At 52.0% G+C, this 135977-nt stretch overlaps 9 protein-coding genes across 20 annotated transcripts in view; 4 read left to right on the forward strand and 5 right to left on the reverse strand.

Annotated features, from left to right (window-relative positions):
* Positions 1-11093: 11093 nt before the first annotated feature.
* On the reverse strand, positions 11094-19988 carry CRYGS (crystallin gamma S). Of its 2 annotated transcripts, XM_013186215.3 has the most exons (3): positions 17845-19988; positions 13871-14113; positions 11094-12299 (listed from the first exon to the last, which is right to left on the reverse strand). In XM_013186215.3, the coding sequence occupies exons 1-3, from the start codon at positions 17863-17865 to the stop codon at positions 12027-12029; spliced, it is 537 nt and encodes a 178-aa protein (XP_013041669.2). In that variant the 5' UTR covers positions 17866-19988; the 3' UTR covers positions 11094-12026. The 2 variants fall into 2 exon arrangements, with proteins under 2 accessions (XP_013041669.2, XP_047933311.2); XM_048077354.2 differs by having other exon boundaries at positions 13871-19988.
* A 140-nt stretch (positions 19989-20128) lies between these two features.
* Positions 20129-28931, reverse strand: TBCCD1 (TBCC domain containing 1). 5 transcript variants are annotated; one of them, XR_010833434.1, is made up of 7 exons: positions 28374-28931; positions 28109-28258; positions 26236-26602; positions 25117-25303; positions 24515-24968; positions 21219-21382; positions 20129-20655 (listed from the first exon to the last, which is right to left on the reverse strand). XR_010833434.1 is itself a non-coding variant. In XM_048077353.2 (7 exons), the coding sequence occupies exons 1-6, from the start codon at positions 28929-28931 to the stop codon at positions 21253-21255; spliced, it is 1890 nt and encodes a 629-aa protein (XP_047933310.2). In that variant the 3' UTR covers positions 20129-20655; positions 21219-21252. The 5 variants fall into 5 exon arrangements, 3 of the variants coding, with proteins under 3 accessions (XP_047933310.2, XP_066858064.1, XP_066858063.1); XM_048077353.2 differs by having other exon boundaries at positions 24471-24968; XR_010833435.1 differs by lacking the exon at positions 20129-20655 and adding an exon at positions 23936-24084 and having other exon boundaries at positions 21239-21382.
* On the forward strand, positions 28877-41177 carry DNAJB11 (DnaJ heat shock protein family (Hsp40) member B11). The gene is made up of 10 exons (XM_067001964.1): positions 28877-29009; positions 29121-29277; positions 31518-31615; positions 32450-32582; positions 33477-33619; positions 34176-34258; positions 34880-34937; positions 35510-35621; positions 36013-36172; positions 40258-41177. Exons 1-10 carry the CDS (start codon positions 28930-28932, stop codon positions 40320-40322), a joined length of 1089 nt encoding a protein of 362 aa, XP_066858065.1. The 5' UTR covers positions 28877-28929; the 3' UTR covers positions 40323-41177.
* A 5838-nt stretch (positions 41178-47015) lies between these two features.
* On the reverse strand, positions 47016-48567 carry PROCR (protein C receptor). Its single transcript, XM_048077345.2, has 4 exons — positions 48412-48567; positions 48067-48303; positions 47629-47895; positions 47016-47511 (listed from the first exon to the last, which is right to left on the reverse strand). The coding sequence occupies exons 1-4, from the start codon at positions 48470-48472 to the stop codon at positions 47399-47401; spliced, it is 678 nt and encodes a 225-aa protein (XP_047933302.2). The 5' UTR covers positions 48473-48567; the 3' UTR covers positions 47016-47398.
* A 732-nt stretch (positions 48568-49299) lies between these two features.
* Positions 49300-55464, forward strand: PFKL (phosphofructokinase, liver type). Its single transcript, XM_067001961.1, has 22 exons — positions 49300-49457; positions 50267-50340; positions 50455-50532; positions 50655-50844; positions 50942-51107; positions 51208-51252; positions 51338-51446; positions 51576-51671; positions 51752-51844; positions 52216-52341; positions 52497-52561; positions 52663-52726; positions 52838-52984; positions 53076-53146; positions 53234-53321; positions 53499-53651; positions 53737-53901; positions 54054-54115; positions 54206-54317; positions 54396-54495; positions 54589-54694; positions 54792-55464. Exons 1-22 carry the CDS (start codon positions 49373-49375, stop codon positions 54937-54939), a joined length of 2343 nt encoding a protein of 780 aa, XP_066858062.1. The 5' UTR covers positions 49300-49372; the 3' UTR covers positions 54940-55464.
* Positions 55465-57368: 1904 nt separating this feature from the next.
* CFAP410 (cilia and flagella associated protein 410) lies at positions 57369-63889 on the reverse strand. Its single transcript, XM_067001966.1, has 7 exons — positions 63763-63889; positions 62577-62595; positions 62071-62117; positions 61060-61289; positions 60245-60416; positions 59550-59643; positions 57369-58437 (listed from the first exon to the last, which is right to left on the reverse strand). Exons 1-7 carry the CDS (start codon positions 63837-63839, stop codon positions 58312-58314), a joined length of 765 nt encoding a protein of 254 aa, XP_066858067.1. The 5' UTR covers positions 63840-63889; the 3' UTR covers positions 57369-58311.
* Positions 63890-68171: 4282 nt separating this feature from the next.
* TRA2B (transformer 2 beta homolog) lies at positions 68172-89351 on the forward strand. 4 transcript variants are annotated; one of them, XM_067002050.1, is made up of 10 exons: positions 68172-68330; positions 75177-75310; positions 77286-77351; positions 79275-79437; positions 80257-80445; positions 81869-81984; positions 83235-83318; positions 87208-87270; positions 88044-88117; positions 88951-89351. In XM_067002050.1, exons 1-10 carry the CDS (start codon positions 68295-68297, stop codon positions 88959-88961), a joined length of 936 nt encoding a protein of 311 aa, XP_066858151.1. In that variant the 5' UTR covers positions 68172-68294; the 3' UTR covers positions 88962-89351. The 4 variants fall into 4 exon arrangements, with proteins under 4 accessions (XP_066858151.1, XP_066858152.1, XP_066858154.1 ...); XM_067002052.1 differs by lacking the exon at positions 77286-77351 and adding an exon at positions 74643-74921 and having other exon boundaries at positions 68181-68330; XM_067002051.1 differs by lacking the exon at positions 77286-77351.
* Positions 89352-96603: 7252 nt separating this feature from the next.
* On the forward strand, positions 96604-118429 carry IGF2BP2 (insulin like growth factor 2 mRNA binding protein 2). 3 transcript variants are annotated; one of them, XM_067002780.1, is made up of 17 exons: positions 96604-96793; positions 97254-97314; positions 104822-104870; positions 105347-105398; positions 105825-105888; positions 107321-107593; positions 111374-111508; positions 111738-111860; positions 112102-112237; positions 112418-112546; positions 113666-113689; positions 114859-114927; positions 115106-115222; positions 115557-115631; positions 115799-115930; positions 116011-116124; positions 116722-118429. In XM_067002780.1, the coding sequence occupies exons 1-17, from the start codon at positions 96604-96606 to the stop codon at positions 116815-116817; spliced, it is 1839 nt and encodes a 612-aa protein (XP_066858881.1). In that variant the 3' UTR covers positions 116818-118429. The 3 variants fall into 3 exon arrangements, with proteins under 3 accessions (XP_066858881.1, XP_066858882.1, XP_047933165.1); XM_067002781.1 differs by having other exon boundaries at positions 113669-113689; XM_048077208.2 differs by lacking the exons at positions 96604-96793; positions 97254-97314; positions 104822-104870 and adding an exon at positions 104911-105248.
* Positions 118430-121014: 2585 nt separating this feature from the next.
* SENP2 (SUMO specific peptidase 2) overlaps positions 121015-135977 on the reverse strand; it is a 20185-nt gene continuing 5222 nt past the window's right edge. The window contains exons 4-17 of one of the 2 annotated variants that reach the window (XM_067002783.1): positions 135701-135776; positions 135085-135163; positions 133772-133916; positions 132849-132952; positions 130901-130995; positions 129842-129899; positions 128108-128171; positions 127240-127389; positions 125699-125830; positions 125081-125284; positions 124855-124934; positions 123232-123316; positions 122399-122494; positions 121015-121729 (exon numbers count right to left, since the gene is read on the reverse strand). In XM_067002783.1, coding sequence (XP_066858884.1) covers positions 121667-121729; positions 122399-122494; positions 123232-123316; positions 124855-124934; positions 125081-125284; positions 125699-125830; positions 127240-127389; positions 128108-128171; positions 129842-129899; positions 130901-130995; positions 132849-132952; positions 133772-133916; positions 135085-135163; positions 135701-135776 — 1431 coding nt within the window. In that variant the 3' untranslated portion in view covers positions 121015-121666. Of the gene's footprint in view, positions 121730-122398; positions 122495-123177; positions 123317-124854; positions 124935-125080; positions 125285-125698; positions 125831-127239; positions 127390-128107; positions 128172-129841; positions 129900-130900; positions 130996-132848; positions 132953-133771; positions 133917-135084; positions 135164-135700; positions 135777-135977 lie in introns of those variants that run through there. The other variant, XM_067002782.1, reaches the window with a different exon arrangement.

Here is a 135977-nt window from a genome sequence, read left to right on the forward strand (position 1 = left end):
CCCACACTGTGAAGGGGTTTGAATGCAAGACATAGACCCTGTGTAATTTAAGGGGTTTTCCCATCCATCCTCAGGGCTTGATCAATTATAGCAGGCAAAAGCCCAAGGGACTGCTTCAAAAGCAATCACCAAAACCCCAGTTATAATTCTTGGAGAACTGTGGAAGTGTTTTCCTTAGACTTAACATGCACTGATATCTTTCAGGGGGGTTGTCCCCCCCTGCCCACTGGGGAAAATATCCCCAAAGTCAAGCAGATAAGTTATCAGCACCCTTACAAGCTATGCCTTCTTTCCAGGACTTGGTGTCCTCTATGTCTGAAACAACTATTGCCTGTTTTTTTATGATTCGCCTACTCTGCAATTACTGCAGAAACTCTTGAAAACTAGAACATCACCCATACCCTTCTTACTTCTCCAGACAGCAGCAGAGAACCTACATGGCTTGCAGTTCCCACAGGTGCCACCTTTTGTCTAATACAGTGACTATTGGTCATAACGCTGACCAAGTCTCACCACACCTTTGGATGTCCAACCTGGAGTTTGCTTCACACCTAAGCTTTAAACCTGGTGCTTTTGCAGTGTCCCTTATCTAGACCATATTCCTTGCCAAGGAACTTCAAAGTGATAAGAAGAGCAAGTGTCGGGAGGTTAGGCTGAAGGAAGAAGGATGTTTGTACCTTACCAGGCTCCTCGGCAGCTGGGGTGGCTGCACGTGGTGCTGAGCATTAGGCAGCAGCACTGCGTTATGGGGTAGGACAAGCTTGGGACCATTGGTGAGCCAGCACCTCGCCCACCGAGATGCAGTCCCACAGCTCCTGAACATGGCAGCCTGTGAGTTGGTTTATTTTTTTAATTTTTTTAGCATCTCCTGCCAAGAAGTGAGGATACTTTCTAGCCCTGCTCAGCTATGGGCTGCTGGAGGAGACCCAGGTGGCTGCCACCGTATTTTGTGTCTACACGGTGCTGCCTGGGCAGAGCTCCCGGGGGTGATCAGGGCTTGCAGGCAGCTGCCTGCGACTGCAAAGACAGCAGCAGCCTCCAGCGGCCAGCTGGCAAACAGCACAAGCACGGTTATGCGTCCTGTGTCCCACGGTGAACACCCGTGGGGCCTCACGTCCAACATCCCAGGGCAAGCACCAGCGCGGCCTCACATCCAGCATCACATGGTGAACACCAGCGAGGCCTCACGTCTGACACCCCATGGTGAAACCATGGCTTCATGCCCCATGTCCCATGGCACGCCCAAGCGTGGCTTTGCGCCCAGTGTCCTCGCGTGGCATCAGCCCCTCCACCAGATGGGGTGTCAAGGTTGGCCCATAACCAGAAGGGCATAAATGATGCCTTTTTAACCAAAAAGGCATCTTTTTGACCACAGGTATGTGAAGGGGGCTCGTGCCTTTTCAGTTCCCTTCTCTCTGGCACCATCCTCGCAGCAATTACATGATGGCACCATCCTTGTCCGAGCGTGGCTATAAATATGGCTGTAGGATCTTGGGGTCTCCTCACTGGGCATCCCTTGCTCTCCTCCAGGAGAATGGCCTTCAAGTCCTCAGTGTCACCATGACCCCGAAGCCCTTCCTCAGCCTTGAGTGATCTTCATGACCACGCTGTGCCCTGGGTCCCCATGCTCTCACCCTTCCCCAGCTTCTCACCCCATGTGTTTCCAGGCTGACCTCCAGGGAAAACATCTTGCAGAGGAGGAGCCCACCCAGGTGCCTGGAGAAGCTGCAAAATGGGAGTGGATGAGCTTGTTTTCTTGTTGTCTCCTTTTTCTTAGTCCTTTGAAATAATCACAAACATAGCAATTATTGCAGAGATAAAATAGCAAGGATTATGAAATCCTTACAGGCAAAGCTCTCCATCAATTAACTAAATCAATCCTTGCTTTAAAATATAATCCACAACAAGGAGCCACAGCAAGAGACAATTAGAAAAAAAAAACAGCAACAACAACAAATATCTTTGTGGAAGAGAAGAGTGGGGAGGAGAGAGGAGATTTTTATCAGAGAACAGAATAGTTTTGGGTTGTTGCATGCAGTGTAGAAGTACCAAAAATATCTCCACAAGCAGCACACCAAGACGTGCTGCCGAGGTTTTGAAATGAGGCTGAGGGACCTGAGGGGTGTCAAGACCTTGCAGGTACACCAAAAAAAGGCTTAGATCAAGGTTTTTAAAAGCAGTGAATAAAATTAGATCCCCAAATCCACATTTAGAGACATATAACCGGGAAAGCTCTGTGGGACCACAAAACCCAGTCCCCCACAGCGTGGGCAGTGCTGGTGTCACCACTCACCAACTTCAGGGTGCATCCATCCCCGGGCAAGGTGCTGAGCCTGGTGGGCTGGTGGGGCTCCTCCATAACCTCCTCCTTGCTCTGCAATCAAAAACCAGTTACTGGTGGTCAGCTGAAGTTTCTCCCAGCTCTGCCTCATTTCTTCCAGTATCAATGACTTCTTCTAGCCGAATTAGTTGCCAGCTGCTCCAGTGCCTCTGTTTTGGGAGCAAAGCAAGCAGCCTGCCTCTTGGCAGCACAGGGTCTCCTGCAGCAACTACAGATGAGGTTGAGTGCTTGCTTGATTCATCGATTACTATTTAAATCAAAGTTATGCCTAGTGACTCCAGGCAGGGACCAAACCACAACACAGCTATGGTGAGTCCCTGCCCTGAGTCCCTCCTGTCCACACAGCCCCAGAGGCTTGAGCAACACGGAGCCCAAGGCTTGCACCCCAGAGGTGCTCCCCCGTGAAACCCATGGCACCTCATGGTGCCCCACACACAGAGGTGGTGCAGTCCCATGGCAGGATCCCCAATAGACGGGGGAGATGCCAAACTGGAGTCAGTGACGGGACATGCACCCTTCTGGGGCACCCCAAAAACAGCTCACACATGAAGGACACGGGGGTGGTGAGCACTGATGAGAATCATATGAGGCCTTAGAGATGTGTCCACCAAAAGCTGTAGGTCCCCATGACACTCAGTTTTGACCCTGCAAGATGGAAGCAAAGCAATGCTGATGTGCCATAGAGTTTTAGCACCGGGCTGGGGCCTTGAACAAGGATCAGTATCCTATGTTTCACCAGGCAGGTTTGGGTTTATGGCCCAAATTTCACTTTGTTAAAAAATAAAAAATAAAAAATAAAAAATCCTTCTGTGCTGGAAGAGCAGGGAGAGCCCTGGGCTTGCCAGGCAGGCAGGGCTGCATCTCCAACCTCACGCCTGCTTTGTCTTCCTTCTCAAACCCAGAGCTGTTCTGCTGCGGTGGAGAGAAACCATAAGAGACGATCAGAAAGGTTAATAAAAAGTTGAAAACATTCTTAAATGACAGCTCAGGCTCGAAATGTGAGTCTTCTGTTTGTTTTTCTTTGTAGCTCGACTTGAATATCCCTGCTAATTTTTTGAATATTGCTGTAGTGTACAGAAGAATTGCTGATGACACATTTTCCTAACGCGCGCATTACACAAAAGGAGATTATATTTTAGCCTCTTTTAGAGACTATAAAATCAGATTCATCCTAATGAAACAGCAAATAAAAAGGGTTTTCCCTTTTCTTTCTCAATCTCTTGGCATTTTTTCCTCCTGTGGTTTTATTCTTCTCCTCCCCGCTCCTCTTTCTTACGTTATCTGTGTTTCCTGCTCATTTCAACTTGATGACATGTTGCTGGGACAACTAAGTCTCGTAACCTTCTTAACTTTGCCATTGTTACTGCCTGGAGTGTATTTAGGAGGAGTGTTTTAATTTCTTTTCGAATGCACAGCGCCTGCCCCATAGAAAGATATTAGAAATGGAGGGGGGTGGGGGGGAAGAAGGCTTTTCTTCTATAAATGTATGCTATTCAAATCATCTCTTTTTTTATTTCCTTTAAACCCATCATTTGTATGCTGTAGGTCGCTACTTTAAAACCCGGCTCGCTGTCGCTGAAAGGATCACCCGTATAATGATGTCATCCATATTCAGCTGAAACCTCGGCTCTGCCGGAGCCCAGCGCTTCCCCCGCATCCCCAGCCCCAGCCCTGTTCCCAGCCCCAGCCCTATACCCGGCCACAGGCTCCTGAGCTCACCTCAGATTTCCCATGGGACAGGTCGGACTCCCTGACAGGGCGGTGAAGGCACCGGTGTGACGTGCGCCAGGCTGAGAGCGCGTGGTTTGCATGGGAGCATCTTCCCTACCACCACCAACCAGGCATCATGGTGGTTTTGGGGGAAGGGACCAGCTCCTTCCTGGGGGTTATCCCATGGAGGAGAACTGGTTGCTTGCACCGAAACCAAGGGATCCACGGCACCAGGATTCACCTGACCTGTCTGTCCCTGTACCCTTACAGCATGAGGAGAACCAGGTCCTGCAAAAGGGGTTTCACGGCACAGCACGGCATCACCCCAAGTGCAGGTGCCCAACCATCCACTGCAACCCGATGGCATCAAAATCCTAATCATAAGTGCGCTGTTTGCACCATCCCTTCGGTGTCGCCCTGACACACTTATTGTACCTGGATCAATGCTCTTTTAACAACTAATTGATCTTTTATTAACATATAATAACTTACTTATTAAATCTAAATTAAAGACTTAATTGAGACGCTTAATCTAGAGTGGCTCAGTATATCACCCTCATAAGCATAATGTATAATTTAATTAATTGACGGAGCTGATAATAGCATGTCATCCGTCACCGTTTCTCCTGACCTGGGAGCTGCAGAGTCGGGAGCGGCTCTGCGGGGCTTGGCTGTGTGTCTTGATCTGCCTGTGGGCCAATTCCCCCTCCAAAAAGCACACAAACAAATCGTCCCCCGCCTCAGATCGCAAATCGATGTTAAAACGTTATCTGTTCGGGAGGAGAAAGAGGGGGAACGTGCGCCATGGTGCAGGCAAGGGCACCGCTGCCCTGCCTCTCCCCTCCCTCCGAGCAGAGGTTTTGGCTCCTCTCCCTCCCGGCGCCCTGCTGCTGCCCCAAAGGGCGAGAGGTTTCCAAAATCACCTTCACCTCCTCTCCCCACGCATCTGCCACGAAAATGGGGCTGAGGAGGTGAGGAAGCGTCCCGGCAGGCTGTGCTCCTGTGCCTCCCCCCCAACGCGATTCCTTCTGCTGCGGCTCGGATTTGGGTCCACGCACCATTTTTCGCAGCAATTTCCATCGCTTCCCCCCCCCCCAGCCCACCGCCGACTCCCCGCAACAGAGAATTTCATTTTAAAAATGGCAAGATTTAATTTAAAAATACAAAATGGCAAAGGGAGGGTTTCTTAAATAAAAAAATAAAGGTAAAGAGATGATGGTTGGAACAAAATGTTCCGGAAGAAAGCTGTTCCCTTGGGGTTTCTTTTCTTTAAGCTTTGCATATTACAATTTGAAATTTTTGTAAAGAGATCCCCATTTTATATTCACACTGGTAGCCTGAATTTAAATATCTCTCTCACCTGAGATTAATACAGGCTTCACCCTGAATTACTTCCCGGCTCTGAAGTACAGCTCTGGAGAGCTCAACTCTCCACAAATTCACTTCTCTTTTAGAGGCATAAAAGCTTAAGAAATATATGAAATATTAAAATAGCACGTGTGCCGGGGCAGAGAGGGGGAGAGAGAAGGCTGGGTCATGGGGGGGGGCTCCTTTGATATGAAAACCCACTTTTCCTCAAATGAAAGCGCGGATCTGCCAGCGCAGGACAAGAGCTCCGTTAAACTCCGAAGGCAAAGATTTCAGCCCAAAGACAATGCTCTTTGTTTTATTTTTTTATTTTATTTTATTTTATTTTATTTTATTTTATTTTATTTTATTTTATTTTATTTTATTTTATTTTATTTTATTTTTTAAGCCCTGCAAGGGGAGCAGAATGCAAGCCATGTCGTGTGCTTAAGAAATTGACATTTCTGTCGGCAACAGAAAATATCAAGTTTCTCTGGAGCAAAACAACATATTCCCCACAAATGAGGTTATAAACAAAGTTGAAAATGCCGGCTCCGTATTGTGCTAACTCAATATAACCAAATCCACCTGATAGAGGAAAAGTGCCTTGTTTTACGTGCTGAGGACCCATTAGCTAATTGCCATAGAAATCCAGCATTCTATATAATGATTTAACCCTTGCAGAGCCATCGTGCTGGTGGATGAGGGCACCGCAGGGTCACAGAACGGGCAGGGCTGGAGGGCACCTCTGGGTCCCTCTGGTCCAGCCTTGTGCCCGAGCAGGGCCACCCCGACCATGTCATGGGCCATCGGTGGGAGATGTGGAGAGGGAAACTGCTGGAGACCGACGGAGAGGCAGGGACAGCCCAGAAGGTGCTGCCAGTGGCACCTGGTGCCACCAGCCCCACAGCTGCTTCCCAACCCGGGCAGGTTTTCCTCTTTTGTTAGAAGGAGAGCCCTCTCAGGCTGTGCAGAAGCTTTTACACTGCTCTTTTTAGGCTCTACTTCATGCTGTAGCTCCACTTGCAGGCACTTGAGAGAGCACGGAGCTTCAGACAGCCAGCAGGAGGGTGCTGCCTGCGTGCTGCGGTGCTGAGGTGCTTTGGGCTGCACTCACCCCCACCACAGTGACCTCCCTTCAGACACATGGCTCCCTTAGAAACCTTTCTCAGGGGATCACCAGCATTAAAAATGCCACCTCCTGGTGTTCCCTGGAGTCTCCAGGGCTTGCAGGGTGCCCGCGGTAGCCCCAGAAGACACAAGGGTCACAAACCAAACCCAAAGAGATGTGGATGACCCACCCATGTTGATGACCCACACGTCTCCATGAGCATCAGGACCAACCAAATTCACAAATCAGCTCAGCTCCAGTGCAGACTTGCCAGCGGACCCCACTCCCGGACATCCCCGGGCAAGCATCACTGCCTGCTCCGGAGCCTGGCGCTCCCCCAGGGCAGCTGGGGCCGGGTGAGGATGTGCCAGGATCGGTGCAAGGCTCGGTCACACCGCTTTCCCTTCGCAGCTGCATTGCTCCACGCGCGTGTGTGTGCACGGCTTCGCTCCAAAGGTTTTGGCAGTCACGGCAGGAGGACTGGTGTGCCGCAGCTCTCTTCTGCCAGCTGCAATAAATTTCTTTGCTCGCGCTTCTCCTCTGAATCAAATAGAGTTTGTTTCATTTTAAGAAGTCCTTTTTTTTTTTTTTTTTTTTTCTCATTTCAGGAAAATGAATGTTAGAGCCAGATAAGAAACTATAGTCTGCTTTCAAGAAGGTTACAAGAAAACTGCATCTTGCATTACTAATCCTTTATCTTTCATGTTAACAAAAAGATTACTGACATATTTTTGAATGAAAGAAAATAAAATAGCAAATGCATCTAAAGAACTGTGTAACTTTCATGCAACACACAAATCGGATGTTAAACGTGGAGGAAAAAAGGAGGGGAATGAAGGGAAGATTCATAATACATTTCCCTTTGTAAAGTGAGCAAACCAACTTTCTGTAATAAGAGAAACTACTGGAGGACCAGAGGAGGCTCCTTTATTAACAGAGAACAATGTTACTGTTTAACCAGAGGCCAGATTCGGAGGGGACAGGAGGAAATCTCCCCTGCCCAGGTCCCTGCTCTGGGGGTCTCGGCGGGAGGGGGGATGAGGAGATGCCACCCCCAGGGGCAAGGTGGCCTCCGGGGAGCCACGTTCACCAGCCCCAGTGTCGGAGGAGCCTTTGGCAGGGCAAAATCCAGATATGGGGTGGCGGCATTTGATTGGGGTTGGGGGGGACAGGGGTGCTGGCCCCCCAGGACGAGCTGTGCTGGGGCTTCTCAGCCCCAATCCCGGCCCCGCTTCTCCAGGAGGAAACAGCCCCCTGCCTTGGCACACAGTGCTTCATTAGGAAACCTGTAATTGAATTCCCTGACCATTCAGCTCTAAAACCCCTTTGATCAGGAATTAGTTAATTACATTGGGCCCGGTATATTCCTTGTTACAAATTTTGCCCGTGTCCCCCAGATATGCAGTTGCGGGCTCCGCTCGCATTGTGTCCTTTGAAATGCACTGAGGAGCCTTTGAAGCTCTCCCCCCTTAATGACGCATTGTTCCTTAATAAGTCTCCCGTAACACTTCCCTGTTAGGAAATAGCTGCTTGCTGCTCGCTTGGGCTTGAACGAGGAATAATAATCCCAATGTAATTGATGATGTTGCCGAATAAATGGGGATACACGCTACCTGGAGCAGGGCCGGGGGGAGCGCGGCTCCCCACCGCCGACCTTGGCTCCGACCGCCCTGCCAAAAATCCGTTTGACTTTCAGACGGGCTCAAATCCGGCCGATAAGAGCCGGAGAGATGGCAGGGAGCATCGCGGAGAGCCGGGAAGACGAGCAGGAAAGGAGGCAGATGGGGAGATAGCGGTGAGATGGGGAGATTGCACCTCGCTCGTGTTGGCAGGGAGGGGGTTAAGGAGATGATTTCTGTCTCTCACCCCCCTCAAAAAAAAAAAAAAACAGTCTGTGTCTCCATATCTCTGTACCCAGACAGGAGCACAGCCCTGTGTGTCAATGCAGAGTTCCTGTTCTGGCCAGGAGGGTATCTGCAGGATCACAGATTTCCTGCCATGGAAACCCTTCCTTGCCAAGACACCCCTGGGTAAACCCAAGGAGTCAGGGATGACACTGTCACAGCAGCACTTTTCACTTTAAAACTGACCCAAATTCAAGAAAGTTTAACCAAAGGGGTTAAATACCTCCTCTTCCAAATATCTCCTCCTCCCTCCAAACACAAAGTGATTCAGTTTGAGCTCATGATAGCATCGTTTCACTTTAACTCCTGCCAAAATATCCTTGAATCACTCTGTTTTGCTTTGACCTCCTCCCCAGCCCACCAAACATTGCTCCCCTTGCACATCGCTCCTGTCCGCACATCACTTCCCCGAGCATTGCTCCATTTACACATCGCCTCCACTTGTACCTTGCTCCCATTTGCAGCTGGTTCTGCTTGCACATCGTCCTGCTTGCACGTTATTTTGCTTGCACATCACCCCACTTGCACATGACTCTGCTTGTACATGACTCTGCTTGCACATCACTCTGTACATCGTCTTGCTTTGCACGCCTCTCTGCTTGCACATTACTTCACCTGCCTGCATGTCACTGGCTCGAAAACTGTTCCTCTTGCACATCACTTGCAGAGTCTTGTCTCTTCCATTTGCTTCTATTGCCCTCTGCTGGGGACTGCCAAAGGGACGGCTGATCCCTTGGGCACTGCCTTCACCTCCACGTCTCCCTCTGCAGTTTCAGGGGAGCCCCAAGCTGGGGTGCCAGAGCACTGGGGACACAGCCTCATGCGAGACTCGGGGCAGCTTGGCTCTGCTGCTGCATCTACTTGTGCATGGCTTGGAAGCTGTCCATGCCCAGAGCTGGGCCCTTTGTCGGTGGAGGAAAGGTTTCTCATTGAGTTTGTAGATGTCCGGAGGCTGAAGAGCATCACCAACTCCTCCAGGGGATTATAGCACGTAGGAGGCTACCAGGTCACGGTGAGAGCACCAGCCAAACCGGGATGTGCTCCCAGGTTCACACCGTTAATGCCTGGCAGCAATTTTGGGGGGCAAAGCAGAGGGTGAACATCCCACCAGGGCCACACCGTGATCTCCCTGAGATTGCAGAAACCCAAAGGTGCGTTGCTCGGTCATGATAATAACCCTGCCTCACCAGGCAGCCTGGCAAGGGAACAAATGGGCAGCGCTGGGAGGAATATTCTGCCTTTCCAACCGTATCATTTCTGTCCTCTGGCAGAAACGGGGGGAAAAACAGCAGCAGGACAGACAGGCAGAGGAGGGGACAGGTGCCCACCCCACAGCTCCTGCTTCAAGTCCTCGCACACCCGCTGGATTACGGATGATGGAGGAGAGGTACACCTTACAGCAATTAATTCCCAAAGTGTAATTAACATCTGGGCCAGCTCTGCACGATCCCCAGCTGCTAATGAAGCATGGCACCGCTTTAATTCCTGCAATGCTGCACCATCTTCTTATTAAATCCAGGAGTAGGCTCCAGCACATTTCCCTTCAAGGGAAAAAGGGGAAAGAAACAGAGCAGGATTTGTCTCAATGCAATATGATAGATTAGAGTTTTCCGGATAAAGAAAGTGGGGGGGGAGGGGGGAGAGAAATTTCACATTTCGTACATGCGCGCCCACATATTCTCTTTCGCAATGACCTCCTTATGCCCCATCCATCAGCCTGGGGTTGGCTTATTCTAACTAGCAGAGTCTTTTCTCGTGTAGAACAGGCCCATCAGACACAATCTGCATGCCAATTACTGGAGCAGACCCCCTGATACCGAAAAATGGAAATTAGCTGTCAAGCAATGGCATCAGCGGGCTGGGTTGGATTGCCTGCGCTCCCCGCTGCTCATATGCATACAGGCTCGGCTGTGCGGTGACAAGGGAGCCCCCGATGGAAAAAGTAATCTAGAATAATAATAAAATAAAATAAAAACCACACAACTAGCATATTTTATTGTTGTTTGCCTTGGTTGCCAGCACTAGGGGCACAATGCAAAATTCACTGGAGGGCAAAAGCCAGCCAGAGGATGGGGAGGGGGAAGAGCTGGGATAATTGCATTCTGGCAATGGGTACCTCGAGCGATGGACGGGAAGGACGTGGGGAAGAAACATGACCATAAGGGCAAAGCAGAGCCTGGTTTGTCTGACGCCCCACACTGGAGGTGCTCCAGGAGCCCCAGAGCCCAAAGGCACCCGCAGCAGTGTGGGACAAATCCCAGCGCAGGGCACAGGGGTGGGGGAGCACCATGACCAGGCAGAGTCCCCAAAATCAGAGTGGGAGATGGTTGGAAAGGCAGCGGCTGGCACGCACCTGCCTGCAGGAGTCCTCCCTGCAGAACTGGGGACAGCAACAGGCTCCCTGCAAAACCCGGTGGGAAGGGCGTGCTCGAGCCAGAGCCCTGTGCAGGCAGCCCTTGGAGAGCTTTGCCAGGAGCTGGGGGGAAAGGGGAGCTGGAGCTGGGTGCTGGCACCCTTGGTTGGTCCTGGAAGTGTGTTGGGAACCTGAGCTGTCTGCATCCCGCATCCATCCAACCCCTCTAGGCCAGAGAAACGGAGAAGAGAGCCCACAGCTCGCCTGCCTTCACCGAAGCACCGAGATGAGGCAGAATTAAACCCTGGAGGAAAGGAGAGAGGTGAGGGAAGGCAAGGGGGGGGCAGGGGGAGGATGGGGACACGCGCCGTCCTTCGCAGGGGGCTGCGTTCCCGGGGGGTCACAGTGCTTGCGGCTTGACAAGCACCGCTTAACCTGCCTCCCCCTCCGTAATAACCTCATACATCAGCCAGGGGGAGACGGCTGGGGGGGCTCTGCTTCTGCCACCATCATTATCCCAGGGTCCCTCTGCTCCACCTGCAAACGGACCGGGCGTCCCCGGGAGGAGAGGGCCCCGCGTGGCCAGCATCACTTATCCTGCGTGGGCACGCATCCAGCCTGACATCTAGCGGCACTGGGCAAAACAGGGCCTTCCGAACTGGGCTGACTGGGAGCACTGGCAAGCCTGACAGCCCCCTTTGCTCCCTGCACGTCTCAGGAGCCTGGGGAACGACTTCTTCCCTTCCCCTCCTGCTCTTTGGGGCCACCCAGCAGCAATCTCGCATCTCAGGGCAGTTTTGGGAGGTGCTCACCATCTCGGTCTGCATCCAGCCTCTTTTTCCTCTTCTAACTGCCCTGCTTTTTGTGGCTCTCCCCTCATCTCACACCTCCAGGGAGCATCCTGACACTCGGGGCTGCCAGGGTCCCCACGGAGGCTGTGGCTGCCACCCTCCTGCTCTGTCCCCTTTGCCTCCCACCCTGGTCCCAGTGCCCTGTGCACCATGAGAGGGACACGCTCCTCAAGACACAGGACAGCCACTGCCACCCGACCCAGGAGCAGAGGGACGGAGGGGACGGGGCCAGCGCAGAGGAGGATGACAGCAGAGATGGAGGCTGTGCCTGGAGGAGGCTCAGCTCCACATCACCTCCACCAGGGCAGGGAAAGCTGGGAAGCAGGCTCACATGCAGGGAAGAAGCAGGACAGGCTGAACTGAGCGACTCAACTGCTTTATTGGGGTGGGGGGGACGGCTCCTCTCCGCTCACTCGGCGATGCTGCGGAAGGACTGGATGGCGGGGCTCACGGCTCCCCACTCCACGGGCTGGCGGTACTCCCCCTTGGGCAGCAGGTACTGCCTGCCCCGGTAGTTGGGGTGCTCGTAGAAAACCCAGACGCCCTCCAGCACCCGGCAGGCATGGACCTCACGGATGCGGCACTCGTCCATGATGGAAGGGCAGTCTTCAGTGGCTTCGAACATCTGCCCGCCGAAATCTCCCTTCTCAAACACCTGGATGTGGCCCCGGCCTCCGCTCGGCTGCAAGGAAAGGGGAGAAAATTGCAGGGTGTTTGCTGAGGCACCGACGTATTCTCCGAGGGATGGGAGCGGAGCCGAGGCACAGCTGGGCTCAGATCAGGCACCAAGCACCCCCAGCACACCAGGATGGTGCAGAACGGCTCCCGTCGGCCCCCCAAAAGCACAGCACGGGGTAATGCCCGAGCACGCATCCCATGCAAAGAGGGCACTGAGCCCAAGCTGAGCAATTTCAGCTCAAAGCCCCACCACAGCCCCGCTTCAGGATGGGTGTAGGGAGGACAAACAAGTGCCGGGCTCTGTCCCAGACAAGCCACCTGCGCAAACCCTTTAAGCTGCTCGGCGAGATCCGAGTGGAGTGATGCACCCCCTCCGCTCCCCGCTCCTCCGGGCAATGAGGAGTTTAATGAGCTGGTGACCCCAGCTGGGTTGTATTACAGCAGAACACAGCGCGGGTATTTTCCACTGTGATTTCAAGCGCTGCGTTGCCTGAAGGCACTGCGGCGGTTTTAATCTGCAGCTGCCTGGACACCGTCTTCCCCCGCCTCCCCTCCCGTCCGCCCTGGTTGCCGGCCCCAGCCGAGCTCTGCGGGGTCTCGTGGATCCGTGCCACTGCTCCGGGTCCTCTGACCCTACACCTTCGAGCAGCCGGTCCCTGTGCACAGGAGGGGAGGCCAGGCACCGGTGGACGTGCAGCATTTCATGCTGGCGTAGGGAGCTGCGCTGCTGTTACACCTCCCGCGTGCTCCTGCTCCATCCCTAGCATCAGACTGGAGCTTTGAGCTGGCTGGAAACCCTCCCTGCCCTGTGCCAAGGGACTTACACCCAGCTCAAACCCACAACAGGCTCAAAGTGGCGTTAGACCTCCAGACAAAAGCAAGGCCCCCTTGCTCCACACAACACCAAACCGTGGCAGCGCTGCTCCCGTCGGTGATGCCCAGACCCCCACCACCATCTGCTCCACCGCTGGCAAAGACACTGCAGCACCAGCGCTGGTGTCGCAGCCTCACACACCCACGCTCCCATCCCGGCTGGTTTTAAGGCTGCTCCTCTGGGGGCTGCTCCCCCCGCGTGCCCTGCAGGGACTCAGCACCACTCGGATTCAGTCCCCTGGGTCAGGAGGGAGCCGTGGCTTGCCAGAGGCAACAAAGTGCCCCTCATCCCCGGGTGGTCCTGCAAAATCCACACCCCACTGCTCCCTGCCCTGTGCCTGCTGTCAGAGCCAGATCAGACGGCAGCAAGGCAGGGGGAGGCAAGAGGCAGACCTCGGAGGGACCCTGCCGGACAGCAAAGTCCCTGGAGGAAGACGCAGATAAAACTGCACTGCTGTTCCTATGGAAACCCCCCTGCAAAGCGGTCAGAGAGAGCTGCTTTCCGCCACTGCGTTTGAGAGCAGAGGAGGTCTGCCTTCCCTGCTCCCCAAACTCAGTGCTTTCCCCAGAGCAGGGCTGTGGGAGCGAGCCCCCTCCCGCTGTCCTCTCCCCAGGCTCGCCAGGAGGACAGGGGCCACCTCCAAACACGCCGGAGTGGCAGGCACGTAACCGCAGATGCCCCTCGGGCAGCAACACACTTACAATCTGGACAGCTCTGCAGGAACCGAGGCGGTCGTTCAAGCCCATCCAGTGGTGGTAGTCGGGATACTCGCCCTGCGTCAGCACGTACATGTTCCCCGAGAAGTCGGGCCGCTCGTAGGCCACCCAGGTGCCTCCTTCCACCCGGATGGAGTTGCAGCGGCTCAGGTAGGTGTGGAAGTCGGGGCAGTCGCTGTCGCACTCGTAGCGACGGCCCAGGAAATTCTTGTCTTCGTAGAAGGTGATCTGAAACACAAGGAACCGAGGGAAATGGGGTGGTTCCTCAAGCAGCCTGCGTGCGGGCGCACCGGTGCAGGCAGCCACAAGCAGCGTCGGCATTGCCGCTGGAAGGACGTCGCTCCAAAGCACACAGTCACACTCGGAGGTGGTCTGTAACCCCTCCTGCCTCTAACGTGAAGAGGAATAGAAAAAAAAAAAAACAAACAATTTAGTCTCCAAACTTCACTTTTCCAGGGAAAAGGCAACCTTCCCAAGTCCTTTTCCAGAATCCGTATCCTGCAGAATCACAGACTGGTTTGGGTTGGAACACACATTAAATAAAGATCATCTTCCACTAGACCTGGTTCTAGCCACATCATGGTTTGAAATATTTGCAAACAGAGCCTTCAGGATGTCCCTAAGTCATCCAGCCCACACACAGAGCAGGATCAGCTGCATCCAAACAACCCCAGCAGCAGATCCACCAGTCTGGCCCCAACATCTCCAACCACCGCCCTTCTCCAACTCCTTGCCCTTCCCAGCTCCTAGCTCTGTCCCAGTCCAACCCCTAGTAAAGTCCCTGCTCTCTTTGCAGCAAGCACCATTAACATATTCCCCTCCCACCTTCTCTAGATCAATAGTAACTAAATTACGGCCAAGGGAGCCATAAGTAGTCAATGGACCATATTAGGCAGCTGGCTTATTGAGCGTTTGTAGTTAGACCTCTACGACAAGGGAGTGGTGAGGTCTCTTCCCTCCTGGGTCGTGTTTTCAAGCCCTGCGATCATTCTCCTTGTCCCCACCCAACCTGGTCCAGTTTGCTTTTGAGAAAGTCAGTGCCAACAACTGGACATCACTTGAGCTTTACCCATGCAAAAAAAAAAAAAAAAAAGTGTTTCAAGTACGTGGGTAGCTCAGTTTGTATCAAGGATTGTGTAGTTGGCTTGTTCTGCTTTGGTGCTTTGCTGTTGTCACAGGTTTGACACGGCCAAAAAATTTCCAATTAATCACCTCACTTCGTTCCCAAGATCTGCACTACAGCCGAGCAGCTGATGGCAAGCACTTTGCTTAGGGGTGCTTTTTCCCCTTGCTTCATCACAACCTGTTCCAACCTGATCTTGAGAGCTGGTGAGCAGATCCCATCCCTCTTGCCCGAGGTGTCACCGACCCAGCCAGGCCTGGAGAAGTGACGTTCACGGACTTCAGATGTCCTTCGATCACCAAGTCCTGGAGCAGCCCTTTGTGCAGCCCTCATTTTCAGTCCTTCCAGATGACAATTACTCGAGAGCTGCTCTCTGGAATACGGGTTCCCAAACCACCACGTCTATTTTTGACTATATCCCTTGCTTGCTTATGGTACAGTGAAGTCAGACCATGTCAAAAGCATTCCTACTATGAAGTGCTGTCAAATTTCTCCTAGAGAAAATTACATTGGTTTGACGTGAATCAGTCTCTTACTCCAGTGTCTTCTAGAGCCTTGCACTGAACCAACTGATGTGCAGGTCAGTTGATCCAACACAGTGCAAACTCAGACAGCATTCAACCTTTTCCAGCCTCCTTAGTACGGCATCAGCCCCATACGTGCTGCCCGGGTTATTTGGTAGCGTCGGAGATGGCCTCAACCAATTCCCCCAGCTGCTCCAGAAATAATTTTTCTGCCCCCTGTGATTTAAACACCTAACACACAGGGCTCCGAAATCCATTTTCCCCTGCATGCCAGCCTGACTTCTCACCCTCTGTCCCCAGAGGAGGCCTAGCTAAGACTGAGGCAGAGCAGACACTCCAGCAGTCTCCGTATCCCCTGTTCAGTGTTCCTAGAGGTGGTTGGTTGGTCAGTGTGCCCCTTCAGTCCAAACCTAGTCTGAAGAGAGGATTTATGTCCTTGGTATCGTGCCCTGTCACAGCGACAACGCTTTGCCTGCTGAATTGGTCAAGCTGGCCCTCTATTTCTAACAGAGGAGGAGACCTCGTTTGATGTTCCTTCCCCACCTCGAGGAACACAAGGGAATTTCCATTTGGCGATGCTACCCGCTGCTCCTTGGGAGATCTTCTCCCTGAACTTACAAAGCCACAAAGCCAAAAACAAATCTGAGAACGCATCAAGGAGCAGTGACCAACTAGAAGTGTGGTTCGTTGGTTTATTCTTTGAGCACTTACGGGAAGATGTAAGAGGAGAGGGCTCCTGCCCACCCGTTCCCCACCATCGCCCTTTGCACACCCCCTCAGCTCATTCCAGACCCTCAGACCCGGCACCTCTCAGCTTTCCTCCAGGGCTGTGGGCACAAGCAGAGCAGACCGACGGTTTTCACAAGCAGGATAACGACAGGTGAATTACAGATTTCAATTCCAGATTCGTCGGTTGGACACAAATCACCTCCGTCGACAAAGCCATCGAGCTGCCCTGCTTGCAGCACCGTCCCGTTAACCACTCGCTGCCCAAACATTGCTCTGGGGCTTACCTGGCAGATAACAGATTTGCCACGGCAGATCTTCCTTACACAACTGTAAAACTCTCACTCCCTCGGCCACCTCATAGCAGTTGTCACTTTTCTTCCCAACAGCAGTTTTGTTAGAGGGAAACTTGTGAACAATACCCGTAAGCAATACCTGGCAGCACCCAGAGCGTTCTACAAAGGTAGCGTGGAGACAGTGATCCCTTTCTAGGGCAGACCACTTGCTTACGTTGTGGGAAATAGCACTTTAATTCTCTCCTTTGCCTTTTTCTTCTCTCCCTGGAACATGCTACACGAGAGCACGGCACAGAGAACAGACAAGATTTGGGCTCATTTGCTGACTTAACTCATCCCAGACATTTTGCTACACCACAGCACATAATCAGCCAGGGCAAAGCACCCTAACGGAGGACAGGGCTTCCAGCAGGGACAGTACACATTTAAGTATCTTCATGTGGATGGCAGGCAGTTAGATTCTGCAGTACCTTCATGCACGGGTACATAAAGCCTGCACACCTGCGGCCCCCAGGCTGGGAGGCAGTGGCACACCACGCTCGGTTTCTGAAGACTGCTCGGAAATAGCTCAATCACTCCAAACCAGACAAAAGGAGCAGGGAAGCAGAGAGCAAGTCCAGACCTTCCGCAGCACAGACCAGTGCCTACAAAACCACTCTGCCCCCGAGCTCTCTGCCCGCTGGGCCCTACAACCTCCGCAGGCTAAGAGGGACGTAACCTGACAGACAAAGGAATACAAGGGGTCGAGGTTCAGCTGTCCATAGGCTCTTAGCAGTTGTTCAACACTTCCCAGGAGAAGCGGTCCACAAGCCCCAAGTTCTCACCCTTACCCCTGCCCCAGTCCCAAGCCTATGGCAAGATCTGCGTGAACAGCCAGCAGGGCTTTGCCACCTCCGCATCGAAGATCCCAGCATTCGAGCTGGATCCCCACCTAACGCACACCACCCCAGCTGAAGGCGAGCTTTGTGACCTACCTCTTTCTCCAGTTTAAGTCATCCCTCCTGATTCCACCAGATCACAAATGGTTCTCCTCCCTCTGGGAATGCTATCGCCTTTGGTGCTACGGCCATGGTCCAGGCATCGGTCTGTCCCTTTGCTCCACCACGGAAGGGGGATGCAGCAGCTGCTGCTGGGACTCGGCTCATCCCAGGGAAGCTTTCCATGAGACCTCGTGCTGCAAACGCACCTCATCACGCTCACCACTGGCACCACAGCCTCTGCCGTCGATTTACAGGGCATCAAACCTCCGTGCACTTGAAAATGTCGTGTGTAGGTTGCAAATAAACTTACCTTGGTTCCAGCTCTGGACATTTTCTGTTCCAGCCAAACTTCCCGGTGCTGGAGGCACGTCAGGACCTCTTACAAACAGCCAGGATGTGAGGCGCCCTTTTTATAGTGGGCTTGTTTTAAACCAGCCAGCCGCTTTGTCATGAGAATAGGATCCAAAAATTGAGTCAGTGATTCTGAGGCTATAGCTGGTTTCCAGAAAAATAAACGGGATTATGGAATAAAGGAAGGCTTCGCCGTCCTCCCTTTGTTACCATTTGCTGAGTCAGAACACCAAAACTCTGCCAAACGCACTCAAAGCGCACAGCCCCCTGCCAAGCCCTGGAGGATGGGGTAGGGGGAGGGCATTTTGGCTGCGCTCCCTTTTAAGAGTGTTAAACAAGAAGGCATCCTAGTCATCCTAGTCAGCTCTAAAAAGACCCATCCCCGTCTGCAAGGAAGAAACGCAAATATTTATTAGAGAACGTTCCCATGCAATGAAGGGTGCAGCTACAAAAGGGTGAGCACGTGCTCAGAGAAGACCACAACTTGCAAAGAACAGCCTCTGCTTGGAGGCACTACTTCAAAAGCCCACCGTGGAAACTTCTGTGCAGCAAAGGCATCGTGTATTTTTACAGCACACCCTCAGCTGAGCTATATTGCTCCAAACGGTGCCTGACATCAAGGAGAGGAAGTATTTCTGGCCATACACCCCAAAAGTGACAGTAAATAGCAAAGAATGCACCTGGATCTCTGAAGGAGTTTGCCAGTGACACAAATTAAACTCAGAATTCTTACCCCACTGCTTGCAGTTTATGCAAGGGATCATTTCTTTTAACTGGCCCACCAAGCAGGGAGGGCGAGGAACGCTGGCTTCTGTACGCCCGCACACCCCCGAGCCTCCACATTATAAAAACCACCTCTGCAGCTATTCACTGCACCAACCCCACGGCTTAGCGGAACAAAGGCACAAATCTGGCACCGCTGCGCCTGAAGCACACAGACCCTACTTCAAATCTGTCAGGGCAAGCAGTCTCACGACAGCGGCTCTGCGTGCCGTCCCGCACACACTGCCGCAGCCCTGCTGAACGCCGGAGGAATTCGCAGTCAGGTATGACAGTAAGATGCAGACAGATGCTCAGCAACACCTCATCCTCCTCCCATTTCAATCATCTCATCCTCCTCCCTTCAATCATCTAGTGCTGCTGCTCACATCTCTTACTGCTAGGAAGCCGTGAAGTCACTCACAGATATTTCTTTTTTTAAATGCAAATGCTATCTTATGACAACCGAAGTCCAACCAAGACCAAGATCCTATTAGAAAGCAACCCAGTAGGTTCGACAGGACATCTCCACTGCAGTCACTCTGCACATCTCTCCTTTAAAAGTTGGCTAAACATCATAAACTCACCTTGCATTGTCCAACACCTTTGAATTACATCTTACAGCTTTATACAGTACTAAAACAGAGGTGGAACTAGAAGCAACATTGGTCCCAGAGAACGAAAGCTGCAGGTGAATATAATCCTGCTTTCATTCGGACAGCCCCAGAGCCCAGGTGTCAGACAAAACGCAAAGCAGGCACTGGTACTCAGGTAACACTGAGCAGCTGAGATGATGGAGGGCAGATGCAGAAAGTCTGTAAGAACCACCACCATCGGGCACTAACAGCTCAGCTTTACACCACGATGTGGGAATGCCTAACTTATTCAGGCACAACTTCCAAAAGCACCAAATCTTCACCTGGTGACCACTGTCACACCTCCACCCAGCCCCAAGTCAGTACCTGACCCCAAACCCTTTGTTCTCTCTTCAAAGTACGATTCAGATGAGCTGCCACCCCAGGAGTCACGAGAGACCTTCAGGGAAATTCCAGCAATCCAACAGCCACCTACAGCAGGGCACTGAATGCTCCCACCTCCCTCCCACTCCCAGCACGGATAGCTCTTCACAAGTCACACACAGCTGCTGTGCATTCAGTTATGTGTGCAGTGCCTTTGCCTATTTTGCTTCGCTTATTTAGGTGCTCAGCTATGAGCACGTCTCCCCAGACAGGGTCTGCTAGCACAAAATGAGCATGGGACTCATTCGTGTTGATATTCTTTGCAAGAAATAAAGGCAGGAAACTGTATTTCTATCAAAACGCTGCACTAAGACAACCTTCAAAGCCTTCAGCTCCTTTGCTGCTAAGAATTTGGTACTTTTCTCTCAGCTGACCGGTTCAGCATTCATCAAAGGTGTGAAGATGCTGTGTCCCTCTAACACCAACTGTATAGCTAAAACTCATTCCCCAGAACATGTGCCAGGCTTATCTGAGAACTCTGTTTTATTGACACTTGTCAAAACAAAGCAAACGTACAAGAAAGGTAATTCCACAAAAATCACATCGCTTAAGTGCCATCTTTGTATTTTAAAAAATCTATAGAATTTCATTCATAAAAAAATCAAAACATTTGCTTTTCACATTTATAAAAACAGTGCAGCTGGCTTGTATTGTAACGATGCGTGGGACGGCCACGGCCCTACATCCAGCGCCACATCAGGAGAGGCTCCTTTGGTGGACGCCTGCACACCGCGGATGCTACCTGACACCAGCTGCCCGGCGACAAGGGGCAGGCACGCTTGCCCATCATCCTCCAGCAGCATGCACTTTCTCAGTTACCCACAGAATAGTTACAGCACATTCCTGGGAAAGTGGCAGCAACTGAAATCCTAAACCAGAGAGATGTCCAAATCCACACCGAGACTGGGCATCAGATCCACGTGTTCAGTCAGGACAGCCACAGAGTCATGATGAGAAGTGCCTTCAGGGTACCACCGTCTCTTCCAACAACTCTGTAACAAAGTAGAGGAGCAAACTTTAGGCCCAACACTAGCAAAGAGAAAGCAACATAAAGACTATGGAGGAAAAAGGGGAAAAAAAAATGTTATGGTTTGAAATATGCAACAGCAGAAGAGCAGGACAGGGGCCTGCCTCCGGCTTCTAAACCACTTCTGCTTGGGAAGAGACTGCAAAATAATTAAAGTCTCGCCCAATTCTCTTAAAAAGTGAGACAGGTGAGTACAGACATTAATACACAGCTTCTTTAAAAAGGCAGCTGTTCAAATACGTTTTTACTTCAGATTATGTACTATAAGCCTATCTGCCTTCACAGACACACACGGATGACCCCAGCAAAACAAACACCACCTGTGGAGAACAAGGGAGGTGCTGAGTACACACAGAACAGGCTCAAACTAAGAAGAGGTTTTGACTGCAAAATGAGAACTAAAACCAAACACATAGCTCTTGGGAGAATCTCCACCAAGCAGCTTCCAGCTCCTTCCTCCTCTGCACACACAAATATGGGACAAGTTTTCTAGATACAGAAGAATCGAGAGAGAAGCCCTGTACTCACCCTTCCTTTCCTTTTGTTGCCCAGGAACACGATGCTATCCTGCTGCCTGCTTGGAGCCCACAGCAGGAGGGACGAGGCTATCCAGCTGCTGACGGTTCCCTGTCTGAATCAGCCATTCATAGAACTTGCTTTCCACCAGCATCTGGAACTGCTTCCTCTGATCCCTGCAACCAAAAGAAGACGATCAGCAAGGAAGCATGCAAAAGTCGTGCTTTTTTACAGTATTATTCTTCTAAACTTCACCTTCTCTACCAAAACAAGCCTCTAAGCATATCAGCTAAGAGCTGGGCTTGGTTCAAGAACTGCCTGTACCAAGAAGAGAAGGTTTATACCACGTGAATGTAACTAAAATTAACCCCAAAGGTAGAACTCAGCAGAGTTACACAAGTGACACAAAATTCCCACTCCTTTAGCAGCCACCCTGCTCCATAAGGCTTCCTCTGCTTTAACCTTAGAGCACAGATTAAAAACCGTCTGAAAAGGTAGAAAAAGATCAGTAATGAGTGTTCAAGCAATGGAGACAGAAAATTTTGTTCTGACAGCATCTGGAAGAGAGAGAATGGAGATGGGGAAAAAACGTACGTATAAACACCACTCCTCAAGTAATTCCCTTTACTAGTAAATAACTTTTTTTTTTTTTTTGGCAAGACCAACAATAACAGGGTATATCACCTCTATCACTCTCTCTCTGACAGTGATCAAATGTCCAAGAGCAGCGCAGTCTCATGGCAGTATTTCTCCAGAACTTCCCAGCCATCTGGGATCACTTCAGCTCCTGAATTTCTTATGCCAAAGGTGGCGTTAGTGTTGAATAGCTCCTGACAGACTTCTTTTTCTATGAGCTTACACAATACATTTCTGAACCTAAGTAAAACATGAACATCTTCAATATCCTTTGGAGATTTTGTGTGGTTTTGCTTTGACGCATTCCTAATTTGTTTTGATGCTCCTATCCTGTACTGGGAAAAGCAGCAAACCATCCCTATTCATTTCTGTGCCACTCAGCTTCAGAGGGGCCCAGTTTACCCACACCCTTTTTTCAATTTAAAGGCTCTTCTTCTTTGTACTGTCACTTCCATTGGAGACATCCACTGACAAATTCCCCAGAAAGCAGGCTTCTAGGCTGGAAACTAACCTAAATTCCTCCCCAGTGAACGTGAACACAAAGGCAGTCACTCCTCTCTTCTCTCATGGTTTTATCTTCTCCAAGTGCTTATTATACACCTCGATCTGCTGCCGACCCTGAAAGACTTTCTGTCTGATGTGCTCAGAAAACAAGCAAGCAGGATTTTACGCTTTTGCAAGTTGTTCCTCAGGCTCTCTTACTGGTCCCGTCTTATGCGGTTTTTACCTTTAGCCTGGCAGGATTTACATTCTTTTCTTTTTTTTTTTTAGCCCACTTTCCTCATTCAGACAACTTCAAGTTTTTGAAAGATGGCTTTTACTGATAACAGTTTGTTTCACCTCCCTGTTCAAGCACCAGTAGCTTTTTTTCTTTCTGCACACCTAATAATCTGCTTGTTCCAAATTGTCTGTCTAGTCGTCTCCCTGCCTGCAGGGGACAGACACACTTTACACTGTCAACTGCCCAGCCTCTTTTCAGCAACCTTCTAAACCTGGCCCCCTTCTTCCCCTTTTATGTAATAAAGGGATCCAGTACCAAGCTCCCACCTCCCTGTGACTGCCGTAGAGGACATTAAAACTAAGTGCATCATCCATATTATCTAACATTTCTTCAGCTATAAGATTTTGATGGGCAAAACACCTTTGTAAAACCCTGGGGGAAGAGCAACAGCGCTGGGAGGGCAATGGCTGCAGAGACAAGAAGCACCTCAGATGAGGTTGATAAACACAAGGATGACTCCAGCACAACAGTCGAGGTTCAGATTTTCCTCTCTGCTGCTCTTCAAGATTCAAGAGCTTAGAGTTGTGAAGGTTTTTACACCTTTGTCACCCCTACTAGGTCACTACTGCTCAGCCATCCTCCATCTGTAGCAAAATCCCACCCAAGAATCCCTTCTCCCCCTCATTCTGGAGCTCTTCCAAACTGCAGGCTCCTGAGCTCTCTGAATGCCACAAAGGGACAGGGAAAGCTGAGGGAGCTGCTCTAGAACAACGAATGACCAGACTCGAATTCCTCAGCTTGGTATGAAAGGAACTGTTGACTGTTTGACCCAACAGGAGGTTTTCATATTCTCTGTGTCCCACAGACCAAACCCCTCTGAGATCCCTGCTTCTCAGCACCCAGTTACAAGCCCATCGCAACTCATCAGCTGAGCACAGAACAGGAAGAAAATATATACAGTGCAAGTACAGCTTAGGGATCAAAAGTTGTTTTCACCTCTTCAGGTCTTTAAAATCAACTATCTGCATTCCTACCCCCATTCTCTGTCCTGAAGCCAAATCCTTTAGGTTGCTGCATCAAAACGGTTCACAAAAGATAAAAGCAGCAAAACTGAAGGTGACAGCTTTTTACACCTGCCCAATCTGTCTGGCTGCTCAAGAAAGCGCGTTGACAAAGGAAGCAAGGTGAACTCTTTCAGAACTCCCCAACGGGTACTGAGAAAGCAAACGGATGTGTATCAGTACACGAGACGCGCTAGGCTAGGCCTAGTTAGAACAGTAAAAGCTGGGCAGAGAATTTTCAAGAGAACTTTAAAAGCTACTGTCCGTGAGGTGATCTACGGTAACGGTCCACATGCATATTCTTAGCTCACCTCAACAACAGGTGGGACAGTAATTTAAAGCTTCAATCTCAATGTAAAGGTTGGGGCTAAGAATGATCACCAATCAGCTGCAGGCCAATAATTTGTGGAGCTGTTGTTCAGGGTGCGTGCCCAGATCTCACCCACGTCAGCATGCGGCACTGGAAGCAGAACAGAGACAGCAAGGAGACAGTACCCAGCATGAGGTAAGCTGTAAACTCGTGCCACCAGGACAGATCCCTCGCCTCGGCCCTCAGCAGCATCTAGGCATGCTTCCCCTTGAGCTTTGCAAGCGAGGAAAATGCCATCAGGAGAAAGCACCTCCTGCAGAGTTAACTGTAAACATTATTCCCCTCGCTATAATATCAAAGATCAGGATCTCAGGAATGCTAAGTACTCGTACTTTAGGACGGGCATGCAAGACATAGCTCACACAAACCGACCCATTACTAAAGCATTTTTGCAGAACCACATCACACGAAACTTGTTTGTATGACCGCGCTGAGCTTCAGTGCAGCTCACGCACCCGTCGGGACGCAGCACTCACTTGCTCAGGCATGCCTCCTTCACCATTTTCTGCCAGATCTGTACCTTCTGCTCCCGCTGACTCAGTGCCTTCTGATAGGCGTGGGGAAGCCCCCCCGGTATCTCCGTGGTGTCTCCTTCCATCTCAAAGGGAATCACAAAGGTGTAGAAGTCCAAGGGCGGCAGGAGGCGGAAGACGCTCGTGTCGCTGCTCTCCTTGCCCAGCAGCATGGGGCTGTCCCAGTAGTTGGGCAGAGTGGCCAAGCCCACCCGAGCCATGTGGTCTTCCAGCATGGGATAGTGCGTGTGGAACGGGGCGAGGCTGACCGCTTGGTTACCCGCAAGGATAAGGGGCTGGGTAGGCGTCAGAACATGGAAAGTACAGCCGGTGGTGGAAGAAAGGGACAAGCTATAGCAAACCGCGATGACCTTGACGTTGTCGCAGCTGTGGACGTGAACAGACACCTGCACAGGGCCAAGCACAAAAGTGCTGTTCCGGCACTTCTCAATGGTCACAGAGCTGCAAAAGAGCAACAGAACAAAGACACAGTGAGCAGGAAAGACTACACCCAGAACTTTCTCGCTACTTAATCCATCTAACAAGAGCTTTGCACTTGAACAAACACTGAAAAAATATTTGGCTGGGCCTGCAGTGAACAAAAACTCACCGAAGAGGAGAGAGGAGATAAATGAACGACTCGTTGCAGCGATGAATTCTTACATGTGCCCCCACCAAGGTGTCTGAGCTCTTGGCCAGCGTCTGTTTGTACACCTGGCTCATTATCACCATGGGGAATACCTCTGGCACCACACGACTGTTGCAGGCAATCTTTGCTCTCCTGGTTGTTCCCTCTACTGCAAAATAAAGTTAACCGATACATTTAAAACGAGGAAAAACAAAGAGGCTATACATGCCTCCTACAGAGACACAGACATGATGGTTCACCATCCATGTCATCTGGCAGTGCCTCACGAAAGTAATCAGCCCAAAACGTGACAGTAGCACAGTGACACCATGTCACCACGCAACAGTCGTACCACCCACAGATGCATACTGGGCAGGACACAGCAGTCAGAAGCTCCAGAGCACACTGAAAGATCAAAAAAACCTTCAAAAGCATTCAGGGCAGCCAAAGCCTCCCGCAAGCCAGGACATGGGCATCTCCATTTCCAGTTCCCGGACACAAATCTGCGCTTGGCAGGAAGGTCTTTAGGGCAAGTGTTCAGCGTTGTGTTGAAAGTATGGACAGTACACTTTAAGACATACTAAACCAAGAAAATGCTCCCTCTACAGCACAATCCTTGAGCAACCTCACTGTTCTACCTAACGCACTGCCACTCCTCCTATTGTGCGGTCAAATGAAAAAAAAAAATATCTTTTTTTTTTTCCTCCCTAAGGGGGGGAAGGTGCCTTGGCTCCCCACAACGCCCTTGCGGGTGAAGGGCTGGGATTCAAGGCATGAAAAATCCCAGTCAGTTCTCAGCTTTGCCACAGACACATCACATTATCTATTTTCTGTTTGGCTGTACTTGAATAACGAAGGTAGCAATGCTGACCTTGCTCGGGGGGGCTTTGAAAACAAAAGTGATCTGAGGACTGGAAAAAAAACACACACAGGTGTCACACAGCACCCTCTGCTCCTGCAGACTCACCCCTAGCTCTCAGTTTCCCCATCTTCACTATCAGCTGGAAGGAACAGCAGCAAGCCCCTGCCAGATCCTTGCTAAGCAAGAGGAATCGAGGCTGGAAAGTTATTTCTAAAAGTAAAGGCAAGGCCCGCAGATACCTTGCTGTGCCCAGGCAAGCTTCTTCCCAGACCTGAGGCAGGCAGTCATTCCAAAAGGGTTTGTCGTCAGGCAGGAGCGCAGCCAGCTCTCTAGCTTGCGGAAGGAGAAAGCGTTGTCGCTCTTTGAGTAGCCGTTCTTCCCTTGACATGGCTGCCAGAGGGCAAGCTTGTGCAGAGGATAGACGGTCCCAGAGCCATCCACAGTCCCTTCGATGAGAAAGCTCAGGGCACAGACAGCTTCACAAGACACCAAGCTGTTGCTGGTGGCGTGGGAAGAGGCGCTGAGCTGCTCCGGCTCCAGCAGCAGTTCCAGCATGTCCGAGAGGTGGGCGAGCAAGAAGGCATGGTGGTCCTGGTCGTTCCAGTTCTTAGGGGGGCAGAAAAACAAGCGAGAGTGAGGCGAGTTCTCAGAGAGATGACAAGCTCCACCAGTACTGTACAAACCTCCTTGCCTAAGCTCGTTCTAAAGGAGAGGAAGTTAGTCAGACATAGTGCCTGGTCCCGCTGCTCTGCCCTTCCCAAATGCAGAAAGGAAACCGCGCTCATCAGCAAGCTCCCCCAAGAAAGAAAAGCGTTCTTATTCTAACTCCAAATACCAGCTATTTCATTCTAGAAAGCAGAAACGGATTCTCCTGCAATCCCTCCCACACAAACTCAGCCTGCTGCTGCTAGCACTGAAGGTAGGAAACAAATCAATAGCTGACAGCCAAGGTCTTGCAACTGCTCTGCTGGAAAATCGCTGCATCTGCTCCAGACCTTCAGCTATGATTAACTGCTTCTGATGAGGAGCCACAGAAAAAAAAAAAGCAGGGGGTCATTTCTTCACAGGCAAGCAGACCAATAAAGCAACCAACCTCTGAACGAAGCGCTAGTTCAGATTCTAAAGGGCTCCATACCATGAAGAGTGAAAGATTGGAGCCATGGCAGACGTTAATAAAGACTACCTTTGCTGGCCTGCGAGCTGCAGAATTAACACCCAGCTGCGGTTACACGTTGTCCTCACCACATGCGAGGGCTGCAGGTGTAAGGGCACAACACGCAGCCACAAGCATCTCGTCTGCGGCTGGAGAGCCCAGCGTTGTGACAGAGACCCTCTCGTGCAGAGAGCAGCCCTCATCCCTGTTCAGTGTTTTACGTAAAAGCGACGCCTGAGCAGCGGTCTGAAGAAAACATCAACTTTTCAATTCCAGTGGGTGCTCCAGTCCTACCTGTCTCACAGCCATCTATCAGGTCCTCTCCTTTCTTTCTTTCTTTGTTAAGTCTTCTCGTTAAATCTAATAGGGCTACCCATTTCCAGTCACTTCAGCTTGCCCCTGCCCATGCTTCCCATGCTCGTACAGCTCAGAGCAGCACAGCCACAACAAACCTGCTGAGGTTTGCAGCCGGCCTTTATCACGATGCGGTCAGCTTGTAACTCACAGAGCTGCCCACAAGCTGCACCTGATACACCCACCCCAAATCTCCTTTCAGACCACTTTACAGGAGGTGCTGTCATTCCCAGGGGGCTGACTGACTGCATTTCTGCCTCTCTGAAGCACGACCTCGGGTAATTTTGTTAGGGAGGGCCCTGGGACCCCCTCATTCTGTAACAGGAGATAGGACAGCAGCCGCCTCCAAGGAAGGAAGGGCTGCCTGGACAAGCAAGGAGGCTGCCGCTTCTTAAAGGGAGAGCCGGGAGGGCTCAGAGCGAGCTCCCGCAACCAGCCATAGCGCGGGGGGGAGCCCGCGCGGATTCCCACCTCCCCCTCGTACCGCAGCGCTCCCAGCTCAGGACTGCCACCACACGCAGCGCCTCGCTCCCCCAGCCCGAACCGGCCGCTTCTCCCCCCGAAACCCGAGGCAGGCCCCCCCACAGCCCCCTCGGCGCCACCACCTTGCTCTGCCCGGCGCCCTTCCCCGCCGGGCCGGGGGCTGCGGCCGCGGGGCTGGGCCACTGCTCGCCGCGGAGCGCCGTGCGCAGGGACACGCGGCTGAGCTGCTGCAGGTAGAGGAAGAGCAGGAACTGCAGCGTGTCCACGGAGAGCTGGGGGGGGAACGGAGACACCGGGGCGTTAGGGAGGGCGCCACGGGCGTTAGGAGGGCGCCGCCGGGCCCCGACCCCCGCCCAGCCCCGGCCCCGGCCGCGGCCCCGTCCCTGCCTTGCTCCGCTCCCGCTCCAGATCCTCGGCGCTGCCGCACGCCGCCTCCGCCTCCGCTCTCCGCAGGCTGCGCGGCGGCCAGGCCGGGCGGAGGCGGAGGAAGCGCTGGAAGTAGAGCCAGGCCAGGCCGCTGCCCAGCCGCAGCTTGCCGCAGGCGATGTGCCGCCAGCGCGGCCACCGCAGCCGCGGGAAGCAGCCCTCGGCCGCCCGCCGCCGCGCGTACGCCGCCATCTTGCGCAGGTAGGGGCGGCCCAGCCGGGCGGGCGGCGGCACCGGCAGCGCGCCCAGCAGCGGCGGCTCCGTACGGACCCACAGCGCCACGGCGGCCGCCATGACGGCCGGCCCCGCCGTACACCGCCCCCCCCTTCCGCTCCCTTCAGAGCACGCTTCCCATTGGCCGCCGGCGAGGCGCCGGTGAAGTGTGCGCCGCGGATTGGCCGGCGGCCGGCGGCGGAAGCGGGCGGGGCGCGCTGCTATTGGCTGGAGGCGTGAGGCGGGCGGCCGGGGCGGCGGCGGCGCCTCCTCCTCGTCGCCCCGCTGCCGGCCCGCCGCCGCCATGGCCCCCGGGCGGCTCGGCCGCCTCAGCCTCCTGCTGCTGCCGCTGCTGCTGTGCCTCTGCGGGGAGGCCGCCGCCGGGTGAGTGCCCGCCGCCCCCCCCCGTACCCCTTCGCCCGCCCCCATCCCCCCCTCAGGCGCTGATGGGGCCCCGCCGCCCCCCTCTGCCCTCCCCGCGTCTCCCCGCTGCAGGAGGGATTTCTACAAGATCCTGGGGGTGTCCCGCGGCGCCTCGGTGAAGGACATCAAGAAGGCGTACCGCAAGCTGGCGCTGCAGCTGCACCCCGACAGGAACCCCGACGACCCCCGGGCGCAGGAGAAGTTCCAGGACCTGGGAGCCGCCTACGAGGTGAGGGCCGGGGCCGAGCTGCGCCGGGAGGCTTCGGGCTGCGGGGGGAAATCGGCCTCACGCCCCCAGGAGCTCTTCTGGGAGACGTAAACCCCCCTCTGTAAGGCTCTGGGGAGACCCGGCCTCCCCCTGCCCCCGTGCTGGATCTCAGGTGCTTTACCTAATGAAAAGAGGTGGGCAGAGAGGCTGCCAGGCTGACCAGAAAAAGTCGTTTTACCATTGTTAGTCCCATAAACATAAGGAGTTCTGTTCCATGACAACAGAGCAGCATATAAATAATAACCAATAGCATAACATACCACATAAATTGTGTATAAACTGTTAGCCATACGTTTTAAGTCAAAACCTGCATTCTCCTCTGCCATGTGCACGAGCATTGACACAACTCACGCAGGGCAGCTGCTTCTGTTCCTTTCCTTCTGCTTCCCTCTGCCACTGCTGGTCACCTCCTGTTCCTGCCACCCCCTGGAGCAGAGGGATCCTGAGGAAGATGAGAGCATTGACCAGCAGGGAGCCAGGTGGGGGCTTGGCATTCGCTTGGAGGAGTCAGGCTGTAGGATGAGCTGGAACCAAGAGCTGTGGTCAGAAGAAAAGGGGCTGTCCCCCCATGCAGCCTGCTGCCGCCCCGATACTGCTCTGTTCTTCCGACATGCAAATACAAAATGATTGAGAAAGTGAGGTGAGAAATAGCACATCAGAGTCCAAGTTGTTCAGCATAACATTGGGAGTTCTGGTGCCAGCACAGGCAAAACAAATGCAGCGTGCTCTCACCTAACACCAGGGTGTTTTTTAACATAAAACGTCAGCCTCTATACTGCTGCTCAAGGTTTGTCTCGCTGAGTATCTAGAGCAAAGTCTTCAGAAAAAAAATGTGGGGGAAGTAGGTTAATTAAACTGCTCGGTGTCCTTCCTTCAAACAGCCCGAGTGATTTTTAACATGCCAGCTGAGTGGTGCAGACACAGATGCTTCAATTAAAGGAGACTCCTACATGTAACAGCAGCTGTTAGTCTCAGGATGGTTTGGGGATGAAGTTTTTGCTGTCTTTTCTTTTTCTAAGCTTACCCACTGTAGCTGCTTTGCTTTTGAGGCAACCTAGCATAACAAACAAGAGGTCTCCTGGTGATGTTTGGAGCGGTGTGTTCCACTGAAGTCTGCAGAAAGAAGCAAAATGAACGTAAAGGCAAATGTTTTGTTCCTTATTTCTTTCTTATTGCTTGTGATACTGTTAGTAGTCCACCAGAAGAATTCTGTTCCTTCACCAACAGATCACAGAAGGGAAAATTTATCCCACTTCTATGAAACAGGTGCTTTAACGCAAATCTTAGGTGGCAGACAGAGACCTGAGCTCTTATCTCTAGCCCTGGAAAGATGAAGCTGATAGTTAGTTACTGTTTTGTGGGTTTTTCTTTTTCCTCTCCTTCCCCTTTGTTGCTGACGTTTATCACTGGCTACAATTTCAGACTGTTTATCATCATTGAACTAGCTTCTCCACCTGTTTCCACTCCTTTCAAGTCTTCTGAAAGTTAACCAGGCAATTGTGACCTTCCAGAATGTCATCAGCTGGTCAGGAAGGGGAAGGGAGGCTAAATCTGACTGGAAATTTGCAGATCTCTGGGTGAGGAGCAAGAGCAAAGATCAACACCTAGGAATTAAAACTTTAAAGCTTTACAACCTTGAGTGCTGTGTGTTGGGATGTGTTGTGCCTTAGTACTGAGGTTGCTCCTTTTGAATTTGGCTGCTCTTAGAAGTGAGGGTCAGTGTTCGAGCTGGTGCAGAGTTAGGATACCTGGCAGATTTAACTGAGTAGGCAAATGTGCATTCGTTGCTAATTGTTAGGAAACACTTGTCAGAGGAATACGTGTTCCACAGGTTTAAAGAACAAGCAGAGAAAAGAGGGGGGACATTGAGTGTTGTTTTGTTTTCATTGAAAAGCAGTTCCTGCTTTGTAATAGCTGGTTTTGAATTATTATTCCCTTCTGAGTCTTTCAACTCATTAAGATTTAAAGTCGGTATTGTTCATATCTTCTGCGTTTTTCTGCTGTTTTAATAAACTAATTTTAACTTAACCAACAAACATTTAACTTCGCAGTGCAGCGAGCAAGTTGTAGCCCATGCTTCTGTACCCTGAAGCGTTGCTCGACCCCTGGTAAGAGCCTGGCACGGCTCTTCGCCACCCCTTGTTTAAATAGCCCGGTTCAGCTGTGGGCAAAAGCCTTGTCCCTTTGTGTCCCGCTGCCAGGTGCTCTCGGACGAGGAGAAGAGGAAGCAGTACGACGCCTATGGTGAGGAGGGATTGAAGGACGGGCACCAGAGTTCCCATGGAGACATCTTCTCGCAGTAAGACTTTGCCACTTCGGGTTACTCTGTAGTCGGAGCTCTAATTCTGTGATGCTTGTGCATACGTTTGACACAGGCAAATTCAGTGTTAAGGGCTTTTACCTGGTCAGGGGGCACTGATCTGAGGTGACAGCGGAGGGTTTGAAGAAATACATTTACAGGGGATATCCTACCTGCTGCTGTCATTTGTCTGTCTTGTGGTAGCCCTTTCTCCAAGACCAGTAAGTGGGAACCAGCGGTGTCTGTCCACACGGATGGCTGTTGCTCACGTGGGTGACTTGTGAGGTGCTGCAGCTGCATTAAACACGCAGCATCTTTCCTGCATTTTCTGCTACGTGATCATTTAACCTTTTATCACAGACTGTGTGCGCACTTGGGGGTTCTTTCCTTCCTTTTGCAAGGTAATGCTGTAGTGACTTCCAGAGAGCAACCTGATCTCGTGGTTATTTCAAGGCCCTTTTGGTTCTGCTAGGAAAAAAATTGCTAAAATAATTCCTTAAGTCGTTCTTCCCATGTAATCCTTCTGGGTGAGAGCTCCGACTGTCTGCAGGTCCGTTTGGGGAAGAACATTCAGACTTGTCAGGGTGTTTTATTTTTTTTTCCTCATACTGCTTGTCCTTAAACTTGTGAAAACCAACCTGCTAGCGCTGACTCGCAGTGCTCAGAGCTTGTGCCTCGGGGTGAGGGTAGCTGAGCAGCAGAGCCGTGCGAAGAGGACTCCCGTTAGGCAGCTGTCAGGTTCTGAGGCGTTGCTGCTGCCTTGGATGGCTCTCTTCAGCAAAGCCACCTCTGATCAGAATTCCTTCCTGAACTAACTGATGTCCTTCACTCTAGCTTTTTTGGGGACTTCGGGTTCATGTTTGGAGGTAACCCTCGCCAACAGGACAGGAACATCCCACGGGGCAGCGACATCATCGTGGACCTGGAGGTTACGCTGGAGGAGGTGTATTCAGGGAACTTTGTAGAGGTAAGTCTGCGGGCCTGTTGGGCTCCCCAGCGTGTTCTCAGCTCTCAGGTGGCTGGCCAGGCCACTCTCTCTTCTCCAGAAGAACAGAACTAAAATAGATGCTTGTTTTCTCAGTGTCTGTCAGTGGATGATGTTATGATGCTGTTTGGTAGCAGATAAACGAACACATTGTTCCATCAGTTATCTTTGCCATCTGGCAACTTGCCTATATGATGCTTCTTGTGACGGTAACTTACTGCCTGTCAGGGCCTAGCTGTGGCCAGTCTGCAGTAGCCCAGCTGGAAAATGTGTTAGTGGTTTCTCTCCAGAATGTATTGTTATTTGAGGCTAAAACACTTAATTTAGTTCTCTGGTTTTCAGCAGTCCTTAGAAAACCATGCTATGGATTTTTCGTCACTTTTTTATGTGGCCAAGCACGTCATGAATCTCTGGATTGCATACTTAACAAACATATAGTGGCATTTTAATTATTATTTTTTAAGCAAGTTGTATTTCTGGTGCTCGCAATCTCTGCTGTACTGTGGTAGAGTTCAAAATGCTCAAATTTGTGTTGTGAGCATCTGGGTAAATGAGAAACTCAGCATAATTTTGCCCAGTGCATGGAACAAGGAAGCTATCCCAACCAAAGGCATCAGGTTTCAGCCTGGTGTTACCTTTCCTAGTTAGGAAGGTGGCAATAGGACCTCGGAGTTGGTTTTCTGGTGCTTGGGAATTTAGTGTGTGATCAGTGGGAGGCATAAGGTGACAACCACTTAGAGAAATGTTTTGTCAAGATCACATGCGGCTTCTGTGGAGGCAGCAGAGTGCACAAAAAACAAGTTACGTTCAAACTGTTTGGGGAATCAAGGCCCACGGGTGCTGGTTTGTCTGCTTACGTCCGCCTCTTTCGTGCAGGTTGTCAGGAACAAGCCAGTGGCAAGGCAGGCACCTGGCAAACGGAAATGCAACTGCCGGCAGGAGATGAGGACCACGCAGTTGGGCCCTGGACGTTTCCAGATGACTCAGGAAGTTGTTTGTGATGAATGTCCCAACGTCAAGTGAGTTTTGTGCTCTTCAGTGCTATGTGCATGTTTATTCAAAACCTGCCGCTAGATGGAGAAAAGCGCCTGTACAACCACGAAGACCTGGGCAATCTGGGAGCGCTTAACCCAGGTTTTTCGTGGCTAAGGAGAGAGAGTCTTTATTTTTAGAGTAGAAAGGGCCAGCTCTATTAGATGAAGAGCTTACCAATTTGCTCTCTCAGTTCTTTATTCCTTGAACAATCAGTTGTTGCAGCAGAAATTTCATATTGATACCTGAAACCTGCAGAAGCAAAGTTGGAGAAGCCCACAGTTTCCAGCTGGGGACAGCTGGATGTGGAATACCATGTTGTAGTCGCGTATCCAGATGCTGGCTGTGCGCTTAGGAGCTTCACTTTGCCCTCTCTTCTAGATGAGTATTAGTGTGCGAGAAAGGCAGCACTCGGCCTCCAGTTTTAGATGTGAGCAAGGAACGTGTTAACGTGTGGGGGTGTTCTCATTCTCCCAGAAACATAAGTAGCTGCTACCACCTGATGCTGGAAACTCAGCGCTTGCTTGTTCTTCCCCTATGCAGGCTCGTGAACGAAGAGCGAACACTAGAAGTGGAGATAGAGCCAGGCGTGAGGGATGGCATGGAGTATCCCTTCATTGGGGAAGGTCTGTACACGGGCGCGGCTGTGGCTTGCTCCTTTTCCTTGATGCAAGGCTGGTCATCGTGACAGTGAAAGTGTCCGGGCCCTGCTTTGGGTAACTGATCAGCACGTGTTATTTGAAGTGCTGCGTCCAGTGCGTGCTGCTGAAATCCAGGAGCATGTAGAGTGTTATCCACGCTTAGCAACAACTGAGATCCACTCCCTTTGGTGGTACTGGGTAGACGCATAAAAAAGCCCTAAATCTGATGTTTCGGATGGTAACTTGAACAGGAGCATCTGCTTCTGACTTGAGTATGTGAGGGAATCCCCTCTGTCCAAGGAATTCAAGTCCTTTAACAAGAAAAGGATGGGTATCCTTAATGTGTGGGCAAGTCTTTATAACAGCAGACAGGTATGAATTCATTGAGGGATAGCTCTGAAAATCCTGGGTTGTTTAGCAAAAAATACTTCTTATCAGGGTTGTAGTCATAAGAATCAACTAGTTGCTTTTTTCCCTTGAACACGTGAGCTGCAAATCTCCATTGTGTATAGGTATTTGCTGTTTGTTGTAAAGAAACAATGCGCTGCTTGTTTCTTCGGTTGTACTAACTAGCTCCTTTAAATAGAGCTCTTTTTTCTTTCACAGGTGAACCCCATGTGGATGGGGAGCCAGGAGATCTGCGTTTCCGAATAAAAGTTCTTAAGTAAGTGGCTGGCCCTGTTACACCACTCTTTCAGGTTACTGTAAAGGAAGTTTGCAAGCAATTTTCTGGCCGGTGTTGCCTGCTTGGCTAGTGTGTTGCTTAGCCTTCAGCAGAGCTGATACAGCCAGGGGTCCGGTAGTCAGGGCTGTGCAGGATGTTGAGCCCCAAGGATGCTAGAGGGTTCACCGCTGCTAGGATGCTGCGGTAGTATTCTGCTTTTGTTGTGCTTGGCCCGAGTTCTGGCGTGAGTTAGCTCCTGCCTCAATCACATGAAGTATCTCCTTTTTCCATAAACATGCGATCTCCCTATTGTAAGAGCATGTACTATTAAGAAAGATTGCCGAGTGAGTCACGACTTCTTGACACGCCTCGCCACTCATTGCCCTAGAAATAGAAAGGCTATTAGTAGTATGCATCTCACACAGGAAAATGAAGCTAAATTTCATTCATTCTTCACTTCCTCTCTGACTTCTGTGAAATCTCTAAACCCTTTCACAAAGAGAGGGGAGGAAGCTAGAGGACCCACTTTTCCTGTGGGAAGGAAGGGATGTTCCAGTCTCTTATTTCCACAGGCACCCAGTCTTTGAAAGAAGAGCAGATGACTTGTATACAAATGTGACAATCTCGCTGGTCGAGGCACTTACAGGTTTTGAAATGGATATCACCCACTTGGATGGGCACAAGGTGAGGAAACAGTTTGCTTTCCTGCTCCGTGTAAATAAAATTTAACTCCCAGGCCTGCTGTGCTGAGGGCTAGTTCGCACGGGGGCTGCGCAGCTGCTGGCTGTGCCCAACGTCCCCTCAGCTGGAGGCTTCCACACCAATTCCTCCAGAGCCAAAGCGCCTTGTACAAGGTGCGTGGTGAGGACCTGGGTTCCAGGCCGCCAGAGCAGTTCTGTCTTTGGTGTTAGTACTGTCACGTGTCCTGGCAGTAATGCTGCCCGGACCCCTTGCATGTCACTAACTTTGGCAAGGAATCAATAGCAGATGAAGTTTTTCAGTGGGCTGCAAAGGGCATTTGGGGGGTTGGGGTACATACACAGAACAATAGTTACAAAACTTCTTTTGTCTCTAGGTCCATGTTGCTCGGGATAAAATTACAAAACCTGGGGCCAAACTGTGGAAGAAAGGAGAAGGTCTTCCAAATTTTGATAACAATAACATCAAAGGCTCGCTAATAATCACATTTGATGTGGAATTCCCCAAAGAGCAGTTGACAAACGAACAGCGAGAAGGTGGGTGTCTGACGGCTGTTGTGGCTTTGGGCTGCGCAGTTCTCTTGCGAAAGCTGGTTAGAAGTTGGCATAACTGAACCAGGGGCCTGTAGTGGTCAGGAGGGGCTTTCCTTTCCATGGATCTCTTGTACAACACAACACGTTTGGCCCAGTGCCCTGTGAATAGCTTTCATTTTCTTCTGAAGCGTGTGAGCTTGGCTGCTGCAGTTGTAGGGAACAGGACTGGGTTGTGATGTGCCACTACTGGAATGTTGCACTTGGCAAACCTGCCGGCGCTTTGTTTTGTAGCTGGCCATCTGTCTGAAGCGAAGGACTTACCGGGCTTAGCCCGTCTGCTTTGCCTTTCCTGGAGTAGGATCACAAGCTGCTTTCCAGCCACTGCTTCTGCCTGGGGGCAGTGCTCGTGAAAATCCCTCTACAGCCAAGGGTAAACAGTGCCGTGCAGCGCTCAGCGGGGTTTGTGCCTCCGTACATCTCCCTGTACCCTCAGTGCTTCGGGCGTGCTCGGGGAAGGTGTGTGCAGTGCAGACCTGCGTGGTTGGAGAGATCAGCTACTCGGCTTCCAGTTCTGGAATGGAAGCTTGTGGGTGAGGTGTGTCGAAATCCTAAAACTGATGGGAGGGCAGATGCTGTACTCCTAGCCGGAAATTCATCCCTGCTTCAATGGCTTCTGCAGTAGGATCTGCTGCTCTGCTCAAGGCATCGCAGTAGACATCAAGGCAAGACGTCTTTGCCCCATCCTCTGCTGGGGGACAAAGAAGTTCCTGGCCCATAGCAATGCAGCTCTCCTGCAGAAAACCCTGCTCCCCAGCACTTCTTCCTGCTGGTCAGGGCTATCGTACCTCCTCCTGAATGTGCCATTTTAGTGGACTCTGGCAGCTGTCCTAGTGGTGAGAAGCAAACGTGCAGCTTTCCTGGACTCCTAGAGTTTGTAGAGGGCAGCCAGGCCCCGAGTGGTCTCTTTTCAGCCCTTCCTGCTGTGTCAACACCGCTGTGTGAGCTACCGGAGGGAGTCCAGCTGGTGGCTGCAGCTCCAGGGCTGGCCCGTCTTCTGCGGCTCTTCCTCCTGCAGTCAGGTCTGCAGCTGCTTGGGCTGTGAAGTCTGTGTCTGCATCAGCGCGAGGTGTCCCCCTTCCAGGCTCTGCTGTCCTTCCCAAGCCTGCACAAGGCAGCAGCACCTCTTGTGTGGACGTGAGGTTCTTCTGGCTGCTGCTGGTGGCAGTTTGAGGAGCGGCTGAGGGCAAGAAGCAGTGACCGAGCCCTGCGTGTTTGTCAGAACTGCTAGCTAGCGTGCCCAGGAGCTGGGAGGTGATGGTGCTGGCACGGGTGTGTTCAGGCACAGGGCCTTTGGGTGTTTCATACCCTCCTAAAGCAATTCCACCCTTCCGAGGGGAAGGTGACTGGGTAAGCGGTCAGATGCATTCCTGTGCGCTAGAGTATCTCCAAACATGCAGAGATTTCAGGGTTTTTATGAGGGAATAGGTCTGCTCGTGTTGTGTGGCAGCAGTTCAGTGTACACACTCAAGGGAAGACTGTAGGCCTCAGAATTCAAAACATCCCTTTTCTTGTTGTTGGCACTGTTCCTAATTTCTTATCTCCTAACCATATGGATGGCTCCTGGGGCAGTCAGAAGACAGTGAGACTGAGAGCAGTGCTCTGGTCCATCTAAGCTCTAGGGTCAGAGAAACAATATGCTCTCCTTCCTGCCTGCATAGCGTCAGGGAGTTTACTGCCTGCTGATCCAAAGTGACTTTCTCTCGTTTCTTACACATCTCTACCGACGCTCGTTTGCTGTCTTTGGGGACCCTTAAATCTCCCTCCAGAGTGCTCAGAGAGCACCAGCAGGCAGCAAAGCGCCCGTGCTGTGTTGTAGCCTGTCACCTGCCAGCGGTGTCAGGAAAACTTTAAGCTGGCTGTAGTGAATGAGTGAGGGTGCAGTGGCACCGAACGTCAGGCTTCCTGGCTGCCAGGACCAAATCCCCAACACTGGGGTTGGGGCATCAGATAAGTGTTAAAACTTCCTGTGCGCTAATGAGGGTATCTTTGGGGCCAGTGTGCATCTGCCTAAGAGCTAGTCAGCAGGAAACGAGGTACAGGAGTGGTGCAAATCCCACTTTTTTCTGGGTTGCTGGAGCTCACCTTTCTTCAGCTACGTCCTTCCTTTTGAAAGGCTGCACGGCCAGAAGGTACATCCGCTTACACATGGGCCAGGAAGTAGCTTCGAGCCTCTTATTTCCAGTTCTTTCCAGGACGGTTTTTCAGCATTTTAACGGAACTTCTGTGACCTTGTGTGCATCAAATAACCAGTCCTGAAGGACAGTAGTGTCTGTAGCCAGAATGGGTTAAGGGTAGGTGAGCAGGGCAAGGTTTGCAGGGAGACATACTGTCTTTTAGCCAGTCCTCCTAACAAAGGATTTCCATGCCTGTAAGCTTGGTTTTTTTTCTTGCTGTTTTGTTTTGTTTTTTTTTGTTGTTGTTGTTGTTTGTTGTTTTGTTTTTTTTATGAGTAAGTTGGTTGATCTTAATAACTGGTCTGCCTCTCCCTGCTTACATACCCTGCTTGAAGGTGGCAACCACTGCAGAATTTTCCAGGCAGCCGAACGTGCTCTGCTCTGCAGACAGGCCCAGCACCCAGCCCCCTCCACCGGGACTCTGGCTGCAGCTCAGCAGGCTGATCTGAGGCAGGACAGCAATCCTCTCTTCTGTCACATCGTGGTGCAAGCCAGCGTGCTTGTTTTGAGGCTGATGCTGTTTTGGGGATACCTAACATCAGAATTAAAGCAATTTAGCTTTTTTTTTTTTATTTATTTGAAAGTTTGCTCTCTCAATCTTGGATCCAGCACAATCCTTTCTGGTGCTGGTCAGAGCAGAGGTGCTGCTGCGCCCCGAGGGGCCCCACGGCCAGGGCTGGGAGTGTGCTGGCACTGTGGGTGACCAGGCTGACTCTGAAGAGGGAGTCCCCTCTGATTTATCCCTGGAAAAAGTGTGACATTTATGTTCTTGCCAGTCTGCTTCCTCTGGGCAGTGCAAATATGACCCTTAAGCAGCAGTAAAGCCCTGCCAGTCTTTTCCTGAATGTGCTGACCCCAGTAGATTAGCTGCTGTGGTTTCAGTGCTGACTCACCCTCCCGTTCTCTTATCTTGCTCTGGATGCTGACAGGACATCAGGGCATCAATTCTTTAGGGTGTTTTATGAATGGGTTTTCAAGGGTGGGGAGGATGGCATTTGTAAAGGCTGAATCCAGCCTAGCGATGCTCATCTAGTTACAAACACTGGCTTTCAAAACAGAAATGCGAGCTTTCTGTAGAGCGCTCAACTCCACAGATGCGAGTAAGAGAACAAACTTGCAAACTTGCAGTCTAGGGACTACTTCCAGTGAACAGTACTGTCCCCAGGCACCACGCACCGGTGTGAAAACCCCTGCTCTGTAATTATTTGCCTGGCTTTCTGTAGCTGGCAGTTCGAGGAGGAGCCAGACGTAGCCTTCCCAAACGTGCTGCCAGAGGATTTCTGTTGGGCTGTAGAGGGAGCCTGGGGAGATGAGCTAGACGACTGGAATTAAACTCTGGAGATGCTCTCAAAGCCGTTTCTTGGTGCAGTTATACTTAAGATGGCAAACTTGTTCTCGACTTCAATAGCAAAATGATCTGGGAGTTGGAGCTTTATCTCTAGCTCTATCCCTCACAGAGCTGTGAGGATCTCAAGGTGGTGCTCTCGCCTTTGAAGTGATAGCAGAGATTTTCTCCCTGGAATCATTGCCTTTTTGTGGTCCAGAGAGCGTATGAAAGCATTGTTCTGGCACTATTAACTTCGGTCCTATTTCTCCTTGTAGAAATGCTGAAGGAGCACGAGTAAAGCTGTTGCACCTCTGGGTTTGGGGGGATTTTGGTGTTTTTTGTTTGTTTAAATCATGCTCAGAGTGTCAGTGTTTGACTGCGTTACTCAGATCTGTGGGCTCAGCCTCGAGAGGCTCGTGCCAGGGGGCCTCCAAGTCGATGTGTAAATGTAGCAGGGACTGGTAAATGCAGCAGCTGCAGCATCCTCCTGCCTGTGCTGTGCAGTAACGCCTTCGTTTCTTTTGCAGGTCTCAAACAGCTGTTGAAACAAGGATCTGTGCAGAAGGTGTACAACGGATTGCAGGGATATTGATGTGGGGGGGAAAAAAAGGACTTAAATCAAAAGTCAGATTTGTTTGCGGTTTTTTCTCCTGCCCATCGTAGAATGGGAAAGAGGGAGGGTGGGGTGATTGTTGAGGTATATATGTCTTTTTTTTTAAACGGTGGAAGCATTCAGATGAGCTGTGGGGCATACTACCCTGTTCAGGACACAATTGGTGCTGCCTATCCTGTTCCATGTCCTGGAACAACAAAGACTCCTTGAGCAGGAAAAAAAAGGGGGCAAAGGAGTTTTAAATTCCACACAGATTGGAATTTCTGTTTTTTAAATATATTTTGATGTGACTTTTCTTCACCATCTCAGCATATTTTCGTAGCTTCTCCTGTTTTTGATGTCCTTTGTGTCAGTCTCTTCTGAGTTTCTTTTGTATTTTTTCTAATCCCAGTCCTTCCCCTCTGAGTCTAGAGTGCGGTATTGCTTCAGAGTATGTGTTTCTGGGGCAGGAGTACAGCTGCTGTTGGGAGTGGACTGGCAGGAGGGCCTTTACAGAACGTGTTGGACCCACACGCAGCTGGGAAGGCTGGGGAAAAAACTTTCTGAAAGATCCTGTGGGCTCTCATCACTACCAAGTAGTCCTCTTGTCCCAGAAGTTAATGTTCACTTTGAATCTAAAAGTCACAACGGTTTAGCAAAGATTCCTCGGACCTTCAGCGTGAAATTTCAGGGAAAATAATGGGAACGGCTCCTCGTGGTCTTGGTTCCTCCCTGCCCCAAACATAACCAGTGGCTTGTCTGGAAATGTTCACTCACCTCCTGCACCCTGTCCTCCATGAGGACAGGGAAGCTAACGGCGCAGAAATAAAGATGTTTGAGTTGGAATGGCAAAAACTACCTGCTTCTGTGTCTCAGCAGCCCTTGCCCTGGTACAGCTGCAAGTCGTTGGACTGAGGAAGGGTCCCTTTAGAGATCTAAGCCATGAGCTGCCGTAAAGGGGGACAGTGCTGCTGCTAGCACCGACAGCAGCTCCGCAGCTGCTTTATTTGGATCAAGGGATGGGTGACTCAGCAGGGCCGTACCTGTGCTGCTCTGGTGAAGCAGCTTCACCCTCAAGTCCCTGCTCCTTTAAGCATCCCTGTCAGAAACGCTCATCTCTGCGTGTTATTTGTAATTTTGGGAGTGGTAGCGAAGAAAGTTCCCAGAGGTGCCTGCGTCAGTCAGCCTCGTGCTGCTGCGCCGTGACGGGGATGTAGGAGCGAGATGAGTCAGCTGCTGCAGGATGGTGCTCTGCTCCTTTACCCCGTGCTCCACGGGGCTGTACAGCGGGGTCCCTCCAGCTGCTTGCTCGATGCTGCATCCCCTGAGCTGGGAAGCGGATGGGATCTGCCTTTTGCACGTGGAAATGCTTGCCGGGGAAAAGCAGCAGGAGACGCAAGGTTGCTTTTTGGGTTTTCCTTTTGTTTTCAAGTCGGAGTAGCGCAGATCTGAGCTTGGGGAGGGGGAGAGCTGTGGCCCGGCCATTGTGTGCCGCAGTGGTCCAGCCGCGTCCCACCCAGCCCTTGAAATCCAGCAGCAGCAGGAGCTGACGCAGCGGAAGCAGCAGCACCGGGAAGGTTTCCTGTTGGATCCTTTGTGCGTTTGCTTTGGCAGAGCAAACCTGGGGCTTCGGGAACAGCCGGGAGAGGGGCGAGGTGAACACAGGTTGCCAGACCCTCGCTCTCAGTGCTCATCTTCCTCAAAATCCTCGCTCAAGCGCAAGGCGTTCATCCTGGCTGAGGCTGCTAGAAGAGCATCAGCCCCTTTGGCCAGGTGTTTCCAGGTCTCTGTAGGCAGCTCCGTGCCCCGCTTCCCCACTCTGATTATGTTTTGAAACCTCTGATTGCACACAAATGCACCTGATGGCCCTGCGCATGGGGCTGCCTCGTGCTGTCAGCCCTGCGGGGGCCCGTTTGCTGACTGCTCCATGGCCTTTTTCTTTCTACCCTACCAACGTGCCCCACGCTGCCAGCACAGCAGCAAAACCAAAAACCTTAGAGCAAGGTCTCAGCTTCTGCACAAGATTTTGGCTGCGATGTGAGCCTTCCTACCCCTGCCCCCAGCAGCAGACAACGCACTTATTCTGAGCACAAGTACTTGTGCTTACTGCTGCTTTTCCTTTCCAAGCTAATTCTTTTCCTTCCTGTAGGGTTTTATTTTTTTCCCTTTCCATTGTGGATCTGTGCTGCCCTGAGAGGCCCGTGCCGTGCAGAACAGCAACAGGAGCTGCCAAGCCACAATTTTACCAGGGTGAGAGCGAGACGCAAGGCAGCAGAGACCCGCTCCATTGTTGTCGTGGTGCAGGTAATTCACTGAGATGTGAAAGAGAAAAAGCCCGAAGCCCTGCCAGGCAGCCCTGCTTCCTTCCAGCCTCCTTGCCCTGCTGCGTGGTGTGTGCGCGCAGCTGGGGCTCGCTGCCACCCCTGCCTTCAGGCTGGCCACCCAGGGCTTCCACGCTCCCCTCCCGCGCAGCGGCACGCGTTGGTGCCTGCTGCATCTTGTACGGGTGCTCCGCTTGTTGCACGTTGATCCGCTCGCTTCAGGAGAGCTGGGCACCTTCTGCGATGGCGGGAGGTGTGTTCCCAGGTGGTGGGGCTGGTGGGATGCGGGTCGGTGGCCGTGACGTCCTGTGCCCTCTGCTTCAGCAAAGCTCTGCCAGCGCGGGTGAGTCCTGGTGCGTGGGGACTCCGCTACCTCGCAGGGCCTGATGCCGCGCACAAGCCAAGGATTGTTGACCCTTCAGACACGGGCACGTTGTCCTTCTCCTTCAGCAAGATGCTTGACCTCGAAATGTGTTTCTAGAAGTTCTCGCCCCCTTTGAGAAGGGCTTGTTAAATAAGCAAATGGTTACTGCCTGGCTAACGTGGGATCCTGCTCTACAAAGTGATCGCTTCTGATCATCTCCTGAAGATGTTTCTTCCACTGTCAGCACGTTGTTGCCCTCCTTTGGCTGGATCCCTGCTGCCTCTGGATGGGGTGAGGACCCCCGAGCCGTGTCAGACCCGGCTGTCCCGGCCATCACCTGGGAGGGGATGCTCCAGCAGAGGCCAGGAGCAGGTAACTGCGGCTCTTCTCGCCAAGCAAACGAGCACATGCCTCTGGCTTGCTGTTTTCCATGAGACAACTGGGCAAAGGGTCCCTTCGGTTCTTTGTAGGACAAATATCCCTCACAGAGCACTTGCACGGGGAGGGAGAGGAGGCTTCCCAGTAACTGTTTGCTCCATGACGTCTAAGCCTCGTCAAGGTCTGTCCCTCCACACTCTGGGCTTGCTGCCTGCAAAGCCACGTCGCCTGTCCCAGAGCAGATGTTGCGGTTTTGAGACCACACGCAGGAGCAGCAGCGTTGGGTCCAAAGGGTCCCAAAGAGCCGTCTGGCCCGAGGGGGTTGTTCCCCGTGCCCTCAGCCCCACGGAGCTGCTGCTCCCCTATTTCTCATCCCAACGAGCCAAACTGCTTGCCTGGAGCATTCCCTCCTCCCCGAGTCCGGGCAGGGGCTGAAAGTGTTCCCAAACAGCAGTTTCTCCTCCATGGAAACTTCTGGAAGCGCAGTGTAGGCTGGCTTGTTTTTTCCTAAGAGCTTGTTATTTTAAAGCACTTATCTGTACCTAAACTCGTCTATATCTGAGACAGGCAGCAGAGGCAGGAGGGGAGCGACCGCTGCCAGGAGAGAGTTGCTGTCCTGAAGGCGCAGACTTGCAGCGGTCCCCACGTGCAGCTGTTCAAACAAGGCTGGAGACCTCAGGAAGGTGAAGCGACGGTTCCTCGCCAGCATCTCTTACACCGTTTTTAGGTGGTTTTTAGGTGATCAGCCGTCAGGCTGAGCTGCTCGCTGCAGTCAGGCAGGGGCTGGCTTGCTCAGACCGGAGCTTTCCCTGGCATGGGGACAGCAGCAGGGATGTCAGCGCTGCTGGTGCTGCTCCTGCCCCAAAAACCTCCGCTTGCCCGCCTGCCACATCACCGCCTGGTGTTGACTGTGGCCAGGGTCCAGCTTTCCCCTCCTGTTTCCGCAGGCCGGGTCAGGCACGCTGACCTGGGAGGCGAGAGGAAAGGGAAGAGGGCAGCGGTGGGTCCTGGGCACCCCTGTGCCCTGCGGGGGGACGTGTCAGCTCTGCCCCTTCTGCCACTGAAGTTTTCCATGGCTGCTGCCCACCCTCCCTTGGGAGCAGGAGGCACCGCTGGGCAGTGGCAGTGCGGTGGAAGAGGGCCTGGGTGCTTCCCAGTACCCCAAATGAGGCAAAAATATGTTACAAAAGAAAAAAAAAAACACCAAACCACCCTCTCCCTAGGGGCACTGGCTAATAGCAAACGCGCTCGCCCTGGTGCAAGAGCAGGGTTAACAGGGATGTCTGGAAACTGGAAACTCCGCGCACGAAACCAGCTGGGGCTGTCGCAGCGTGACCTCTGAGGACAGCTCAGAGGACGGAGCCTGTTGGGGCCGGAGCGGCGCTGATGACACCAGCGCAGGCACTGCGTGCGTAGGGTGTGTTTATGAGGCTAAGCCCTTCTTCCTGCCCTGGTGACGAGCAGAAAGTGCTGCAGCTTCAGCTGGGGCGAGGGGGACCTAAATCTGGGGATGGGGGAGAGAGGGACACGGTGTGCAGGGGGAACGGGAGTGGTGGTGTGGTGTCACCTGCCCTGAAGGCAGCCGCGCAGCATCTCCACCGGCCTGGTGAGCGCTGGTCCCCTTTGTTCCGCCAGGCAGCCCCATCCCAGGGCTGGGGACGGGCAGGACGCGGCCACCAGCTGGGGCACGGGGCTGGTGCCTCTCGGCTGGGGGCTCGCTGGGGACACTGACCCCACAGCAGGGCTGGTGTCCAAAATGCTCAGCCTTTGGGGTGGAACCGCATCCCCCTGCTAGCCCCTGGGTGGAGGGGAGATGTGCGCCCATGGGGTAAGCGTGGAGGCGAAGGGGAAACCTGCTCCTACCCTGTGGGAATCGCTTTATTCCCTGCAACACCATGCGGAGCTCGAGGCTGGGCGCCTTATCTCAACCCGAGCAGCGATAGCAGCCTGAGTGATGGAAACTACGTGGCACACGGAAAGAGAAACCTCGTGGGGGGGGGAGGCTGCCCATGTTTGCCTTTAGTGTTTGCTTTCAGGGCGATGCTACACAGGGGGCTGGGGAAAGCCTCCAGAGGGCTGTGGGGAAAATAAAACAAGGAGCAAACCGCACTCGCCCCTTGGATGCGCGCGGCTAAGCGCTGGCACCCATCCCGGGGGGGGGAGCACGGCCAGATTTTAGAAAGGACGGGCCCTGGATGCAGCTACCAGCTCCCAGAGCGATGGTAAATATTTAAGCAGTGTCCGGGAGCTGGCTGCGGCCAGCCCTTCCCCGCGTGTGACCCAGCATGCCACACGTCCCCAGCGTGCTGGTGCAGGGGCAAGCAGCAGTGACCCCATGATGAGGCAGTTTGGGGGTGGAAAGAGGAATTTTGGGGCTGGGAGGGGTGCGGATGCTGCTGCGATAACCTTTCCCTCTGCTCTGTGTCACGCATTGGGCACGGGTGCTGGTCGCTGCCGGGGAGGTGGCTCTGGGACGGAGGGGTGGTGGCTTTGGGTGCCCGGGGACGGCCAGGAGCCCTCCTGGGGACACAGCAGGGTGGCAGCAGCAGCAGCCACGGCTCGCTTTCCCTGTGCTGGCAGCGTAGCCGCTTTCTGGAGTGCCCGGCCGTGCCCAGCACGCAGGGGGCCAGCAGATAAGAAAAGGCTTCCCTAGAGCTGCTTCAAGTGGAGACTTCCCCAGCTGTCCCAAAGCTGACGCGTTTCAGAAGCAAAACAAGCCCTGTCCTTCAACCCCCGGCCCCAGATCCAGGCCCTTCCCGGGTGCCCCCTGGCCAAGGACCTGGCAGGAGCCGCGCAACCCCTTGGGAGAAACGTGCAGCTCGAGGCGCCGCGGTGCCCAACCCGCTGTGCCGCGGTGTGGGTACGGCGATGCCCTGTGTGCCAAAGCGCAGCCCGCAGGGATACGGACACGGCCATCGCGCCCTGCTGGAGGCCGTTCTCCTCCGAGCGCTGACGCTTGCCTGCTGTGGTGTCAGCGCTTTGGATGCTCAGGCCTCTCGCGCTCCGGCTGAGGAGTCCCCCAAAGGGTGGGGAGCAGCGGGGCGGCCGAGCACGCCGCTCGGGGTGGAGGGCGGCCAGGGCCACCTGGCAGCTCCAGCGGATCAGATGAGGTTTTTGGAGACCTCCTTCTTCAGCTCTCGCTGTGGACACCACCGTGTCATCTCCCCATCCTGTTCCCGTTTCTTTTTCCATCTCCCCCTTCCCCTGCCCGACCCCTTGCTCCCACGAGGAGTTTTGGGTTTGCAGCTGTGCTTTCACGCGAGGACGTGCTTCACCAGCAATCCTTCTTTTCTTTATCCCCCCCAAAGCCCCTTTTGTCCCCGCTCCCCATTTCTTCCCTCGACCGCTGGGCAGCCAGCGTCTGTAGGTGACAGCGGTGAACGCTTCAGTCTGCCCAGGAAAACTGCCCGCTCGCCTCCAGTCCCCCTTGGCGTGCCAGAGGGAGATAAGGGAAATAAAAACAAATTGAGCCTGCTGGCCCCGGGGAAAAATCCCTGCTGCAGTGAAAACAAAGCGGCGCGGGGGTCACGACGAGTTCAGGTGGCGTGAGCCCCGCAAGCCTCCCCCGAGGCCGAGCAAGCTCGGGGCGCGCCGTCCAGCCCCAAAGCAAGGGAAGGCAGCACGAGGCGGTGGGCAGGAGGGGTTTTATTGCACCAAAACCGAAGCAGGGCTGTCGTGCGTGGAGGTGGATGGCCACCGGCGGGTCCTCGCCCAGGTGTGCCACCTTTCCTCCCCCGTTCCCCCCCCCCACCAGAATGGGGACAGTGATGGTTTGAGTGCCAGCCTTTTAACGCTTTCTTGGCTTTCTTCTCTGATTTTTCACCACTCCCCTTCCCTGTTTTTTCCATCCCGGCCAAGCGTGGTGTTGCATTAAGCCTCGGCACACAGCATGGGGACTGTCCGTGGGGCAGGGAAGGGACATCCCAGCCGGGGGACCCGCCAGCAAGGGGCTTGCAGCACGCAGGATCCGTTCTCTGCCTCCGTGGGGTGACGTGGGACAGCCGTGCCCTCTGCTAGCAGCTGCCACCCGTGCACAAGAAGATGCCTCCGGCCATGCCCACCACCGCCAAGATCCCCAGGGTCAGACCCAGCACCAGCGGGGCGCGCGACCGGCTGCTCTGCTTTCCTGCAAGAGGTGAGAGGAGGTGACAACGGCAGGCCACCCCGACCCCCTGCTCTCAAGGGACAAGCACTGGGAGCAGGGGGACAATCCCCGGCCACCCCCGTCATCCCCGGCACGGACCTGTCTCGGTGCTCTGAGCCCGCAGGATGTCCACGCAGGTGGTGTTGAGGAAATGCTGCAGGTCGTGGGTGGTCTGCGGGTACTTCGTCAGCTCCTGCTGGGCGAAGGAGGCCACCGCGTCCCTGCCGGGCCAGCGGCGCTCCCAGGTGGCGGTGGGGACGTGGAAGGTGAGGAAGGCCGTCCCGTTGAGGGAGACCTCGTAGAAGCTGCGGGCTGTGCCGTTGGGGAAGAGGTAGCAGCCCAGGCGGCAGCACAGGCTCTGCGTGTCTGCGGGAGGCAGGGGGGGCCGTGAGGATGGGAAGGGAGGCCATGAGGACGGGCAGGGGATCATAACCGCCCTCGCCGCCCCCAGCACCGAGCTGCCCTCCATGCACCAAGTTTGCACAGCCCCGTTTGCGGCCCCCCAGCACCCCCTCGCCCCGCCGCCGTGCCGCTCACAGTTGATGGGCCTCTCCTTGCTGAAGAACCACACCAGCTCGCTGAAGGAGGTCAGGTAGTTGCCCACCGCGTCCCGCCGCCGCTCCCAGGCGGCTGGGGGCTCCAGCGGCAGCACCTGGGTGACGTTGCGGCCCTCCAGGAGGTGGCTGAGCCGCCCGCCCAGCGTGGCGTTGCCCCAGAAGACGGAGATGCCCTTGGACACCCGCGTCCACTGCAGCATGGTGAAGGCGAGCGGGGCTGCCGGGAGACGTCGGTGTCACCGCGGCCAGCGGTGGCTGGGTGACGCCAAGCCCGACGCTCGCCCGCCAGCCCGGCGGTGGCCCGCGTGGCCCCGTGCGGCCTTACCCGCGCCCTGCGCCCCGCAGCCCAGGGCCCCGCAGAGCAGCAGCAGCCGCAGCCGCAGCATGGCGGGACTGGACGGGACGGGATGAGCGGGGATGGCGGCGGCGGGGGAATTTAGCGGGGCCAGGGAGGTGTGGCTGGAGGAGGAGGACGATGGTGGGAGTCCGGCCAAGGCGCTCCCATTTCCTTAGCCCGGGACAGCCGCACCCCTTCCCTGCCGGGCGCGACGGGGGGCCCCGGGGGGGGGTCGGGGGCGTTGGAGGGACTGGGAGGGACTGGGGGGAACCGGGCTGGTGGCATGGGTGCTTCTTGTAACAGCTGCAGAGCGGCCCGGTACGGGCATGGGAACCGCACGGCGGGCCGGTGCTGGCACGGTACGGCTTGGTACAGCATGGTGCGGCTCGGCACGGCTCGGTACAGCACGGCACGGCTCTACGGCTCGGCACGGCTCAGCATGGCTCGGTACGACATGGTACGGCTCGGTACGGCTCGGTAAGGCTCAGTACGGCTCGGTACGGCTCGGTACGGCTCGGTACAGCTCAGCACGGCTTGGCACGGCTCGGCACAGCTTGGTACGACGCGGTACGGCTCGGTACGGCTCAGTACGGCTCGGTACGGCTCAGTACGGCTCGGTACGGCTCGGCACGGCTCGGTACGGCTCGGTACGGCTCGGTACGGCTCGGTACAGCTCGGCACGGCTCGGTACAGCTCGGCACGGCTTGGCACGGCTCGGCACAGCTCGGTACGACGCGGTACGGCTCGGTACGGCTCGGTACGGCTCAACCCGGCTCGGCCCGGCCCGTCGGGCCCCCGATGGCCTTAACCCCCGGCTCGGCTCAGCCCGGCCCGGCCCGGCTCGGCACGGCGCCAGGAGGGGGCGCGGCCACCCGCGGGCGTGTCCGGGCCGGGGGCGGGGCCACGCGGGGGCGGGGCGGCGGCGCCGCCGGTGCCGGGGAGCGCAGCGATGGCGGCGGCGGAGCTGGAGCGGCTGCGGATGGCGGGGGCCGGCATGGCCATCGCCGTGCTCACCAGCGGCGGCGACGCGCAAGGTGGGGCCCGCGGGGGGCCGGGGGGCCGCTGCCGAGCCCCCCGTGGGCCGCGGGGATGCGGCGGGTCCAGAGTCCTCGGTGCCGCGGGGGCCTCTGGGACGCGCCACGGGGACACGGGACGCGGGGACACGGGATGTGGGGACACGGGATGTGGGGACACGGGACAAGGGGACGTGGGACACGGGGACATGGGGGACACGGGGGACACAAGATATGGGGACATGGGACATGGGGGACACGGGATGTGGGGACATGGGACATGGGGACGTGGGATGTGGGGACATGGGACACGGGGACGTGGGACACGGGGTCATGGGACATGGGGGACACGGGATGTGGGGACACGGGATGTGGGGACATGGGGGACACGGGGACGTGGGACATGGTGACATGGGGGACACGGGGGACACAAGATATGGGGACATGGGACAAGGGATATGGGGACACGGGGGACACGGGATATGGGGACATGGAACACGGGGGGTCGAGGGATATGGGGACTTGGGACATGGGGGACACGAGATAGGGGGACATGGAACACAGGGGACAAGGGATATGGGGACATGGGACATGGGACACATGGGATACGGGACACGCAGGACACGTGGGATACGGGACATGGGATATGGGGACATGAGGGACGTGGGACACATGGGGACAGCCATGCCCCAGCAGGATGGAACTGTTGGGGGTCCCCTCCCGGCTGGAGGAGGGCCCCCTGTGGAGCCCCCCTGCCACGCGTCACTGGTGGGGGTCCCCCTTGTGGAGCCCCCCCCAGTGCCGCTCGCTGTCACGTCTCCGCTCGGCAGGCATGAACGCTGCCGTCCGCGCTGTCACCCGCATGGGCATCTACGTGGGAGCCAAGGTCTTCCTCATCTACGAGGTTTGCCCACCCCCCGGAGCGTGCCCCCGGCTCCCCCAAAAGCCGCGTGGCCCCGTTTTCATTCATTTACCTGTTTGTTCTGCGCTCGGGGACCTCACCTCCGCGTCCCCGCAGGGCTACGAGGGGCTGGTGGAGGGAGGTGACAACATCAAGCAAGCCACCTGGCTCAGCGTCTCCAACATCATCCAGCTGGTAAGCCTCGCCCGGCGCCCCTAACCCTAACCCTAACCCGCGAGAGGAGCCGGGGGCCGTCACCCCGCCCCGCTGTCCCCCCTCCCGTGTCCCGTGTGTCCCCCCCTCCCCATCCCCGGCAGGGCGGCACGGTCATCGGCAGCGCCCGCTGCAAGGCCTTCACCACCCGGGAGGGCCGCCTGCGGGCCGCCCGCAACCTGGTGGAGCACGGCATCACCAACCTGTGCGTCATCGGCGGCGACGGCAGCCTGACGGGCGCCGACATCTTCCGCGCCGAGTGGGGCGGGCTGCTGGACGAGCTGCTGCGGGACGGTGCGTGGCGCCGGGGGGCGAGGGGGGGTCCCGCGGGGACGGGAGGTCGGAAGGGCTGCGGAGCTCAAAGCCCGGCGCTGTGGGGATCGGGGAGCAGGGCAGATCAGCGAGGAGGTGGCGAAGGCGAACGGGCGGCTGAACATCGTGGGGCTGGTGGGCTCCATCGACAACGACTTCTGCGGCACCGACATGACCATCGGCACCGACTCGGCGCTGCACCGCATCATGGAGGTGATCGACGCCATCACCACCACGGCGCAGAGGTGAGCGCGACGGGCTGCCCCTCGTCCCCGGCTGCCGGCACCCGTGGGTGCACGCCCAGCCTCCCTCCTCCTCCTCTTCCTCCCTTCGCTCTCCTTGCAGCCACCAGCGGACGTTCGTGCTGGAGGTGATGGGCCGGCACTGCGGGTGAGGACCACCGCGGGGGGCAGCTCTGCCACTGCTGCGTTTTGGGACCCTGGGGACATGCGGGTGCCAACGCCGCTCCCTGCAGGTACCTGGCGCTGGTGTCCGGGCTGGCCTCAGGGGCCGACTGGCTCTTCATCCCCGAATCCCCTCCGGAGGACGGCTGGGAGGACATGATGTGCGAGAGGCTCGGGGAGGTGAGAGGGGACCCGTCCCCTGCGACCCCCACTGGGGACCACGGGAAGGGTGCTCGGGGCAGGGACGGACCCAGATAACGCTAATTTTGCCGACGTGTGTTTTCCTTCCCCCGCCCCATGCCATGCCAGACGCGCAGCCGAGGGTCGCGGCTCAACATCATCATCATCGCGGAGGGCGCCATCGACCGCAACGGCAAGCCCATCTCCTCCAACTACGTGAAGGACGTAAGGCCCCGCTCCACCAGCACCCGCTCCCCCGGCTGTGGCCGGATCCTGCCCGGCCTGACGGCCTCTCTGCTCCGCAGCTGGTGGTGCAACGCCTGGGCTTCGACACGCGGGTCACCGTCCTGGGCCACGTGCAGCGCGGCGGGACGCCCTCAGCCTTCGACCGCGTGCTGGTGGGTCCTGGGCAGGGGGGGCTGCCGCGGGTGGGGGTCAGGAGCTCAGAAAAGGGCTGGGAGCACGGTAGAAGGGGGACCTAGGGGAACGCTGCCTGATGATAAGGATGTGCCAGCTTGGATCAAGCTGACACAGTCCCCCCAGGCGCAGCCAGGCAGAGCGATCGCCCCATTTCCCTTAATTTGCCGCGAAATCACCGCTTTTAAATAATTCAGTGGCTTCCCGGCCATAAATCGGAAACAGTCAAGCAAGCCCCGCCGCTTGATTTCCAAGCACACACACCCATAGCGAGGTGCAGGCATCGGCAAAGGTGGCCCCGGAGTGACGCCCCGATGGGTGTCCCCCCCCCCCGCCCCAAAACCCTTTTCAGAGCAGCAAGATGGGGATGGAGGCGGTGATGGCGCTGCTGGAGGCCACCCCGGACACTCCCGCCTGCGTGGTGAGCCTGTCGGGGAACCAGTCGGTGCGGCTGCCCCTGATGGAGTGCGTCCAGGTGGTGAGTACACGGTGGCACTGGGGGTCCCCGGGGGCGTGGAGCCGGTGGTGGCACCGGCTTTGGCTCCCAGCCCTGGAAGGTTGGGGTGGGCGTTGGGGTCGTCCTGCTCCCATCACCCCAGGCACGGGCGTCACAGCGCTCATCTCTCCCCCAAGACGAAGGACGTGCAGAAGGCCATGGATGAGAAGAGGTTTGAGGAGGCGATCCAGCTCCGCGGGAGGTGAGGAGCGGGGTGGTGGCCACCACAGGGGACTGGGAGGTGTCCCCAGAGGGTCCCGCTGGGATGTGGGTTCTCCACACGAGCCACCGTTGTCCTTGCAGGAGCTTTGAAAACAACTGGAACATCTACAAGATGTTGGCACACCAGAAGCCAGCGCAGGAGAAGGTAAGGCAGAGTGGCGGGACGTCCCCTCCATCGTCACCTCTGGTTTCGAGGGGAACAGGCACGTGCGGTGGCCAAGCCGCCGTCCCCATTGTGCCACCGCCGTCCCCACAGAGCCCCTTCAGCTTGGCCATCCTGAACGTGGGTGCCCCCGCCGCCGGCATGAACGCGGCCGTCCGGTCGGCTGTGCGCATCAGCATCTGCCAGGGCCACACCGTCTACGCGGTGAATGACGGCTTCGAGGGCTTGGCCAAGGGACAGGTCAGCGCGCTGGCTCCGAAAGCCCCAAAGGGCTTGTGAGAGGGGTGGCCGGGCTGTCCCCAGCCCCAAAAACGGGCGCTGCTTCTTGCAGATCCGCGAGGTGGGCTGGCACGACGTGGCGGGCTGGCTGGGACGCGGCGGGTCCATGCTGGGCACCAAGCGGTAAGTGGTCTGCGCGGGGGGACACTGCTGTCACCCGGCCTCTCGAGGACCTCGTGGTCCTCACCCCGCCATCCTTCCCCTCCGCAGCACTCTGCCCAAGACCTGCATGGAAAAGATCGTGGAGAACGTGCGGAAATTCAACATCCAGGCTCTGCTGGTCATCGGGGGGTTCGAGGTGCGGGGAGAGCCTTTGCCACGGGCTGGGGAGGGCAGGGCTTTGAAAGCGCCCCGCGGTGTCACCAGAGGGAGGTGGCATCTCCCGCGCCTCTGCGTGGGGACACGGAGGAGGGACGGGACCGGCCCCAGGCAACGGGGCGGTTTGGGACCCTGCTGACGGCCGTACCCGTGGCAGGCGTACGAGGGGGTGCTGCAGCTGGTGGAAGCCCGCGGGCAGTACGAGGAGCTGTGCATCATCATGTGCGTCATCCCCGCCACCATCAGCAACAACGTGCCCGGCACCGACTTCAGCCTGGGCTCGGACACGGCCGTCAACGCAGCCATGGAGGTGAGGGGCAGCGGCGAGGGGTCCCCCGCTCGTCCCCAGCGGGCTTTGCCCATGTGACCCCGTCCCCGACTTTGTCCCGGCGCAGAGCTGTGACCGCATCAAGCAGTCGGCGTCGGGCACCAAGCGCCGCGTCTTCATCGTGGAGACCATGGGAGGCTACTGCGGGTACCTGTCCACCGTCACCGGCATCGCGGTGGGCGCCGACGCTGCCTACGTGTACGAAGACCCCTTCACCATCCACGACCTGAAGGTGAGCAGCCCCCGGGCTCCTGATGGCATCGTTGGGGTGAAAAAAAGGAAGGAAAACGAGGACGGGGCGGGCTCCAGAGGAGGTCTGGTGGGATCAGGGGGACGTGGGGTGGACGCAGGAGGCCCGGGACGTGCCGGTGGTTTGTCTCCCAGGCCAACGTGGAGCACTTGACTGACAAAATGAAGACAGACATCCAGAGAGGGCTGGTGCTGCGGTAGGTCGGGGGGTCCCCCGGGGCACAGGGACACCCTGGGGGTGCCAAGTGAAGGAGCGCCCCCCCCACCCCTTCCCTCTGCTCCCCCAGCAACGAGAAGTGTCACGAGCACTACACCACCGAGTTCCTCTACAACCTCTACTCCTCCGAGGGCAAAGGGATCTTCGACTGCAGGATCAACGTCCTGGGTCACCTCCAGCAGGTACTACGGGGACAGGAGGGCCACCAGCACCGTGCCACGTGCCACGGGGGCTTGACATCAGCGTTTCTTTGCACCCAGGGCGGGGCCCCGACCCCCTTTGACCGCAACTATGGGACCAAGCTGGGGGTGAAGGCTGTGCTGTGGATGTCGGAGAAGCTGCAGGAGGTCTACCGCAAGGGTGAGCCAAGGGTCGGGGGGACACCGGTGGCACTGGGCAGCTCGGCCGCTGTCCCCACTGCGAGGTGACCGCGGCCGGCCGCGTCCCCCCCAGGGCGTGTGTTTGCTAACTCGGCCGACTCCGCCTGCGTGATCGGACTGAGGAAGAAGGTGGTGGCCTTCAGCCCCGTGACGGAGCTCAAGAAAGTGACGGATTTCGAGTAAGTCCCCATCCCCTGTCCGTGGGGACCTTCCCGATGCTGGTGGTGAGGGCCACTGTCCCCGGGAGCCACTGGAGAGCCGTGTCCCCCCTCGTAGGCACCGGCTGCCCCAGGAGCAGTGGTGGCTGAACCTGCGGCTGATGCTGAAGATGCTGGCCAACTACCAGATCAGCCTGACCGAGTACATCTCGGGGAAGATGGAGCACGTCACCCGGCGCACGCTCAGCATCGAGAAGGGCTTCTAGGGGCTGTCCCCGAGCGCTTCCTCCCCAAACCCTGCCTGAAATCACTGGTCCAAGGGCTGGGCCCTGCGCAGACGTGGGCAAGGAGGCTTCCCTGAGCCCAGCCGCGCAGCCCAGCCCCGTAATCATCCTCTTCTAGTTTATTCCTGTTATTTAATGATGGGGTTATCCTGATTCCTTCTTTCGTGGCTTGACCGCCCCAACCAAGTGCTGCTTTTAGCTGAGCGCGCTCGGCGCAGGAGGGGAGCAGAGGAGCAGGTGCCGCTGTGCCGGAGCGGGCAGGGGATGGCCCTGGGGGCTTCCTCTGCCCGGTGAGGCCCCCGGCTCCATCCCCCCAAGTTGTTTCGGCACAGAGGTCCCGGCAAGCCCCTGTCCCCAGCCACCTTGCATGACGCTTGGCTGTGACCACCACCACCGCGTGGCCCTGGGGCCGTTGCCCGTCATCTCACTGCCGCTCCGTGACCCCGCCGCGTCTCGTGCCATCACGGCGTCGCTCGCGTCTTAGAGATAAAACCCGCTGGAGCCAAAGCTGCGTTGCCGGCGTGGTCACTGGGCGCCGCGTCCCCACGGGGTGGACCGGGGCCAATCGTCCCCGTGGGGTGGGCATCAGGGTGGGGAGACAGTCCCGCGCTGAGGCTGGTTGCTGGGGAGCGGGCGTGAGAAAGCTGAGCTGCAGACGACGTGCCAGAGCCAGATTAACGCCGGGACGGGAGGTTTCCCTGGTGAGTGCATCCCAAGCAGGGGTCCTGGGAGAGCGGGACCCTGGGCAGCCTCTCCCATGCGCGGGTCCCTCCAGCGGGTGCAAAGTCAACATCCCTCTGCGGGGCGACCTCGCAACCCTGGAGGAAAATCGCTTCTCCCTTGGTTTGGTTCCCACCTTCAAGGGAAGTTCAAAGCTGACTTCTCGGGGCGACACGCGTGGCTTTCACACAGTTTCTCAGGGTGGCTGCCAAGCGCCACGGCCCCAGCTCGCAGCACTGGGGCTCGGCTGATGCCAGACATCAAATTTCCCAGGACTTGTCCGTCCTGGGGCCGGGCCGATGGGACATCACCAGCACGGGGATGTGTCACGGTCTTGGGGTTTGGACACAGAGTTGTTTTCTTTCCCGTGGAGTTGTCCCCAGTGGCGAGCCCCCTTTGATTTTAAGGGCAACAGTGTTTTCCCCTAGCTGGCCACGGTACTTATTTTAAGCTCTGGACAAAGACAATAATTAGCACATTGTCCCTGCCAGAGCTGAGCGTGCAGAGAAACAGCAGAACTTGCTGATGAAGGAAACAGCGCGGCTTTTCCCGGGCGGCACCTGCTCCAGGGACCCCAGGCAGAGCCTGCAGCGCTCCTCCTGGGGCCAGGTCCCCCGGGGGACAGGAGGACGGCGGGCTCGGGAGCAGCAGGGGCACTTGGCGGCCGGAGCAGCGGCACCAGCCAAGTATGACAAGCGCGGCACGTAGGCGGGGAGCTGTGCACGGGGACAGTGGCGCTGGCGGGGATTAGCAGCACAGCTTCTCTGAGCTGGGAGAGGAGGAGCTGCGCTGGAGCAGCCCCAGGCCATGGCAAACCACCAGCTCCATCAGCCACCCAGCCCCCCTGGCAAACCACAATGCCCCCTCCGGCCGCTCTCCTCCTGGCAAAGCGGGGGGCACCAGGCCAGGGGGTGTCTACCAGCGCGCCCCGTGGTCCCCAGCGCAGACAGGCGTGATTTCTGCCGCCGAGCAGGCTGTCGAGGCAGCCTGGGAGAAGACTTAACCTCGGCGCAAGGGCAAGATGCACATGAGATGACGGGTAAGTCTCTGGGGCCTTGGCTGTCAAGGGAAGTCTGGTATATTATAAATCACACCGACCGGTTAAACGCAGCAGGCAAGAACTAGGTCATCTGAGGAGTTGAAAGCATCAGCAATCCTCACCCGAAGGACAAACTGTGCCCCCTCACACCAAGGCCACGTATCCGTGCTTGTGCGCACGGGGCAGTCGACGTCCCCGAGGAGCACTCCCTCCCGCCAGCGTGACGCAGCGCGGGGGGCTCAGAGGCCTGTGCTGACACCAGGAATAGAGATACAAGAGGCCACCAAGGGCCACGTCCCCACCGCTCAGGTCCTGACCCGGCCGGCTTTGCACCTCCGCACGAAACGCGCCGAGCATTGCTCGGTCTCTTTTGCTTCCTGCAGTCAGTGTGCACTTGCTGCTGCAAGCAGCTGCTGAAAGAGCAAAGCGCCCTCAGAAAGCAGCTCGGCAGCAGGGAGGTGCAGCAGTTATTCTGGTCTCGAGCAGCGCTGCGGTGGCATGAAGCATTTCATGTCCAGTGGAGCGGGAGGGAGCAGGGGCCAACAGCCGCCCCGCGGCTAACAATGCGAGCTGTGACCCAGACGTAACAGAGCAATGCCCAGAGTCAGTTGTTCTCACGATGGCTGCTGAGCCCCAGCCACAACTCGCATCCTAGAGGGAAAATAGCTTTTATTTGGTATGTCACAACGTTTCAGTCAGTATTTAACAGCCCTGTAAAATTTTAGTAAACTCATCTTTCAGTTTAACACCGCCCTGGATACCTGTGCAATCAGATAATAACGCCTGGCTTTTCTCCCAAACCACAAAATGCACAGGGGCATCTTACTCCGAGGTTAAGTTTCCTTAAGCTGCTCTAATGCCTGCAGGGGCATGCAGAGGTGAAACTACAGCTGAGCATTCAGGATTTGCTGTTTCACCCAGGCTGCGCCAAGGTTTTCTTTGGGCCACCTCATTGCCGAGTCAGATGCTGGATGTGCTAACAAGGGCCAGAAGAAGTCAGGAGTTTAAGATAAATTAAGAATTTGACATTGACCTTCAGCATCTGCACCAGACAGTTCTTGATGATTCTTTTAGGCAGCTTCTTCCCAACAGATTCAAATCTTTGTGGCAGAAGCTGCCTTCAGAGCCTGCTACACACAAAGCTGGTGCCATGACTGGCTGCGTGTTAGTCCAACAGGGAACGACCTAAAAGCAGCGATCTGCCTGGCTGCCGGCAGGCTTTGCCAACGCCTTCAGTCACAGAGCACAGCAGCACCTCTGTCTGCAGCCCTGCTGGTTTTTGCTTGCTGATCCCCCTGCAGCTCCCACAAAATGGCCCCAGCCACACGAGATGTGATTTAATGGTGCCTGCTATGCAAAGAGGAAAGCTCCCGAGAGCCGGATCCTGCCAGCGCAACGTGCACAGCCAGGGGCAATGTCAGGAGAGCTGAAGGGGCAGTTTCCTTGCAGCCAGCGTCACCCCGTCCGCAGGGGAAGCGCAGCGGGATGCGCTGAGGCTTTGGCTGTAGCCAGGCATGTGTGGGCAGAGCGGTGCTGCTGGGCTGGGGCAGGCTCCCCGGCTCAGAGTGCTCCAGGGAGCTTTGCAACAGGCACCGTCACTCCTCCTGCAGCTCCTTCTTCCGAAAGGCCTGCAGCCTTCTCCCCACGGTCTGCTGGACTATCTCCAGACCCTCTGCGTCCAGTTCCTTCGTGAGAAGCAGGATGGCATTCAGCACGTTGTTCTGTCGGGACGAGACAGACACTGCTTTATACAAGCACGTTAACGCCAGCCCGGAGAACGGGGTACTTGATTTTCCAAGAGCAGCTCCTTCTAGGAACTCCACCACCACTGCTGCCAGCAGTTTGCAACAGGCACCTGCACCTACAGGGACAAACCAACCCCCCCTGAGGCCGAGAGGGGCAGAGGCTGCCTGGGAGGAGGCTAACAGCAACGCAGGACAGACTTGTCCGCCCAGTCCTGCACCAGCTGCCCACATGCCTTTGCTTCCTGGGCACCCTCCAAGCTGGCTCCCGTAAGGAAAAGTGCGTTCAGCTGAGCAGTCGCCCTCCCTCTCCAGTGTGAACGTGTGTAGAGTGGGAAAGGACATGCCCCCTCTGCTCTGAGGCAGAGAGTCCCGACAGCAGCAGCTCGAGGGAACCTTTGAAGGTCCCCAGCCCAACCTCCCACAAAAGCAGGACCGCTGCCAGCGCCACACAGCAGCTCTGTCAACCCACGTCTTGAAAACCTCCAGAGGGAGATTCCACAGCCTCCCTACATACCTTTTAGGGAAAATATTTTTCCTAACGTCCAACCTGAACATCCCCAGCCGCAATCTGTGGCCAAGTCCCCTTGTTTAATGTTTTCTTTCCCAGAAAAAGAGGAAGAAAAGAGGAAAAAGGCCAAAGCCTGCAGTACTCATGGTACTGCAAAGGAAGCTTAAAGCATGAATGAGCGAGAGACTGCGGGTGACAACTAGCGGAACGAGGCAGAACATGGTCCAGATCTGGCTCTGGCCTTCCCATGCCAATTGAAGCGATGGCACCGAGCCCAGCACGCAGCAATTCCCAGCTGGGCAGCCAAGATCCACGAGGTTCATCTGGGGCTACGCCACTGAGAGGGCTGAGGAACCACCTAAGCACTGGATTCAGCAGCCTCCTGTCCCCCAGCTGCGTTTCGGTTGCTGCCCAACTTGTACGTGCTTTTAGCACAGCCCCAGCGTAAGGACATGTGTGCTTATGTGCAGACAGACGGAGAGTACAAACCCCACCAGGCTTTCTCCACATCTGGTGGAGACCAAAACCACTGCATGGCGTCTTCAAGATGAAAAGCACTTGGGTCTTTAAAGATACTCACTCTCTTCTTTCGGCTGCAGTCCGTCTCTCGAGGTGAAAAGGAGGAAAATTTATCCCTGGGAACAGGCTTCATACCAAGCTGCTCTCGAATTTTGCTGAAGAAAAAGGGAGGAAGAGCAAATGTTACCAGGACCAGACGGCAAAACCTTACTCTGCCAGGCCAGTCCCCTACAATCACGGGCAGCCATGCAAGAAGTATCCAGCCGAAGGATTCAAAGCACGTCTATTAACGCACCGCCACTGCCTGGAGAACGCAACACCCCGAGCAAAACTCCCCCCTGGAGTAAGAGCCTCACAGTCAGAAGATGTTAACAGGCGTGCCGCCACGAGAAAGCTGCTCCCTCCTCATGCCTGAGGCTGGCTGGGACTGACCGCGTCGCGCCGCGCTTCAACGACACGTGCCACAGGCAGACGTGCGCCAAAGCACGCTGCAGAGGAGCTAAGCAGGAACGGACAGGAGCTCACACGTCAGTGAGGATCCATGCGGCCGATAGTAAGTAGCCAGCTACAGAAGAGCCTGTTTTGCAGATGGAGAACCAGAGCCACAAGCGCCATTACCCCAGCACGGCTCCACCACGCTAACTGGAACAACAGGAACCTGCGCCAGCTGCGGGTCTGGCCGCAGAGAATCGGGCTCGGCTGGCGGGGTCCTTTCACCCCACCCACGAGGTCAGCCCGGGAAGCCCAGCAGCTCACTTTGTCTCCTCCAGACTGAAGCTCAGCAGCTCCCTCTCGGTCTCCGTTGCGGATTCAGCAGCACTGGGCTCAGTGGACTCAGGGCAGCTGTTCTCCACGCTCCTCCTGACCGGCGGTGCCGTGATCTCCTCCCCATCAACCAGGGCCTGGGACAGTTCTTCCTCTGTCACGGCTGCAAAAGCCAAAGCAGCAGCCTAGAGCCTGCTGCAACGAGCTCCAGCAGCCCAGGAAGGCGGCATTCGTGACCAGGAATGTGCTGCTGCTGCAGAGCTGTGTCACGGGGGCTTCACCCAGCAGCTCTCCTTCGTACTAGCCTTTTGCTTTCATCCTCCTCCTGCAGTAAAACCCACACGGAAGAACACTGGCAGCTGTCAGCAACCTCTCAAAAGGAGAAAGGTATCAGGGAGGGATGCAAAGATGCTTTGCAGGCTCCAAAAGCCACCAAATTACTGCTAGCAGGTGGAAAAGCTCTTTTTCTGTAACCGCAGATCCAATTACAGAATCCGTGTTTGGCCAGAGCAAAGGAGAGAGCTCTGGAAAACCACTAATTAGTAGTACAGTCTCAGCTGTAATGAGCCTCTTTCAGTCCCACGAGTGCTAACTCTGGCACTGCAGGGCACAGGAGGGAGAAAACAGCTCAGGAGCGATGGCTCTCAGAGAGCCTCCGACAGATCCCGCCTGGCTGAGCATCGCCAGCACGCCGCCCCGACAAGGAAGGGCCAAAGGACACCTCACACGAGGAAGCAGCATGTCACCGGTTTCCAGCTCACCGGCCCAGGGCTCGGGGCTGTTCGTTTTTACCTGCCAACACCCACCTTGATTATCGAGCTTCTGCAGGCTGGGGAGGTTGCGCAGCACCGTCATCCTGTAGCGGTGGGGGTCCGACCCGCAGCAGGGATTTTCAGACAGCCACAGGACCCTCAGCCGGGGCAGGTTTTTGAGGTAGAAGAGCTCATTCAGGCTTCCGATGTTGTTCTTCCTCAGGTAGAGCTCGCTCAGGTTCTGGCACTGATTGAGTGGCTCGAGGTCCGAGATGCCGTTCACACTGAAGAGACAGCAGGGGATGAGCAAGCGGGGAGCCCACCCCTCCCTCGCCGCATCCCTCGGGGGGAGCAGGGCCCCCGCAGCACGGCAGCTTTTCAGCCCCTTTTCCTGCACCAGCTTCTCTGAGAAGCCTCACGCCGGCACAGCAAGGGCGGTGTTAAGGAGCCTGTGGCTTCACAAGGAACAGAAAGACAGCGTTTCATCTTGGTAATCAGAGGAAAGAATTAAGAAAGTGGGCACTGCTCTCTGCTCGAGATGACAAACAGCTTTTGGTTCCCCCAGCCACCCGTCTCACCGACACCCTTTGCTCCAACAGCTCCTCAGGCAAGGAGAACCCACTGAAGATTCCCAAGCCAAAAAACTTAAATTCAAAGACAGCAGAGGTTCTCTGTGATCCCCAGGACAGATGAAGGACGGGAGAAATGAGAAGCTTTGTGAGATCCAAGAAGCATTTCAACCAGCCTTCTGCAAACTGGCCCCACACGGAAGCCCTGAAAATCCCATCTAAACCCTGGAGTATGACTTAGGGAGCAAAAATCCTGAGACATTTTAACCGTTCTTGAAACAGGGACTGTTTTCTCAAGTAGCAAGGGGAAAGGTGCAGAGGAGTGAGCTGAAAGATCAGCATTTCCACGTCTCTGCCACTTGAGGAATTGGGCAAGGAGAGCCCAGCAGCTCGGGGACGCAGTCTCAGAGGCAGTAAGGAACCAAAGGCCAGGACGTGGCCCCACGAGACACGTGAGCTCCTCCGCCCTCTCCAAGGCCGGCAATTTGGCATTCACCTGAACGAGATCACCTCGACGTTGGGCAAATCCCGGCATATCGATATCTAGGCAGGAAGAGAGAGAAACAATAAGCTGCACTCCCACGGAGAAGAAGTAAACAAAACGACACAGCAATTTTAATTGCACACAAGCCAGATAAAAGCAGGAGTAGGAATTCAGGTTTGCTTCAGTCCAACCCAGGCTCAGCACCGCCAGAGGGATTTGCTGCCAGAGCCAGCGCAGAGCCAGCAGCTCCTCCACCCTCTCTGCCCCACTGCTCTCCTGCGCTGGCACCTCCACGCTGGCTCCAGGAGGGATCCGTCCCTCTTACCGGGGCAGCCCTTTCCTACGGAGGGTACGTGCCTACGAGCCAAAATCCCGAGCAGCCAGGTGAGGACTCGGCTCCCCCTTCCCCTCCCGGTGCCGGCTCCCTCCGGGCACAGGCGGGGGCTCGCTGGGGCGGGCGGGTGCCAGCCCCGAAGGATGGAGGACAGCAGCATGGAGGACAGCAGCGCGGTACTTACATCGGTGAGGTGGCTGCCCCTGCGGGAGGAGAGGGGTGTCACGGGAGGAGAGGGTGTCACCGCACTGCCCCGGCCTCAGCCCCGCACCCGCCGTCCCCTCGCCTGGGTGACGGCCCCGGGCCCGTGCTGTGCCCCCACCATGTCCCTGCTGTCCCCACACCCGGGGGACAGCCCCGAGCCTGCCCCGTGCCCCCACCAGGGCCTGCCCGGGACCCTGAGGGCTGCGTGTCACCCACCAGCCCGGCCTGCCCCCAGACCCAGGCCTGTTCCCAGCCACATCCCCGCCTGTCCCCAACCCTGCCTGTCCCCATCCCAGCCCTGTCCCCATCCCCTGCCCTGTCCCCATCCCTGTCCCCACCCCCTGCCTGTCCCCATCCCCTGCCCTGTCCCCATCCCTGTCCCCATCCCCTGCCTGTCCCCATCCCCTGCCCTGTCCCCAACCCTGCCTGTCCCCATCCCCTGCCTGTCCCCATCCCAGCCCTGTCCCCACCCCCTGCCTGTCCCCACCCCCTGCCTGTCCCCACCCCCTGCCTGTCCCCATCCCTGTCCCCAACCCTGCCTGTCCCCAACCCTGCCTGTCCCCATCCCCTGCCTGTCCCCACTCCAGCCCTGTCCCCATCCCCTGCCTGTCCCCATCCCAGCCCTGTCCCCATCCCCTGCCTGTCCCCACCCCAGCCCTGTCCCCACCCCCTGCCTGTCCCCAACCCTGCCTGTCCCTGCCTGTCCCCATCCCCTGCCTGTCCCCATCCCAGCCCTGTCCCCACCCCCTGCCTGTCCCCAACCCTGCCTGTCCCCACCCCCTGCCTGTCCCCACCCCCTGCCTGTCCCCATCCCTGTCCCCAACCCCCTGTCCCCAACCCTGCCTGTCCCCATCCCCTGCCTGTCCCCACCCCAGCCCTGTCCCCACCCCCTGCCTGTCCCCAACCCTGCCTGTCCCTGCCTGTCCCCATCCCCTGCCTGTCCCCATCCCTGTCCCCAACCCTGCCTGTCCCCACCCCAGCCCTGTCCCCACCCCTCCCCGTCCCCAGCCCTGTCCCCACCCCCTGCCCGCCCCCACCCCCTGCCTGTCCCCATCCCAGTCCTGTCCCCACCCCTATCCCTACCCCATCCCCTGCCTGTCCCCATCCCCTGCCTGCCCCCACCCCAGCCCTGTCCCCATCCTATCCCTGCCCCCCCCCGCCCCCACCAGCAGTTCAGCCGCCGGACCCCGTCGAGCGCGGCGGCCTTGGCGCGCGCCAGCACGGCCCCGCGGCTCAGCCTCATGGCGGCGCCGCGCCGCGTCACGGGGGCGGGGCCACGCCGCCAGGGGGCGGGGCTTGTGCGCCCCCGGGGGCGGGGCCGGCGGCGGGGAGCGCCCCGCGGCTGTGCCCTGACAGGAGGGTGCTCGCCGCCCGGCCCCGCGCCCGTATGCGCTGCCTGTTGTAATATTACGTTGTTTGTAACGATATAGAACCCGCACAGCGGTGCGCACGGGCAGCGTGTCGATGCATAGATCAGTGAAGCCCCCGTTTGTGCGTGTTTCTGCGCTGCCCCCCCTGGGTTTTTTTGCGGTGAAAACCACTCGCGAGTCATTTGTGGGGCGGTTCCCGCCGGCGTTCCGAAACACGGGCAGCCTGCAGCTCCCGCTGCTCCCTATAGGCCGTTATTTTCGGTTCCTTCTGTCAAGAAGTGCCTTGTACGCACCGTCTGGGTACACCTGCGTGGGAAATGGGACCCCGCTGCCTCGTGCGTGGTTACAGCACAGCGGGATGCTCCCCTCTGCAGAGCGTGGGGAGCAGGCAGCCGCGGCAAGGAGCCGGAAAGCGTTGGGATGACACGTCCCCGCCGTGCCGGGGGGGAAAAATCGTGCACAAGGGAATGTGGGGCTCGAGGTGGGTCAGGGAGCGCCCTTTCACCTTCCTCCTCTCCGAAGGAGGCGGCGTTTGTCAGGCAGAGGAAAGGGAGCCGAAACGCAGCAGGAGCCGTGGGGAGCCCGCTGCGGGCAGCCGGCCGCAAGGTGAATGAAACGGCAGGGCCTGGGGGCGAGAGGAGAGGGAAAAAGCAGAGAAATCCCCCGAAAGATGTTAGGATCATTGCTGACAGCGCTACAGCCACACATAAGGATTTTGAAATAAGGACCAAGTGGCAAATCTGGTAGTTCTGTAAGTTACATTTTAAAACGGGTGAAAGGCTTGTTTCAACAGGTCATAGAGGAAGGAAAAAGTGGAGGGGAGAAAGTGGAATTTCCCTTAATTCCTGATTTCAGATGTTTTTGAGTATGTAATCACAGTATCACAGTATCACAGATTTCTAGGTTGGAAGAGACCTCAAGATCATCGAGTCCAACCTCCGACCTAACACTAAGCACTCCACTAAACCATATCGCTAAGCTCTACATCTAAACGTCTTTTAAAGACCTCCAGGGATGGTGACTCCACCACCTCCCTGGGCAGCCCGTTCCAATGCTTAATAACCCTTTCGGTAAAGAAGTACTTCCTAACATCCAACCTAAAACTCCCCTGTCGCAACTTGAGCCCATTCCCCCTTGTCCTGTCACCAGGCACGTGGGAGAACAGACCAACCCCCACCTCGCTACAGCCTCCTTTAAGGTACCTGTAGAGAGCGATAAGGTCGCCCCTGAGCCTCCTCTTCTCCAGGCTGAACAACCCCAGCTCCCTCAGCCGCTCCTCGTAAGACTTGTTCTCCAGACCCCTCACCAGCTTGGTCGCCCTTCTCTGGACTCGCTCGAGCACGTCCATGTCCTTCTTGTAGCGAGGGGCCCAAAACTGAACACAGTACTCGAGGTGCGGCCTCACCAGAGCCGAGTACAGGGGCACAATCACTTCCCTAGACCTGCTGGCCACACTGCTTCTTATACAGTAATAATACATCCACCAGCATAGTTTCTTTTCAGGAATGATAGAATGAAAACTACTTGGTGTATCTCATGTGTTTTATCTGTATTTTTTTCAATTTCTGATTACCAAATCAGAGAATTACTTGCTAATGAAATTTGTACGCGCTGGCACAACACAAGAGCAGTAGGTCTTGTCAGCCATGTCCAAAATGTGCCATTTCAGACCTCTGAGCAAGAATGGTGACCTGTCTGTGGCTGATCAGCTTTGCATAGCTAACAGATAATCATATGCAACTGGAGTAGAGGAAAAATCCACTCCCTCGAGTAATGCAAGATGAGAAAAAATAATTACTTTGACATGTAGATCTTTATGATGTAAAAGGCAAGGTGGTGATGCTCATTCGGGGGTTGATAATAACTTTGGCACTAACTAAGTGAGTAATAAGTGGTAATAACTAAGTGAAATGTGGCTGATATTCCCAACCTAGCACTATTTAAAGCAAAATTTGATGTGGGGAGACAAATCTGACATATACAGATACACCTAGAGGGGTAAATTTGACACAGGGAGTAGGATTTATGGATTTTTTCCCCATGAATTTTACCTGCTCAGTCTCTTTCCTTTTTACTGAGGCAGCAAAATATTTGAAATCCAAGTGAGGTGGAAATATTCCCGATATGCTGGATTTTTCTCAGATACCATCCCTGTGAACACGCATCCGAGACTGCACACATTCGAGTCCCACATCAACGACATGCAGATTCCCCCTCGAATTCAGATGCTTTCAGCCAAAACCCTCTGTTGCGCATTTTGGGTGAGTATTACGGTTTCTAAACACAGCCCAGAATTTCTAGGTCATGCTCCTGAATGCTAACCGGCTATGACAGCTCATGTCAGATGCCTCTCTCTGCCCGCTCAGTACAGGATGTTCCTTTTTCCCTTTGTTACAAGCAGCGCACAGAGAAAACTGATTTTGGTGAGCTTTTCAGTGATTCAGTAAACTCGGAGGTGCTTTCTGTGACCACAGCCCTCCAGGCCTGCTCATGTACAGCACAGCGTATCACTAACTGTGCCACAAGGCCAGACGACTGCAACACATTGCGATAAAACCATTAAGAAGCAGCATTAAAAAAAAAAGCTGTGGTATCTTTAAACCAGTGAAAGCTGAGGAAATATTGCTCATCTCCTCTTCGGTTGATATATTCATCTTCATGTTCTGGGGCTGGGAGGGAGAGGGAAGGCAGCCGAGCGGCCTCCAGCTTGTCTCTTCTCATGAGTGTCAAAGGCAATAAAAAGGGAACTGAATCGAAAAATGGAGCTGAATGGCCCCTGGGCGTTTCAGGAGCCATCACCTGGAAATCTGCAGAGCCAGAGCTGCTCACCACCCAGCAGAGCTCGCCGTTGGCCTCATCACTGTCTTCACTTTGCTGCCTAACATTTTACTGCTGGAGCCCCCGGCTGCCACCTTTTAAATCTGTGTGGTGAATAACCAGAGAAACAAAAAACCCACCCTTGAAAGACACCAGGCTGTCCAGCTTTCCGCCTTGCTGCCTGTTTAATGGCAGGCTGTGTGCACAGCATTATCCCTGCTCTCACTACACAGAAAACGCCTTTAAGTGAAAAAAGAAGTTGTTGTTTTGGTGCCAGGTGGAAGCAGTAGCAGAGCTCGATCTCAGCCTTCAGGGGAGGTGTGTAGAGCTGCTGGTGCCGCTTTAGGTGCCAACGGGGACCGACCACTTTGTTCTGAACACCTCCACCCTCGCACAGCCCCTCTGCTTCCAAGAGCACTGGACAAGTCAATGACCGGGGGGCAGTATTTTAAGTAGTGGCAGTTCCCTCAATTACCCGATTTTGGTCTCCCTGTTTGATAGATGCACAGGCAGAGCCACGTTGCCCCCGTAGGGATGGATGATGGTGCTTTACAACCACCGCGTCTTGCTCGTTTTGTGAAGGCAGAATAAAAAGAAATTGGTGCGGCCGCAGTCAGCGGCAGGCAGTGCCTCTGAGGGAGGACAAGGTTTGTGTTTCCCCACAGACGCACTCCTGCACGTTTTATGAAAAAACGACTCAAGGATTCAGCAAAGATGCGGTAATCCTGTGCTGCCCTCGCGTGGGTGTTTTAGAAATAGCCCAATTCTCGTCCCAAACCGGCACTAAACAAGTGCTTTTCAGCACTTCCTCCACGAAACCCCCCGCAATCACAGCGATTTTTTAACCGTTCCCGCAATAAACACCCAGCCTGGAAAGGCGGGTTTATTTTAAAGGCAGCAGGGGACCCCCGAGCGTGTGCCATCTCTGCTCCCTGGTCACGTTTTGGCATCCTGGCCGTGCCTGGGAGCAGCGGGAGGCGGGCAGCCCGGGGGGGGGCAGAAGGCAGGGGGCAGCCCCAGCCCCGCTCTCAGCCGCCGGCCACGTCCCCCCCGGGAGCAGCGAGCCCCGAGCGGGGCCATGCTGCGGGACAGGGCGGTCTCTGGAGGCTGCCCGCTGCACGTTTGGCTGCCGGAGGGGGCTGGGGAAGGAGCAGGAGGGGATGAACAGCACGGCCGGGGAGCACACAGGAGGGGGCGGGGGGGGGGAATCCTCGCCTCAGGGCTGGCGGAGGGGGGCGGGGCTTTTCTTCAGGGCGGGAACGGAGGGGGCGGGGCTTTTCGGGGCGGGCGGTGAGGGGGCGTGGCTTAACGTCGGGGCGGGCGGCGAGGGGGCGTGGCTTCTCATCGGGGCGGGGTGAGGGGGCGTGGCTTCTCCTCCGAGCCGCCGCCGGGGTGGGCGGGGCGTGGCGCGCGCGCGTCTCACGTCACTTCCTCTGCGGAGAGCGCTGGCGCCGGGGACGGTCGGGTGGTGTCGGCGCGGCGGCGGCGTTGGGGAGCGGCGCGGCGGGACCATGAGCGACAGCGGCGAGCAGAACTACGGCGAGCGGGTAATACACGGAGCCGCGCCGCGCCGCACGGCCGGCCCCGCGCGTACACCCCCCCACCCCCACGCACCGCTCCCAGCCGCCGTCCCGCCGCCTGGGCGGGGCCGCGCGGGGAGGCCGCGGCCGCGGGGAGCGCCCCCGCTGGGGACCGGGGCCCGGCTCGGCGCGGGAAGATGGCGGCCGGCGGGGGGGGGGGTAAGGAAGGAAGGGAGGGAGGGGGGCGCGCGGCGGGGCCGCCCGGCGCCATCTTGGGCTGGTGACCGGGCGCGCCGAGAGGGACAAAATGGCCGAGGGCGGGCGGGCCCCGCCGCGACGCCTCTGCCCCGCCGCCAGCGTGGCGGGGACGGCCCCCTGCGGCACGGCGGGCTCGGGCTGGGGAGCCCGGATCCTCCGGGATCCTCCGGCATCCTCGCCCTCCAGCCGCCCCGCGATCCGCTCCCGGGCACGCGGCCTCCCCGCGCTGCCCCCCCCCGGCCTCTCGTAACCCGCCGCCTGCGCCTCCCGGTGCGGTCGCAGCCCCGCGTCCCGCTGGCCGGGCCTCTCGTTAGACGCGGGCGCGGCTGCAGGAGTCGCGGGGTGAAGCCGGGGGCGCTCGGTGCTCGGGCAGCGTGCCGGCGTTGTGCGGCCTGCGGCGGGGGGCCTCGGGGGGCCGCCTGGCCGCTAATACCGCAGGCTTGCTGAGCTTCACGTCGGTAACGAAATCCGAGCTGCAGGTGTACCCGTAGCTGTTCCTCCTTTAGTGAATCGGGCTTTGATTTTTTTACTTTAACTCCTATCACAACAATAAAGTGCGGTCCAGGGGTCGTTACCGTGTTTTGTCTCTCTCAGCAGCATCCTGTAGCTTTTTAGCTTGTTGCAGCATCAGAGGGAGGTGTGGAGGTGGCAGGAAGTTGAGAAGCTAAACCTTCACTAGAGTGCTCAAAAATATTGAATACTAATCTACTAAAATATCAAATAACAATCCTGAGAGAAATTGCTATGCCTTGTAGCATTTTTCTTTGGTGAATGCGGCGCTTTCTTCTTCAGATTCACTCTGCTAAGCCTGAGAATGTGAGCGGTACTGCTTCGAGGAAGTTAGGCTAGAAAAATTTGGTCTCCTGGAAGCTGAAAATGCTAGGTGGGATTGGACACTGAAAGACTGCCATTGAAGAATTACAGACCTGTTCTGCCCCAGTGAATCTCATTTTCATTGATACCGCTTTTAAGAGCGACATGAAGATATGTTTTCAGTGAAGGGAGCATTCCTTCTCGTGCTCAAGATGGATTCCTGCATGTTAATTTAAAAAGTTGATCTAACTTCTGTCGTGTGAGTCAGGCTGAAAACCTGCTTAAAATGCTAGCCTAACTTTGGTAAAGCTTCTCAGGCTAACCCGCATTGTATTCGCAGTGAGGATGAATGCAAATGTTAAAACCGTTACTGTAAAGTCTTCTAGAAACATCACTTTGTAGGGGATGATAGGACAGCAGTTGTCCCCATATTCTTCTCTATTTTTATCTTTCGTGCACTTTTTTTTTTTTAAGTCATGGGTGGACAATTTTCACCATGAACAAGGCTTAAAATAAGCTGCATCTGCTTGTTTAGAAGAATGTTATTTCTCTGTAACTGAACTTTTGTGATTCATAAATAGGTAAGTTGTATACAGCATACTTGTGCTCCTAAAACTAAAAGGTAGGACCGTTTAGCTACAAGCCTTCTATTTCAGACTAATCGGGAGTGGCTTTTTGAATATTGTTACCGGTGTTGTATATGGTTATTTTTTGCCTAGTTAAGGCTTATATTTTACTGAGTCAATGGCTTTCTACTTCAAGCTGGAAGCACTAAAGTCTCCGCTTTGCAGAGTAGGAACACTGCTTGGGTAAATAATCTAGGATATGACTTTACAACTGTCTGTTAAGCTGTTCCAGGTCCATGCTGCCAACAAGAATTGTGCTCCTGAAAGTGTGTTCCTGCTTCCTCCCTTGTACTGCTGTTTGTGTAGTCAGTCAGTCAGATCTGGGAACTGAATCAGCTGAATTTTTTTCTGATTCCCTTTCCAGCTGCGTTGGTTTGCAGACTTGACTTGATGGTGTAGCCACAAGTCCTAATGTCAGCACTGGGGATGAAGAAGAAATACCAGGTGCTATCCCAAGTAATGGGGTGTCCCATTTTGGAGGCAGCGTAACCTTAAACTGACTTCATGGCATAGGTTTAAAAAAAAAAAACAACCTGTCAAATTATTTTTCAACTCATGCATCATGGTGAGATTAAACTCTAGAAACTTTTAAAAAAAAAGTGAAGAAACCATAAATTATCCAATGCTACCAATACTTCAAATAATGGATTTTTGACAGTGCACTGAAGGAAATGGCCACTTTTTAAAGACACTTTTGTTTTCATTCATCACAGTTGTGCTCACTGAAACGTGTGTAATTCAGGCATGGGCAGGTTGGAAAGAAGGGTGGCTGAAGGAAAGTCTTTCTTCTCCGAGTATTTGCAAGCTGCAGCTAGCCAGTCTCATCCTGTGAATGCGTTAGTAATAGTAGTCATTACTTGGTATCTGCCTATCAGAAAGTATTTAATACAGTAGTCTTTTTTTTTTTTTGGTCAGAAGCACTTGAATGTTACAAATACTCATTTTATAGGTCTCCTTCAAGTACTTGGTCAGCATTTTTGGAAGTACAGCCTCTAGTAATAAATAGTGGCCTAAGGAAGCAACGTGGCCAGGTTTGGAACAGCCTGGTTGGTAGCTTGGTGCCACCAAAAGGGCAGGTCCTTCTCTGTGTGCCTCCTTCATGAGCTGAAGCTGGATCTCACCTCTTGGTGGCCGATTCAGTACCCTGAGCAGTCAGAAAACTGCTCCCTTTTTGCAGAGGGGTTGTTTTCCTGGCAGCTTCGCGCACCCATCCGCTCACCGGGTCGGCGCGGGAGGAAGCCGGGCTTGGCGCCGAGGGTCTGTTAGATCAGCTCTGTTTTCCAGAACACCCTCCTGTCTTTTTTTCTTGGAGCTTGGAAACTGTTCACTAAATCAAAACATTTAGGCATTGCTTAGAGTTTTTTGGGGGCAGATAATAGTTACTGAATGGCACATCCCTGAATTTACCTTGCATTAGTACTGCTTCTTGTTTATAAATCGGCTTTAACAGGGGCCTCGGCAGAACACTGGTGTGTTTCTTGTTCTGCAGGCTGCTGCCAAAAGGGCTTGCTCTGCTTTCCATCTGCGGCACGGATCCCCAGCCCCCAGCAGCGATCTGGTGATCGTGTGCTTCGCGGTGAGAGGCAGAAGCTGTTATTTTCTTCTTGGATCAGCTGCTAGATTCAGTACTAGCAAGGTTGAACGAGTGTTGAGTTAGCCCCCTTGCATGTGGGATAAATCTGCAGTCACGTTAGATAATGCATAATGGGGGGCTCTGCCTTTTGGAAAACAAGTGGAAATTGCTCAATCCCTATAAACTTAGCTTAAATCATACTAATAATTGTATTTGACTGTATTTCAAGTTGTGAAATAACTGAAATCTGTAACCTGCATTCCCATGAAGTTAAGTTGGATTGCAGAAATACCCAAAAAAACCCAAACCCGTGGACCTCATTCACGTACCTTACAGCTCCTCCTGCCCATGGAAATTTTTATCTCCTGTCCCCAAAATCATTCTGCTGTTGTGGCTTTCCAAGCTTAGAGGTTACTGTAACCTGTCTTTACGAATGTGCTCAGAGGTGTTAAAATATCTTCCATGCAGCATTCCAGACTGTTTTTAATATGCCTAAAGTATGGAAAGAATAATTTGGAAACCACAACCCTGGACTTCAGGGCTTCCCCCTGAATTCCAGTAACGCCTGATGACTGGGAAGAGCTGCAGGTGAAGATCAAGGGGTCTGGTGGTTGTTAAAATCTGCACTTCAAAAAGTCAAGCTTAGAAACACCGGCTATTTAATGGTGAGCACCAGCGTTGATCCGCTTCCAGAAGTGTTTGCATGTAGGTGGGACAAAAGTTTTTCATCTCTCTTCTTCCACGTGTCATGACATGAAATTGTTTTTCTTTTTTTTTTTTAAAGCTTAAAATTCACAGAGAGCAAAAAGTAGAAAAGGAAAACACAGTATTCAGAACAAAAGCAAATAGTAGCTGCTCTCCGCTTCAAGCCAAGTGTGGGAGAGGCTTGTGTGAACCCTCAGCGGGCATCAGTACAGTGGGGCACACACCAAGTGCAGGGTTTGCAGGCTCCTGGTGTTACAAAATTTGGGTGGGTGAGGTTTGCTTGGGGGCAGGGTGGGGAGGGTAATGGCTTTGAAACTTCAGGAGCTATTACCAGTCTCAGTAATACCCAGAAAAGGTCAGGTGCAGCAGATCCTTTTGAGGCTGGAAGTGAGGAGGAAGTGATGCAAGCCTGTAAAATGTGACAGAAGGTAAAGGTTTTGGAGAAGGATGGTCCGGAAACAAAACGCGAAGGCTGAAAAACTGGAAGATTTTGTAAAGTTTGAAGTTGGTAGAGGAAAATAAGCCAGCTGTTTAATTTTCTGTTTTAACACACAGGTGTCTTCGGGTTTTTCCTAAATTCCTTCCTCCGATGCTAGGCATCCAGTTTCCACACACATGCCAACGTAACATAGCAAAGATTATCCTTTTTAAAAAAAACCTATCGGCGAGATGAAGACTTCAGTCATTTGCTTATGCGAATACCACTTCACTATATTTTTTCAAAGCTTATTGACTTCTGAAAGCTCTGAAGAGGGTCTGCAGTATGCTCGTGGGCAAGGTGCTCCCTGCTGCTTCCCTCCCACAGCACCGTGCGTTCCTCGTGTCCTTCCCAGCCTTAGAGCTTCTGTCCTTGGGCATTGCTCCTTCTGCCTAGCTTGAATCTGCCAAGAGTTATGTCTAGAGAATGGAAGTGGTTTTCCTCTAAAGAACAACATCTTAGTTCTGTTTTTTATCTGTTCTTCAAATCTTGCTTTGTCTAACTCTTAAGAACGCTAAAGGCTTCTTATGGCTAACTTAATGCATTTACTCAGAACTCATCTCCAGGGATTTTTTTTTCTTTTGAAGGTAGTAATGGATTTAGGGTGAACTTGTTATTTGTAACTTAGTTCTCAATACTTGCACTGCCCTCTGCAGGGTTTGTAAGTGTGGTGGCTGTTGTTTAAAACACTTCCTTACACATTTTGATAAAGAATGGGGCCTTGACCAACTTTGCTTTATTTCTGTTGCTCTCGGTATTGATTCAAAATGTGCTTCATCCTGCAAGTTCCTCCACCCCAACTGTTAACAGTGTGGTAGGCAACTGTGAATAGCTAAACGTGATTGTATGTCATATGGAAGTGGTTTAAGCACAATTAAATATCGGTTTGGCTAATGAATTTCTGAATGCTTAGTCTGAAATGCCTATAAAGTTGAGTGTTCAGATTTAAGAGATGTTACAGAGATAAAAACAAGTGGTTTGGAAGAAATTCTGGTAGTCCGATGTTGTTAGTAAGCGCTCCTGCTCAGACTTGTCACAAAATTTGGAATTGTTCGTTCTTAGAAAAAAGACCAAATAGATTTTTGCCGCTGAATTCTAAATTTCCTCTAAGCTCTTGAAGTAATACCTCCTAGTGCGTTCACGCCAAGTGTTTAAGCCACGTGACTGAAGTTGAGCATTATACTGCTTCAAAACATAAAAATAAAAGCTGAAAGCGCTAACTAGGTTGGGTCACCACCGAAGTCGGTTAGAAGTGCGTAATAGAGCAGGAGGGCTGTTGTTCCAGCTCAGCGTGCAAGCGCTTTGCACAGAAGCCTGGTTTCGCTCTGGAAAGCTCTCACTTGGAAGCGCGAGCCCCGCGCCTGTAATCAGACTTGCGCGGGCAGCGTAGACGTGAGCGTGCTCGTCAGCGTTCACACCGGGCTTCCAGCCTGGAAGGCTGCCCCCAGGACAACACCAAGTGAAGCCGTGGAGAGACCGAGCACGCTGTGCTTTCTGCGTTCCAAATCCCGGCAGTTCGAGGCGTCTCTGGCCGCAGCAGGGACTTAGCTTGGCTTACGGCACTTCTCGTTGATTTTGTCTGAGTGTGTGGCTGACAAAGTATTTGAGTTTCCGAATGCTGGAATCGATCAGTAGACCCTCAGTTGATCTGTTGTGCACTTGCTATTAAATGTAGGCATAAATAGCGAATCCAGTTGCTTAGTGCTTAAAGTTAAACTGAATTGACTGAACCTGTTTATAAAATAGTAGGGAATTCAGTAGATTCAATTCTTGAACTGCATATATAGTAAAAGTCCGCAGAACATTTTTTTTCTAGTTTCAGTTTTGGCACTAGATTTTATCCTGGAGTTTTTAAATATTCTTCATCCTGTTCTTTTTCTATTAAGGTTAATGTTGAAGAAGGAAAATGCGGAAGTCGCCATTTGACAAGTTTTATAAATGAGAATTATTTGAAGCTCAGGAATAAGTGAAGCTGAAATTTGAAAAAAAAGAAAGTGAATGCATGCTAATTATCAGACCAGAAGTCCCACTTGGTAGAATATTGAGCAATTTGTGTGAAGTGGGGAAGATGAAAGAAGTCAGAATTTGAAACGGAAGAATGAAGAAAAGGAATAAAAATGAAGTTAAGATAAGAAGTAATCTGGAATCTGAAAGCACTACGCTAAGTAATTACTAGTCTGTTTATGTGTCCCTGTATATTTTGCTAAACATGCATGCATTATCTGTTTAATAGCAAAAGTATATGCAGGGTAAAGAAGTGTCTACCAGGGAAAAACTTCTTAAAAATCTAGGCAGTTCTAATGCCAACTGCCCGGACACATAGATATGAATTTTTACCATTTATTTCACTGGAGCTTGTTTACAGACCTTAGGTAAACCAGAACTTGTATACAAATTAGGCTTTCAATATCTGCGTGCAGGAATCCCGTTCTGCTTCCAGAAGCGGAAGTGCTCATGGGTCTGGCAAGTCGGGGAGGCACACCCCTGCAAGATCTCGATCTAAGGAGGATTCAAGGCGTTCCAGGTCAAAATCTAGATCCAGGTCTGAATCCAGGTGAGTTTACTTTTTACCTCTTCCTCCTCTTGCAAGTCAGTTGTCTTTGGATTATTTTGTCAGAGATGAACCGAAGTCCTCTGTAGCCCAGTTCTGTTTCCAGAGGTACCTGGTGATCTGTGCACGCGGAATGCAAAGGGACATGTGTGGTTTCTGAATTTGAAAAGCTAAACTATTGAGCTAGATCTCTCTGCAGCTTTTTTTTGAGAGGTATTCTGCTACGTAGGCTTGTATCTCTGCCGAAGGAGTGTGTAGGTGCCCTGCCTTTTAAGTCTATCTTAAAAAAAGGAAAAAAAAAAAAAAAAAGGATAGCTTCTGAGCGTAAAGCGCTAGGAGCTCTAGATCTTGTTTTTTCTATATAAAAATAAAAAATAAATTAGTGTATCAGCATATTTTACACTTTAGGTCACCTTAATCTAAAGGTTTTTTTTCACTGGAAGCAATGATGCTTCCAGAGTAGTTGTTGGTATATTCCACGAGAAAGACGCAGATAAGTATAATAAATGTGAATTTCAACTGACGTGTCTTACCTTCTAAATATGTATTAATTCAACTTGAAAACTAGCAAGCTGAAAAACTTGAGACAGCTTCCGAAGCGCTCAGAAAAGTTGTGGAGAAAGTAGCGTAACTACTGTCATTGTTCCACAAGTGGATGCTGTGGAAATGCCTTTGGAACTGTATCACCAATCCTTACGCTTACCTGTTAAACAGACTATGCAGTGACAGGATTTCTCTTGAAACTGTTAACAGGCTTCTAACTGAGACATAAAATGTGCCGGTAGCCTAAAAATAAGATGATAAACGTCACTGGTAGCCGCCTAGCGTTGGACTTAACAGGGGTGTTGTGTAAGGGGTACGTATTTAAAAAGAAATGAATGGAGAGGCAGCAAAGCATGTAAATGGCTGAATGACGTTATTTTTTTCTGGAGAGTCCAGATAAGTCAGTGCTGACTACGGAAATGAATGTGTTGATGATACCTTTAGTCATTTGTAAGTGTTCAGAGGAGAAAAACAACCAAAAAAAGCTCGGGTTTCAGTGGTGGGGTTTCCAGCTGAGCCGCTCACAATACATTTTTGTGTATGAGCACTGAATTAGGCTTAACAAAGCCTGGGGGTAAGGGTGTGGGAAGGGTGACATCTCTGGAAGACATCATGCAGTCACCCATGATAGAAAACAGTATTGAATGCTGTGTTTATCCCTGCTTGCAAGATCAAAATGATCGGTTTAAAAGGCTTTTGTGAGAAGGTAAACACTTAGGAATTTTGACAGCAGAGAAATGGGTTTGTTTTTTCTGTATATTTCAGGCACAGTCACAAGTGTCAGATTATACACTTGACAATCCCTGCAGTGGGAGAACAAATGTCAGGTTAAATGAAGAAATGCTTGGAACTGCTAGCATCAATAGACTCGTAGGACAGCCTAGGAAAGGTCTGGTCCAAACCTGTGTTCAAGACAGTCGGGTGGGGGTTCAGGTAGTGTTCCCAGGGCTTTATCTAGTTGAGTTTTTAACAGCTCCGAAAGGTGGAGACCACACATGTTCCTTGGCAAACCTGTTGCCTTTTAAAGTGGCCAGCGAGTCAGGACAATCCAGCATGCCCTTGTGCACCCTAATCATAACCCCTTGGGCTTCCATGGTCTTTCCAGCAGTGTGCTTCTCACTTGCCAAATAACCACAGTACTACGTAGGAGTGCAATCACACACACAGACTGCAGTCTGAAGTGACCAGACAAATAATTTGTTCTTGCAAGGACTCCTTTAAATAGTACCCGGGCATCTGGCACTTTGCTTTTCGATGAACAACAGTAGATGCTTATGACTACCGTGGCTTCCTGAGCATTTAACAGCTGTCCTGCAAATTCCTGCAGCTGGAAATACTGAAAGTATGTTGCAGAGTTAATTGATTCGTTAGCAGATTTGAGCGGAATTGTGTCAAGGCATGTGTCTAGAACCAATATACTTGATTCTATTTTCAGTGCCATCACTCATCTGGATGTGATCACGAGCAGGTCACCCAACTGGCTCTCACCAGAGATAACATTGTGAGATCTTTCATATTTCGTGGTAGCTTCCATCGCAAATATATTTCTGAGTCACTAGCTTCATAAATTAAACGTTGATTGACGATCAAATCTGTGTCCTGGCGTATTTATCAGTTGGGGTGTGGACATACTTGATTAAAAAGTCCAAAGCTGTTCTTACTGAAGTGTTCATCCGCAGTATAGTGGAAACCCTGTGCAAGCTTGTTGTCTTCAGCTGGTTCTGTGTGTTCATAAAATCTAAACAATTCTTTGCACTTAAGGCAGCAATATAAGCAGTTCCTATTTAAAATAAGCCTTGCTCTCAGTGTTTTGTCTAGTTTAGGAGGGTCCAGCTTTTGTTCATTTTAAGGATGCATACTGTAACCTGGAACATCGGTTCTGTGTTTGTCTTCAGGCTTTCTTTATCAAAGGCTGAAATGTGGCTTTGCATGTGTAGAGCTTCACTTATGTTCTTACTTCATTGTCTTTCTGTAGTGTCTTCCCTGCCTCAGGGAAGTGTTCTTTTTTTTCCTTTTTTTCTTTTTTAGCTTTGTTCCCCCATATCACTTGTTCTTTCTACATACGTAAGGGGTCTACGTACGTAAGGGGTCTAGCTGAAGTCATTTCTCTGGGACATGTGCATATGCTTCAGGTCGAGGAAGACAAAACTAGCTGGCTCGCTTCTGAAGAAGTCAAAGGCATTTTTTTGAGGCCTGTAATGTACAGAGCATGTCCCGCAGTTTGGCTGTGTGGTGACACTTACCTGGTGACAAAGCCTGACAGTGGAAGAAGCTGTTAAATGCTCAGGAGAGTAAACACTGGTTCAGGTTGAGAGCGGCATTCATGCCGGTGCACTGGTTGGCTTACTGTGAAACACGATTCTGCAGCGGTGGCTTCTGGTCTCAGTCAGCTTCCACAAACAGGGGCAAGGCAATTAAGGTGTAAAGAAGGGTATGTAGATTAATATTTTATGACTAAGAGCCTTTGAATATCGAACTGTTTAGTGTACTTCTAAGCCTTGCAGCAGCTTTCTTTGTGGTTGCGTGACATGCAGATTAGTGGCTGCAAACAGCAGACCACGCTCGGGCGTAATATTCCAGTGTAGGTGCCTGCCCAGCTTTTCAGTGAAGACTGCCCGTGCTGGGAGAGCTGAGGGTGTAGTAGGAGGAACTGCAGTGTTTGTGGCCTCAGCTCCACAGACCTGGTGCTGTCCGAGAACGCTTCCAAAGAGAAGTGGGCCAAAACTAGGGAGCAGTTGCACCTTTGCCTAAATACACGTGAAGGGTGAACATGTAAACATTTATGAACAGCTGATGTTAAATAACTATTGAAATACCGTAAGGTAAATAAGCCTACTACCACTTAATTTCTTCAGCCCTCTTATGCACTGTTTCAGATGCGTTTAGCAGATTCCCGTGCTTGTAATTACGCACTCCCAAAAATATATTTGCTTTTCTGTGTCACTGAAGGCAGTGTTATTCTGGAATAAGTAGAAGTGTGCACTTCTGCAATTGTGCATGTTTGATGTGAGGCCATATTTAATGTTTACTTCTGTTCCATTTTTCTGCTAAGTCTTTCAGAGAGAACTCTCTCAGCTATTTTAATTTTACTTAGATGCTACTGTAAATGCTGTGGATATTCAAAGCATACACTATTTCAAACCAAGATATCCTTGTTAGAAAGTTAGAAGCTGATGAGGAATTAAAAGCTAATTGAAGTGGATGTTGAGGTTACTGTTTTGCAGTAGATACACTCTAGAGCATCTACAGTAGTCTAATTGTAAAGATTGAGCGGTCAGTCCTTGAGATTAGTGACTAAATTGATTATGTCTTAATTGTGTGGTACCTACCACAGGTTCTTAAAAAATGGCTGTTTAGACTTTGTGAATATCTGTGTTGTTTTTGAAGGGTCCAGGGAAAAAACACTACCTTTTTTTTTTCTCAGATCTAGATCAAGGAGGAGTTCCCGTAGACACTACACAAGGTCACGCTCTCGTTCCCGCTCTCACAGGAGATCCAGAAGTAGGTCATACAGTCGGGATTATCGGCGACGACACAGTCACAGCCATTCCCCCATGTCTACTCGCAGGCGCCATATTGGAAACAGGGTACGTATGCTACAGGGGAGAGGAGGAGGAGGTGTAAACAGGCTTGAGTATGTCTTGAAGTCACTACGTTCATTCCATGGGGTTTTCCACAAAATCATTCTGCTTCCTGCACGGGTCTATTTAAAAGATACTGGTGAGGTTAATTGTCATTTGGTTTTTGGTAAACCTTGGATCTCTGTAAGTTTGCCTAGGATTGTGGGGTGAGTTGGTTTGTCTTTTTTTTTAACATATGCCTTCAGAAGTGGTACCAGTGCAGGCTGATGTCAGGATATGTGCTGTAATAAACGAGCAGCTGTATACAGTGAAGGGCAGAGGTAGAATGAGGAGGGAGGACTTTACTTGAGAAAGGCCAGAAAACTAAAATATTTAATTAAAAGCTGTCTTGATGGTCTCTTTATTAAGTGAGAGCATGCAATCCAGCTTGATTTTAGCTGCTGAGAGTCTCAGTTGACAGAAAGCAATGAATTTCATGCTAAAGTTAGGGGGCAAGTGATAGCTAAAACAAAGATGTGATCCAGGCCCTTCTCTGTATCTGTAGTCAGTAGTCACCCACTCTCTCTGGAGAGAAGACTTCAAGTACAGTAACTTTGCGTGTTCTCATTATAGTTGGTACAGGACTCTGAGAAATGCAAAGTATTTCTGTGAAAGGGGGCTTGTATATCTGTAAGTTTTATTGTAATAGAAGTGTATACTTGCAAATTAATCCAACCTCAATCTAAGCAGTGTGTTGTTGCTGATATTTTGAGGGACTCAAGCTTGTAAAATACCATGCGTTGCAAATGCAAGCATTTTTATTCTGATCTCTCTCTCTCCTCTTAGGCAAATCCTGACCCGAACTGTTGTCTTGGTGTATTTGGGTTGAGTCTGTACACCACAGAACGAGATCTGAGAGAAGTTTTCTCCAAGTATGGTCCAATTGCTGATGTTTCCATTGTGTACGATCAGCAGTCGCGGCGTTCAAGAGGATTTGCATTTGTGTACTTTGAAAACGTTGAGGATGCTAAGGAAGTAGGTTGGGGTATGGGCTGTATGGCCTGTTTGCTGGGATGTATGGCCTGTCCCAGGATGTAGCCTGGGAAAGCTTTCTGTTCGACCTTTGAAGTGGCATAGGAACCTTTTGCGCTAATCCGTTTGGCTAGATGAAATGATCATAATGCAAGCTAATGTCACAGTATCTTATCTTCCCTGCCTTCTCAGGGCCTAAAAAAAAAACTTCGCACCTCATAATAAATGTCAGTGTCTTGGTTCAAAAGATATCTTCTGTGTACCAGAGGAAACAGTGAAAGGGCATGAATTCTGGTCCCAGTGCAGGCTGAGTTGTTGTATAAGTCACAAAAGCAATCTTCAGCCTAGCATGGTGCAAACTGTGCCAGCAAGAAAAAGAAAATAGAAACACATGTTCTCTTCAAATTATGAAATGGAAGTTCTTTCCGAGCTCCACATGACCCTCTGTTTAGTATTACTGCTCGGAGTGCACCAGACTGATATTGCACAGTTCTCAAACGTTCAGGTGCCCTGTAGGAGCTTGAGCATGCATCCTGCTGACTTATGTAGAGCTTCAGAAGGAAGGGGGGGGGGAAGAAGTTTTTTATGAAAATAGAAGGCCAGGCAAATATTTCTGGCATTCCTGGTCTCTGCAGGTGACTGCTGGAAACCCTAAGGGACTGGGTGAATCGAAGTGGTGTCGATACCACATAATAGATTACCGAGTGTGCTTACAAGTGCTACGGAACGGTCAGGGGAAGGGGAATACAATTCCATTCTCGGGCCTGCCTTGGATGGCACTGTGTCTGTGGGCTCTGATTAGGTTTATCTTCTGCATGAGTTCCAATTCTTACCATCTGGAGTGTCTTTTTTTTTTTTCCCAAATTCGGCATAAGACTTCCATGGTAGGTTGAATCTTTGAATGTAGGCTATGCTACTTGGCAGAAAAAAAACAGTGGTTTCAGGCTTTTTACTTCATGTTTGCTTATGGCTCCAATATTACTATATTCAGTGATATGGTAGATTTTGAGAATGTCTTTGAGGGGGAAAAAATTAAAAGAGCACTGATACATTGACTTAACTTCTAAGTGTATTCTGTTTAATGTTCCATGTTGGAGTAGTTACGATTTCCCCAGACAAGCACTTTCAAAGGCTCCTCTTAATCATGTTAAAAACAGTTAGTGAAACAATTGGTAAATTATGTTCCTCTTAGGCATTTCGTGCAATGTAAGTCACCTTTAAGTAATTACTGAGGCTTATATCCAGCTGGTTAGAATGTCTTAGGAGTTTATGTTCAGTATTTAAGTACGGGGCATATGTGAAATTTAGACTTGGGTCTTAACTGAGCTCTTCTAAGGCCTTCCTAAATATTTCATGCAGTGGTTAGGAACTTGTGTTGGTACTAAAGTTCATACCTACAGCTAATTGTATTTATATCTCTGCTTAGGCAAAGGAACGTGCCAATGGAATGGAGCTGGATGGAAGAAGAATCCGGGTAGACTTCTCCATTACAAAAAGACCTCACACACCTACCCCTGGAATCTACATGGGAAGACCAACTTAGTAAGTTACCTCCTGATTTTTTTTTCCTAAAACAAGGTTTTCCTAAAACAATAAGGGCCAGGTTACATTGTGTCCTGTGTTTTAAAATAAATAAAACACACAGAACACCTCTTGTATATATTCCTTTGAGACCTGTTTCTGTGTGTTTTTCCTAATTTATCAGGCTTATCAGCATATTAACGTGCTATTCTGAAAGTTAGCGTCTACATGTAGTTTGGTATGTGGGCACAAGAAGAACATATATCCTTGCTTCTGGCTTGCATGCTGCGCAGTATGTGGATGTTTCAGTACTGGGAACTAAAATACGAAAATCGTTGATGCCTAATCATATTTTTAACAAGTCTCCTTAGGAAGAGATGTGCTAACACTGGTGTGGCTGTTTGGCAAAGCCTCAGAAAACTAGAAACTCAGCTGATAAAAGAGGTTCTTCAGATCCTTTTTAAAAAGGAAAAACGCACACGGACTGCTATCAATAGTAATATGCATCTTTCTACTCTTTAGTTATAAGGTGTTAATTTATGTAGCACTTGTCAGAGACTGATGTAGTGTCAGTCTGGATTGCAATAAGCAGAAACCTATGTTCATTAGTTATGCCAAAACATGAGTTATCTAAACATTTAAGTCTGCAATAAGAATCTTTGTTAATTTCTAAACTATTTCAAGTTGTTTCTGATTAATGGATGTTCCCCTACGTGTTCTGAAACGCTAATAGCTTTGCAAGCTCTAGTTTTCAAGAGTACATCAACAAATACTATTGTGCAGCTTTGCAGTTTACCCTATCCAAAGTGTAAACATTTGACGAAGTTTCCAAGAATGTGAGTTGTTTTCCCAAGTGGTTTCCCAATTGTTTTCCCAAGACTCAGCTTATGGTATTGGTGGCTGTGTAGCTGATGTATTGATGATGTAAGCTTTTTTTTTAATAGAGAAGTTCTTCTAAAATTAGCTTTCTGAGAGTTAAAAGTGAACGAGGAGTTGCCATAGAATGGAATTCCTCATGTGCCTGCAATATCCAAAGGTTAAGAGGTTTCAGACAAGGGAGGAAAGTAGCAGTCTTAAATTCAAGCATTTTAAAAAGCAATGATTTAAGTAGATCTGTTTCCATCTGCATAGGTGGGAAACTCAGCCATCACTTAAACTGTGAGGACAGGAGGTAGTAATTTAAGCCAGTTAAAATGGCATGTACTTGCCTGAATGCACTGCAAACAATGTTTTATATTTTATTAAATGTAATTCTCTTCCATTACTTGTAGTGGCAGCTCTCGACGACGAGATTACTATGACAGAGGATATGATAGAGGATATGATGATCGTGACTATTACAGCAGATCATATAGGTGAGGCACTATTGGTAATTCTGGACTACTGCTTAAACTGTGCTTTCTCATCTATGTTTCTACCTTTAGAAGTATGCCAATATGTTCTTAGGCTCATCTTAATTGTAGTTTCTTCGTACAAAATCTTTACCAAGAAGACTACTTGGTACAAATGAGATTGGTCGGAGATATACTTTGTGCTGTTTAGCAAGAGTTAGTCCGTAATGCTTTTTTCAATCAGCAGTAAGTGTTGAAAAATAAAGTAACATTCTCTGTACTCTTTTTTTAAAATAATTATTTGTTGATTCCTCTGTTACCATTAAAATGGTGGGAATACAGGTGCTCATTAATATTAGAGTTTGTGTTATAATGCCAAATTACTTTCTGAGCGTAGTAGAAAAGTAGGAAATTTCAGTGGCCACCAGTATCCCCTATTAACAATGGACATCTCAAGCATTGCCAAAAATGAGGAATCAGAAGTTGGAAAATTACCTGTTCTATACTGGACATTTTCATGAAAAAGCTTTTTTTTTTTTTTTAGCATACTCTTGTCAGGCTGTGTGTAGATGATCTACTTGAAGGACTTGCATATCTTACTTCTGTCTGTCTTCAGTCCAAACTTAAGTTTTCAACAGTAGCTAGCCTCACCAAAAGAGGTGTGAATGTTCAGGTGGCAACATAGATTGTCAGGTTAGTGAAGTTAGTACAGAATCTGTTGAAAATGCGGCTGGTACTTAATTGGTTTTGGCGATAGAGCTAGCTTATCTTCAGCATTCTCCATTTTGACTGCGAAATGAGCTTGTCCCATGTGAAATTCCCAGAATTTGACTGGGATGCTATTAGGTCAGACAGCAAGATGACAATTCATTTTTTCTATCTGTAATTGCCCAGTGTTTAAGAACAATGTCAGTTTAAATGGTTGCGGAACCTGTGTTCAGTACGTGTAGCAGTACTGAGCTGTTCGGCTAGCTGTAATGCGTCGGCGCTGGGTGCATTTGTGACCTCTGCCTGCTGACAACAGCGCATTGGAGATGCGTGCATTTGAATTGTGTTATCCTATTACACCTCAAAGGTGATGCAAATACTCAATTCTGTGATCCTCCTAGCATTCAGTGTGCTCTTCTGTTCCTTCCTACGTGTATAAGAAATATATTCTGTATGCTTACATCGGTATTTGTATGGTGATCCTCAGTCACTGGGGGCAGCTGTCCCTTCTTTCCCCTCCTACTTTCAGACACTTTTTCTTCTTACCTTTAGCCATTGCTTCTGTCTGTTTCTCACCTCCCTGCCTTGCTTTTCTGATTTAAAGCAGGGGCCTTGCTTCTTCAGGTGCTTCAGCCCTGCTGGAGGCAGGGAGGGGTGCTCCACCTCATTACAGTGAATGCAGGAGACACAAGTGTTCTGCTCACGGCTCTGGGAACACAGGGTATTTTCTGCCTCTATCCATTTCCCTACTGTGTCAGCAGCTTTGAGTGTTTTGGAGAACTGTAGCAGGATAAATCTGACAGCATACACCAAGACTTACTGGTTTTGCCTTGCCAGCTGTTGTATGTAGGCTTTCATGAAGTAGCTGTGACACAAAAGTGTATCTTTGACCAAACTTTGTTTATTTCAGGGCACTAGGTGCAAAAACTTGCCCAGGATAGCTACCACTGTCACACTTAATTTACCTGCTGGATTTCAGTTCATTATCTTTTAAGACATTGCGTGAAGCAGCTCCCCAAAATGCTGGGGAACAGAAAACATGTGTCTTGCAACATAGTCTGCTAAACAATCTGTTAAGTGGGGCTTCTAGCTTGTTTCTCCCATTTTCCTTTTTTTTTTTTTCCCCCCTGGTGGGGGATTGATGTAAACCTTTCAACATGGCAAGGGCCTATAAGGACCATTAGAAGATGTGGGTCTATGGAGTGTCTGCCGAGAGTTCTGTACTGTTGGTCTTTTTTTTTTTTTTTGCACTTCATGGTATGGATCTCCTTTTTCTTAAGGGTTTGTCAAGGTTTACTGGCTGTCCTTGAAATCTGCTGTTTGTTGCTTGTGTGTTCTTGAAATGTAATTTGTTTGTTGAGGTTATGGTATAACAAAAGTCTTCCGTTACCAGGTGTTTTGTTATCCCTGATGGTGAATTGTGGCTCGGATCTTTGTAAAGCATCATCAGAAGTTTGAATTACTTCACTTCTGGGTGCGTGCTAGTCAGCATAGTTGCAGAGACTGATAGTGAGTGAACGACTGATAGTGAGGAGGATGTGGATTAGGAGAGGAAAAGCAGGCTAGTAAGAAGTGATGTGAGAAGATGGACCACTTCAGTTAGTGTACTAGTTTGTGTAGTGTATTCATGGCTATGCTTTGGTTCAGCTTTTTGAGGCAGTCATGCTCCAGGCGATGTTCTGACCTTCCTGTGTGCTCTCCCATCCTGTCTGTCGTGTGAATTAGGGCTTTGGGGTAGAAATATTCAGGGTATTGACAGGTCCAGCAAGAATGATTTCCATTCCCTGAAAAAAAATTCTCTTTAAAGCTTCCTGCAGAAACTTTGTCTTCTTGGATATTAATGTTGCAGATATTGAAATACAGCAGATAAAGATTGAAAATAAGCCATAAATGCACATGGCTACTTGACAAATGCCATGGTCTGTACCAGTTAAAATACCTACTTCTTATCCTGCAGGTGTTGGTCATTTGAAGGAGAGAGAAGAGTAGTGTTGCATGTAAAAACATGTAGATGTAGAGCTTAGTGCCGTGGTTTAATGGTGGACTTGGCAGTGCAAAGTTAAAGGTTGGAGCAGGTGATCTTAGAGGTCTTTTCCGACCTCAATTAATTTATGATATGCCATGGGTGCTCCCTTGACAGGAAAGGGTCTAGGGGGATATATAAACTTAAAATCTGTTTTGTACTCTGCTCCCAGAAAATCAATTGGTAACAATTACTTTGCATTTTCTTTCTTCCTCGCCTGCTGTGTAGAGAAACCTTAAGGGCATTTTCAGGACAGAGTTCTCATACTAAAACTTTAATTTCCCCATAATTTTCCCCATGTTGCTGTGGGATGCTTAGTCTTGTCTGGAAAAGTGTCTGTAAACTGAAGAATAACCTAAAAAGTATGCACACTGGCTATCTACCAAATGGGGAGAGAGGACATTTGGAGGAAGAAGAGGAAAAAAAAATAAAATAAAATAGACCTGCTGACTGGAAATGTGGTGGTTTTTCTGTCTTAAAATTACAGCCTCTTTGAGCTGCTGTGAGCCATCTGTGGTGGTCATCCCTGTTCTGTAATGCAAGCTTGATGCAGTCTCCTCCCAGTAATGCTTAGCTGTATCTAAATCCGTGGAGGTACTGGACTGGTCACTAAATATCATTCAATATTACAATCTATTGTTTCAGTTCTGTGCAACTTCTAAGTGAGAAGTTTTACTGCTGTTTTGAAGATGCCCTTATTTAAGCGTGATTAAGTGAAGTGTTAAAACATAAGGGTGTCTCCCTTGCCACTGCCTCAACCTTGAAATCAACTTGCTCGTGTTTCCTCAGGACAGTGAACTGATCTCACTGCTTTAAAAAACAAATAAATAATTGCTTGCTTGGAATGGGTAAGCATCTGAGAACAGGAATGCTCTTAGAAGCAAAGGCTCTGTACCAATCTCTAACTGCTGCTTGTTAGAGAGTATGCCGTTGTAAAATACAACATCAGGCAGCTGAGTGTGAGTCCTCTCTTACCTGTTCCTTGCCACTGAATTCAGCCAGCTCATTCCAGTGATGCAAAAATGAGTGTAACGAGGAAGTAACTTTGTTCAGTGTAGGTACCAGATGCTTTCTTGTCTTCACATCATTTTCCTGTATTTGACAATACTTTTGCTTGTATGGCAATCTTTTTATTACTTCACTTTATAAATTTTTAAAATTGATCTGCTTTTGTCTTTGCAGAGGAGGTGGCGGTGGCGGAGGAGGAGGATGGAGAGCTGTTCAAGACAGAGATCAGTTTTACAGGTACAACAGGAAAGCTTGTGGTGTCTGGTAAACAATAGAGATATTCATATATGGTATTTGGGGGACGTTTGAATCCACTCTTGGATAGCTATAAACACACTAACAGCAGTCGGGTGGCTGCTGAATGCTTGCCACTTTGCAGTGAGCAATACAATTAATTTCAAAGGCTCCCTCATCATTATGTAAAGGGGTGAGGTTAGTATAGGGTCAGGTTAGTGCAGCTTTGCACGGGAAAATCTTGTGATCTATGGCAAGAAGTTAATGTCCTGAATGGTTTCCCTGAATGACAATTTAGGGGATTAGTGGAAACAGGCAAGAAAACGCAAAACTTTTGCCTGGATTGGAAGAGTATCGTAGAGATGAGGGTGGGATTTGCAAGGTGACAGCAGAGAGTGCTGTTCAGATCAACTCTTCATCCAGAACAAGTACTTTAAATTAAAAGTTAAGGTGTGATTTGGCTTACTCTGCTTGTTTGGGATGCTCTTGGCTTGAAACACAACACTTGGACACAGTCAGATGGAACACAAGAGAGCGTATTTCCTTTATTAATCAAAAGTAGTATTAATCTGACTGCTTGCTCAAAAAAAAAGGGTAAGAAAATTCAAATGTTTGCTCTGTTATCCGGTATAAATGTCAATCAGCTCTTCATGTGCTCGTTAGCTTCCCCAACTATGCTCCTGATAGCAGGATTGAGAGATACCCAATAAAAGCTGCTGACACTCATCTGCCACAGGCTTTAATGAAGGGATTGTTTATGTTGCTTTCTTCCACAGGAGGAGATCACCATCCCCATATTACAGTCGAGGGGGCTACAGATCTCGATCCAGATCTCGATCCTATTCACCTCGTGAGTAGTTACAGCTCTCATGTCAAAAGCAAATTTCCACTTTGCCTGAACTTCTTCCTTAGAGCTTTTCTGTCCCCTAATAACTTCAGTGTGATTGGTTTTCTTTGAACCACGGTTCCCTTTAAAGTTTCATTGAGCAACTGGCAACCTTGAGGGCAGAGCAAATATTTAGTTTGCAACAAAATAAACTAGGTAATACCACTTTTTTAAGAAAAAAAAAAGTCTGAAGTAGCACTTCTTTCTTGGGAACCCAGTTACGACAGCACTTTGTAGCAGGTTGACAGTTTGGTTAAGTCTAGGACAGCAAAGCCAAATTGTCAGTCCTTGCAGGTTCTGATACTGGAACTAAAATTCCTGACAAGTTGCTGAAGAGAAGGCTAACTGAATCTGGGATCTAAACAGTGCTCTTCTCCAAATTGCTTATCTGCATGAAGGATAAAGCTGCGTTTTTGCAGAAAGCTAATAAAACACAGTAGCATTCCTAGCATGATCCCTTTGTAATGGATACACCTGGAATGAATAGGTTCTGTTCTCATGTTTACCATTTGTGTCCAGATGAAAATAAGTGTAACTGCTTTTCCTGATACACAGGGAAAGTAGCTTCAGCCCCTGTTACAGTGTGTATTGCACGCTGAAACATCAGCCAGAACTGGGCTTTTTCTTCAGGAAGGAACTTAGTGACAGAAGAGTACTGATGTCGTACTTTGTCGTAGACAAATCACTGGGCACTTGAATTTGCAGATTTGAGGCACATTTGTAACATTAGACATGGAACTTGTAAAATCTGTTGATACTTGGAGTCTAATTGTATATATTGTTTGTTTTTTTTTCAGGTCGCTATTAAAGCATGACATGTAGAGGAATTTCTAGCTACAGCCTTTGAGTTGAAATTGCAAGTTTGTGGACAATATTTTTATTGTCTCTTCTGTTTAAACAAGTGAACAGTGCCTAGTGAATAGGTGACTTTTACACCTTTTATGAAGACTACTTCTGTGATGTTAAATGCTGTTTCATTCTGCATATTTGTGTAGTTTGGTGCTTTGTTTCAAGTTGTGTTTTGAAAGGAGTATGTTTTGCATGTATTTTTTTAGTCTCAATTTTGACTCCTGAAAGGTTTCTATTGTAAAGACAAACTGTTCAGTTAGTTTTTTCTACTGATTCCAAGGTATTCTGAAGATCAAAACCTGTGTAAAATGCTTTCAAAAAGTGAAAAATAAAATAAAAAGAAGTTTGATTTTTTTTCCTACTTACTTTTTCCAAGTCTAAGTTACATATTGAAAGGGGACTACTGCACTTACATGGTATTCCATAACGAAACCATAGCAAAAAGTCCAGAAGTAAAATTCACACTGTCTGTGTTGTTGGGTAATTGCTTTCTAGGTGTAATGTCTTCAGGTCTGTAAATCCAGGGCATAGAGAAGTCCATATGAAACTTGTACAGTAGCAGGAGGAAGAAACATCGAAACGTCTATCACACTGTAGATAGACATGGAGCAAGACTTCTTGTAAACTCAAGTTAATGCTGCTGAGCTTTGATTGAGGTGGGTGAGCTGTGAAATTCTTTATCCCATGTACAATACAGACCTTTAAGTAGGGAGCTCTCAGAAATGGGGGAGGTTGTCTTTGGAAGTAGATAACCATACATTTACAAAAGGCAATGTCATAACATTTAGACTACTTAGATTTCACTTCTTCACCAACAATTGTCCTTTTAAGAAGTACATCTTTATCTGCATATGTGAGTAAAATGCTGGATGCAATATAACTCAAGTGGTGCTTTCCTACCAGATTTCTCCTTACGATAGTCAAACGTACCCGTTTTGCTTACTTGGATTCATGATCATCATACACTTGCATGAAAATTACGTTTGAGAATTGAGAGCACTGTTGAACTAGAACTTCCCTCAGCCTGGTAGTGCAGGTGACCGGCTCTCACACTTGTCCTCATTTGGATTCCTTTTAAGCGCTACTGAGCGAAGGCTTTCATATGGCTAACTTCCAGGAGGTCGCACCAGAGGAGAGGATCCATGATCAGAAACTTGTTCCCGCAGTCTTCCTTTTACTTTTAAGAACACAAAACATGGCTGTATGAACTGCTGTGCTGGCACTCGGTGAGAAAGAGAAGTGCCACCAGAGCCATTGCAGGTCAGGATTTAAGTGGTAAGATTTATTACTGTAAGCTTGTCATACTCCCCCAGAAATGTGTAACCTGTGGGAGCTGCTCTAGTAGTCCTGTCAACCTAACACAAACCAAAGGCTTTAATTCAGCGAGTACGTGCATAGCGTCTGAGCTATACCCCAGTTCTTTTAGGGACAACCAATTATTTGCTGTCATGTAAAGGACAAATTGAATTTCAGGTTCCTCATAGCTATTTAATGAAAAAAGGCTATATTTTCATTTTAAAAACCGGCACTGGATCACTCATTTTAGTATTCAGCTCTTAAGTTATCTGTTACATTTTAAAAAGACTGGGCGACTACCATCTTACTGCATAGTAAGTCTATGCTGTTGGATCTATGATCTAATGCTTTTAGTACCACATGGTAGAAAATGCATTGACCTTTCCATGTTGGTTCACAGTGAGTATATTTCATGTGGATGCAGCAGTGTACTCATTTCTGGTTATATTCTGTACTGATGTAGGAAAAAAACTTGCTTTTCCATTTTGCTCTCAGAAGGACATTTTGTCAAATTCTGTGCAATTGCGTGAAACAAGGCAGCAGGCTGGAGGCTGAAGAAAGAAGCCCTACCTGCTGCAGCTTTGCAGAGGGCGGGAACGCTGACATCAGTATGCTGGATGTTTGGTAAAGGGAAGCTTCTGTAGATGTCTAGATGCTTTTTTAAATCCATTTCAGATTTTACTGTGGCTGTAAGAACTGACAACAGGCTTTTAGCAGTAATTATTTTTAACCGAAGTTAGCAGTAATAATCCCTTCCCTAACCCAGCTGACACCTCCGTTTGAGCTTCCCCTGGAGCATGTAGCAACGTTCTAGGCTGGAAGCTCGTGCGTGGTTGCTGACCCATTGCAACTTGAATCCCTGCACAAGGTCCCTGCTTGGTGTGGCTCCTAGGGCTGTGGTTATGGACACAGGAATGAGTTTTCCCTGCAGAGGTGGAGTCACCGGGTGGTGCTGACCTTTGCAGAGCAGAGGGAGGCTGTTTGTTCTTTGGACCACATCTTGTTAGTCATGATCTTCTACTTCCTTTGACTCATTAAACAGGGGGGTCGACAAAAGCAGAGTCAAGAACATGTGTCCTCCGGTAAGCTTCATATTTTAGTAAAGTGAGGATTTCACAATCTGTGGTGCAGTTCCTGGCAGCTGAGTGCATCTGATGGCTCGTCGCTGCCAGAAGAGCGTCCTGCTGCTCCTACCCCCCACTCTCATACCTGATAGTTCTGGGAAGACCTAAATCCCAGCGAAGAGGATCAGCTGAATGCAGGGCTGGTCAAAGCGTGTTCTCCAGCACTGCCTTAGCCTCGCCATCTGAGAGCCTCTTATCTGGGTGTTTCCTGCTGCTGAATCACTTGAGCTGCTCGTCAAGCCCAGAAACAGCCCCATGTGAGATGCTCCCCAGCGAGTGTAATGCTGCCCTGGTAGGCAGGAGTGACAGATTGCTGTGGTATGCGATGCACTTCTGAAACACGCCTGAATCACTGCGGGATGTCCCCATGCCCTGCCAGCGCTTAACACAGAAATTCACCGAGCGGGGAGAGTCCTGAGCTTCAGGAGAAGCCGTACAAGCGGTGGCGATGCCTCTGTGGACCAGAGACTGCAGGAAAGGACGGAAACACCGTGTGGGACAGCCCTGGCCCCTGCCAGGGTGGGGGCTGCGAAATGTGGACATTTTTCTGCTTGATCTGCTGAGAAAACGCCTCCAAGCCCTGCGCAGGTGCTGCCAGTGGCGACGCTTGGAGTCGCGGCACCGAGCTGCCGTAGCGCAGTCAGAGCAACATCTGTCGGGTGGATGCGAGACGCCGCGCCCTGCGCTGACCCTCCTTCCTGCGGGGACTGCGGCAAGCAGCAAACCTTAAAAGCACATGGAAAACAAAACACGGCGAGGGAAAGGCTACAGAAAAAGCTGATGCCTAGCTGCTGTTTTGCTCTGCTGGGAGCAAACGAAGAGCTGTGGAGGCAAGGTGTGAGTGGGGGGAGGAGCTGTTACCAGCAGGTTTGGGGCTCCTAAAGAGGGTCTGGGGTCCCCGCGGTCAGTGCTTGCACGCACACAGTTACCTGTCACAACTACGTAATTTGGATTTAGGTAACGTATTTTGTTGCTCATGTATTGGTTCCAGCAAACTTAGCCCAAAATACAGGTGGCCACGTGTATCACTTCCCCTAACTTTTAGGTGTGCACCTCTGGGACCTGGCCTTTGCAGGGTGGACTTGGTCCTACACCGAGGTCCATACCTTCAAGAACGCATTGGGATAGTCACCAAAAGGTTTAGCCTCTTGGGAAAGAGCTGTTAGTGCATCGCTGCCGGCAGTCCATCATCCCACTGTTAAAACCTTGAGCGTTAGGTCTCGGCTGTGCTCAGCCCCTGCACAGCAGGAATGCCCAGAGAGGCTGCGCTCAAACCCTCTTAGTCCACCTCTGGGATCTCTCCATGCTGTTTTGTTCCAGCCTGGAAAGTAACTTGGTGGGTTTTCACTCGTGTTGCAGCAAACCGAGCAAAAATACTCCACCATTTCTTCTTTTTTTCAACCAAATTTGGAATTTTCTCAAAGCAGCACTAATAGTGCTGTCTGTGAAGATCAACCCCGCCTGCTGCTGTGCTCGCTGCCGATGGCTGCGGCTTCTGCAGTGCTCTTCCCCCATTTCCATAGCAGCTGCCTGGTTTTCTGCTCGGAGGTTTCTAAAAGCCAAAGGATGGTTATCATTGTGATTTTAGAGTTCAGTTCCTGGTCTGTTCCCAGCACAGTGTGTTACCGTTGCAGTTATCGTCACCATCGTGATCCTCAGCCTTGTGTAGCTCCGCTAAAAATACACCAAGATTTGGGAGGAACGAGGAGAAGGGGACGTTTGTATGGGGATTTCTGAAAATCCATCCTTTGTTAGAAAGTCGGGCAGGAGCAGCAGTGGTGTTTATCCCATAAAATCAAAGCTGAATTTCTCAAACTCTCCCTGGCTGTGCTGGATTCCCTCTGCCTTGGGTCTGCGGGTCCTCGACACATGCTTCAGGTGTTTATTTTGGGATAAAAACCCGGAATAAACCGTCTCCAGCCCCGCAGCTCCTTGGGCAGGCTGCAGCCTCCCTGCTGCACGTTGTGATACCTGAGGTCACCACTGTGACTTGGCCAGAAGGAAAAAATCAGTCACTTTCCAAGGGAACTGAATCATTTTGGGGGCTGCAGGGGTTATTTGGGTGTTATTCGGGGCTTTTTGTTTGGCGCTGCCTCTCTGGTGGGCATGGCTTTTGGCCAGATGTTTGTCCCACCTGCTCCCAAAATCTCCAGCCAAGGAATGTCCCTGGCTCCTTCTGTCCTGTGTCCGATCAACAAAATGCTCTCTTTTCCCCCTAAGTTTCCAGCTTTTTCAAAGGAAAGCTGGGCTGTTATCTTCTCCAGCCTAAACAAACCCTCCCTAGACGTTCCCTTGCTCTCACCTGTTTTTTTCTCCTTTTATCAGTCTCGCGGCTGCCTCCTGGACTTGTTACGCATCCGACATCTTTTCAGAGAGGCGTGACCTTGTGGCACACCCCACCTGCCCTTAGGAGAAGACCTGGGTCCTGCAACACCTTCAGGACCATCGACCCTCAGCTCTGCCCCATGCACTTGCTGCCTCGCTAACGATTTTCTGTTGGTGCTCTCAAATCCTTCCCCCCAGAGCACGTCCTTCTCTTGGCCGTCACATTGATCGGGACTGAGCCGTTGTTTTAAATTCTTGCAAGGTTAACAAAACTCCGGGAAAGCGAGGATGGCTGTAGGGACGGGAAGGCATCTGAAGAAAGGCGTCGAGTTCCTTCTGCAGAGCCAAAGTCGTGGGCAGGGGGATGAGCTCACGCAGGAGCTCCATGCACTAAGTATTTGGGCAGGAGGAGCTGAAAATGCGCCTTTAGCTTTTCTTTTTCGGTTTGACGAAGGTGCTGGGCAGGGACGGATGCATCCCTTGGGATGGGAAATGGGTCCCTCGATGTCACTGAGCCCTGCTGCACCGGCTTCAGCAGAAAGGGAGCAGAGAGGGACGCACCGGGCTGCTTTCAGCCCTAAAAGCACCAAAAAAAAACCCCGCTCCTGATGCTGAGCCCAGCAGGAGCTGCGCTGGGAGCAAAGAAGAAGAAATCGGAGGAGAACGGATTCTTCTCGCTTTGCATCATCGCAGTCCAACCACATCTATTTTTGCAGTACGCATGGCATCAAGCACCCGTCACTGCTATTCCTACTCCATCCAGCGCATCGGCACCTCCGCATGACACAGGAGCGGCGGCGGCGAGACCGGCAGAAGGGTTTCGGCGCTGTTCGCCCAGCTGAAAATCCCGGGAATTCCATCGCCGCCCTTCACCCGGCAAAGGACAGCTGGCACCGGGGCACCGCGCTCCTCTCCAAGGACACTTGTCCCCTCCCGCCGGGCCAGCGTTACTCGCGCACCTTATTTTAGGCTCCGCTCGCAGCCCTGACGCGCCTCCATGAAGATCTGGCTTTGTCATCTCGAGGAGAGAGAGAGAAGTCGTCTAACCCGGCCCGCCGGGGCAGGTAGTGGCACCAGCTCTCGGTCACTCGTTCCCTTGGGGACACCCTTCCGCGTGCCCCAACCCCCGGCACGGCAGCCCCATACTGCCGGGCTGAGAACAGGCGAAACTCACCGCCAGGATGCTGGCAGCCGCCCGCGACGAAGGCGATGGACTCGCACGGGGCGAAGGCAAAGCAGAGCTCGGCCAGGGAGGGGCCGTGCCGTTGCGTTTTGCAAAGCAGCACATTGAACACAGGCTTCCCCCTCCTCTTTTCCTCTGGTCTTTCCTCTCTCTTTTTCTCCTTTCTCTTCTCTTTCCCTTCCCTTCCGCTCTTTTCTTTTTTCTTTTCTCCTTTTCCTTTTTCTTCTTTCACTTTTTTTTTCTTTCTTCCTTCCCGTTCCCTTCCCTGTCTTTTTCCTTCTTTCCCTCTTCCCCTTTTTCCTTTCCTTTCCTTTCCTTTCCTTTCCTTTCCTTTCCTTTTTTCCTTTCCTTTCCTTTCCTTTCCTTCCCCTTTTTTCCTTTCCTTTCCTTTCCTTTCCTTTCCTTTCCTTTCCTTTCCTTTCCTTTCCTTTCTTCCCCTTTTCCTATTTTTTCCCCTTTTTTCCCTTTTCCTTTTTCTCTTCTTTTCCCTTTCTTTGCCCCATTTTCCTTTTTTTCAGTTTTCCTTTTTTCTTCACCTTTTCCTCTTTTCATTTTTCCCCTTTTCCTTTTTTCCTTTTTCTTTTTACCCCTTTTCTCCTTTTTCCCCTCTTTTTTCTTTCATTTTCCTTTTTCTCTTCCATTTTTTCTTTCCCTCTTTCCCTTTCCTTTTCTTGCTTTCATTTCGTGTTCTCTCCCTTTTTCTTTTACCTTTTTTCTCATTTTCCCTTTTCTTCCTTTTCCTTTCCCTTTCTTCTTCCTTTTGCTCTTTCCCACTTTTGTTTCCTGTTCTCTCCCTCTTTCCTTTCCCTTTTTTCTTCTTTTCCCTTTTCTTCCTTTTCCCTATCTTTTTTCTTCCTTTCCCTCTTTCCCTTTCCCACTTTCGTTTCCTGTTCTGTTTTCCCTTTCCTTTTTTCTTCTTTTCCCTTTTCTTCCTTTTCCTTTCCCGCTTTTGTTTTGTTCTCTTCCTTTCCTTTCCTTTCCTTTCCTTTCCTTTCCTTTCCTTTCCTTTCCTTTCCTTTCCTTTCCTTTCCTTTCCTTTCCTTTCCTTTCCTTTCCTTTCCTTTCCTTTCCTTTCCTTTCCTTTCCTTTCCTTTCCTTTCCTTTCCTTTCCTTTCCTTTCCTTTCCTTTCCTTTCCTTTCCTTTCCTTTCCTTTCCTTTCCTTTCCTTTCCTTTCCTTTCCTTTCCTTTCCTTTCCTTTCCCTTCCTTTCCTTTCCCTTCCTTTCCTTTCCTTTCCCTTCTTTTTTCTTCTTTTCCCCATTCTTCCTTTCCCTTTTTCCTTCCTTTCTTTTCCCTTCCTCTCCCTTCTTCCTTCCCTTTCCCTTCCGTTTCCCCGCTCTCTCCCTCTCCCCCCTTTCCCCTTCCCCTCCTTCCCTCCCCTTTGTTCCCCCTCTCCCCCCCTCGGCGCCGCGCCGCCCGCAGCCCCCTCCCGGTGCCGGGGGGCTCCCTCCACGTGCGGGGCCGGGGCCGGGGCCGGGGCCGGGCCCCTGGCGGCGGCGGGCGGAGGGCGGGGGCGGCCGGGCTGGGCTCGGCGCGGCTGGGCTCGGCGCGGCTCCGCCCGCTGCCCGGCGGCGGGGCGCTGTTGCAGGCGGCTGCGGGCCGGGCCGGGCGGGTGGCGCAGCGCCGTGCCCGTCTCTCTCCGGCCGCGGGGCGGGAGGAGCCGCGGGGCTCCCCATGAAGCGGCGGAGGATGAACAAGCTCTACATCGGCAACCTCAGCCCCGCCGCCACCGCCGACGACCTCAAGCGGCTCTTCGGGGACAGGAAGCTGCCCCTGGCCGGCCAGGTCCTGCTCAAGTCCGGCTACGCCTTCGTGGATTTCCCGGACCAGAACTGGGCCATCCGGGCCATCGAGACCCTCTCGGGTGAGCGGCGCCGCGGCCCCCCCCGGCTCCCCCCGCCGGGCCCCCCCCGGCCGCCCCGCTCCCCCCCGGCCCGGCGGCTCCGGCCCCGGCTGATTTTTCGCTGATTTTTTTCTCCGATTTTATTGAGGGGCAGCCGAGCGCCGGGCCCCCCCGCCGGCCGCCCCCCCGGCACCCCCCAGGCCCCGGGCACCTTATTACGAGGTGCCCTGCCCCAACTCGCCCGGGGCGCCGAGCGGGGGGCGGCCGAAGGGGCGGCTGGGGGGGGCAGCGCGGAGCCGGGCGGCGGCGGGAGCGGAGGGGGGGGGGAGCGCCTCCGGGGCCCGGGGGGCCGGCGGAGAGGAGGACGAGGGGGATGAAGGCCGGGGGGGGCGGCCGGGGGGGGGTCCCGGGGAGAAGCCGGGGGGGGGGGGGGGCGGCGGCGGCGGCGAGCCCCGCCGAGCTGAGCCCGCTGTCCCCGCAGGTAAAGCGGAGCTGCACGGCAAAGTGCTGGAGGTGGATTACTCCGTGCCCAAAAAGCTCAGGTGAGGCGTGGGATGGTCGGGGAGGGGGGGGCGCACGCCCCACGCACACGCGTGGGGGGGGGCAGCGGGAGCAGCGCCGGGTTTTACTTTCGCTACGCTCCGCGGCGGAGCGGGGGGGGGGGGGGGGGGGGGGGGCAGCGCCGCCACCGCCCCTGGGGGCTCGGGGAGGGGGGGGGCGTGGGACCCCCACGCGTGGTTTGCCCGGCCTCAGCCCCCCCCCCCCCCCCGCAGCCACAAGATGTCCGGGGGAGCCCGGCGCTGGGGGCACCCCGGGGCCCCCCGCTGCTCCCCACCAGCCCGGCCGGGAAGCGGCTTCCTGCCGGGAAGTAACAGCCCCGGCGGCGAGGGCAGCAGCACGGGGAGCGATAGCGGGAACGATAACGGCAATAAACGGCGGCGATAGCGGCGATAAGAGCGATAGTCACAATCCCAACAGCCCTTCCGAGGATTCGCACCGGGAGAAGTTGCGCGCTGCGGGCGGTCGCGTCTCCTCCGTCAAGTGATCCAGGTCCTTACATGTATTTTTTAAATTATTTTTCCCCTCTCTTTTTTTTTTTCTCCATTTTTTTCCCCTATTTTTTCCTTACGCCCGCATCTTTCCTCCTGCGCCCCCCCCTCCCATAAAACCCGCTCCCAGGGCGCTTTCCTCCTCCCTTCAGGTGGGCAACGGCGATGCCGCTTTATAAAGAGAGGGGAACACCCCGACCCGCAGCATTGCCCCCCGGCACCTCGCGACAGCGGGGCCGGTGGCCCGAAATTCGGAGGCTCGGGGCACGGTTGGTGCCGGAGACGTAATTTTGCAACATGGTGCTGGGGGGGGGGACACACACAAACAGGACGCGTTGTGTAATGGGGGCTCGGTGGGGAGCAGCTCGTGCCTGGCATCACGTGTGCCGCGGTGGGATGCGGGCTCTGACAGCGGGATTCCTTCGGCGGGGAGCACGCGCGCTTTTACCTCCCAACCAAGCAGGCGAAGCCTCCCCCCGCCTCCCCGCCGCGAGGTTTCGGAGCTAAATCTCCTCCGGCAGCCTCGTGCCGCTCCGTCGGCCGCTCCTGGAGAGCGGCAGAGGCAGAAATAGGGGTTTTGAGGGTGTCGGACCTTCACGACGGCCGATGGAAAGCAGGGGTTCGCCCTTTTCCCCGTTCTCCATTGGGCTGCTGTGCTCTTAATTTGCCTGCCGAGTACAAAAAGGCATTTAAACAGCCCAGAAATAAATGCTTATTTCTTTGGCCGTAGCCTGTTTTCAGCTCTCTCCAAGTTTTCTAGCCCAGCCCGGCTCCCCAGCTCGTCGGCACCTCGATTCGGGTCTCTTTTGCTCACATCCAAAAACCAAAACTCCAGCCTCACGTTAACGCCCGCGGCCGGCAGGGCCGTGCCGTCGCCTCGGCAGATTAAAGGTTTGATTTTTATAACGCGATTTTTGGCGTGGAGCGGAGGCTCACGTGGTTGTGTTGTAGTTTTTCCCCTGCCCCGGGATTAATCTGCAGTGATTTATTTTTGTTGCCTTATACATATATATATATATATAAAAATATTTTGTTTGTTTGTTTTCTGCATATACGTGCTCAGCACAAAACACTGACGCGCGGGGGATGCTCGGTGTTTGCTGCACGGCGGTGGGGTTTGAATGCAATGCGGGAAGGGGATTTGATAAGAAATCTGCCCGAAAAAAACGCATCCGTGCGTCGGGAACCTGCCGGGAGGGATTTCCTCGAGGAGCCTCCGAAGGCACAAAAGGACACACGGTGCTGGAGGCAAGCGCAGGATTTGCCCGAATTTGTGCTTCACGAGTTAAAAATCGGTAATTGCGCTGCAGTGCGAAGGGTTTGCCCTGCTGCAGGCATGATGGGAAATTATTGTGATTGTTTTGTGTTTGTATAAGCTGTGCTGTGCATCGGTGGATTTAATTTTAAAAAAAAAAAATATTTTTTTTTTTGTAACGTTGGTTTTGAATTCACCGGGAACAGAGAATGTTGTTGTTTAGCTCAAGCCGGGTGAAAGAGCCGTATTTTCAGGGGTATTTTGTGTCCAGAGCTGCGCATCCGACCTCTGAACATCCCGCTGATGGGAAAAAAAAATAATAATAATATTAATAATAATAATAATAATAATCAGGATTGTTTGTGCGATGCTAACAGCAAAGCCCAAGCGCCCCCCGTGCGGGCTCGTGTACAAGTGCTGGCCGAAAGCAATGAGTTTAATCAGGAGCAGCGACGTGCCAGAGCCCCGCTTCGTGGCTCCCACGCGGAGAAATTTCCAGGCTCCGCATGGCCGAGGTGCCTTTTATTTTCTGCTTCCGCCGTAATTTTCCAATTTAACAATTTTCAAATGATGCTTCTGGAAAATAATCGGTTTGAAATGAGTTCCTAGGGGAGCTGCTGGAGCTCTCCGGTTCCAGCAGGAATTATTCTTAAATCTGTTAAATCACAAAAAGGCTCGAGGTGGGGAGGGGAAGGCTGGCGTCGCGGCTGGGATTTAGCGGGGTCACTGGAAAACCCTCCGGACGCATCCGACACTCCTGGGGCGCAGAGCTCGGGGGTGAGAAGTCAGCCTTGGAGCTCGTTGTTTTCCCTGGCACTTTGGGCTGAAGGCAGAGTTTTTGCCAGCGAGGTGTGTTTTTCCACGAGCTGGGTTTGCGCCCCTTTATTCCCACACCCGGTTGCATTTCACGCTCATCCTTCCATCGTCTTCATTTATATTTTATTTAATTTATTAATTTATTTATTTTTTCATCGCATTCATGCTGTAGCACTTCAGGTGCGCTTTCTGGGGAGGGAATAATTTTTTTTCCTTTTTTTTTTTCCCCCCTCTTCCTTGCATGGAATACAAGCACAAGCCCTTCCATCTCTCCGCGGGCGTTATCTCCCTCCCTCGTTATTGTTGTTATTGCTCGGTGTTGATTGCAGATGCTTGTTTAGGGGAGAGAAAACAGAAAACCCTTGTGCAAACTGACGCTTCTGCGCGTTGCTTTGCCGGGAAAAGCTTCGAGCACGGATGATTTGCACATACACACGTGTCAGGAGCGGGTGGGTTCGTCGCCAGCCTTAAATTCGGGGAAAAAACCTGCAGTTTTCAGTTAGTTTGCTCGTGAATAGCATTGAGCGTGCTGGAGATGTTTGGGGCATGGTGCGGTGGTTTGCTTCGGGTTGAAAATTAAATTCAAAGCACTGAAAGTGCGTCGCTGAGGCTGCTGCTGTGGCCAGGGGCAACTTTCCTTGTTCCCTTTCCCAGGGGCGCAGCACGTGGCCAGGGTTGGCACCGCTCGACGAGCTTTAAAAACAGCATTTCCCAGGAATAACCCATTACCCAGAGCGGCAGCGAGCTGGGAGTTTCACAAATCAGGGTTGCATCAGGATTAGGGTTGAAAAAAATGCCCTGGAATAAGCTGGAGAGCCAGGGGGGCCGATGGAGAGCTGCTTCCCACTGTGCAGCCGGCACGGTGACACGCAGTCCGGCCGGGGAAGGAGGTTTGCTGGGTGTTCAGCGGTTTTATTTTTATTTCTGTATTTTGTTTTATTTTTTTTAGCTCCCCATTTTTAACCAGGATATTTGTGGATCGGATTCCTGCAATGGAAACTCGGGGGAGATTTGTATTCCAGGAATTTGGGGTGGGCTGCAGGGTGCCTCTCGGTGACAGGAGAGGAATAATTGTTGTCCCCCCTTGCGTCCCAGTGCAGAGCAGGAACGCGGAGGGGTGTTTGCATTTGTTTTTTTTCCCCTTTTCCCCCTCTTAATCTTGAAAAGCCGTGACAGATGGGACGCAGTTTCCCATTCAGCCCCATCGTTAATACATCCCCAGGTCGCGGGGGTGCGTTCATCACGTGCCCTCCTTGCCCCCCCTCCCGCGCCGGAGGACAGGGCTTTAGCACGAATATATTTTAATTCCTTAAGAGCGTCAAGGCAAAGCCCCCGGAGCAGGCGCACCCGCGGTGCTCTCGGCCGCCGCTCAAAACTGGGGCAGCGCTTTAATGCTCGTCCATCGCCGAGCTGCCGCTGCCATCCCGGCAGCTGGGGCGGACGCAGAATTTGTCGAGGTGACCCCAAAACGAAACCGGCGGGGGCAGGGAATCATCAGCTGCTTTCGTCTGGGGTGCTCGTGTCCAGCTGCAAATCGCCAGATGCAACCAGTTCAGGTGGGCGCGAGTTTGCGTACCGCCTGCTGGTTTTTATAATTTCGGTGGCATCGTAATTTTTTTATATGATTTTTTATTATAATCTTTCGCCTAGGACATTGGAGACATTTTTCCAGGTGGAGCAAAGTTGCTGGGGGCAAAGAGAGAGTTGTGAAACCCCGCACCTCCTAAATGCTTTAGCGACATTGTGAGGTTTTCACGAGCAAGCACTGAAATATTTTGTAAGGTGGAGGTGTGCAGATTCCCCCGCTCTGTTTCCCATTTCTCTAGAAATTTGGTTTTGATTGGAAGCAGGAGCCACAGGGCTTTTTTTTAGCTACCCCAAATACTGATCCAAGGTAGAAGGTGCTAAAACCCCTGTATGGCTTTATAGCAGTAAAACAACGCACGGCGTGAATGGAAAAAAATCCTTGTTTGGACAAAACCCCCAAAATAAAAATTCCCATCTCTTTAACGCTTGAAGCTGGTGCTTGGGGTTGTTTTTTTTTTTGTCTCTTGCCCCATGCCCCACGCGCTTGTGGATGGGGTTGTGCTGATGTGCTCTTGTGGGGCTAATTAGGTGTTTTTCCATAAACTGTATCCCCGTCGTTAGTGATTATTGGTGGTGTTAATTCCTACCAGCTTACTGCAGAACGTGGGGTGCAGCGCAGCGGGGCTGATTCTTCACTAGTTCTGGTGTTGGGAGCTGGGGGGGGCTAAGATTAGCCTGTGGCACCCCCAGGGCTCCCAGGTCCGTCATCGGGGGCGGCCACGCATGGCCCAGCGCTGCTTCAACTGGGCGGGGGCCATTTTCCACCTGGGCAACAGCCGTGGGTGCTCCACATGAGACACGTCCCGTTTTCTGGAGTGGGCGCTGTGTGCGCGGTGGTGTGGGGTCAGCCGTGGGCAGGTGACAAGGACGGGCAGGAGAAGGGGACGGGTGAGGTTGTTGGCGAGCAGCGCAGGATTGCTATGGCCGGGGACCCCCATGGGCCAGGTCCTCCTGACCACCTCCTCCGTGGGGTGGCGTTGGATCAACACGGCTCAGTGCCGGAGCCTGCACTTTGGCTACAACAACCCCATGCAGCGCTACAGGCTGGGGGCAGAGTGGCTGGAAAGCTGTGCAGAGGGAAGGGACCTGGGGGTGCTGACGGATGCTCGCCTGAACACGAGCCGGCGGTGTGCCCAGGTGGCCAAAACGGCCAGCGGCATCCTGGCTGTGTCAGGAATAGTGCAGCCAGCAGGGCCAGGGAGGTGATCGTCCCCCTGTGCTCTGCTCTGGTGAGGCCGCACCTCGAGTGCTGGGTTCAGCTTTGGGCCCCTCACTACAAGAAGGACATCGAGGCCCTGGAGCGTGTCCAGAGCAGGGCTACGAAGCTGGTGAAGGGCCTGGGACACAAGTCCTGTGAGGAACGGCTGAGGGAGCTGGGGGTGTTTGGTCTGGAGAAGAGGAGGCTCAGGGGAGACCTTATTGCTCTCTGCAACTGCCTGAAAGGAAGCTGTGGGGAGCTGGGGGTCGGCCTCTTCTCGCAGATAACCAGTGACAGGACCAGAGGGAACGGCCTCAGGTTGTGCCAGGGGAGGTTCAGGTTGGCAATGAGGAGACATTTCTTCTCAGAAAGAGCAGTCAGGCGTTGGGACGGGTTGCCCAGGGAAGTGGTGGCGTCACCGTCCCTGGGGGTGTTCAAGGAAAGGTTGGATGTGGTGCTTGGGGACATGGTTCAGTGGGTGACACTGGTGGTAGGGGGGTGGTTGGGCCAGATGGTCTTGGAGGGCTTTTCCAACCTTAATGATTCTGTGATTCTGTGAAAGCTGTGCAGGGAAAAGGCTCTGGGGGTGCTGATCGATGCTCACCTGACTGGCAGTGTGCCCAGGTGGCCAAGAAGGCCAGCGGCATCCTGGCTGTGTCAGGAATAGTGCAGCCAGCAGGGCCAGGGAGGTGATCGTCCCCCTGTGCTCTGCTCTGGTGAGGCCGCACCTCGAGTGCCGTGTTCAGCTTTGGGGCCCTCACTACAAGAAGGACATCGAGGCCCTGGAGCGTGTCCAGAGCAGGGCTGCGAAGCTGGTGAAGGGCCTGGGACACAAGGGGAACCCTGGAACATGGGTTGCCAGGGAGGTGGTGGAGTCACCGTCCCTGGGGGTGTTCAAGGAAAAGTCTTGGAGGTCTTTTCCAATCCTAGTGGTTCTTTGACTCTATGAGATGGGGCGGGATGGGATAGGGTGGGGTAGGATGGGATGGATGGGATGAGGCAGGACGAGATGGGGCAGGATGGGATGGGATTGGTGGATTGTGGTAGGATGGGATGTGGTAGGAAGGGGGGAATGGGATAGGATGGGATGGGGTAGGATGGGTGGGATAGGATGGGACAGGTAAAGTTGGATAGAATAGGATGGGTAGGGTTGGATAGGATGGGAGAGGTTGGATGGGTGGAATGAGATCAGGTGGAGCGGGATGGGGTGAATGACATGAGATGGGGTGGGATGGGCAGGATGAGATGAATCTTGCTCCTTGCCATGCGAGCTCTGCACCCAGCCCTGAAATCCCTGGTGGCAGCTGGGACCAGAGAGGTCCGTGGCTGCTGGAGGAGTGGGCTTTGGGAGCGCTGCAGGAGACGTCTTTGGCTCTGGCTTCCCCACTTTTTCCAGTGCCTGATTGCTTTTGACTGGCAGAGCCCCCTTCAGAGGAGGCTGCGAACCAGGGGGGATGGCAGGGTCCATGCGTTCCCCTGCCGCTTCGCAGCATCGTCTCCCCTCCTCGCGTCCTCCTCGAGCAAGGGCAAAGCTGGGCAGAGCGGGCACGACCTCCTGCTGCTGATGGGCTCCCAAAACCAGCGTGTGCCGGGAGGTAGCTTGGCAGGGAAACCAGTCCCCACTGCTGGAGGAGGTGGTCCTGCTCTGCCCTGCCTGGCTTCCTGGCACCAGGTTCAGCGGTCATGCAGCTGTGTGTCAGCTCCGTGAGCTGCTCTTGGCTGAAAATAGCAGCAAAAAGGGAAAAAATAACAGTCTGGCGGAGGAAATTGGCTAAGGAAGGATTGCAAATGCTGCTCGGGATGGGCAGTGTGTGAGTTTTGTCCCAAAACTGCCCGAGTGCGTCTTGCTGCAGGTTGTCTGGGCAGGCGCTGGGTGGCCGTTGCCTCCTGGGGGGCCCTGGCGATGCCCCGAGGCGGCACCACGCGGGGCTGGAAGCGCCGCTCACCTCCAGGTGCCTCCTCCACGGACATGCGTTTCGGTTTCTCCACTGAAAGCCACCAGGTGATGCTGGGAACCGCTGGAGAGCGGCAGCATGCAGCTCGGGAAGCGGGGTGCCTTCTCAAGGTCTCACCTTCTCGCTCCCAGAAAGCCTCCGGTAGTCGCTGCCCTCCCCTGACCGTAACCCAGGGCTTTGTCTTTGCAGGAGCAGAAAGATCCAGATCCGAAACATCCCCCCCCACCTGCAGTGGGAGGTAAGAAGCGCCGCGCTCCCCTCCTGCCCCCTCCAGAGGCTGGGCCACCCCAAAAGCACCCCACTGCACCTCCTCCATCACTCAGCACAAACTTGCACTGCCAGGCTGCGCGGTCTCCACAGAGTCCTTCCGTTGCCTTCCCAGTATCCCCAGTCAGGAGGCGGAGGGTGAACTGGGCTCCATCTCCTGCATGCCCGGGGCTCGATGCTCTGAGCAGAGGGGCATCGCGGGGCGGTGGGGTGCGGGGTGGGTGAAGGTGGTCCTGCAGTCGGGTGGAGGTGGCTTGAGGATGGCTCCGAGCACGCAGGACCCCGCGGGTCAGAGCGGAGCAAGGAGCCACAGAGCGGAGGAGCCCTGCTGGAAATGGCACAGCCCGAGGTTCGCACTGGGAGGCCTGGGGGCGAAGCAGGGTTTGAGCCAGGCTGGCAGAGGGCTCCTGCCCGCCTCACCTGCCTGGTTTTCTGCTCTCTCCCCAGGTGCTGGATGGCCTCTTAGCCCAGTATGGGACAGTGGAGAATGTAGAGCAAGGTAAGATGGTCCCACACGGTCCTCATCTGTCCGAGAGCCCCAGTGCCGTGCCCCAGCTCAGCCCATGCTGGAAAAGCCACTCTCAGCAGAACCTAATAGGGTGAAATGTGGTTGTCCCAGTGGTTTGTGCTGGGCTGAAGTGGTTTTCCCTGAACAGTCACCTGCTGGCAGCTCAGGCTTTGGGTAGCGACCTCAGCCCAGCGCTGGGCGTCTCCTTTGCTGCTCCTTGTGTGGGGTGGAGACAAGTCCACGGTGGGGGACAAGTGCAGACCGCAGGCAGTGGCTGGGCCCCCCCACGAGAAAGGCGTTGTGCTCCCACCCTCTGCGTCAGCCCTCCACCGCAACGTGGGGCACTGGGGTCCGGGAACAGCGGTGACGGCCATCTCCTCCTGCCCCCTAACGCTCCCTGCCTTGCTTCTCCCCCAGTTAACACAGACACAGAAACAGCAGTTGTCAACGTAACGTATGCGACGAAAGAAGAAGCAAAAGTGTAAGTGGCTTTTTTTTCCCATTTTGTCTGTATTTTTGATTTCTCCTGGGAACATGGTGAAGTGCTGTGCGGGGCCAGTTGTCGTCCACATCAGCCACATTTGCTTTTTCTCCTGCTCCAAAGACCTGGTGGGGGCTGGTGTGTCCACGTGTTGAGGACAGATTTTGTCCTTGCTACCGTGGTACTCTCCATAGAAGCATCAAGGGAGAGTAGACCTGGGGTGCTCCAAGCCCCACTGCCCTCTCCATGGACCTTCCAGGCAAGACAAATTTCCAACCAACCACCCGAATTTCTCCAGTGAAGTTCAGCTATATTCCCCTGGCCATTTTTCCGGGCCGCACCGTTCTTTATTTTTCTCCTTGACTTTTCTCTCCCCCTTGTGGGGTTGTTTCCAAGCTCTTTCAGCTTCCAAGTGTGTTAAGGGCTGCCTGCCCCACAGCCCTCTGCTTGTCCCCTCTTCCTCTGTGCTGTCTCCTCCTGCCCCCAAGGGGCTCTTGGCTGTGTCATTTGCAATTCCCTTTGGACTGCATCTTTCCTACAAGCCTGCAGGTCCTCTTTGGGGTCCCAGTGGCCTTGTCTTCGGGGAGCAAAGCACTCTAAGATAGCGGAGAGTCAGGTCAGGTAAGCAGCCCATCAGAGTCATCTTCCTGGACTGGAAGTTCAGACCTAAACTGGGAACGTGCTTTGTCGGTCACTGGTACGGCCACCTGGCTCGAGCAGCTGGAGGAGAGGTGGAATATGGTGAGGGAGGTGGGAGAGATGGTGGTCATACAGGGCAGAGTCAAGTTAGAGACCAAAATTTGCAAAGACTCAACTCCTGCTTCCTGGAGCTAAGTGAAACCATCTGAGCAGCTCCCAGAAGGCTTCCAAAACACCCCCCTGACCTGGAGAAGAGGGCATTTGGGTTTGTCAGTAACTGGTTAGGGGATGCGAGAGGGAGGTGGGGGTCAGTGGCCAGTCTGCAGGGGTGGAGAGCAGCAGAGGGCAAATCACTGGTGTGTTGCGTGGAGACCCTATAGAGGAGTCGCAAAGAAATGCCACCCATCAAGAAGAACTTCAAGAGGATGGAAGAACCTGGTGTAGGCACCATGCAAAGAAGTGCCTGAAGACTTGTTGCATCCAGCAGAGGAAAAACGTACAAACTAAGAGTTAGTCAGAAGTGCAAGGACAGAAAGCAGTAGCTTTACAGGATGGCAGCAGAGACAGATGCCCCAAGGCATGGTAGGTCTGACCTCGAGGCTTTGCTGATGGCACTGCAGCGATTTCCCACCTGAGTTGGACCAAAGTTGGGGGACTTTGTCTTCTCTCTTCTCCTGTGGACCTGGGGGGAAGGAGGACGCTGGGCTGGAGAGGGACGGTGCCCTGCGAGGAGAAGCGCTGGGGGTGCCACCGACCTCCTCTCTCACCCTCCCCTCCTCTCCCTGCCTTGCAGAGCAATTGAGAAGCTCAGCGGCCACCAGCTTGAGAGCTATTCCTTCAAGGTTTCCTACATCCCGGATGAAGAGGTGAGCTCCCCTCCGCCCCCCCAGCGATCCCGCCGCGGGGGCCACTCTTCCAGGGAGCAGGGCTCCTCCCCGGGGGGCTCCTCGCAGCCCAAACAGCTCGATTTCCCACTGCGGATGCTGGTGCCCACGCAGTTTGTTGGTGCGATCATAGGAAAGGAGGGCTTGACCATAAAGAACCTAACTAAGCAAACCCAGTCCAAGTAAGTACCTCGAATGGTTTTGTTTCCTTCCACAGGACTCTGTGGGTCCACTTGCTTTTGGCTGTCAGCGAACGTTGTATTTTTGGGGTGTAGCTTCAGGAGAGGGCGGCGAGCTTCCCTCATCATGGGGTAGCAGCCCACGGGGTCTAGACAGCTCAGCCCCATTTCCCAAACCCATCCTTACTGGCCTGGGGGTTTAGGAGGGGGAACACATGCTGAAAATGGCCAGAAACGGGGTTTCTAAAGCCTAATGCTTTACAAAGCAGGAGAGGCTGGATCCTGCGAGCCCCGGAGCCAGCCCCGAAACGGGTGTGCTCGCTGCTTGTCAGCCAGCGTTGCTTGGCTCGCGTAGCTCTCGCCCTGCAGAAATAGCTTGGGACGAGGCTTTGGAGAAAAAGGGCAGATTTGGGGATAAAATGGGGATCCTAGAGGCAGCAGTGACACTCTTTGCCCTTGGGATTTGCTCATGCTGCAGCGCTCTGTAAGGGCTAGAGATGTTGCACAGGGGGAAAGGGAGCACCAATGGGCTTTTTGTAGCAATTTGAAGCCTTTTTTGCTATCTAATTTTTTATTATTATTTTTGAAGAAAAAAGATATTTAAGGACTGTCTTGTTGAAGTTTTCCATGTTTCTCATGTCAATGTTTACATTGATTGCATGGTTTTCCTGCACGCTTTGTTCCTGCCCAGATGTGTTTGTGTTTAACCCAAAGCTGTCTTCTCCCATGTTCATCATCCTGAACCCGGTGATCCCACAGGACATGGGACTCCTGTACCAGAACATCCTCCAGGGCGTCCTATTTCTCAGAGAAGCTTTGAGAGGAAATTACTTAAATCAGAATAGTGCATCCACTTGAGCCGAATTTGTTCCGGACCCAGCTGGTGCTCAGCTGTCTCTGACACACGCTGACCACTACTGATCCTTGCCGTACGGCTCCCGGCGTGCGTGGCCCCGTGGTGTGCCGAGCAGAGTAGCGTAGAGCGCAGCGTAGCTCAGGAGGATGCTCTCTTTGCTGGTGCTCGCTCCTGCCAGCAGCAGGCAAAGACCGGTGCCCGAGCCTGCCTGTTCTGGTACGAAAAGTTAACCTCCAGCCTGGGTAAGAGAAATGTTTGAAGATTTGCATGCCTGTGTCCCTTGGGCTGAACCCAGTGCTCAACCTCTGCTCCCCTTGCTCGTCACCATCCCCTGCTCCAGCAGCTCGCGGGCGTTGGGTTTTAGAGAGGTCCCTGTTGGCAAAAAGAGGTTCGTATGGAAAGGGGGTGGCCCCGCAGGGTGAGGAGCCCAGGCTCGCCAGGGAGAACGGCCACCTCGCAGCTGTGGAGGCACCTGCTGCCCTCCCAGCTGCAACGTGCGCCGCGCTCGGGTCCATCCTGGGCCTCCAGCCCTTCTTCTCCAGGTGAGTCCCCGGGTGCGTTCGGCAGCGGGCGCACCCTTGCCCTTGCCACCTGAGACTGGAAAGTTTTCCTTTGCAAGCCCTGACTCCCACCCTGCACCTGGCGATGAGGATGGGGGACGCGGTTCCTCCCAAAACACTGCTGCCTGTGGGCAGCTCCTGCTGCGGAGCCCTTCCACCCTTACGGGTTGTCCTCCCGGGCCCGCCCCGAAGATGCCATGCCGCAGAGGAAGGCTGTGCTCTGTGCTCTCACCTGTCCAGGCCAGCCCCAGGAGGCCGTGGGCCGTGGTGGGCCACCGCTTCTGCTCCAGCCTCGAGCAAGGGGGGACCTCGTGCACGTGGCCCGTGCAGTCGCGGGAGGCTGCTACCTTCAGTTTTGGGGTGTCAACCATCCTCTTCCTCGGCTGTCCTCTCCTCTGTCCTCCCATCGGACTGGAGCCGTGCCGCAGCAGCACTGGGACGTGCTGGGAAGCCTGGAGCCCTCCTCAGCCCTCCTGCTCTTTGGGGCAGGGCATGCTTGGATGCAGCAGCCCCTTCCTGGCACCCCATCTCCTCCCCGCAGACTGAGCTGGAACTCACACGTCCAGGTTGGGATGGCTTGCAGGCCAGCAGGAATCGTGGCCATGCCTGGCCCTGTGCTTCTCCAGGATGCTTGGCATTTCAGAGCCTCCATCCAGCTCATTCGCAGCTCTCAGCCCCTCTTTGGTACCAAGGCATGGCCGTGTGCCCCGTCTCCACCATCCTCAGCTGCTTCTGGGTCTGAGAAGCTGCCTGACTTGGTCCTGCCGCCGGACCGAGGCACGGACCCGCTCGGAGGCACATCGTGGTGCGCTTGCTTTCACCCCGGCTGTGGGAGGCAGTGGAGGTCCCCGTGGCACTGGGCACAGGATCAGCCTCTGAAGGACCAGGACCTCCGAGTCAGCCTGATGGAGCTCTGCAGCTGGGAGCATCCTGGAGGGTGTCACACACAAGTGGCAGTGCGTGGCTTGGTCCCTGTGTGCCGTGGAGTCAGCACCGGTGCCTCCAGCACCCCAGTGCCCGGTGCGAGCAGGACCGGTCTCCTGCTCTAGCTGACGCCACAGAAGATCTGCTGGAGCGACGTAGCAGTCTGACTCTCCCCTTTCCCTCCTCGGTGCTTAGATGATACCACCCTGGGGTCCCTTTCGGAGCTGGCAGGGACAGGCTTTCCCCTTTGCTCAGGGTTGCCCTGCTGCTCCCCCTCTCCCTGTAGATGAAGCCGCCTTGTTTCTACGTGGTGGTCGGTGAGCTCCTGTAGGAGATGACCCCTGCAAACACACCAGGACCCAGCATCACCCCAGTGCTGTGCTGGGGGGCACTGCACCACAGCCTCGGCCTTGCTCGCACAGCAGCACCCACAGTGGCAGTGGGGTCAGGACGTGGACCCCTTACAATAACGGGAACTTGGCCGTTGGCAGAGGGCACGGTGGTGGAGCCGGACACGTGGGGCTGGGGGCAAGTACAGCACCTCCCCGTAAGATGGGGGCTGGCACGGCCCCGGCCGCGACGGTGACGGGGACCCCAAGGTGGCGGCCACGGAGCTGATGGCAGGATGGGCACATGGAGTCATCCTCCGGCAGGATGAAGGCTCGGTGGAGAAGGAGAAAAGATTGCTTACGCATCACCCATGTCCTTCAAGGCACGTGGTTCATGTGTCAGAGCCTCCTACCCTGCTTTCCTCTCTCCCTGTCTCAGGGCCCTGGCCGGGTGCGGGGGTGCAGTGAGGAGCGAGCTGGAGGCCCCTGCCTCCCTCCTGCCACCCCCTGAGGGAAGGAGCAGAGCAGCTAGAGCACGGCCTTGGCCAGTGCACAAGGGAAAACTTTCTGGTCTCACAGGGACGGGCGTGAGTACGAGCGCTGTTGTCCGTGTGCAGGTGTGACTCCGTGCCCTGACAGCCATGGGTAAGTTGTCCCCATCCCGGAGGACACGCAGCGCTGGTGGCAGCTGCTGAGCAGCCTCGGGTGCTCTGCACGGAGAGGCTGAGGTTGGAAGGGGCCTCTGGGGACCTCGAACCTGGTCTCCTGCTGCAGCGGGATAGGCGTCAAAGACAGGGCAGGTGGCTGAGGGCTTTGTCCAGTGAAGGAGTTGTTCTGCCCCGTCGTGGTGTTGGATGGTGGTTGGCATCCCTCAGTCCCCAGGCAGACCTCAGACCGTAGAGGCACGTGTAGGCCAAACCTGATCCAAGCGAAGTGCTGCTTCTGGGTGGCAGTAGGTGTACGTCAGCAGGGCCTAGGTTCAGCCCAAAGACTGAGCAGATGTTGAAAGGAGCCCGTTTGTGAACAGCCAGTTGAGCTCATGAGCTCTCAAAAGCCTTCTTGCGATGACGGCCGCGTCTCAGGGGGCTTCTCTCTGCTGGTTGTGTCACCGTAGGGTTGACATCCATCGGAAGGAGAATGCTGGCGCTGCCGAGAAGCCTATCACCATCCACGCAACGCCCGAGGGGTGCTCCGAAGCGTGTCGCATGATCCTTGATATCATGCAGAAGGAAGCTGACGAAACCAAATCGTAAGTGCGACATTCGCTGGCTTAACAAAATCGTCGGATTTGCTTGTCAGTTGCCATGGAGTCGAGGAGCTCGGGTGGCTCGGGTGGCATGCAGGCAAGCTCGGAGAGCAAAACCTCAGAAAATACAGATGGTTCTTCTGTTCCTCCCACCGTGTCGCTGCTGCCCCTTGCTGGAGATGGGCCTACAGACTGGATGGGCCTTGAGATTTTACTTTCTCCCCTGTTTTAGAGCAGAAGAGATCCCCTTGAAAATCCTAGCTCACAACAGTCTGGTGGGGAGGTTGATTGGCAAAGAGGGCCGCAACCTCAAGAAGATCGAGCAGGACACGGGGACGAAGATCACCATCTCGCCGTAAGTCCTGCTGAACACCGGGTGGTTCCCCCTGCTGCCCACCACCCTGCGGGCAGCACCAAGCCCAAGCTGCGCAGGCCCGTCCTGCTGTCCTGTCCCCATCACCCGCGGGCAGTGGCATGGGGGAGGAAGTCCTGCTGCCTCGGGGTGGGGGGTCCTTCTCTCGTTTGGCAGTTTTTCTTTATTTTGGCCTGAAAAAAGAAACGTAACAGCATCTCCCTTTTGTCTGCACGTGGGCTAGTTTACAGGATTTAACCATCTACAACCCCGAGCGGACCATCACGGTGAAGGGCAGCACAGAAGCGTGTTCCAACGCTGAAGTGGAGATCATGAAGAAGCTGCGAGAGGCCTACGAGAACGACGTTGTGGCTGTCAATGTGAGCCCCCAGCCTGCCCCTCGACATCCCCCTGCTTCAGAGCTGCTGCTGAGGCAACCAGAAAAATATGTGGGGGGCGTGGGGGGTCAGTCTGTCGTGGAAAGGGCCACAACGTTTGCTAAGAACCCCCAAGACCCCACTCAACCTTCAGCCCTTCTCTCTGTGTCTTTACCTCTCTAGCAACAAGCCAACCTGATCCCAGGACTGAACCTCAGCGCTCTGGGCATCTTCTCGACAGGGCTTTCCATGCTCCCGTCCTCTGCGGGGGCCCGAGGTGCTGCTGCGGCCACCCCTTACCACCCATTTGCAGTAAGTGCAAGAGAATCTGGGGCGCGGGGGACTTGCTCGTGGGAGCAGGGTGGTCTCTGGACCCTCCTAGCTCTCGGGTTTGGGTGGGTGCTGTGGCTGTAGGGGCCATCTCGTGGGGAGCCTTGAACAAGTGCTCCAACCCCCGGCTGTTTTGGAAAGGTGCTCGTCCGAGCAGCCAAGTGGAGAAGACAGAGACTGAACGTGGCTTGTCCCTCCTTGCACGTAGCTCCCTGGGTAGATCGGCTGCGTCCTGATGTTGTGCTGAGCTCGGTCTCGCTTGTATCTTAGGCTTGCCACCTCTGGAGGGTGGCTCTCTGCTTTTGGCTTGCGTTCCGCATGCCGAGGCGGGAGCTGGAGGCCGCTGGTGCCGGCAGGGAGGGGCGGTGGAGGTGCTCCCCTGTCCTGGCCCGCACTCACACCCGGGTGCCGCAGGCTGGGTTGTGCCCCACGGGCACAGTCTCTGGGCCGCCGGAGAGGGGCTGAACCATGGCAGGACCCGCGGGATCGCCGCCGGGCGTGCGGAGTGTGGCTGGGAAGGGGGCGAGCAGTGCCTCAAGGCTTGGTGCCTTAATGCTCTAGCGCTCAAGGGGTCCGGCCTGCTGAGAGCTTATCTTCAGACAGATGCACTGCTAGAAACTCATTTTTTTTGACATGACCCAGGCCCCTTTGGCCTTTCTGTGGCGCAGAAGTCTCGTAAGTTGCAAGTGCAGGGGCAGTCTTACGAAGGAGAGGTAGTGAGGGGGGTCTGCGATGTGGTTCTGCAGCCAGGACTGGGGAGCAGCCCCACCGTGCTGCCCGGGACGTGGTGCCTACATCCACATGTACAGGAAGGGCTGCAGGGACACACGCCAGGCACGTGTGGCAGCCCACGAGGATGGTGGGCAGGAGAGGAGCGGCCACCAGTCCTGTTGGCTGATGGAGGGAGAAGGTCCTCCTGTCCCCCAGCACCTGCAGAGCACCCTTAGGGTGACCGAGTGACAGGGCTTAAACCTGCAAAGCCGTCCCAGCTCTGTGGTCCGTTTCTCTCTAAATGTTTCTGCTTGGATGCTTGAAATGCAGGGAGGATGCCTCAGCGCACGTTAATTTACTTGTACTGTTTTCTTTTTCTGGCACCGCCAGCAGCAGAGTGGTCGGAGGAGAACGGTGAGTGCCGAGCCTGTGCCGGGCTCGCGGTGCGATGAGGCGGATGAGCGTGACCCCAGGGCTTGTGGCCATGCGTGGTGGCCCCAGAGGGGTCCCCTTCCCCTGGGCATTGCTAAATTCAGGGCAGAGGAGCACTGGAACAGGCTAAAAGCAAAGGGAGCCCCTTCCCTTTCTGCTTTCAACCTCCAGAGCAGGAGGGGAGGTGTCTCAGCACAGGTCGTGTCCGTGGGGCTGTTGGTCAGTCTGTGTGTGCCTGTGGAGAGAGGGATGCTCTGCCTGCGTCAGCAGAGCCTCTGGGAAGAGCCGTGTCGGAGCATTGCGGTGTCGTTTGTTACTCCGTGAGCTGGGGGGGGGGGCTGCAAGGTTCCTTCAGGCAGCCTCCTCCAGTGTGGGCTCCTTGACCCAAAACATCACCCCAAACAGGGAGCCAGGAAAAAATAAATAGGAAGTAGGCTCCCAGCTGGCTCCTTCCCCCCAAATACCATGGTTTAGCACGTCGGAGCGATGGCCGTGGGGGCTGTAGCTGAAACCCAGAGCTTTGGGGAGGCGCAGAGCGTGGGGGACAGGGAAGGAGGCTCAGGGTGAAAGGGGGAGACTGGGGAGGTGCTGAGGTCTCCGTGCCCGCGAGGCTGGGCAGGAGCAGATGCTTTGGTGCTGGAGATGATGCCCGTGGCCAAGGTGCAAGCTCCTGAAGCCCCTGTCATGCCAGGTTAAACTGGAGGGCTGGGGCCGGGGAGCTGGGTTCAGATGGCTTGCACGTCCGCTGGGTTGTGCCTGCCCGAATCCGGGGCTGGGAGGAGCTGTACCTACTGCCAGGAGCTGCACCTGGGCCTCGGGTACTCAGGACAGGGTGCTGGCAAGCGCCCCTTGAGGCACGGGGAGGGACACGTGGCTTTGTCCCTGTCCCTGTCCCAGCCTGGCTGTGCCCCCGCCGGCTGTTGGGGCAGTGTCAGCACCAGCCTTTGCTTCTTCTCCTCTGACCCTGGAAAAGGGAAGTGGTCGTGGGTTCAGTTCTCGCCAAATCTTCTCCACCAGGCACCAGCATTGCTCACAGCACCGTTTCGGCTTCGGTTCATGAGCTGAGGGGTGTCCCCGTGTCCCTTTCTTGGGGGGGCCAGGGTGCAAAGTGCAGCAGGGCCCTCATTGACTCGCCCCCTCTCCCCCCGCAGAGCTCCTCGGCGTACCTCTCGGGGCTGTACGGAGCCTCCCCGGTCGGTGCCTTCCCACATCAGCACCCCGTAAGTCCTCCCACACCCACATCCCCTGTGGGGTGCCCCCTCCCTGCTGTCCCCAGGGCAGGGATGCTGTTTGGGGTGGCATTCCTAACCGGCGATTTTAGGGCGTGGGGTGGTGCACTGGGAGGTGGGGGAAGGGAAAACGAAGGAATTAAGGAAAACCCCTCACTCTCCCCGCCAGCTCCCGGAGCAGGAGGTTGTCAACTTGTTCATCCCAACGCAGGCGGTGGGGGCCATCATCGGGAAGAAGGGGCAGCACATCAAGCAGCTGGCGCGGTTCGCTGGCGCCTCCATCAAGGTGAGCTGAGGTTTTGTGCCTGGGCGGCTCCTGACGAGGTGGGGAGAAGGGGGTTCCCCGAAAGAAGGGTGGTGCTGCCGGCGAGCCCCCTCCCCGCGGCTCTCTGCACAGGTCCCCATGCCCGGGGGGTGGAGGGATGCTGCAGCACCCTGGTGTCCTCCAGGCGCGTGTGCACAGCAGCCGAGCACACATTTAACCCCCCCAGATGGATGGATGTGCACCAGAAGTGAGGCTGAGCTGGTTCTCCCCTCCCTGGAGGGGACACATGGCTTAGCAAGGGGACAAAAGGCTTGGTGAGCCCCTCTCACGCTCCCGCTCCCCCTCCATTTCGCAGATCGCCCCGGCAGAAGGTCCCGACGCCAGCGAGCGGATGGTCATCATCACGGGGCCGCCCGAGGCTCAGTTCAAGGTGGGCTTGGGTGCTGTGCTGCCAGCCCCCTGATGGCAGGGGGGGGCACTTGGCTTGGTGCTAGGCACCCCGGGTCAGGGCAGAGCCCTGCAGGGTCCACAGGCTGGATGCTCCTCGCTCGGCACCACCGCTTTTGCTTCATTTTACATCGCTCCCCCTTCTCGCAGGCCCAGGGGCGGATATTTGGGAAGCTGAAAGAAGAAAACTTCTTTAACCCGAAAGAAGAGGTGAAGCTTGAAGCCCACATCAAGGTGCCTTCCTTTGCAGCCGGCCGCGTGATAGGCAAAGGTGGCAAAACGGTACGTGGGGGCGCGGCGGCGGGGCTGGGCCCCGCTGGGGACGGCCACCCCGAAAACGAGGGCTCTGTCTTCTGCTGCAGGTGAACGAGCTGCAGAACTTAACGAGCGCAGAAGTCATCGTGCCACGAGACCAAACCCCAGATGAGAACGAGGAGGTCATCGTTAAAATCATCGGGCATTTCTTTGCCAGCCAGGTGAGGGTTTTCCCTTGTCGTTGTGAATATTCCTGCCTGGTTTCGGCCTCCGGGAGGCCCGCCCCAAGCCCGGCTCCGTCAGCACCCTTTTCCTGATGGCTGCCTTGCATCCAACGGTGTCTCAGCAGCTCTCCCCAGTGGTGCTAGCACTGAAATTAAGGATAGGCTTAATCGAGCTAAAAATACACATCTCAGGATCGCCATGGAAGAAGCACAAGTTGAAAAACCCGCAGTGTAAAGGCACGGCCCCGGCCTCAGCTCGCAGCTGTTGGAGCCGTCGCCGGCTGCACCGCTTCGCCAGCTGCCCCGGGAGAGGCGCAGGAGCAAACTGCTCCTTGTGTGCGCTGCCCCAACTGCAGCGGGGGCCGAGCAGGCGCCTGGCCCGTCATTTAGAGCCACGAGTGGGGAGAGGCTCAGTTGTGGGAACACCTGCTCGGACCAGGAGGGCGTGCAGGGTGCCCTTAAGCTGCTCGGGGCTTTGGACGCTCATTTCAGGTGCTCATTTTGGATGCTCGTGGCTGTGCCGCAGTCCCCATCCCGAGCCCCCCCCCCCCCCACCCCCCCCTCCTGACCCCCCACCTCTCGCTTTCTCCCCAGACTGCACAGCGCAAGATCAGGGAAATCGTCCAGCAGGTGAAGCAGCAGGAGCAGAAACACGCTCAGGGAGCCCCAGCCTCGCAGCACAGCAAGTGAGGCTCCCGCCGTGCCGGCCAGCACCGCCCGATGAATGTACCCCTGCCACCCAGCGGGCAGGGAGCAAACCAAAGAGCACCCCGAGGCGCGGGGACGGGCACGGGGACGGCTGCGGCTCCCCACGCACCGGCGACAACGCCGCAGCGCCCAGCCGCTCGCCCCGGGGCGCTGCGGGCTCTCTCCATCCCACAGCCTCCACCCGACTCGACTCCCGACGCTATCCCTTTAGTTGGACTAACATAGGCAGAGGGTTTTGGATTTTGTTTTTTTGTTTTGTTTTTTTTTTAATTGTTTTTATTTTTTACCTAAAAACGACCCGTTTCGCAAACCGTTCTCTGGCCAGGTGTGGCTGGGTGAGTGGAGGAGCCTGTCCGGCGTGCAGCGCCCGTGAGGGTAATATATTTTAGAATTAATATATCAATAACAAAACTAATGCCGATTTTTAATTTTTGTAAGATTTTTTTTTTAATTTTTTTTTTTTTTAATTTCAGAGGGGTCACGGGATGTTTGTTTTTAGCAAAAGCAGGCTTTTTTAGACTTTTAAGGAAAGGAGCTAGTCCATTGGTTCTCTAATGCACAGTAGAGCAGAGTTGTAGGATTGCCAGCAGGAACAAAAATAATTAACCAAGTGTTAAAAAAACGATTTCTTAAGGGCTTTGAGAAGAGCAGTGCCATGGGGATTGCCTGTGTGAGCCAACAGAAGGGATACCGTCTCCTACAGGAGGAACCTCTCCCTTTCACACGCCCTTTCCTCTTTGCTTCACAGAGTCCAAAACTGGGTTTTGCATCTGTTCTGACCCCCCGCCCTGTCCATCTGTCCGTCTTTCTCTCCATCACCGCCAGACAAAGCCGTGCTCGACATTAGCACTCCCCCAAAAACCAGCCTGCCCCATGGTCCAGCCCGCAGAGAACAAACTTCCCCCGTGGCTCTTTGGGGATAAATCCCCCTTTTTTTTAGTTTTGGTGTTGGAGGGAGAGGAGGGAAAAACAAGGGGGAAAAGATTTACAAAACGTTGTTGGCCCAGGGCTTGAAGAAAGAACCTAGCAAAAGTTTTTACAAGAATGCAACATGCATACACACACACACACACACACAAACACACACAAAAAAACTACCTCAGGTTTTCGTACCTCAGCACCTTGCGCTTGTGTTTCCCTTTTAGAGATTTTTTGTATGCCTTGTAAAACTGATAGTTGGAGCATTTTTTTATTTTTGTAATAAAAACGAGTTGGAAAATGATCTCGACCAAGTCAGCTGCGAGGTGGGAGGAGGAAACCAGCCCACACGTCCGAGAACTCTTCTGTAGTCTCCTGCTAGCTGAGAGCCAGTGGCCGTTCCTTCGGAGAAAGCTTGAGAAATGTTAAAAAAAAAAAAAAGAAAAAAAAACACAAAAAAGGTAAAAGAAAAAAAAAATAAAAGAACAACAGCAATGAAGTCCAACCAGCGAGAGAAAGGACCAGGGCCGACCACCTGAGCCCGGCAAGGTGCTGAAGGCTGAGCCCGTGCCAGCGACGTACTGACAGACTGCAATGCCAGTTTTTGTCTACTGCAAAGTGTTCTGTGAAAAAAGCCAACGACAACAAACAAACAAAATATATCCAGCTAACAAGAGCCTGAGCTTGCCCTCCGTTGCTTTCTTTCCAGTGCCCTGTGGTGGTCATGGCTGTGCCAAGAGCGGGATGGGTGACAGGTCCCTGGCTGGGAAAGGGTGAGGGGGTGAACAAGAGGGTTAGGGCTTTTTTGAGGGTGTTTTTCTTTCTTTTTTTTTAATCTTTTGTTTTAAACCCAGCAGCAGGGATGCCCTGATGACTAAAGTGTGGGGGGGGGGGTTTCATGGGTCCATGTCCCATCCTCCACCATCCCCAGTACACAGCATCTTCATTGCTGGCCTTGCGGCTTGAAGTTCACCCAAGAGGCTTGGGTTGAACCCCAACCTTCCACATCCCCCTCCAGGGCTGCAGCCTCACCATGGGCCAGGTTTCACACCCAGAACAGGTCTTTGTGTTTGGTTTTTAGCCTGGGGTGGTGGTGGTAATGCAAGGGCATGGAGGCGGGTGCTAAAGAGAATTAAATGACCTGACTCACACAGTAGTGAGGGAACGGGCTCCTTCCCTCCAGCTCAAAGTAGCTCCCTTGTCATACCTACGTGCTTTGTAAAGGTGCAGGGAACAAAAAGTTCCCCCCCTCCGCCTACAGTCTGGTGCTGCAGAAACACTCACCCAAAGCTGGTCAGTTCTAATGAGTGCTCTGTCCCCACGCCCCCAGCCCCAGACAGCCAGCAGCGAGGAACGACTGCTCCTGCCGTGACTGATGGGCTCTGGGGCAGACCCATGCTCACCAGTGCTGTAAAGGACGGGTTTGATCCAGACGCACTGTCTGAGCCCCCCCAGCCTCCTTCCTGTGAGTAAGGAGCACGTCAGCAGGCAGATGACGGCACCAGAAGCGCACGAAGCAGGACGCAAAGCAGCCCCCCTCTCCCTCCTCCCTGCCCAGGGAGCGCACAGCATTACTCACGCTGCAGCACAGGCCTTCGGCGTGCTCCCGAGTCAGCACTGAAAGACTTAAGGGATGATTTCTCACCCTAGGATGTCCTCAGAACATCTTATAAGGGCATAAGGAACCAAACCACAGCTGAAGGTCCACATCCCATGGGATGACCTCGCAGACAGAGGGGGTATTTAGTGGTACGCATACGGTTTTCTCCATGATCTCACAGAACGAGGCTTTCAAAAGCCACAAACACACAGCTACTTCTAAGTGCCCAGCACAGTCAGCTCCTGATGAGGCTGACAGCACCCTTCAGGGGTGCTCTGCAGTTCTTACTGGGGACTGGGAATGCACCAGCTGCCTGCCCCTCCAGCACCATCCATGCTGCTTCCATCTAATGTCTGCGCCTCCTCTTCCTTAAGGAGCACGTACGAGGAGGACTTGGAAAGCACCCTCGTATCACACACTTCCACCACCAGTCCTTCTGCGGGGGTTGTTTTGTTGTTACTTTTTTTCCAAAGAAAATTTCTGCTTCCATACGCAGAAGACTACAGGGTCAGCCTCAAAATTATGTTTGCCCCATGTCAGGAGCTGAAGCTAACACAAAAGTATACTTGAAGCATTCAGCTACTGGGCCCTAACGTTAATCAACAGCTGAAATCTTCCAAGTCCTCAGGGAATCCAGGGAGGATTAAATATCTCATGTAAGGACAAAACACAACAGATTGCCTTTGTAATAGTTGTCTCTTCAGAGGATCTCCTCTGATTTTGTGACGGATTAAGCTAATCAGTTTGAAAGCAAAGACTGATCCAGCTCCTGACCCACAACACAGATAAACCAACTTAGCAGCTCTCCCAGGAGAGCAGCTCCTCTGGCAAGTAGCAGCAGCGTGAAAGCTGAGCAAGGACAGAGGGGATGTCCCAGAAATCAGCATCTGCCCCGGAGCTGAGGAAACACCTCGTCACCAGCCAGGAATCACTTTACATTATGGTAACTGTGCCATCTAACGTTACAGAAACAATCTGACGTGGTTATTTATACCAGCGTTCAGACAAGTGGTTTGCATGCCAACCGCATGCCAGCCTTTCCTCTGCAATAGTAAACGGGGAACTGAAAGACCCCAAAACTTACTCCAGCCCTGGAGCGTAAGCTGGCGGGGGGGGAACAAAAGAAAGGGCGAAATGACTTCGGCTCACCTAAACTAACCTGGCACAGCCTGGCTGCAAGAAGTCTGAGCAGAAGTCACCCAGCCACTTGACTCAGCAGGCGTGTGGAGGCAGCACCAGCGGCAGAGGGGCGGTAAGGCTGTGACACGTGTCAGCACCACCACCCGTCTGGCAGGACCCATCCAGAACCCAGCACATCGGCACCAGCACCTGCTAAGCACCTTTCGTTCAGCAGCAGTAATCGGTAGTACTGTGTGGAGACACTTGTGTTAGCATTAAACAGATTCAGTACTGGACAGCCCATGTTGTGCACGGGCTGCTTTGTCTCACTGAGCTTACTGAGGTTGTGCTTGCTCATCTCACTGAATGACATTCTCACAGCCCCTTCAGGACTTCATGACCCTTGCTTAGAGGTTTTTGTGCTCTGATACTCATCCTGGATAGTGTCGTCTTCCTCGTATAAGTAAGCAAAAACCACTCTGATACCTCAAACCTTTTTTCAGTTAGAAAAAAAAAAATCACTATTTCATTACCAAGTAGAGTTTCTTTCCAGAAAGGCTCTTTATATAAGTTACATATTTATTTTAATAAAGAAAAGAAATAAATACCTCTCTCTTCACATTAGGTAATTCCCCAGAGACAAAACAAAAACAAAACCACCCCAACTACAGGGGCTTCACTACGGATTTGTTACAAATCAAAAGATTGTAAATACTTTTTTTTTTCTATGGTCATCACAAATCCAGTTTTAGGAATCAAGTAGATCATAGATATTCCAGAAACAGAAGAAAGCTCTCCTTGAAGAAACAGTAGCTAAGCACATTGTCCTGCGGGAGTTCAGTTGGGCTAACACAACTGTTACCACCGCACTCGAGAGTCCCATTTGTCCATAATGCGGCCACGTGTGCTGCAAGGTGTGAGCCCTCCGTCCCAATGACGGCGGTTCACAGCCTTTGTTCTTAACCGCTCCCCTGGCGAGGTCACAGCAAACTGTCTGACTTGCACCCAAGGTGCATTAGCTAATTTCAAAGAGAGTTACTGTCTCCAAAATCAAGAAAAAAAATAACCGCTACTTCATAGCCTAAAGAGGAAAATGTGTGCCTGCTGCCTTTTCAAATAAGGCATTACAAAAGTAATTAAAATAAGAGTTAGTCACCCCAAGGTGATCACAGTGTTACTCGAATAGTGCATGTCTCACAGCAGCTGCTGATGGATTATTTCCCACACCATCTTCCTCCGGAAGTAAGGCATGTGATTCTGAAAAGAAAAAAAAATCCATTAAATACAAAATCACAGTAGGAAAAGGCAGAGGATACGTATAAACACCCAGCTGATTCTTTCACGTGAAGTTCATTCACAGAATCATAAAGGTTGGAAAAGACCTCCAAAGATCATCTGGTCCAACCATTCACTGTCAACACAGCCACTTTGGGTACAATACGGGTCTAATCCACACAGCACCTAAGTGGGTACGAGACACAACAACCCAATAAAACCAGATTTACTTGGCTAAATAACAGCTTATAAGCTCTTTAACAAAAGACCGCTGCATCGGAAAATAACTACTATTTTAACTGGCCATGGGGCTAAACCCGTTTCTCCAAGAGATACAAAGGCCAGATGTTACAGGCCCATCGGCTGCGGTACCTTGCCCAGGAGGAATTTCATCAGTTTGGCTATGAAGCAGATACCAGGAGTAAGGAAGAAGAACACATCTCCACCCTGAAGTACACCAGAAGTAAGGAACGAGAACACACCTCCACCCTGCTGAGGCAGCTTTGAAGTTCCAGCCCTTGCACTACGCCCCCAAAATGGAGAAAGGTACAAAACCTCTGCCCCTGCCCCAGACACAATTAACAGATGTGCAACTTCCCCAGCTCTTCTATTTGTGCAAGAAATCAGGAATCATTTATAACCTTTGCTCACCTGTGTGAAGGTCATCGGTTTGTCTCTGGAGATGTAATCTGCGTATTTGCATATAAAAACCCCGCAGTCGCTTCCATTCAATTGCTGAGGGATTTCCTAATGAACGCAAAGAAGGTGGAGAATTTTCTTCTATCTTAAAAGAAAAGCAACTTGGGGGTAGCACGCATTACCCAGCACTGCCAATGCGCTAACCAGACACGTGTGAACCTATGGGCACTTACTCCTCCTGGACACAAGGAATACACCCAATTCACAACACATTACTCTCCTCTGCTTCCTTTTCCTGGATGTTATAATCCAAATTCTTGGCAGGCTGATAAGGAATAGCAGCAGTCCACCCTGCAAGGTGTCTCAAAGTTTGCACTGCGCCCAGCACAACGGTGTCTTGTCTCTTAAACTGAGTCTTTAGATACTGCTTTTTACTGTTAATATATAGAGAAACATTACCTCAACCCTTTGCTTTGTCACATGTCAGAATTTGCACTCTAAAGGAAAATAATTATCTCAAATCTCAAGCCACTTTTAGAAGCCCGTGTTCTCTGACAACTGTTAAAAAGATTCTTAAATTTGACTTCTGAAAGAGAGGCAAAGCCAGATTCACTGTAACGTGGTAGACTAATTAAAATAGAATGTATTCAGCCAGCAAGGAGAGACACTGCCTAAAATTTCATCCCAGCCTGGCTTCCTGGTCCACTTGCAGCCTGAGATGATACCTGAAGAACATGAGATGCTTATGGCTGCTCTCTAAAGGCTTAGACTTATTAAGAAAGAGTTAAGACCTTCATGATGAGGAGTTACGGTTCACACTTCAAATCCAAGTAGTTCTCACATACATGCGACTCCATGCTGTGAAGAATCCATTCTGAAAATGATAGCTCCAGATTTCGTTTTTCCTGGCTTTCTTCTTGCAGGTACTGGCTGTTTGAAACAAAACAAAAACACTCTTCACCTCTGTATTTTAGACCAACAAAAGGAGATGGTGAAGGATCACAGGAAGCTGGATGGCAGGACAATAAAACGTCAGAAGGTCTTCACTGCCCCGATATAAGACATTTGGAGGAAAAACCCAAATCTTAATCACACAGTGACAGACTGTGAGCTAACAGTTACTAGTCAGGAATGACACCAATGATTCCAAGAGACTTCCATGGAAGCATAAGCTTACTACTTAGTAGGGGTTTAAAAAAAAAAAAAAAGCTAATTACGTGTTATCTCAAGTGAATAGAAAAAGCAAGCAAGGAATCCTAATTCCACAGTATGCCTAAACCCCACATGCTGGGTGCGCCTCTGGAAGAACAAATACAACTCTACTTAGCTAATACCTGAGGGCTGAGGAAGTTCCCAGGCCACCAGCTTCTGGAAGGAAAAAAGCCCTACTCTATACAGGCCTGTTCTTACACTTTCCCAGGCATCTGCTGTTATCTGCTGCTCAGGAGAGTACTGGACTAATGCAACACTTGGTTTGGCTCCATGAGCTGCTCTCCTGCTCTCCATCGACAAGGCTGTTGGACTAAGGGGTTGTGCTGCTTCTGCACCAGTGGTAAAGACATCTAAGGATGCTGGCTTACACAACAGTTACAACCCAAATCTACACATATGAAGAACTGTGCCCACTACGTTTGAGACTTATGTCATGCCAGTACATCTGGAAATGCTTGCTACAAGACATCTGTCTTGAATGAGCATGTCAAAACGAGAACGTCAGAAATATGAGTAACACACAGTCAAGGCACAAGGGCAGTCTGCTGGGGTAAGCTGAAGGGAAATACAGTGGCTTTGTTTAAAACACCAAGCCAGAGCAGAAGAGGTATAAAAAATTTGAGAAGGAGCATGTCACACAGCTCACCACAGTAAAAAGGATGAACACTACAAGTGGAGGAAAAAACATCCCAAGGCAAGAAAAAGAGTGAAACAGCTAAGCAATAAACAGTAAAAGTATTTATATTGTTGAACACAAGTAGGAGTGAATATGCCGTAGGACACTAACAGCACAGAGCTGCAGTAATTTGAAAGTTTGCAAAGAGTAGGGCTCAAGAGTGAGTTAAAAAGCTCTTGGAAGTCTGTAATGCCTCCCATGGACACTGCATTTCCTCTCAGTTTGTTAGGTGTTTCTGCAGTTCTTCCCACTCGTCAGTGTTACTAATTAGTAAAGCTGGGCCAAAGTCAGTACACTTGTGCAACAGGGCTATAACATATTTGATGGTGATCCTTTGTCCACACATTTACTGGGAAGCTGGCAGAACCCAGGCACCCAAGGCCCTGGATGGAGGGGGCGATGTGAGACTAGGTAAGTAACCGATGTCACAATTCAACTACAATTTGCAGCAAATCAATTGGTAAGATTTGTATTCCTGACCTACAAAAAAGTTAAAATTTCCAGTCATGTTACAGATACAAAAACCTAAAAACCTTCTCAGAGTTTACAACATAAAAGCATTGACCGAGCAGTTACTTACAATAATGCTTCACAAATCTTGTCCCCGTTTTGTGCCACCGAGTCAAAGTACGTGATGGTCTTCCTTCTGACGTCTATGACCTGTTATTAAAAGGTCACTGTGAGACACAGCACGACCATGTGCTGCTGACAGAACAAAACCTAAATGACTTTTCTCGCTTGCTTTTTTCCCTTCCCTGTTTAATTCTTCAATTTAAAAAAAAAAAAAAAAAGCTAGCTTGACTCACCACTAGTGCCCAGTGCACTGTCAAGTGAATGGGGACTATGATGAGGTCCTGCTTGAAGAGATCCACACCTCTGGTCCATCTTCTTACTGCTTTGTAGCCCCCAGAAATAAGTTTGGGATAGAAAAAAGTACTAAAAGCATAGACTGCTGGGTAGCCTTCTTTTTTATTTCTTTCCACCAGAAGATTCATGTAAAAATTAATGATCTATATGATAAAGAATAAACACAAGATGTAAAATAAGACACTGCTTTACCAAATGAAAAACACAGCAACGTTTTTGTGTTAGCCATCCTTAAGCACACAGCTCTCTGAGAAAACACAGCGTCAGCTTTCAGTTTTAATTCTGAGAATTTTGCACTTGACTTACCTCTGCAGTGTAACACCTACCACTCACTCCAATAACATAGACTAACTCCTGGAAACTGCAGAATACAAGAAATACAGGAGCTTCTAGAAACAGAGGACCCATAAATACCTAAAATAAGGACACTACAGATATTTCTAAGCTCTACAGTGAGGGTCCTCAATGACTCTGAAAAGACGACTTCCGTACACAGTGAAGGGGTATTTTTACATATATACTGAACTAGAACATCACCGTGCTGCAGTTAGTTTTACCTCATCATTTAGCCAGTGAAGGTTCTTCAGTGTGTGGATGTCCTCACGGGTGACCTTCAGTTTGAAGGCACTGCTCATGATCTCGTCTGGCTTGCCTTTGCCAAACGCAGCAGTGACCTCTCTCTCCATGGCCTGAAACAAGCAGTTAAATGGGAAAGGACTTGTGAGCACACCAACCTGTGAGCAGCTTTCAGCTGAAATGAGGTCTATCAGGTAAGACTCAGGTGACATTCTATGGTTCTGTGACAAACCTACAATTCTATCCATTCTGTGATTCTATGACAGAGTAGCCCTTGACCTTGGTAACAGCAATAGTGTTTCAGAGCAGAGCATCAGTGGCTTAACCAGATTTTTGTTAAGTTAGCAATAGGACTGTATTTTTTTTTCTTGTTTCAGAGTCCTGACTTCGAGCTTTAGAGTCTGGATTTGCTTCTGTTTGTTTTCACAAAGGAAGCTGGTATAAAACTATACCAGTTTGGCTAGCAAATTCAGAAAAACAGGTGAAAGACAGCAGTACAGCAAACGCCTTTCCCGCATGATGCTGCGGCCTTTGCAACGCTGGGGTTTAAGCCAACTACAGCAGGCATACTCCATACCTACGCAGGTAAGTCAGGAGCCTAAAAGAACTTGCAGGTGGGGAGCTTCAAAGGGAACTGAGGTAGCTACGCTGGAGTCCTGCAATGAGTCTCGGTTGTGCATATAATTGGCTGTAGCATGGATATTTCCAACTAAGTCTGCTTAACGGATGCAAATAAACCGCTAGGCTTGTTAGTATGAAGATCTCCGATCTGCATCTCCTTGGTTGAATCAGGGCTAGAGAAGTGAAAAAAAAAACCCAAAAACAAAAACAAATTTTGCCTCATACTGAGCATCATTCTGTACAGCTTGTAAACTCTAGATTTGCTAGCCCTTTCCTAGTCATTTGTCAACTGGCCAAAAAGGAGGTGCTCATTTAGATCAGCAGAACCACAACTCCAAAGAACAAAAGCAGCCAAAATTCATTGAAGTAGGGGAACTCAACAACCATGCCCTGATAAACAGGGTTAACTCCTGTGCACTGTTATACAGTGTGCTGACATGGCCAATGTGGGATCCTGAGGACACACACTAGATGCTTAGGTCCCTCACGAGCAATGCAACACTCTAGATCAGCAACAGCACACTCTTATTGCTGTGGTATGACAGATTCGGAGGCAGAGCCAATGCAAGTGTTACAAATCAGGTTAGCAAACAGATGCACATTCAGCACTGCTCTAGAAGACTGTTCTTAAACCTGGACCAATTTTTGTCCTGATCACAGAAGTCCCATGAACCCTTATGTTAACACAACCAAAGGAATGTGTGGACCACATTAAAGCCTTAAAACCAGCTTTACTGCTGACCCTTGTTCTGTGAGGTCACAGCTTCAGACACTCAGTAATTGGTTAAATCTAAGTTCTTAAGACTACAAAAACAGCTCAAGAACCACTTGTAAAAAAAATGGAGTTACTTGTGTATGTTTCACAGCTTTCTGCTTCAAACAAGACTGACAGGAAAGGTACCTCTGTGAGCGGAGAAAAGTGTTCTACTCTTTTTTCTGATCTTGGGAATTTCTTTTCTTCCACATCAAGGGCAGATGGCCTTCTGGACAAAACAGGTGCCAAACGCAATCGAAATGACACCTCTTCTGAGATTTCAGCTCCACGCTGCCTCTGTTAGAAAAAAGGAAGTCAAGCAAGCAAGAAAGCACAAATTTGTTTGCTAGGGAGTAAGGCAGAATGCCTTGCTCATGTATAAAACTGGAAGGGTATTTCGTACACGCATCCAACCAGCAAACTCCAAAGTTACTTTTTACGGATGACTGCATTCAAACCGTGCACCAACATAATGCTACACCCAAAATTAAATTGGGGCAAGAGAGCCAGAAAGTTAGTTTGGCTTGAACTAGCATTAAGAAGCTCAGCAAAACCTCTATGTGTAGGTATCAAGTTGAGACTGAGATTAGTATTTCTTACTTTCATCATTAAAGTTTTATTTGCAGTCTCAGTCCTGACCAGAGACTAAAGCCAAAGAGATGCAACTCCTATCTCACAGAACAGGAGAAGACTAAAGGTACTGCAGTCCAGCACTGTAGGTCAACCAAGTTTGTGCACTAATGGTTTTGAAGCTTTAACTGACAGATAAAAGGGGAAGAATAAAAACAGTATAGTGTGGTATGCTCCTAATAGTCCAGAAACAAAATTAGTGGCAGCAGAAAACCCTTTGTTATAGCACCATTCATAAAATCATGTTCCTGCTTTCCCTGGGAAAAACAACTTGGATGAATACATTACTCATTCAATAATATATGTAAGGAAAGAGTGCAAAAACTTCAGATTGCAAATAGCCATATTTTCTTAAAAAGTGAAATAATGAATAACACAAGCTTACCCCTGAACTGGCTTGTTTCACTGGTCTTCCCTGTTCATGAGAATTTTCTGCTGGTGTGTAGTATCTGCAAGAAGGAGAGACAGAAAGAGAGAAGCAGGTTGTATCAGTATTGTGCCACATAATTCTTAAGAATCCATCTTCTGGTTAAGGAATGCTTTTTCAAGGCTGATTCAGACTAGAGCCTCACTAATATACATGAACATGAGATGACATTGCCACAGCTTCCAGTAATGTTCTCTTGTAGCAGGAGTGGGAGCTTCTCAAACTTTCTTCCATTGACATGTGCAAGACTCCTTTTGCTTACCAGCTCTGTTATTTGGAAAACAGGGAAGCAACCAGCACCTCCTCTATAAAGGGCTTTGTGTTCTACTGATGATCGATACTGCAAGCTAGGTGTTACTCTGCAAGGTATAACATGAACGTCTGCAACTACACTTGCAGCCAAATATAGTTAGCTTACTGAAACTAAGACCAGCACACTGAATTAGGAACGGGACAGCTAAAATTTTTTTACTTGCCTTTCATGCACTAGTCATGAGAGTGACTATCCCCATTTGGAGAGGATTATCATTAAAATAACGCAGACTCTGAGGAGCGAGCAAATACACAGACATGAGAGTTGTCCACGTGTGTCCCTTCTTCGAAAACAAGAATTTACACTGTCACCATAGATCTCCTTGTTCGGGGGGAGACCTACAACAGACTCTAATGGTATCTCCCACTCATTGTGCTTTAAAGACATTCAAACCATCATGGTAAGAGTAGATATCGCAAGCCCTGCTTAATGACTTCAGTTAGTAGCTATATCTGCAAAAAAGGCAGGAAAACATTCCCTTTACTTGAACCTATCAAGCTCTATCAGTTATTTTATTTCCTTCTCTCTCTCCTTGAGCTTAAAGGAACCACAGACAACTTAAGCACTGGAACAGGGCTGCACAGCTAAATATATCGTTAGGGGTTAAAGCAGGGAGAAGAACAGGGACAGAACAAGCTACAGAATTACCACAACTAAATCTTTCTGCTCCCATCTACACTTTGTCCCCTCTTGTTTAAGGGAAGGTCACTGCAAAAAGGCATGTGCCACACAAATCAGACTGCCATAAAAAAACCTCTCCCACTTGGTGTACTTATTGCAACCAATACCACGTTTCCTTCAACAAGACAAAGCCATCTGAACTCGTACTGTTGCCAGCTCAGATGGTTAATGCAGAAGTCCACTGGCCAAAGTCCCTCCCAAGCAGGTGGATAACCCAACTGCATGCTTCCTTTTTAGTCTCATATTCAAACCAAAGGCATCCTGCACGTCACAAAAACTGCCTCAGTCCCACCAGGCTTTACAAGTTCTCATTCTCATGCGTTTTAGGACCCTAGTTTCAAAGTGGACAAAATGAAATGGCAGTTCATTAATGGTTTGGCAGAAAGGAACACACAAGTGAAAACTGATTCCTTGCAAAGAAAAGGACAACTTGGTACTGCCACCACTGTCACAGATAGCTTGCTTGCCACAGCAAAGGACTCGGTGTGCACAGCAAACACCACACCAGCACAACCCCTGCTTGTCACACAGTGAGGCTGTAGCTGAGATGCAACTGGCTTACAAGCAATTCCAGAGCCACAAGGTAGCTACTCCCGTTCCACACTGAGACGATAAATATGATTTTTCTCCTTCTGGCCACTACCAGAGGATGACACAGATACGCACACAGCAAAACCAAGCAAGAACCGCAACTCTACCTGATTATATCGCTTCTTGGAGACCAGTGTGTGCTGCAGCTGTCTGCACATTTGTTGTCTGCACAGAAAAACAGTAACAGAAAGACAAGAAGTCAGCTTTTAATTACAAACAGATGAACATGGCTATCAGTTCATGAGTGATAAGACAAAGCCTCTAATAATGACCACATGGTTATGAAGTTTAAACTCTGGCAAACAGGCCTGCTGAATATCATGAGCAAGTGTATGAGAATAGAAGCAAGGGATTTGCTAAGTTTTATGTCCTGGGCTGCACCCTTTACTAAATGAGTGTTGTTTTTGTTTGTTTGTTATTTTCTTTATCTTATTTTTGAAAAAAACTCAGAAGCATAGCTTGTCATTTTTCACCCCAAAACAAGCTTTCCCCAAATTCTAGCACCTGCTCAGAAAAAATTTCACAACTCATATGACTGCATAATGAAGTCAGATATGTAAAAAGGAGGACTGATGAAATACTACTTAAGTAATGAACATGAAAAAATTAACTGGAACAAAATTAAACATATACACATTAAAACACAGTATTATAACACACTGCTGGTATACAAGAAAATAGCCTGTCAGCAAACTAGTTTCACCAGCCCATTCTGCAGGAGATAACTAAGGTCACCTTCACTATCTTCAGCAAGCTGAAGGTATGGTCAGATACTACAAACTTCCCATGCCTAGTGCAGTTACTTCTGCAGCCACGAACATCCCTAGTACAGTAATGGCTTTGAAGTACAATTTTAAACCTTTTCCACTTACAAAGCCATTTCAGCCAATAACTACCCATGGTTTTGTTCCTGCTTTCCCATGCCTTTTCTTTTCTCTTCCTTTCCAGAGACAGCTCGTTTCATTCTAAGAACCGATGTAAGCTGTAGTAGCATAAACACGCTGTCTGATTTAGATTTCCTTACACACAGACACAGCTTAACAATACACCAGCACTGACAACTCTTCTTAATGTAGACTATGCCTTTGAGACCTAAGGAAACACCCTATTTTGATTCGAAATCTAGCTGCAAAACAGAATAGATATGAATCACGGGGGATACTCACTGGTTCTTAGTGTCATATATTGACAGACATCTCCACGTTTTTGTTCTTCCAGGTGACTTGCAGCCATCACTGGTTCCTTGGAGTAAGCCTGAACGCTTTGGTACAGCAGAAAATACCAGAGAAGAATCAGAATGTCTGTATAGTATCAGTACACACCAATTCACCAGAAAGTATAAAGTTTATTCATACATAACTGTCTACACTAGAGTTGGAGACCATAGGTAAAGCAATAGAAACTTTTTTAGGTACAATTAGGCTGTTTAATCCATTAACAGGGTCATCCTGTCTCTTGCGTTAGTTTTACAACAAAACCTCAGTGGTATTTTCACTAAGAGGCAGTTTACATTCAAAATCTTGGCTATTTTCAACTCATACATACTGGAGACATGGAAGTCACATTTTCTGCCACTTAAGAATTTCAAGAGAGACTAGTAAGTCACAACAATCAACTCCTTTACCTCTTCACCAGCAAACAAGGAGCTTTACTTTAAAAAAAATAAATCTTTACACAGTGTACAAACATCTGGGTTAACCCGAGGAGGCTACTGTATTTTACAGGACAAGACAGCATTCGTTTTAACAGTCCTTGACCAACTCTGTTCAATCTATTTAATAAAGATTATGTTCACACTGTGAATAGTGTCCACAACATATATTTCTGGGACATTTTACTTAGGATCTGCTCTACTTGGACCTCAGGGACTACATGCTCTTTAGCAGCTGGAGCACACTAGATGCACTCTGGAGGAATGCTCTCTGATTTAGCATCACCTGAAAGGAATCTGCTTCACATCCTTCAGGTCTGCTCTGACATATGAGCCAAACCACAACAATCAATGATCAGGAGATTAGATGCCAAAAGCAGAATCTTGATCCACCCTAAAAAGGTACTGATGGCGCACCTAGAATTATACAAAATACTGATTTCCATATTGTTTTCATGCACCAGAATGTTTAAACAGGCCATGCTGTTCTGATCTCAAGTCTTGCGTTTAGGTGTCTTCTAGCTGCGAACAACCAGAGATTGGGATTTTTCTAAGCCTCAGTAACAATCTAGGTTTCAATGCATTAAAAAAAAAGTGCAAGAAAACATGGCGTTTCCTACTGTCTTTCTGTGTAGAAAGGCACAATGGAATTTTAGCACCCTTTTGGCATCAGCATTTTACAATTAGTCCCTCTCTGCACAGCTTTGAAGTGTAGCTATTCCACTAAGATAATGGCTTCTATTATCTTCATGTTTTTCCTGGTGTGGTTGATTTTATGCAACCTCTTGGTACAGTTACAGACACATCAAGCATACTCATCGTTGGTATATATGAATCAGAATTACACGCAAGTTCCCTCTTGCAGGTTGCTTTAAGAACAGGCGTCCCATACACAAGACTAAGATTTTGTCATTTTAGTGTACTGCAAAGAGAAAACTTCCTATAATTTGTACGAGAAGCACTGGGGGAGGTGGGAAGGAGCAGAGAAAGACCTAGCATTCCCTGTGTTTAGGTTACATTTCACATTCTCAGATAAAATAGGTCTACTGACCAAGGAAGAAGTCAACAATTGTGAATGAGAAGAAGACAAATTCTTTTTAATGGTGTTACAAAATAACCACTCCTGTGGATTTTTACCCTAAGTTACACTGCCAGCACTAGAACTAGGTACTACCTTTCTTAACAGAAATAGACGGAAGGGGTATCAGAAGAGAAACAAACCCCTAACAACTAAGGAATCTTCACCTTCAGAATATGCCTTCACAGAATATTCATGCTTCGCTGGGGGGAGGTGAAGGCCGGGATGGAAGAGCGTGTCGTGGTCTTTTCAAAATTACTTTACTCCAGTACCTGCTCTGGGACAATCTCCAAAACCCTAAGCGTGATTTTCTCCTCCACTTCCCCACGTACAAAAGCTACAACATTACCACCAAAAAGTTAATATTTATTTTTCCTATAATTACTTGCAGAAGCTTGTCGGCTGTGAGATAGAGCGGCTTCTAGGATATTTTTCCTTTACTAGTTTCAAGAGCTGCTTGTATTTCTCCTTTTCGCCTCTCAGAACATCCTAGCAGAATAGAGGGGAAAAAAAAAAATGAGATCAGAACCCCATATGAAGCAAATACTTGTAATCTGAATTTAGTGCAGACTGCACAGGTTGTTCTCATAATACTGGCACAGAATTCAAGTTTATTTTAGCAGGAATTTCTACACCTTCATTTTTTTTCCCTATCCTGCGATAAGAACTTGCATCCCACTACAATCTCAAAATTCCTTCTGCAACTGTTTCCTCAAATGTGGGCCTCTTCTCTCTAGCTGTGGTCTGCACTTCTTGCATAAGAATTCAGGCTAATAGGCATTCCTGTCAATATACATAATGACTGTGTGCTATGAGTCTCCACGGTATCTTAATCATATTCCACCACTTGTCATGGCCTGCTTCTCCAGTAGTTCAATTTAAGATCTTCTCCAGTGTAATCTAGGTTTATCACATATTTTCCAATAGTAGCTTCAGATATTGGAAGAAAAGGACAGGGAAGGACCTCTTTGTCCTTCAAGGAAGATTTATCAGCAAGTGTGCAGGTTTTTTTGCCTACATCATCCTTATAAAGCTGCTATGTAAAGACAGCAGTTGAGCTGGGTTAAGGAGAAATAGTACAACAACTCTGCAACAATGATATGCTAAGTGACAGGGCAGTACTTCCACTTACAAGACTTGATACGCAGAAAAGCAAATAAAACATCACGCACTGCTTTTCAGAAGCATTCCCTCATTAACTATATCCACTGTAGTGAATGTTACAAACTGTCACTTCAGTGTGGTCATAGTTTTGCTGTCACTACTGAGTTGTGTTATTTCAAAAGACACCTTTCTCACGCAACGCACCTCTTCCACAGTACAGAAAGGCCTCCCCATTTTGCCGACTTCTGAAGTCACAGACTCTGGCGTAGTGTGCTCCTTAATGGGTGGCCTGAGTGTTACGGTGTCTTCTGGAGTAGGTTTGATGTGGTGGTTGCCATTCCTGCTTGTGCTAAAAATACCAATGGCAAAAGAAACAGCATCAAGAGAATATTCAGATAAGCACCTCTGATTCAAGCTCCACCACCAACTGTTTTGTAAGCACATGCATTGATGATGATGGAGACAGACATGAAATGTTTATTACTTTCAGATGGAGACCTGCTGTCTTCAACCACTTAATGGGAAAGTATGGAGAAGTAAAATAGAAAGTCAGAACAACTGCTTTGAATACACACTGCTGTTCAATCTGCACTCAGATGCAGCACAAGTGCTGCGCCCATTCTCAGGGTCATTTCCAAGGCAGTCCAAGCCCTGAGTCAACACAGAAGACTCGAGAACCACACAGGCGTGTTAAACATACCATCAAACCTTCAACTCTTCCAAAAGCTAGCACACTGGCATAGAAGTGTAGCTGCTTTCCTCACAGAATTGTTCTGGTCATCAGGGACTTCTGGAGATCATCTCATCCACCTCCCCACTCAAGCAGAGGCAACCCAAAGCAGGTTGCCCAAGACCGTGCCCAGCTGGGTTTTGAGCGTGTCCAAGGACAGAGACTCCACTGCCTCTCTGGGCATCCTGTGCCGGTGCTCAGTCACCCTCACGGTGACTTAAGGTGCTTCCTTACGTTCAGATGGAATTTCCTGCTTTTCAGTTTGCGCCCACTGCCACCTGTCAGTGGGCAACACTGAGAAAAGCCTGGCTCGCTCCTCTTCATTCCCTCCCATCAGATGTTTACGCACACTGATGAGATTCCTCTGAACCTTCTCCAGGCTGCATGTTCCCTGCTCCCTACACCTCTCCTCATATACTTCACTCCCTTCATCACCTCTGCTGGACTTGCTACCTTAAGCCCACGTCTTTCTTATGCTGGAGAGCCCAGACCTGGACACAGCACTCCAGGTATGGCCTCACCAGGGCAGTGCAGAGAAGAAAGATCATCTCTCTTTGCTTTTTTTGATTTAAACCTTTTTTGATTTAAAAAGGTTAAAAATTGGTTGGGGAAAAAAAGCTAATGGAGACCTCCCTACAGTACAGCAGCTTGGAGTTCCAGAATAGCTTGGAAAACTATTACTACATGGACAAAGATACAAGTGTTTGACAACACCCAGAAAGTTCAACAACGAAAGTGAAAGACAGCAAGTCTTTAAGCGATGTCAAAGAAACTGAAGGATTTTTACCTCAAACACGGAATTGTCTTATGAGAAAGGGATAGTGTTTCATTATTCAAGCAAGCGTTGGTTCCACAAGGCATTTTATCTATGAGGAGAGCACAAGTTAACAATGTAACTATAAAAAAAAAGTGAAGTTTTATCAGTTTACAGTGAAGAACTTCAACACTTTTTTTTCATTTTTCTCTCTTGCATCATAACGTTACTTGCATTATGTTACTTTATTAACAATAATCTCAGATTTCCATCTTCACAGCTAAAGAAATTTGTGCACACAAACTACTGTTAGCCTAAACCTGAAATAAAAAAGGGTTATTGGGATCTACCACCTAAAAATTAGTGTTTTAAACAATTTATTTCTGGCAAGCTAACGGTGGCCATGTCAGAAGTAGAGAACTGCATCCCAGGCAGCTCTTGAACTAACGCTGAGATGACAAGTCAAATGTCTGGCCCTAAACCAGAAGCAATGCAAGGATACAGGGAAGAAGCAAAGCTCATACTCAAGTATTCCTAATGGTACCTAGATATTGTGCCTGTTACCTGTACATAAGCCTTGGGCTGAGTCACAGAGTACACACACAATGTAGGATGAAAAAGAAATGAGTTGGTAACCTGATGGCCTTACCAATCTGTAGCATTTCTACTTCTAGCGCAGAACTTGCTGGTCTTTTAGACAAAAGGTCAGACGAAGCGGACTGAGTCTTAAATAAAAACACAAAAGTATCACAGTGAGTATAACTTGAATACAAATCCAAGCAAACACAATGTTCCTGAAATTTAGGCAGCTCCGTTATGACTCAGGGATCACGATATGCTGGTCCAGATTGCAGCAGAATGCAAATATTTGCAGGATCTCTGACAAGCACGCTGATTTTTAATACTCGAACTCATATACGCAGCGA

Source organism: Anser cygnoides, chromosome 9 (genome assembly GCF_040182565.1).
Source record: "Anser cygnoides isolate HZ-2024a breed goose chromosome 9, Taihu_goose_T2T_genome, whole genome shotgun sequence".
NCBI classification, from domain to species: Eukaryota; Metazoa; Chordata; class Aves; order Anseriformes; family Anatidae; genus Anser; species Anser cygnoides.

Excerpts from the sequence above, each read along its gene's own strand:
- CRYGS (XM_048077354.2), bottom strand. The coding sequence starts at position 14,206 with ATGCCGACGCTGCTTGTGGCTGCCTGCACCGGTGCGCCCGCACGCAGG. Across the intron at positions 12,300-13,870 it reads CCTGCAGAGCTGTCCAGATT|CCGAGCGGAGGCCGGGGCCA; the intron begins GTAAGTGTGTTG and ends CTTTCCTTGCAG.
- DNAJB11 (XM_067001964.1), top strand. The coding sequence starts at position 28,930 with ATGGCCCCCGGGCGGCTCGGCCGCCTCAGCCTCCTGCTGCTGCCGCTG. Across the intron at positions 34,259-34,879 it reads GTATCCCTTCATTGGGGAAG|GTGAACCCCATGTGGATGGG; the intron begins GTCTGTACACGG and ends TTTCTTTCACAG. Across the intron at positions 34,938-35,509 it reads TTCCGAATAAAAGTTCTTAA|GCACCCAGTCTTTGAAAGAA; the intron begins GTAAGTGGCTGG and ends TTATTTCCACAG.
- TBCCD1 (XM_048077353.2), bottom strand. The coding sequence starts at position 28,931 with ATGGCGGCGGCGGGCCGGCAGCGGGGCGACGAGGAGGAGGCGCCGCCG. Across the intron at positions 28,259-28,373 it reads TGGAGCGGGAGCGGAGCAAG|CTCTCCGTGGACACGCTGCA; the intron begins GCAGGGACGGGG and ends TTCCCCCCCCAG. Across the intron at positions 26,603-28,108 it reads AGGGCGCCGGGCAGAGCAAG|AACTGGAACGACCAGGACCA; the intron begins GTGGTGGCGCCG and ends TGCCCCCCTAAG.
- PROCR (XM_048077345.2), bottom strand. The coding sequence starts at position 48,472 with ATGCTGCGGCTGCGGCTGCTGCTGCTCTGCGGGGCCCTGGGCTGCGGG. Across the intron at positions 48,304-48,411 it reads CTGCGGGGCGCAGGGCGCGG|CCCCGCTCGCCTTCACCATG; the intron begins GTAAGGCCGCAC and ends GTCTCCCGGCAG. Across the intron at positions 47,896-48,066 it reads CAAGGAGAGGCCCATCAACT|ACACGCAGAGCCTGTGCTGC; the intron begins GTGAGCGGCACG and ends TGCCTCCCGCAG.
- PFKL (XM_067001961.1), top strand. The coding sequence starts at position 49,373 with ATGGCGGCGGCGGAGCTGGAGCGGCTGCGGATGGCGGGGGCCGGCATG. Across the intron at positions 51,447-51,575 it reads TGTGCGAGAGGCTCGGGGAG|ACGCGCAGCCGAGGGTCGCG; the intron begins GTGAGAGGGGAC and ends ATGCCATGCCAG. Across the intron at positions 51,845-52,215 it reads CAGCCTTCGACCGCGTGCTG|AGCAGCAAGATGGGGATGGA; the intron begins GTGGGTCCTGGG and ends AACCCTTTTCAG.
- CFAP410 (XM_067001966.1), bottom strand. The coding sequence starts at position 63,839 with ATGAGGCTGAGCCGCGGGGCCGTGCTGGCGCGCGCCAAGGCCGCCGCG. Across the intron at positions 60,417-61,059 it reads GCAGAAGCTCGATAATCAAG|CCGTGACAGAGGAAGAACTG; the intron begins GTGGGTGTTGGC and ends TGGCTTTTGCAG. Across the intron at positions 59,644-60,244 it reads TTCAGTCTGGAGGAGACAAA|CAAAATTCGAGAGCAGCTTG; the intron begins GTGAGCTGCTGG and ends CTTTTTCTTCAG.
- TRA2B (XM_067002050.1), top strand. The coding sequence starts at position 68,295 with ATGAGCGACAGCGGCGAGCAGAACTACGGCGAGCGG. Across the intron at positions 77,352-79,274 it reads CTCTCACCAGAGATAACATT|ATCTAGATCAAGGAGGAGTT; the intron begins GTGAGATCTTTC and ends TTTTTTTCTCAG. Across the intron at positions 83,319-87,207 it reads TATTACAGCAGATCATATAG|AGGAGGTGGCGGTGGCGGAG; the intron begins GTGAGGCACTAT and ends TTGTCTTTGCAG.
- IGF2BP2 (XM_067002780.1), top strand. The coding sequence starts at position 96,604 with ATGAAGCGGCGGAGGATGAACAAGCTCTACATCGGCAACCTCAGCCCC. Across the intron at positions 105,399-105,824 it reads AGTGGAGAATGTAGAGCAAG|TTAACACAGACACAGAAACA; the intron begins GTAAGATGGTCC and ends CTTCTCCCCCAG. Across the intron at positions 115,931-116,010 it reads TAGGCAAAGGTGGCAAAACG|GTGAACGAGCTGCAGAACTT; the intron begins GTACGTGGGGGC and ends CTTCTGCTGCAG.